A 110648-nucleotide genomic window follows, 5' to 3' on the forward strand; every position below is an offset into this window, starting at 1 on the left:
TAATATACAGAGTATACCCTAATATACAGAGTGTACCCTAATATACAGAATATAATATACAGAGTGTACCCTAATATAGAGTGTACCCTAATATACAGAATATAATATACAGAGTGTACCCTAATATACAGAGTGTACCCTAATATACAGAGTGTACCCCAATATACAGAGTGTACCCCAATATACAGAATATAATATACAGAGTGTACCCTAATATAGAGTGTACCCTAATATACAGAGTATGCCATAATATACAGAATATAATATACAGAGTGTACCCTAATATACGGAGTGTACCCCAATATACAGAATATAATATACAGAGTGTACCCTAATATACAGAATATAGTATACAGAGTGTACCCTAATATACAGAATATAATATACGGAGTGTACCCTAATATACGGAGTGTACCCTAATATACCGAGTGTACCCTAATATATACGGATTGTACCCTAATATACAGAGTGTAGCATGATATCGGCGGGGCGCGGGGTCTTCTCCCGGCTCGCTCTCATGGTCAGGACGGCTCTCCTCTCTCTCCATCTCACACTGTAAGGTCCTCATACACTTCAGGCTTTTGGTGGCTGCCGCTCTGGGAAGATTGGGCTGTCAGTATAGTATATAAGGAGGTCTCCAGCAAATGATGATGGAAAATCACAGAGGAGTCTGGAGGAGGTTAGAGGGGTCTGGAGGAGGACAGAGGAGTCTGAAGGAGGATAGAGGGGTCTGGAGGAGGACAGAGGAGTCTGGAGGAGGACAGAGGAGTCTGGAGGAGGATAGAGGGGTCTGGAGGAGGTTAGAGGGGTCTGGAGGAGGACAGAGGAGTCTGAAGGAGGATAGAGGGGTCTGGAGGAGGATAGAGGGGTCTGCAGGAGGAGGATAGAGGAGTCTGTGGAGGACAGAGGAGTCTTAAGGAGGACAGAGGGGTCTGGAGGAGGATAGAGGGGTCTGGAGGAGGATAGAGGGGTCTGGAGGAGGATAGAGGGGTCTGGAGGAGGATAGCGGGGTCTGGAGGAGGACGGAGGAGTCTGGAGAAGGATAGAGGGGTCTGGAGGAGGACGGAGGAGTCTGGAGAAGGATAGAGGGGTCTGCAGGAGGAGGATAGAGGAGTCTGTGGAGGACAGAGGAGTCTTGAGGAGGACAGAGGGGTCTGGAGGAGGATAGAGGGGTCTGGAGGAGGATAGAGGGGTCTGGAGGAGGATAGCGGGGTCTGGAGGAGGACGGAGGAGTCTGGAGAAGGATAGAGGGGTCTGAAAGAGGAGGATAGAAGGGTCTGGAGGAGGACAGAGGAGTCTGGAGGAGGATAGAGGAGTCTGAAGGAGGACAGAGGGCTCTGGAGGAGGTTAGAGGGGTCTGGAGAAGGATAGAGGAGTCTGGAGGAGAATAGAAGGGTCTGGAGGAGGATAGAGGAGTCTGGAGGAGATAGAAGGGTCTGGAGGTCTGGAGGAGGATAGAGGAGTCTGGAGGTCTGGAGGAGTCTGGAGGAGATAAAGGGGTCTGGAGGAGGATAGAGGGGTCTGGAGGAGGATAGAGGGGTCTGGAGGAGCATAGAGGGGTCTGGAGGAGGACAGAGGGGTCTGGAGAAGGATAGAGGGGTCTGGAGAAGGATAGAGGGGTCTGGAGGAGGAGGATAGAAGGGTCTGGAGGAGGACAGAGGAGTCTGGAGGAGGATAGAGGAGTCTGGAGAAGGATAGAGGGGTCTGGAGGAGGATAGAGGGGTCTGGAGGAGGACAGAGGGGTCTGGAGGAGGATAGAGGGGTCTGGAGGAGGACAGAGGGGTTTGGAGGAGGATAGAGGAGTCTCGAGGAGGATAGAGGGGTCTGGAGGAGGACAGAGGGGTTTGGAGGAAAATAGAGGAGTCTGGAGGAGGATAGAGGGGTCTGGAGGAGGACAGAGGAGTCTGCAGGAGGATAGAGGAGTCTGGAGAAGGATAGAGGGGTCTGGAGAAGGATAGAGGGGTCTGGAGGAGGATAGAGGGGTTTGGAGGAGGATAGAGGAGTCTGGAGGAAAATAGAGGAGTCTGGAGGAGGATAGAGGGGTCTGGAGGAGGATAGAGGGGTCTGGAGGAGGACAGAGGGGTTTGGAGGAGGATAGAGGAGTCTGGAGGAAAATAGAGGAGTCTGGAGGAGGATAGAGGGGTCTGGAGGAGGACAGAGGGGTTTGGAGGAGGATAGAGGAGTCTCAAGGAGGACAGAGGAGTTTAGAGGAGGATATAGGGTTTATATAACCCTCATCAACCCCCCCCCCCCCCCCCCCTTACAGTGAGATCAGGGCAGAGGATGGATGGAATATAAGAATATAACCCTCATCATCCCTCCAGGGTTTTGCAGACAAGGTATGAATTAAAAAAAATTGTAATTTGGTAAATGAGCAAGATGTCTTACTACCCAGCACCCTGTGCCCCCCTCCCCTGTGTCCCCCTGTGCCCCCCGCCCCTGTGTCCCCCTGTGCCCCCCGCCCCTGTGCCCCCCGCCCCTGTGTCCCCCTCCCATGTGTCACGTGTGCGGCGTCATGTAACGTGTGCAGCGGCCATTGTCACGTGTGCGGCGTCATGTAACGTGTGCGGCGGCCATTGTCACGTGTGCAGCGTCAGGTAACGTGTGCGGCGGCCATTGTCACGTGTGCGGCGTCATGTAACGTGTGCGGCGGCCATTGTCACGTGTGAGGCGTCATGTAACGTGTGCGGCGGCCATTGTCACGTGTGCAGCGTCATGTAACGTGTGCGGCGGCCATTGTCACGTGTGCGGCGTCATGTAACGTGTGCGGCGGCCATTGTCACGTGTGCAGCGTCATGTAACGTGTGCGGCGGCCATTGTCACGTGTCAAGCGTCATGTCACATGTGCAGCGGCCATTGTCACGTGTCAAGCGTCATGTCACATGTGCAGCAGCCATTGTTACGTGTGCGGCGTCATGTAACGTGCCACATCTGCTGAGATCTGGCACATGGACGATGATGATGAGGCAGCTCTATTGATCGGTGGCGGTCCAGGCGCGAGGGGCACAGCTGCCGTGTCCTAGTTGAGGAGCGTTACCACGGTAACTGGCCAGGAGGATTTGCTGCTGCCTCATTACTCCGGCCGCCCACCTGCTCTCCTGTTTGTAGATAATGAGAGTGTCAGGGCCGTGCGGGGCAGAGGTGTCGTCACAGTGTGTCACCAGCCTCATGTACACACACACACATATATATATATATATATATATATATATATATATATATATATATATATTACCTGCACTGATACATTGTTATTCTGGTCAGCGCATGCTGAGAACTAGAGAAGACTGCCCTCCGGCATGCTGGGAGTTGTAGTTGCCCCAGCACTGGCTTGGCATGTAACATTCTGAATGCACTGATACATTGTACCAAACCCTCAGCTGTGGGGCGGATTTGCCTCATGTGCGATACACCCCGATGTGGGTGTATCACGGTGTAGTCAGGGTCCCACAGAGTTCTGGACCCTCTCCTGTGCTGATGTCACCTGTGACCTGGGGGATGGGGTCGCTCTGTTTCTTCTTATAAAGGTCGCAGGTTCCGGGGGGGGGGGGGGGGGGGGTCTCACCTGGATAATTAGGCAGAGCTGTATAAGCGCAGCGTGCAGTGTAGTGCCGGCCATCAATCACATAACCCGCAGGGATCAGGACGACACAGCGTGACACCGGCACTACACCCTGCGCCTTCTGCTGAGGAGAGTCATTTAAAGGGGTTATCCAGGATGAGAAAAACATGGCTGCCTCCCACGCAGGACAGCGCCCCCCCTGTCCTCAGGTGATGGGAGAAGTATTAGGCCTGCAGGGCTGGAGTAATGTGCAGATGTGAGCCTGGTGTACAGGAGGCAGGACGCCGGAGACTTCTGGATAATTCTTCCCTTTATCCGTTTGCCTTGTTGTTTGGCTGCATGCTGAGATATTTTACCTATGTGTGAGATCGGCTTAAGCGATCGCACAACGAATTTTCTGTACGATATATCGTTCCGTCTAAACGCTAATCGTTATAAAAGAAAAACCGTTACTTCGAAGTCGTTAATCGTAAGATTGGGCGAATTATCGCTCCGTTTAAACCCAGCATAAGGGTCCATTTACACAGAAAGATTATCTGACAGATTATCTGCCAAAGATTTGAAGCCAAAGCCAGAAATAGACTATAAACAGGGAACAGGTCATAAAGTTAACCCTGGGATTCCTCCTCTTTTCAAATCCATTCCTGGCTTTGGCTTCAAATCTTTGGCAGATAATCTGTCAATTAATCTTTCTGTGTAAATGGGCCCTAACCCGGAGTATCACACCTCCGAGACAGGCAGTATCAAACATGATAGGATTGGATACAGCAGTTTAGCAGACAGTATCAAACATGATAGGATTGGATACAGCAGCTCAGCAGACAGTATCACAAACGGTAGTCTTAGGGTGCCTTTACACAGAGAGATTTATCTGACAGATTATTGAAGCCAAAGCCAGGAATGGATTTGAAAAGAGGAGAAATCTCAGTCTTTCCTTTATGACCTGTTCCCTGTTTATAGTCTGTTCCTGGCTTTGGCACCTTTAGATACAGCCACTCAGCAGACAGTATTACACATGATAGGATTGGATACATCAGCTCAGTAGACAGTATCACACATGACGGGCTTAGATACAGCGACTCAGCAGACAGTATCACATATAATAGGATTGGATACAGCAGCTCAACAGACAGTATCCCACATGATATGATTGGATACAGCAGCTCAGCAGACAGTATCACACCTGATGGACTTAGATACAGTAGCTCTGCAGGCAGTATTACATATGAGTGGCATAGAAACATAGGCTTAGCGGGCAGTATCACACATGCCAGGCTTCCATACAGCATCTCAGCAGGTAGTATCAAACACGTATGGATACAGAAGCTCAGCTGGCAGTGTACCACACAATAGGCTTAGATACAGTGGCTCAGAAGAGTCCTAGATTCAGCAGGCAGGATCACACATGCCAGGCCTCAGATACAGCATCTCGCAGGAAGTATCACACATGTTAGACGGGGATACAGTGGCTCAGCAGACGATATCACACATGATAAACTTAGATACAGCACCTCAGCAGGCAGCATCACACATGGCAGGCTTAGATACAGCATCTCGCAGGAAGTATCATACATGCTAGTCGGGGATACAGCACCTCAGCAGGCAGCATCACACATGGCAGGCTTAGATACAGCATCTCAGCAGGCAGTATCATATGTCCCAGGCTTAGATACAGCATCTCAGCAGGCAGTATCACACATCCCAGGCTTAGATACAGCATCTCAGCAGGCAGTATCACACATTCCAGGCTTAGATACAGCAGCTCAGCAGGCAGTATCACAGTTGCGAAGCTTAGATACAGCATCTCAGTAGGCAGTATCACACATTCGAGGCGTAGATACAGCATCTCAGCAGGCAGTATCACACATTCCAGGCTTAGATACAGCAGCTCAGCAGGCAGTATCACACATACCAGGCTTAGATACAGCAGCTCAGCAGGCAGTATCACAGTTGCGAAGCTTAGATACAGCATCTCAGTAGGCAGTATCACACATTCGAGGCGTAGATACAGCATCTCAGCAGGCAGTATCACACATTCCAGGCTTAGATACAGCAGCTCAGCAGGCAGTATCACACATTCCAGGCTTAGATACAGCAGCTCAGCAGGCAGTATCACACATACCAGGCTTAGATACAGCAGCTCAGCAGGCAGTATCACAGTTGCGAAGCTTAGATACAGCATCTCAGCAGGCAGTATCACACATAACAAGCTTAGATACAGCATCTCAGCAGGCAGTATCACACATTCCAGGCTTAGATACAGCATCTCAGCAGGCAGTATCACACATAACAGGCTTAGATACAGCATTTCAGCAGGCAGTATCACACATAACAAGCTTAGATACAGCATCTCAGCAGGCAGTATCACACATTCCAGGCTTAGATACAGCATCTCAGCAGGCAGTATCACACATAACAGGCTTAGATACAACATCTCAGCAGGCAGTATCACACATTCCAGGCTTAGATACAGCATCTCAGCAGGCAGTATCACAGTTGCGAAGCTTAGATACAGCATTTTAGCAGGCAGTATCACACATAACAGGCTTAGATACAGCATCTCAGCAGGCAGTATCACACATTCCAGGCTTAGATACAGCAGCTCAGCAGGCAGTATCACAGTTGCGAAGCTTAGATACAGCATCTCAGTAGGCAGTATCACACATTCGAGGCGTAGATACAGCATCTCAGCAGGCAGTATCACACATTCCAGGCTTAGATACAGCAGCTCAGCAGGCAGTATCACACATACCAGGCTTAGATACAGCAGCTCAGCAGGCAGTATCACAGTTGCGAAGCTTAGATACAGGATCTCAGCAGGCAGTATCACACATAACAGGCTTAGATACAGCATCTCAGCAGGCAGTATCACACATTCCAGGCTTAGATACAGCAGCTCAGCAGGCAGTATCACAGTTGCGAAGCTTAGATACAGGATCTCAGCAGGCAGTATCACACATAACAGGCTTAGATACAGCATCTCAGCAGGCAGTATCACACATTCCAGGCTTAGATACAGCAGCTCAGCAGGCAGTATTACAGTTGCGAAGCTTAGATACAGCATCTCAGCAGGCAGTATCACACATAACAGGCTTAGATACAGCATCTCAGCAGGCAGTATCACACATTCCAGGCTTAGATACAGCAGCTCAGCAGGCAGTATCACAGTTGCGAAGCTTAGATACAGCATCTCAGCAGGCAGTATCACACATAACAGGCTTAGATACAGCATCTCAGCAGGCAGTATCACACATAACAGGCTTAGATACAGCATCTCAGCAGGCAGTATCACACATGATTCGAGGCTTAGATAAAGCATCAGATGCGAAGGGATGGACATGCATTGTGTTTATTGTAATAAATATGGCGGTCAGTCAGGCTTGGCACGGTTCCTGGATTGTCGCAGCAGACATGGCTATTAGTAATACTTAGTGTTACGTGTCGCCCTCTAGTGGAGGAAGCCGCACATCCAGCACCTGACAGCATACACAAGATGGCGGCCTCCACCTGCAGGCGAGACGTCCAGTTTACAGGCTGTGATGTCACCTATAACAACCAATCAGAGCTCAGCTGGGATGTTCTCACTACATATTATTATTGGGTCTCTGTACCTTTAAGAAAAATCACCCTGCTTGCTCTGGAGTTACCATGGCAGCAGCAACAGGTGAGCTGATTAACCCAGGTGGGTAGGGACTTCCTGTCATGTGACCTCCAGGTATGTCAAGGTCACATGACAGGAAGTTCTTTGGTGGATGTTACCAGGACGACCCCAGAGCAAGCGCCGGTCCCATCACTAACACATGCCAAACGTCCTCTTAAAGGGGCAGGCACAGCTTTTGGCCTTTGCTGTAGTGTGGTCCTGTGATCAGTTGCTGTAGGTGGCACCCCGCACGCCGTGGCGTTGTACAGAAGCCGATAAACTGTTAACCCGTTCATTTCCAGAGTGTGGCTGATAAGTTATATATGGCACAGGATTATAATGGACCAGACCCATATAAACCGCATCCTTAAAGGGGTCCTCAACTCCCCAGATGATAAGTGCTCACTCTCCCTGCAGCGCCACCACAGGACGCATAAGGTATTACACCATGTCCAGGATGGCTCCTCCAGAGAGGGACTACCCCTTTAAGATGCAAATCCTCCAGAGAGAACAGAGAAGGTGGCAGAGGGCTGCAGAGACCACAGGCCTCTACAGGGGAAAGGAGGAAATACTGAGCCCTACAGACTGGATATATATATATATATATATGTATATGTACATATATATATATATATATGTACAGTGCAGTCACCACTCCGCTCTCTGTTGGGTTCAGGGGGGGACATGGAGGTTACATTGTCTGTACAGATCGCAGCATCTGGAGGGGAGTGATTCCCCAATGGCAGATACACGGAACGTTCCGGAGACAACATGAAGCTGCGATAATAACAGTCATATATATCAGCATAAATATATTCTCGCTGCATGAGAGGTGAGGAGCTGCCAGGTTATACTGTAATCTTATACATCCCAGCACTTCCTGCTCCGGCCATTGGTTGGCGCTGTGGAGCAGTGATCTGATACAGGTGAATATATCTCTATATCATACAGTTCTCTATAAATAGCAGAATAATAAAATACATCTAGTAAAAAATCTCCAGTTCTAGTGAAGTTATCAGGGAGGGGGAGGTATAAAAAGCACAAAGAGACCAGGGGGCCCCAGAGAGAGACCGGGGGCCCCAGAGAGACACCGCAGGGCCTCAGAGAAAGACTGGGGGCAGCAGAGAGACACCGCAGGGCCTCAGAGAGAGACCGCGGGGCTGCAGAGAGACTGGGGGCCGCAGAGAGACTGCGGGGCTGCAGAGAGACTGGGGGCCGCAGAGAGACTGGGGGCCACAGAGAGACTGAGGGCCATCGAGAGAGACCGCGGGGCCACAGAGAGACTGGGGGTCGCAGAGAGAGACCGCAGGGCCACAGAGAGACTGGGGGTCGCAGGGAGACACTGCAGGGCCTTAGAGAGAGACTGCGGGGCCGCAGAGAGAGACACTGCAGGGCCTTAGAGAGACACTGCAGGGCCTCAGAGAGAGACCAAGGGGCTGCAGAGAGACCGGGGGCCGCAGAGAGAGACACTGCAGGGCCTCAGAGAGAGACTGCGGGGCCGCAGAGAGAGACACTGCAGGGCCTTAGAGAGACACTGCAGGGCCTCAGAGAGAGACCGCAGGGATGCAGAGAGACTGGGGGCCGCAGAGAAACTGAGGGCCACCGAGAGAGACCGCGGGGCCACAGAGAGACTGGGGGTCGCAGAGAGATTGGGGGCCGCAGAGAGACACTGCAGGGCCTCAGAGAGAGAGACCACGGGGCTGCAGAGAGAGCGGGGGCCGCAGAGAGACACTGCAGGGCCTCAGAGAGAGACCGCGGGGCTGCAGAGAGACACTGCAGGGCCTCAGAGAGAGACCGCGGGGCTGCAGAGAGACACTGCAGGGCCTCAGAGAGAGACCGCGGGGCTGCAGAGAGACTGGGAAGCTTTAGACAGAGACAGAGGGGCCACAAAGAGACCAGGGGGCCGAAGAGAAACTGGTGGGGCCACAAAAAGAGACCGGGGGCCCCAGAGAGAGACTAGGCGCTTCAGGAGCTGCGACACATGACGACACAAGGAGAATTGCTCAGACGTGGCGATGATGGTGATTACACGGGTTTCCGGATCCGTCTTCTTATTGTGCATCTGATGATCTGATATAAAGAGAGGGAGGGGTTAATGTGACACCTGTACATTATACACATATAATCTATCACTGACCCCCGGGTGACATGGAGGAGAGGGAGGGGTTAATGTGACACCTGTACATTATACACATATAATCTATCACTGACCCCCGGGTGACATGGAGGAGAGGGAGGGGTTAATGTGACACCTGTACATTATACACATATAATCTATCACTGACCCCCGGGTGTCGCTGCACCCCCCTCCATCATACTTACCGCTCCTCTCGGGCTGCGCTGCGGGGCACCAGGAAGGGGACGACCTCTCTATCCGCCCGTCCCACCTCCAGATGATTCTTCTCCAGGTTTATTACACACTGAGGGGGAAACACTAGGGATTATGGGGGATGAGACTGTATCCAGTGCGATGACATCATCTATGCTATATCCTGTGTGATGACATCATCTACATTATATCCAGTGTGATGACATCATCTACATTATATCCAGTGCGATGACATCATCAGGCCTGGGTGATACATCATTGGCTCTGCCCATTGATAACCATTCATATGCAGGTGCTGGGGGTCTTACCTTCAGGGAGCGCAGAGTCTGGAGACCCAAAGAGAACAACCGCTCCTTGTCATCTGTAGGAGAGAGAGATGTGAGACCCCAGGATACAGGGAGGGTGGGGGTCTAGAGATGTGAGACCCCAGAATACAGGGAGGGTGGGGGTCTAGAGATGTGATGTGAGACCCCAGAATACAGGGAGGGTGGGGGTCTAGAGATGTGATGTGAGACCCCAGAATACAGGGAGGGTGGGGGGCTAGAGATGTGAGACCCCAGAATACAGGGAGGGTGGGGGTCTAGAGATGTGAGACCCCAGAATACAGGGAGGGTGGGGGTCTAGAGATGTGAGACCCCAGAATACAGGGAGGGTGGGGGTCTAGAGATGTGATGTAAGACCCCAGGATACAGGGAGGGTGGGGGTCTAGAGATGTGAGACCCCAGAATACAGGGAGGGTGGGGGTCTAGAGATGTGAGACCCCAGGATACAGGGAGGGTGGGGGTCTAGAGATGTGATGTGAGACCCCAGGATACAGGGAGGGTGGGGGTCTAGAGATGTAAGACCCCAGGATACAGGGAGGGTGGGGGTCTAGAGATGTGATGTGAGACCCCAGGATACAGGGAGGGTGGGGGTCTAGAGATGTGAGACCCCAGGATACAGGGAGGGTGGGGGTCTAGAGATGTGAGACCCCAGGATACAGGGAGGGTGGGGGTCTAGAGATGTGATGTGAGACCCCAGATATTATGATGGCAGTTTTAGGGCATGCTGGGAGTTGTAGTTCATAGTAGTAGGGTCAGGGCATATTGGGAGTTATAGTACATAGTAGTAGTGTCAGGGCATGCTGGGAGTTGTAGTACATAGTAGTAGTGTCAGGGCATGCTGGGAGTTGTAGTACATAGTAGTGTCAGGGCATACTGGGAGTTGTAGTACATAGTAGTAGTGTCAGGGCTTGCTGGGAGTTGTAGTACATAGTAGTAGTGTTAGGGCTTGCTGGGAGTTGTAGTACATAGTAGTGTCAGGGCATACTGGGAGTTGTAGTACATAGTAGTGTCAGGGCATACTGGGAGTTGTAGTACATAGTAGTAGTGTCAGGGTATACTGGGAGTCGTACATAGTAGTAGTATCAGGGCATGCTGGGAGTTGTAGTACATAGTAGTAGTGTCAGGGCTTGCTGGGAGTTGTAGTACATAGTAGTAGTGTCAGGGCTTGCTGGGAGTTGTAGTACATAGTAGTAGTATCAGGGCATGCTGGGAGTTGTAGTACATAGTAGTAGTGTCAGGGCATGCTGGGAGTTGTAGCACATAGTAGTGTCAGGGCATGCTGGGAGTTGTAGTACATAGTAGTATTGTCAGGGCATGCTGGGAGTTGTAGTACATGTAATCTGCAGCATAAGGTGATCTGTGTGTGAATGAGGGGTCGGAGCTCACCGATGACGACTGCGCTACAGTCTAGGGTGGTGCTGCCCAGAGTCACCGCCACGTGCTCCACCTGACCCAGGCTCCTCACACTGTACGGCAGAGACATCTTCTCCTCCTCACTCCGATAGGACCGGAAATGTTCCTTCAGCCTGAGAGAGAAGAGAGACGGCATGAGATCCACCAAGGTGTGTCCATTCACTGACAGCAAGCTGAGATACATGGCTGAGATACATGGCTGAGATACAGTGCAGAGACACATGGCTGAGATACAGTGCAGAGACACATGGCTGAGATACAGTGCAGAGACACATGGCTGAGATACAGTGCAGAGATACATGGCTGAGATACAGTGCAGAGATACATGGCTGAGATACAGTGCAGAGACACATGGCTGAGATACGGGGCAGAAATACATGTCTGAGATACATGGCTGAGATACGGGGCAGAAATACATGGCTGAGATACATTGCAGAGATACATGGCTGAGATACAGTGCAGAGACACATGGCTGAGATACGGGGCAGAAATACATGTCTGAGAAACATGGCTGAGATACGGGGCAGAAATACATGGCTGAGATACATTGCAGAGATACATGGCTGAGATACAGTGCAGAGATACATGGCTGAGATACAGTGCAGAGATACATGGCTGAGATACATTGCAGAGATATGGGGCAGAAATACATGTCTGAGATACAGTGCAGAGATACATGGCTGAGATACAGTGCAGAGATACATGGCTGAGATACAGTGCAGAGATACATGGCTGAGATACATTGCAGAGACACATGGCTGAGATACGAGGCAGAAATACATGTCTGAGATACATTGCAGAGACACATGGCTGAGATACATGGCTGAGATACATTGCAGAGACACATGGCTGAGATACGGGGCAGAAATACATGTCTGAGATACATTGCAGAGATACATGGCTGAGATACATGGCTGAGATACATTGTGCTGCAGCAGTGGAGTTCTATTAGCTGGGTGTTATTCACCAGGGAGATTACCGGGATCTGGCCGGCTCTCTCTGGATCCCTTTAATCCTGCATGGCTGAGTTTCTCTGTAATATTTCTGCTTTGTTATATTAATGAGCCGGAGGTAATGGCGGTGACCTGATTCTGCCAGAGGAGCGACAGCTCAGCATGAGAAGCAGAATTCAGCCCTGCACAGTGTACATGCGCGGTGACGGCAGTGTACAATCAGATTCTGATCCTTCCCTTTAAATTCTAATTGCTCTTAGAGGGGAGCTTCGCTCATGATCTATAGATGCTCAGTATATACAGGACAGTTCACTCTCTGCTCTATCATAGTTTATACACCAGTAACACCCAGAGCTGCATTAAACATTCTGCTGTCTCCTATTAGCTGGGAGATCGGGTGTGTGTGGGGGGGGGTCTTACCCGAGCCGGTCCAGACAGGCGGAGGAGATGATGTTGTGCTGACAGGACGTGTCAATCTTCACTTTTATCTCCTTCCCTGCACACTGCATGACAAGGGAAAGGGTATTACCTGAGGGCAGAAGACGGGGGGAAGGGGCATGAGAAGGGGCAGAGGATGGGGGGGACAAGGAGAGGGCACGAGGCGGGGCAGAGAACGGCGGGGCCATGAGAAGGGGCAGAGGATAGGGGGGGACAAGGAGAGGGCACGAGGCGGGGCAGAGAACGGGGGGGCATGAGAAGGGGCAGAGGATAGGGGGGGACAAGGAGAGGGCACGAGGCGGGGCAGAGAACGGGGTCATGAGAAGGGGTAGAGGATGGGGGGGGCAGGAAAGGGGCATGGGACGGGGCAGATGATGGGGGGGCAGGGAGGGGGCATGAGAAAGAGCAGAGGATGGGGGAACAGGGAGAGGGCATGAGATGGGGCAGAGAACGTGGGGCAGAGGAGGTGGCACATGACAGACCAGAGGCATGAGACAGGGCAGATGAGGACACAAAGAAGAGGAGATACAAGGTGGAGAAGAGGGCACAGGACAGGGTAGAGGAGGGGGCATAGGGCAGAGGAGGGGATGCAGGATAGAGCAGGGGTATGTGGTAGGCCAGAGAAGGACACAAAGGACAGAAGAGGAGATACAAGGTAGAAAAAGGGAACAGGGCAGAGAAGAAGGCATAGAGCAGAGAAGGGGGCATGGGGCAGGGTAGAGGAGGGGGGCAGGATAGGACAGGAAGAGGGTAAGTGACAGGACATCAGAGGGGTAATGTGACGGTGTAAGGGTCTCTATAAGATTATTACCTGACACCAGACCAGCACAGCGTCCTCTTCCTCGCTCTTTCTGGGGTTCTCTGCTTTTCCATGATGCAGTTTGTTGCTCTGCGCTTCACTCTTTGGCATCCATGTCGGCCGATTGTTCCTCAATTTTGATAAATTGGGGTCCAACAAACGTCGCTGCAGAATATTGTGCGGCTGCTGCGAAAAGAATCAATAACGGAAGTGTCAGAAACCCAAAGCATGAAAAACCCAAAGTGTGAAAAGCCCAAAGCGTGAGTAACCCAAAGAGTCAAAAACCCAAAGAGTCAATAACCCAAAGCATGAGGGACCCAAGGAGTCAAAAACCCAAAGAGTCAAAAACCCAAAGAGTCAGAAACTCAAAACTTGAAGAACCCAAAGAGCCAGAAACCCAAAGTGTGAAGAACCCAACGAGTCATAAAATCCAAAGCGTGAGAATACCCAAAAAACAGAAACACAAAGAACGAAGAACCCAAACAGACAGAAATTCAAAGAACGAAGAACCCAAACAGACAGAAATTCAAAGTGTGAAGAACCCAAAGAGCCCAACCCAAAGTGGGAAGAACCCAAAAAGCCAGAAACCCAAAGTATGAGGAACCCAAAGAGCCAAAAACCCAAAGCATGAAAAACACAAAGCGCCAAAAACTCAAAGCATGAAGAACCCAAACAGCCTGAAACCCAAAGCATGAAGAACCCAAAGAGACAGAAACAAAAGTGCGAAAAACCCATAGAGTGAGAAACCCACAGCATGAAGAACCCAAAGAGCCCCAAACCCACAGCGTAGAGAACCAAAAGGGCCAGAAAGTGTGAAGAACTAAAAGAACCAGAAACCCAAAGAGCCATAAATCCAAAGTGTGAAGAACCCAGAGAGCCAGAAACTCAGAGCACGAAGAACCCAGACCACAAATCCAGAGCATGAAGAACCTAAAGAGCCTGAAACCGAAAGCTTAAAGAGTCCAAAAAGAAACCAATAGCTTAAAGAACCCGAAGAGACATAATCTGAAAGCGTGAAGAACCCAAAGAGACAGAAACCCAAAGCATGAAGAACCCAAAGAGCCTGAAACCCAAAGCATGAAAAACCCAAAGAGCCAGAAACCCAGAACATCAAGAACCCAAAAAGCCAGAAACTCAAAGGATGAAGAATCCAAAGAGCCAGAAACACAAAAAGTCAGAAATCCAAAGCGTGAAGAACCCAAAGAGCCAGAAACCCAGAGCATAAAGAATCTAAAGAGCCAGAAATCCAGACCATGAAGAACCAAAAGAGCCAGAAACCGAAAGCTTGAAGAACGCAGAGACAAAAACACAAAGCTTGACAAACCCAAACAGGAAAAAACCTTAAATGTGAAGAACCCAAAAAGCCAGAAACCCAAAGCATGAAGAACCCAAAGAGACCGAAATCCAAAGTTTGAAGAACCCTAAGAGCCAAACAGGGCAGTGGAGTCGGAGTCGGAGCTAGTTTTGGCTGGAGTCGGAGTTGGAGTTGGAGTCGGAGCTAGCTTTGGCTGGAGTCGGAGTCGGAGTTGGAGTCGGAAAAAAATGTACCGACTACGACTCCAGCTTTAAAAAAAAACTTTAAAAAATGTAGAATTGAATTTTGATATGAATTTTACAAGTTTTGCTCTTGAATATGTATTATGAGCAACATTCTAATACGACACTGGCCCTATTAGATAAGGAAGGTCGGGGAGAGGTTGTCGGTCTCTATTTGGCAGTTTGTTTCTGAGCTGGAAGAGTCCATTGTGTGGGGGGAGATCTGTGCTGGTCTCTTCCTGGATGCTGGATGACTGTATATGAGCAGCAGTGTAATATGAAGATATCCTGTGTAATATAGCGGAGGAGGAGAAGACATAAGTAGTATAGCAGTTTTCTGTCCTCAGTGTTGTGTTTTCTCTCTGGGAGAAGATTGTGTGTTTTTCTTCAGTGTTCTATGGCTGCAGCTGTGTGTATGTGTGTGCGTGCTATGGCTGCAGCAGGCTGTGTGTGTGTGCTATGGCTGCAGCAGGCTGTGTGTGTGTATGCTATGGCTGCAGCAGGCTATGTGTGTGTGTGCTATGGCTGCAGCAGGCTATGTGTGTGTATGCTATGGCTGCAGCAGGCTGTGTGTGTGTGTGCTATGGCTGCAGCAGGCTGTGTGTGTGTGCGTGCTATGGCTGCAGCGGGCTGTGTGTGTGCTATGACTGCAGCAGGCTGTGTATGCTATGGCTGCAGCAGGCTATGTGTGTGTGCTATGGCTGCAGCAGGCTGTGTGTGTGCGTGCTATGGCTGCAGCAGGCTGTGTGTGTGTGCTATGACTGCAGCAGGCTGTGTATGTATGCTATAGCTCCAGCAGGCTATGTGTGTGTGTGCTATGGCTGCAGCAGGCTGTGTGTGTGCGTGCTATGGCTGCAGCAGGCTGTGTGTGTGTGCTATGACTGCAGCAGGCTGTGTATGTATGCTATAGCTCCAGCAGGCTATGTGTGTGTGTGCTATGGCTGCAGCAGGCTGTGTGTGTGCGTGCTATGGCTGCAGCAGGCTGTGTGTGTGTGTGTGTGTGTGTGTGCGCTATGGCTGCAGCAGGCTGTGTGTGTATGCTATGGCTGCAGCAGGCTGTGTGTGTGTATGCTATGGCTTTAGCAGGCTCTGTGTGTGTGTGCTATGGCTGCAGCAGGCTGTGTGTGTGCATGCTTTGGCTGCAGCAGGCTGTGTGCGTGCTATGGCTGCAGTAGGCTGTGTGTGTGTGCGTGCTATTGCGTGCCCCCACAGTGACCTTCTATATTACTGTGTAACCTCTATATCACTATGTGTGACCCCCTGTATATCACTATGGCTGACCTCTATATCACAGGTATCTGGCATTGTTAGCAGTGTTTCTTTTTGTATGGTGAATATTTAGTTAGAAACATAGAAGACTGTCAGCAGGAAAAGACCACCTGCTTCATCTAGTCCAGTTCTAAGTTGTTCAGGACATGGAGGCTGGAGACTGGCTGCATCCACTGCACACACAGGAGAAGCTGCTTTATATGTTTCCTTATTCCCTCAGAAATCATGTAGGACATTAGGGAGAAGCTGCTGAGCCAGTGTGATAAATAACTCCCCTGGTATATGGCCGGCCATTTATGAAGGAGCAGGAGTCGGAGTCGGGAGTCGGTCCTGATAAAATTCAGGATACAGAGTTGGAGTCGGTCTTGAGAAAATTCAGGAGTCAGAGTTGGAGTCGGAGCTGCGGCTTACCGACTCCACAGCCCTGGAGCCAAACCCAAAGCGGGAAGAACCCAAAAAAGTCAGAAACCCAAAGTGTGAGAAACCCAAAGAGCCAGAAACCCAAAGCATGAAGAACCCAAAGAGCCCAAAACCCAGAGCATGAAAAACCCAAACAGCCTGAAACCCAGAGGATGAAAAACCCAAAAGAGCCAGAAACGCAAAGCGTGAAGAACCCAAAGAGCCCGAAACTCAGAGCATTAAGAACCCAAAGAGCCAGAAACTCAAAACATAAAGAACCCAAAGAGCCAGAAACCCAAAGTATAAAGAACCCAAAGAGACAGAAACCCAAAGAGTCAGAAATCCAAAGCGTGAACAACCCAGAGAGCCAGAAACTCAGAGCATAAAGAATCTAAAGAGACAGAAATCCAGAGCATGAAGAACCAAAAGAGCCAGAAACCGAAAGCTTGAAGAACCCAAAGAGACAGAAACCCAAAGCTTGAACAACCCAACGATCTAAAAACCTTAAATGTGAAGAACCCAAAAAGCCAGAAAACCAAAGCATGAAGAACTCAAAGAGACGGAAACCCAAAGTTTGAAGAATCTTAAGAGCCCAAAGCGGGAAGAACCCAAAAAGTCAGAAACCCAAAGTGTGAGGAACACTAAGAGCCAGAAACCCAAAGCATGAAGAACCCAAAGCCCAAAGCATGAATAACCCAAAGCATGAAAAACCCAAAAGAGCCAGAAACGCAAAGAGTGAAGAACCCAAAGAGCCCGAAACTCAGAGCATTAAGAACCCAAAGAGCCAGAAACTCAGAGCATAAAGAACCCAAAGAGCCAGAAACCCAAAGTATAAAGAACCCAAAGAGTCAGAAATCCAAAGCGTGAACAACCCAGAGAGCCAGAAACTCAAAGCATAAAGAATCTAAAGAGACAGAAATCCAGAGCATGAAGAACCAAAAGAGCCAGAAACCGAAAGCTTGAAGAACCCAAAGAGACAGAAACCCAAAGCTTGAACAACCCAACGATCTAAAAACCTTAAATGTGAAGAACCCAAAAAGCCAGAAAACCAAAGCATGAAGAACTCAAAGAGACGGAAACCCAAAGTTTGAAGAATCTTAAGAGCCCAAAGCGGGAAGAACCCAAAAAGTCAGAAACCCAAAGTGTGAGGAAGACTAAGAGCCAGAAACCCAAAGCATGAAGAACCCAAAGCCCAGATCATGAAGAACCCAAAGCATGAAAAACCCAAAGAACCACAAACGCAAAGCGTGAAGGACCCAAAGAGCCAGAAACTCAGAGCATAAAGAACCCAAAAGAGCCAGAAACCCAAAAGCATGAAAAACCTAAAAGAGCAAGAAACTCAAAGCATGAAGAACCCAAAGAGCCAGAAACCCAAAGCATAAAAGGACCCAAAAAGCCCAAAACCCAGAGCATAAAGAACCAAAACAGCCTAAAATCCAAAGCATGAAAAACCCAAAGAGCCAGAAAACCAGAACATGAAGAACTTAAAGAGCAAGAGACCCAAAGCATGAAGAATCCAAAGAGGCAGAAACACAAAGAGTCAGAAATCCAAAGTGTGAAGAACCCAAAGAGCCAAAAACCCAGAGCATAAAGAATCTAAAGAGCCAGAAATCCAGAGCATGAAAAACCAAAAGAGCCAAAAACCAAAAGCTTGAAGAACCCAAAGAGACAGAACCCCAAAGCTTGAAGAACCCAAAGAGCCAAAAACCTTAAATGTGAAAAACCTAAAAAGCCAATAACCCGAAGCATGAAGAACCCAAAGAGGCGGAAATCCAAAGTGTGAAGAACCCTAAGAGCCAACACCTAAAGTGGGAAGAAATAAAAAAGTCAGAAACCCAAGGTTTGAGGAACCCAAAAAGCCAGAAACCCAGAGCATGAAGAACCCAAACAGCCTGAAACCCAAAGCATGAAAACCCCAAAGAGCCAGAAATGCAAAGTGTGTAGAACCCAAAGAGCCAGAAACTCAGAGCATAAAGAACCCAAAGAGACAGAAACCCAAAGCATGAAGGACCCAAAGAGCCCAAAACCCAGAGCATAAAGAACCCAAACAGCCTTAAACCCAAAGCATGAAAAACCCAAAGAGCCCAAAACCCAGAACATGAAGAACCCAAAGAGCCAGAAACCCAAAAAATCAGAAATCCAAAGCGTGAAGAACCCAAAGAGTCAGAAAGCCCGAGCATAAAGAATCTAAAGAGCCAAAAATCCAGAGCATGAAGAACCCAAACAGCCTGAAACCCAAAGCATGAAGAACCCAAAGAGTCAGAAATCCAGAACATAAAGAACCCAAAGAGCCAGAAACCCAAAGGACGAAGAACCCAAAGAGCCAGAAACCCAAAGCATGAAGAACCCAAAGAGTCAGAAATCCAAAGCTTGAAGAACCTAAAGAGCAAGAAACCCAGAGCATAAAGAATCTAAAGAGCAAGAAATCCAGAGCATGAAGAACCAAAAGAGCCAGAAACGAAAGCTTGAAGAACCCAAAGAGACAGAAACTCAAAGCATAAAAAACCCAAAGAGACAGAAACTCAGAGCATAAAGAACCCAAAGAGACAGAAACTCAAAGCATAAAGAATTCAAAGAGCTGAAAACCCCAAAAGTCACATTCTCAGACAGTCAGGAACCCAACAAGTCACAAACTAAAGGCCCTTTTACACAGACAGATTTATCTGACCGATTATTGAAGCCAAAGCTAGGAATGGATGTGAGAAGAGAAGAAATCTCAGTCTTTCCTTTATGCCCTGTTCCCTGTGTATAGTCTCCTCCTGGCTTTGGCTTCAATGATCTGTCAGATAATCTGTCTGTGTAATAGTGTCTTAGACTCATAAACCAAGATAGTCAGAAACCAAATCCCAAAGGGGGGACATTTATCAGGGATGCGGCCCTGGCATACGCCACAGGAAAGGTGCGGCTCCTTGCCTTCTCCGCGGTGTATGCCACCCATAATGGGGGGAGGGGCATATTGCCAGAGTTCCAGAGTTTGCTGCTGCTCAAATCCGAGTTTGACCCTAAAGTTCAGGCAGAACTCGGGTTTGGGCATCTCACTTCACTCATCTTTAGATATAGCAGCTCAGGAGAAAGTATCCGACATGATACTATTAGATACAGCAGGGCAGAAAATAGTATCACACATGCTAGGATTAGATACACTGCTCCTCAGCCTGTATCACACATGATAGGCTTGGATACGTTATAATTTTGTTGTATTTGGATTGTTAGGCATGACATATTGTGGCCGCTTCCTGCAGCTCGGATACATCTCGGATACATCTCAGATAATTGTTAAATTGCGGCCATAACCGGATTATAAACCTCCCTTCTGATTTATAATAATCACTACTGCTATAATGGACGGGAAGGAATGGGAGGATGTCAGCAGTGTAATGGGCACCCCGCCCCCTGTACCTCAGTGATGTCAGCAATGTAACGGGGCACCCCGCCCCCTGTACCTCGGTGATGTCAGCAATGTAATGGTGCACCCCGCCCCCTGTACCTCTGTGATGTCAGTCATGTGGGGGGTTTCCGCCCCCTGTACCTCAGTGATGTCAGCAATGTAATGGGGCACCCCACCCCCTGTACCTCAGTGATGCCAGTCATGTGGGGGGGTTCCGCCCCCTGTACCTCAGTGATGTCAGTCATGTGGGGGGTTTCCGCCCCCTGTACCTCAGTGATGTCAGTCATGTGGGGGGATTCCGCCCCCTGTACCTCAGTGATGTCAGTCATGTGGGGGGTTCCGCCCCCCTGTACCTCAGTGATGTCAGTCATGTGGGGGGTTTCCGCCCCCTGTACCTCAGTGATGTCAGTCATGTGGGGGGGTTCCGCCCCCTGTACCTCAGTGATGTCAGTCATGTGGGGGGTTCCGCCCCCTGTACCTCAGTGATGTCAGCAATGTAACGGGGCACTCCTCCCCCTGTACCTCAGTGATGTCAGTCATGTGGGGGGGTTCCGCCCCCTGTACCTCAGTGATGTCAGTCATGTGGGGGGGTTCCGCCCCCTGTACCTCAGTGATGTCAGTCATGTGGGGGGGTTCCTCCCCTCCTGTTTTGTGTGGCTGGATGTGAATTCCTTAGCATTACTTTCTTTATCCGGTTATTGCAGATTTAATCCGCGGATCTGGAGCCGTCGCTGTTGGTTTCCACATTCCGATGATTGTGACCTCGGACGTGTGCCGCAGAGCTTACAATCTAACCACTTCACAAGGTCTGACATACAATATGCGACACACCGAGAACCCCTTATAAGTATCCAATGTCCTGTGATAGAGAACCTGTCACCTAGAACCCTCTATAAATATACAGTGTCCTGTGATAGAGAACCTGTCACCTAGAACCCTCTATAAATATACAGTGTCCTGTGATAGAGAACCTGTCACCTAGAACCCCTTATAAATATACAGTGTCCTGTGATAGAGAATCTGTCACCTAGAACCCTTATAAGTATCCAATGTACTAAGATATAGAACCTGTCACCTAGAACCCCTTATAAATATACAGTGTCCTGTGATAGAGAACCTGTCACCTAGAACCCTCTATAAATATACAGTGTCCTGTGATAGAGAACCTGTCACCATCACCATTATCATCACCATCATCACCATTATGACTACCATCACCATCATCATCCCCATCACTACCATCATCATCACTACCATCATCCTCATCATCCCCATCACTACCATCATCCCCATCACTACCATCATCATCATCCCCATCACTACCATCATCATCACTACCATCATCATCCCCATCACTACCATCATCATCCCCATTACTACCATCATCCCCATCACTACCATCATCATCCCCATCACTACCATCATCATCATCCCCATCACCACCATCATCATCCCCATCACTACCACCATCATCCCCATCACTACCATCATCCCCATCACTACCACCATCCCCATCACTACCATCATCATCATCATCCCCATCACTACCATCATCATCCTAATCACTACCATCATCCCCATCACTACCATCATCATCCCCATCACTACCATCATCATCATCCCCATCACCACCATCATCATCCCCATCACTACCACCATCATCCCCATCACTACCACCATCCCCATCACTACCATCATCATCATCATCCCCATCACTACCATCATCCCCATCACTACCATCATCCCCATCACTACCACCATCCCCATGACTACCATCATCATCATCATCCCCATCACTACCATCATCATCCTAATCACTACCATCATCCCCATCACTACCATCATCATCCCCATCACTACCATCATCATCATCCCCATCACCACCATCATCATCCCCATCACTACCACCATCATCCCCATCACTACCACCATCCCCATCACTACCATCATCATCATCATCCCCATCACTACCATCATCCCCATCACTACCATCATCATCCCCATCACTACCATCATCATCCCCATCACTACCATCATCATCATCCCCATCACCACCATCATCATCCCCATCACTACCACCATCATCCCCATCACTACCATCATCCCCATCACTACCATCATCATCCCCATCACTACCATCATCATCATCATCATCCCCATCACTACCATCATCATCACTACCATCATCATCCCCATCACTACCATCATCCCCATCACTACCATCATCATCATCCCCATCACTACCATCATCATCCCCATCACTACCACCATCATCATTCCCATCACTACCATCATCCCCATCACTACCATCATCATTCCCATCACTACCATCATCCCCATCACTGCCATCATCCCCATCACTACCATCATCCCCATCACTACCATCATCATCATCACTACCATCATCATCATCACTACCATCATCATCACTACCATCATCCCCATCACTACCATCATCATCATCATCCCCATCACTACCATCATCACCAACCATCATCCCCATCATCACGGCCATCACTACCATCATCACCACCATCATCATCACGGCCATCACTACCATCATCCTCATCACGGCCATCACTACTACTCCCAGCATCCCTCCTATCCTCCTCGTGTAGTATTAGCAGGTTCGGGGCCGGTGATATTTGGGCTCCTCCCCCGGCGCTCACCGTGTCCTTGGAGGTCCCCAGCTTCTTGAGGCCGTCCAGGGGGAGGAGGTCGGCGGAATCCTTGTGGATGAACTGGACGGATTGCTTCATCCTCCTCTGCTGCCTGAGAGACGCAGCTTCCCGCAGATCCGCCTCCTTCCTGCCGCTGCCGCCATCGGTGAGGATCCCGGAATAGAACATGTCGTCTCCTCGGCTCCGGGAGAAGTGAGCGGCTCCCAGTGTGCGGCTGATAGAGGAGGCGGCGGCTGATAGAGGAGGCGGACTCTGAGCTCTCAGCGACTCCTCACACTGTATCCACAATACACTGCAGGCTGCAGCTTCTCATCATCATCATCATCACTATTATCATATCCTGCGTCACACAGCTGGAGGTTTGTTACAGTTACATCCCCACCTCTCCAGCCACCGGATCGTTACAATGTGTCGGTTCTTCCTTGTTACTATTGGGGGGGGGGGGGGGGCTGATTTTTCCTGCAGAAAAGTTGCTAATTTTTGTGGAAGTTTTTGGGTGGTATAAACCACGCTCACAACGTCTGCAAAAGTGGGCGGGGCATGGTGACCTCCGACCTGGTGTCAATCATAGAGTAATTACTGCAGAATGGCAAGTTAATTAAAGGGATTCTCCAGGATGTTTATGGTATTACAACTCACCTGAGCTGCAGTACCCCAAACAACCTGAAGGCAGGAGTGGAGCTGTTTCTGGAAGAAAACAACTGTGTGTTTCTAATCTTGGAGAACCCCTTTAAGGGGTCGGTGCTCCTCATAAAGCTGCTGAATGATTGAGGGGAATTCATAGGTTTGTTGAAGTGTATAGGAACATGGCAGCAGTCCCTATATATCCTGCTTGTTCAGTGCAAAGACCAAGAACTGCGTATTATATATATACCATAATGGTGATCTAGTGGTATATACAGTACCCGGCTCTTGGTGATCTAGTGGTATATACAGCACCCGGCCCCTGGTGATCTAGTGGTATATACAGCACCCGGCCCCTGGTGATCTAGTGGTATATACAGCACCCGGCCCCTGGTGATCTAGTGGTATATACAGTACCCAGCCCCAGGTGATCTAGTGGTATATACAGCACCCGGCCCCTAGTGATCTAGTGGTGTATACAGCACCCGGCCCCTGGTGATCTAGTGGTATATACAGTACCCGGCCCCTGGTGATCTAGTGGTGTATACAGTACCCGGCCCCTGGTGATCTAGTGGTGTATACAGTACCCGGCCCCTGGTGATCTAGTGGTATATACAGCACCCGGCCTCAGGTGATCTAGTGGTATATACAGTACCCAGCCCCAGGTGATCTAGTGGTATATACAGCACCCGGCCCCTAGTGATCTAGTGGTGTATACAGCACCCGGCCCCTGGTGATCTAGTGGTATATACAGTACCCGGCCCCTGGTGATCTAGTGGTGTATACAGTACCCGGCCCCTGGTGATCTAGTGGTGTATACAGTACCCGGCCCCTGGTGATCTAGTGGTATATACAGCACCCGGCCTCAGGTGATCTAGTGGTATATACAGCACCCGGCCCCTAGTGATCTAGTGGTGTATACAGTACCCGACCCCTGGTGATCTAGTGGTATATACAGTACCCGGCCCTTGGTGATTTAGTGGTATATACAGTACCTGGCCCCTGGTGATCTAGTGATATATACAGTACCTGGCCCCTGGTGATCTAGTGGTATATACAGTACCTGGCCCCTGGTGATCTAGTGGTATATACAGTACCCACCCCTTTGTGATCTAGTGGTATATACAGTACCCGGCCCCTGGTGATCTAGTGATATATACAGTACCCGGCCCCTGGTGATCTAGTGATATATACAGTACCCGGCCCCTGGTGATCTAGTGGTATATACAGTACCCGGCCCCTGGTGATCTAGTGATATATACAGTACCCGGCCCCTGGTGATCTAGTGGTATATACAGTACCCGGCCCCTGGTGATCTAGTGATATATACAGTACCCGGCCCCTTGTGATCTAGTGGTATATACAGTACCCGGCCCCTGGTGATCTAGTGGTATGAGATCACCAACAGATGCGTACTGTATACATGGCTGTATTCTGTATATACCATTAGATCACCAGGGGCTGTATACTGTATATACCACTAGATCACCAGGGGCTGTATACTGTATATACCACCCAGCAGGACACAGTGATCTTTGGACACCTTAAGGCCCTATTCCACGGGCCGACTGTGATGAGCAAACGAGCAATGTCAGCGCTCGTCTGCTCCTCGTTCCCCGCTCGATGCCGCCGCTAATGAACGCAGCAGCAGCCAGCGGGTGATTGCGGGAGGGGCCGCGGGGAACTACTGGGGGGGGCTGCTCGGGTGATCGCTAGATCGTCCGGGCAGCCCATAGCATATAACAATGGTCTGCTGCTCCTATTCCACGGACCCACCGCAGCAGATCGTTGCTGTATGAGTCCTTTGTTTTTAAACATGTTGAAAAACAAACGACTGCAATGACGTCGGCTGATCGTTGCCTTCTATTCCATGGGACGATAACGGCCGTAAAGGCCGATATTGGCCGAATACGATAATCGTTCCGTGGAATAGGGCCTTAAGTCCCTGACACCAACGCCCCAACCCCCCCAGCACAAATACGAGTCCAGCAGGACGGGGAATAAGCGCTTTTATTAATCCACAAAGCTAAAAACATATTCTCTCCATACCCCAGCAGCCTGCGACACCAGGGCAGCCGGACTCTTGTAGAGTAGACGCTGTATAATTATAGTGCGGAGAAAGTCTGTACAACGTTTACAGCCAAATCCAGGAAAAGGCGCAACCTCTGCAGAACCCGCGAGGCTCTGCAGAACCAGTGTGATCAACCCCAGTCCACCCCCCACCGGCAGTCTATCTCAGCGTCCAGCACTGTACGTCCTCAGATACACGCTCGCTCACCCTCCTCGGATACAAAAAGTTCTCCAATATTTAGGGATTTCAAAAAAAATTTGTGTCCAAAGAAAAGGAAAAAAAAGAAAAATCCAAAACGCGAAACGAAACGTTCAGCTCAGTGTACCACATGGTACAGTCCACAGAACCAGGTGGTACAGTCCGCAAGACCTGGGTGGTACAGTCCACAGAACCCAGGTGGTACAGTCCGCAGGGCCCGGGTGGTACAGTCCACAGAACCCAGGTGGTACAGTCCGCAAGACCTGGGTGGTACAGTCCACAGAACCCAGGTGGTACAGTCCACAGAGCCCAGGTGGTACAGTCCACAGAGCCCAGGTGGTACAGTCCGCAGGGCCCGGGTGGTACAGTCCGCAGGGCCCGGGTGGTACAGTCCACAGAACCCAGGTGGTACAGTCCGCAGGGCCCGGGTGGTACAGTCCATTGCCCCATAATAACATACGTGATCCCTCTGGTCGTTACAGTTCAGCCGCCTCAGATCCATCGGGACGTTGTCCTGGTTTAAGTTAAGTTTCGCCCTAAAATCTCCAGTTCAAGGGTCGTCGGTGTGAGTGGTGAAGCAATCCCAGTACTGCCCCCTGGGGGACGCCATTGCACCCATGAGATCCAGCCTCTGGCAGAAGGGACGGGTAGCTGCGGCGGGAAATCCGGGTCTCTTCTCATTTATACGGTCGCAGGAATCTGGAGACTTTGGCGCGCAGGAGTCTGATGAAGGATTTGGGGAACATCTCCCTGGATTCTTGAGCCGTGTACTTGAAATAGTTCTGTGGGTGCGCGAGGACGTCAAACAGCGCCTTGATCAGCTTCTTATCCTGCAGAAGACAGAAGAGTCAGAGCTGTGGCCAAGCAGGACGCCAGCAGAGCAGGGGCTGTAAATGAGAGATGTGGCCACCAGGGGGCGGTATGACACAGCACACAGCCACACGTCACTGAGCTGAGTGTATCTAGCAGACGTCTATGTGCTCGCCGTCATAACAGCCTCACCAAGGTATGTCTGCACTACTCCCATCATCCCTGGACAGCCAAAGCTTTAGCTCTGATGGGGGTTGTAGTTTAGCAGTAAATGGAGCGCTGTAATGTATGAAGGTGGTGGGTCCTTGTAACTGCTCTGAGCACGTGAGATAGGGATGGGGAGGGATGACAGCAGCTGCCCTAGTCTGACATAGATGATACCAGGGAGCAGTAGCTGCAATCAATATGGCTGATACCAGGGAGCAGTGGCTGATACCAGGGAGCAGTAGCTGCAATCACTATGGCTGATAACAGGGAGCAGTAGCTGCAATCACTATGGCTGATAACAGGGAGCAGTAGCTGCAATCACTATGGCTGATACCAGGAAGCAGTAACTGCATCACTATGGCTGATACCAGGGAGAAACAGCTGCATTCACTATGGCTGATAACACGGAGCAGTAGCTGCATCACTATGGCTGATACCAGGGAGCAGTAGCTGCATCACTATGGCTGATACCAGGGAGCAGTAGCTGCAATCACTATGGCTGATACCAGGGAGCAGTAGCTGCATCACTATGGCTGATACCAGGGAGCAGTATCTGCATCACTATGGCTGATACTAGGGAGCAGTAGCTGCAATCACTATGGCTGATACCAGGGAGCAGTAACTGCATCACCATGGCTGATACCAGGGAGCAGTAGCTGCATCACTATGGCTGATACCAGGGAGCAGTAGCTGCATCACTATGGCTGATACCAGAGAGCAGTAGCTGCATCACTATGGCTGATACCAGGGAGAAGTAGCTGCATCACTATGGCTGATACCAGGGAGCAGTAGCTGCATCACTATGGCTGATACCAGGGAGCAGTAGCTGCATCACTACGGCTGATACCAGGGAGAAGTAGCTGCATCACTACGGCTGATACCAGAGAGCAGTAGCTGCATCACTATGGCTGATACCAGGGAGCAGTAGCTGCAATCACTATAGATGATACCAGGGAGCAGTAGCTGCATCACTATGGCTGATACTAGGGAGCAGTAGCTGCATCACTATAACTGATACCAGGGAGCAGTAGCTGCATCACTATGGCTGATACCAGGGAGCAGTAGCTGCAATCACTATAGATGATACCAGGGAGCAGTAGCTGCAATCACTATGGCTGATACCAGGGAGCAGTAGCTGCATCACTATGGCTGATACCAGGGAGCAGTAGCTGCATCACTATGGCTGATACCAGAGAGCAGTAGCTGCAATCACTATGGCTGATACCAGGGAGAAGTAGCTGCATCACTATGGCTGATACCAGGGAGCAGTAGCTGCATCACTATGGCTGATACCAGGGAGCAGTAGCTGCAATCACTATAGATGATACCAGGGAGCAGTAGCTGCAATCACTATGGCTGATACCAGGGAGCAGTAGCTGCATCACTATGGCTAATACCAGAGAGCAGTAGCTGCAATCACTATGGCTGATACCAGGGAGCAGTAGCTGCATCACTATAGATGATACCAGGGAGCAGTAGCTGCATCACTATGGCTGATACCAGGGAGCAGTAGCTGCATCACTATAGATGATACCAGGGAGCAGTAGCTGCAATCACTATGGCTGATACCAGGGAGCAGTAGCTGCAATCACTATAGATGATACCAGGGAGCAGTAGCTGCAATCACTATAGATGATACCAGGGAGCAGTAGCTGCAATCACTATGGCTGATACCAGGGAGCAGTAGCTGCAATCACTATAGATGATACCAGGGAGCAGTAGCTGCAATCACTATGGCTGATACCAGGAAGCAGTAGCTGCAATCACTATGGCTGATACCAGGGAGCAGTAACTGCATCACTATGGCTGATACCAGAGAGCAGTAGATATGTGGCTCACCTTTAATATCTCCTGGTGATTTTCGGACGCGTATAATCTCCCGTCGCGGACAATATCCTCGATCAGCTCCTGATAATCCTCTATAATGAACAAGAATAGATGAAAGGATAGAGGAGCAGGGACCAGAAGAGCTTACAATCTACAGGGGAGTTCGGCCGTACACCGGGGGGGCAATTATTGGTTCTTACCATCATACGTGACATACGGGACCTGGAAGCCTTTGGCGCTGTTGCCCTCATTAGACCTGAACTGTATCCAGAGCTTCTTGGACCGCGAGGTGAAGGCGATCGGACGCTCGTAGGTCTGACAAGTCTCGTATGTCGTCACTGAATTGGAGGAAGCTTCACGAGAAAGAAAGAATTTCCATCAGTAACTGATAGAGGGCGCTGTAACCCCATCACAAGATAGAGGGCGCTGTAACCCCATCACCAGATAGAGGGCGCTGTAACCCCATCACCACATAGAGGGCGCTGTAACCCCATCACCAGATAGAGGGCGCTGTAACCCGACCACCACATAGAGGGCGCTGTAACCTGATCACCAGATAGAGGGCGCTGTAACCCCATCACCAGATAGAGGGCGCTGTAACCCCATCACCAGATAGAGGGCGCTGTAACCCCATCACCAGATAGAGGGCGCTGTAACCCCATCACCAGATAGAGGGTGCTGTAACCCCATCACCAGATAGAGGGTGCTGTAACCCGACCACCAGATAGAGGGTGCTGTAACCCGACCACCAGATAGAGGGCGCTGTAACCCCATCACAAGATAGAGGGCGCTGTAACCCGACCACCAGATAGAGGGCGCTGTAACCCGACCACCACATAGAGGGCGCTGTAACCCCATCACAAGATAGAGGGCGCTGTAACCCGACCACCAGATAGAGGGCGCTGTAACCCGACCACCAGATAGAGGGCGCTGTAACCCCATCACCAGATAGAGGGCGCTGTAACCCGACCACCAGATAGAGGGCGCTGTAACCCCATCACCAGATAGAGGGTGCTGTAACCCGACCACCAGATAGAGGGCGCTGTAACCCGACCACCAGATAGAGGGCGCTGTAACCCAACCACCAGATAGAGGGCGCTGTAACCCGACCATGAGATAGAGGGCGCTGTAACCCGATCACCACATAGAGGGCGCTGTAACCCGACCACCACATAGAGGGCGCTGTAACCCAACCACCAGATAGAGGGCGCTGTAACCTGACCACCAGATAGAGGGCGCTGTAACCCGACCACCAGATAGAGGGCGCTGTAACCCGACCACCACATAGAGGGCGCTGTAACCCGACCATGAGATAGAGGGCGCTGTAACCCGACCACCAGATAGAGGGCGCTGTAACCCGACCACCACATAGAGGGCGCTGTAACCCGACCACCACATAGAGGGCGCTGTAACCCGACCACCAGATAGAGGGCGCTGTAACCCGATCACCACAGAGGGCGCTGTAACCCGACCACCACATAGAGGGCGCTGTAACCCGACCACCAGATAGAGGGCGCTGTAACCCGACCACCACATAGAGGGCGCTGTAACCCGACCACCACATAGAGGGCGCTGTAACCCGACCACCAGATAGAGGGCGCTGTAACCCGATCACCACAGAGGGCGCTGTAACCCGACCACCACATAGAGGGCACTGTAACCCCATCACCACATAGAGGGCGCTGTAACCTGATCATCAGATAGAGGGCGCTGTAAGCAGATCACCAGATAGAGGGCGCTGTAACCCGATCACCACATAGAGGGCGCTGTAACCCGACCACCAGATAGAGGGCGCTGTAACCCAACCACCAGATAGAGGGCGCTGTAACCTGACCACCAGATAGAGGGCGCTGTAACCCGACCACCACATAGAGGGCGCTGTAACCCGACCACCACATAGAGGGCGCTGTAACCCGACCACCAGATAGAGGGCGCTGTAACCCGATCACCAGATAGAGGGCGCTGTAACCCGACCACCAGATAGAGGGCGCTGTAACCCGACCACCAGATAGAGGGCGCTGTAACCCGACCACCAGATAGAGGGCGCTGTAACCCGATCACCACATAGAGGGCGCTGTAACCCGACCACCAGATAGAGGGCGCTGTAACCCGACCACCAGATAGAGGGCGCTGTAACCTGGTGCAGATACTCACGGCTCTTCCTCATCACCAGGTAATCTCCACATTCATCTTCTATTGGCAGGAAGATTTCTGGCACCACGATGAGGATCCGCCTCTTGGGGGGCGGGCTGATGTTCCATGTGCACTCCGTGTTTGCGGGGTAATTCCCGGGGTAATTGGGAGACTCGATGTAACCGGAGTAATCCCCCAGCTCCCCCCCGCACTGGCGGTCTGAGGAGAAGAGACAACACCTTACACCAGGGACAATATGGTTACCATGGTGATTATGTATTATCCGGCAGCACGTTTCTACACCGACACCAAACATTCCTCATGCTCCTCCCACCTGACCACTGCCCTCTGATCCTGAGTACTGAGTGGGAGGACACTGGGGGGGCACAGTACTGAGTGGGAGGACACTGGGGGGGCACAGTACTGAGTGGGAGGACACTGAGGGGCACAGTACTGAGTGGGAGGACACTGGGGGGGCACAGTACTGAGTGGGAGGACACTGGGGGGGCACAGTACTGAGTGGGAGGACACTGGGGGGGCACAGTACTGAGTGGGAGGACACTGAGGGGCACAGTACTGAGTGGGAGGACACTGGGGGGGCACAGTGCTGAGTGGGAGGACACTAGGGGGCACAGTACTGAGTGGGAGGACACTGAGGGGCACAGTACTGAGTGGGAGGACACTGGGGGGGCACAGTACTGAGTGGGAGGACACTGGGGGGGCACAGTACTGAGTGGGAGGACACTGGGGGGGCACAGTACTGAGTGGGAGGACACTAGGGGGCACAGTACTGAGTGGGAGGACACTGAGGGGCACAGTACTGAGTGGGAGGACACTGAGGGGCACAGTACTGAGTGGGAGGACACTGAGGGGCACAGTACTGAGTGGGAGGACACTGGGGGGGCACAGTACTGAGTGGGAGGACACTGGGGGGGCACAGTACTGAGTGGGAGGACACTGAGGGGCACAGTACTGAGTGGGAGGACACTGAGGGGCACAGTACTGAGTGGGAGGACACTGAGGGGCACAGTACTGAGTGGGAGGACACTGAGGGGCACAGTACTGAGTGGGAGGACACTGAGGGGCACAGTGCTGAGTGGGAGGACACTGGGGGGCACAGTGCTGAGTGGGAGAACACTGGGGGGCACAGTGCTGAGTGGAAGGGACACTAGGGGGCACAGTGCTGAGTGGGAGGACACTGAGGGGCACAGTGCTGAGTGGGAGGACACTGAGGGGCACAGTACTGAGTGGGAGGACACTGAGGGGCACAGTACTGAGTGGGAGGACACTGGGGGGGGCACAGTACTGAGTGGGAGGACACTGGGGAGGCACAGTACTGAGTGGGAGGACACTGGGGGGGCACAGTACTGAGTGGGAGGACACTGAGGGGCACAGTACTGAGTGGGAGGACACTGAGGGGCACAGTACTGAGTGGGAGGACACTGAGGGGCACAGTACTGAGTGGGAGGACACTGAGGGGCACAGTACTGAGTGGGAGGACACTGATGGGCACAGTGCTGAGTGGGAGGACACTGGGGGGCACAGTGCTGAGTGGGAGAACACTGGGGGGCACAGTGCTGAGTGGAAGGGACACTAGGGGGCACAGTACTGAGTGGGAGGACACTGAGGGGCACAGTGCTGAGTGGGAGGACACTGAGGGGCACAGTACTGAGTGGGAGGACACTGAGGGGCACAGTACTGAGTGGGAGGACACTGAGGGGCACAGTACTGAGTGGGAGGACACTGAGGGGCACAGTACTGAGTGGGAGGACACTGGGGGGCACAGTGCTGAGTGGGAGGGACACTAGGGGGCACAGTACTGAGTGGGAGGACACTGAGGGGCACAGTACTGAGTGGGAGGACACTGAGGGGCACAGTGCTGAGTGGAAGGGACACTAGGGGGCACAGTGCTGAGTGGGAGGACACTGGGGGGCACAGTACTGAGTGGGAGGACACTGGGGGGCACAGTGCTGAGTGGGAGGACACTGAGGGGCACAGTACTGAGTGGGAGGACACTGAGGGGCACAGTGCTGAGTGGAAGGGACACTAGGGGGCACAGTACTGAGTGGGAGGACACTGAGGGGCACAGTACTGAGTGGGAGGACACTGAGGGGCACAGTACTGAGTGGGAGGACACTGAGGGGCACAGTGCTGAGTGGGAGGACACTGATGGGCACAGTGCTGAGTGGGAGGACACTGATGGGCACAGTGCTGAGTGGGAGGACACTGGGGGGCACAGTACTGAGTGGGAGGACACTGAGGGGTACAGTGCTGAGTGGAAGGGACACTAGGGGGCACAGTACTGAGTGGGAGAACACTGAGGGGCACAGTACTGAGTGGGAGGACACTGAGGGGCACAGTGCTGAGTGGAAGGGACACTAGGGGGCACAGTACTGAGTGGGAGGGCACTGAGGGGCACAGTGCTGAGTGGGAGGACACTGAGGGGCACAGTGCTGAGTGGGAGGACACTGAGGGGCACAGTGCTGAGTGGGAGGACACTGATGGGCACAGTGCTGAGTGGGAGGACACTGGGGGGCACAGTACTGAGTGGGAGGACACTGAGGGGCACAGTACTGAGTGGGAGGACACTGAGGGGCACAGTACTGAGTGGGAGGACACTGAGGGGCACAGTACTGAGTGGGAGGACACTGAGGGGCACAGTACTGAGTGGGAGGACACTGAGGGGCACAGTGCTGAGTGGGAGGACACTGAGGGGCACAGTACTGAGTGGGAGGACACTGAGGGGCACAGTACTGAGTGGGAGGGACACTAGGGGGCACAGTACTGAGTGGGAGGGACACTAGGGGGCACAGTACTGAGTGGGAGGGACACTAGGGGGCACAGTACTGAGTGGAGGGGCACAGATGATAAGGGGGATGCAGTCTGGGTTCTGTGTCCCTGATCTCTTGGATCCTGGCAGTGCCCGGGCATATCCTGGTGTCTTACCCCCCTGGTCCCCCCTCTCTGGCGGGGCCTGTATACCAGCCCTGTACTTTTCCCCTACATCTCCCACCAGTCTCTGGTGAGATCTGTAGTCAGCGCCCGGTGGTCTCAGTGCCCCCCCTACAGACCCACATCTATTATTCCTGTCACTTTAAGCACATTAGCCCCCGTATTTATCCCCCCCGCTCCCCCCATGTATCCCCCACACTCCCCCCATGTATCCCCCCTCCTGTATCCCCCAAACTCCCCCCATGTATCACATTCGCTCCCCCTCATGGATCCCCCCCGCTCCCCCCCATGTATCCCCCCTTCTCCCCCCCCCCCCCCCCCCCCCTCCGCTCCCTGGCGCTCTTACATGGGACTGACACTTCATACATTGTATCAGTAACAATTCCCTCCAAGTCTTATGAGTCTATTGTATAAACCTTCCAGCTGGAGCGGGGAGGGGGACGGGCGCCAAACCCTCCACAATCATCAACCTCTATGGTTTCTGGAAGGTGATGGAAGCCAGTGACCGCCCAGTGCCAAATATCACAGCTGCCTGCCATCGAGGTGCTTAACCCCGTCACATACAGAGTGCAGATATATAACACCACAGCCACTGACTAATCCCCCTCTGCTGCTTCCAGTAAGGAGCACCCCCCTCCCCCGCCCTCTATAGTGTAATAACCCTATAATACCAGTATCTGTATTACAGCTCCAGACAGTCGGCTCTCCCCAGCTCTCCCGATCTATACCGGAGCCGACTCTGTACTGGTCACTCACTTTTACACTGGGTAATGTTAGTGGATCCGTCAAAGTCGGTGCTGGTGTTCCCCGGGCAGGAAATACAATAACTCTGCCCGAACTCCGGCTGATACGTCCCCACCGGGCACCGGATGCATCTGTGTGTCGTTGTGTTATACGAATGTCCTGGAGAGCACTGAACTGTGAGAACAGAGAGACAAGGGTTAATGATATCAATGTCTGTCACCATAGACACCCATTACTCCAGAGCTGCACTCACTATTCTGCTGGTGGGGTCACTGTGTACATACATTACATTACTGATCCTGTAATTCTTTTTATTAGAAAAATATAAAACATAACAAGTATAACTACATAAACATAAACGCGGCTCCATCAGCCAGAACAAAAACAAATACAAAGCTTTTCTGCTTATAACAAAAACAACAAATTAATAAATTCTTAAACAATGTCTTTACGGAAAGGAAATCATCCCTCACACCTGCCTCACTGGCCAGTCCAGCTTCATTATAAGATACTACCAAAATCCCCCAAACTTACAACTATTACTACCCCCACCACCGCTACTACCTACCCCACACTCACACCTCACAGCACACAGAAATAATATAGTAAAGCCACTTTAGACCAAGGGCCAAAAAGCTATAACAAGGTTTGAGCCATTCTTGTCTCCAACTTAATACAGTCCCTGCTTGGACATAACTGAACAAAATAAGAGACCAAAACTACACAAAGCTTTTTTTTTTTTCTTTTTTTTTTTTTTTCCTTCAACACACACACAGCACCCCCCACTCACACACACCCCAGCACAATTCACCAACCAAACCTCCCATCCCCATATACATAACTCCCACCTAACCCCCCCCACACACACACACACACACACACACACACACACACAATACACAACTTTAACAGTTAAGAAACTATCCTCAACTAAAACTAACCTAACAAAACAAAGTTAGTACAAATGGAAACATCAAATACTAACTTGAGAATACCAGGTCCGGCTGCCTTATATACTTAAAGATAAAATATGATAATAATAATAATAATAATAATAATAATAATAATAATAATAATAATAATAATAATAATAATGTATACTAATAAACAATAATGCAAATAATAATAAAATTATAGCAATCAAATTACATAAACCTATCTAATATTCTAACTACAAACCCCATCACCCACACCCCAAATCTGGACATGAGTCTGGGTCCATAAGTTCAGTTCTTGTCCCTCAGTGACCCATGCCAGAACCCCAAGTACTCATCCAGGAAAAAGCATGCGATGTAAACCCCCCATCACCCCTCCCAACCTATCCTATACCAATACCATATACAATAACTATAACCGTCCATAGGGCTTATCCAGCCCTCAACTTACCAAACTACCTAAAACACCAACACCACAACACATAACAACAAGGCTCAAGTTCGGTAGCCTGTAAGCCCTTTACTGTTTATAACTGAATAGAAAGTTAAAACAAAAAGCTAAAGTGTCATGCACAGCCCCCCACCGGGATCGGAGGATGGCAGACCGGGTACCATAATAATTTATAACCTATCCCTGACTATTCACCCTACCCTCTCCCTACTACTATCCCTAAATATTAATCTAACCCTCACACTCTCCCTACCTCTGTCCCTATCTACTCTGTCCCTAACCAGAATTATGGTCCCTCACCCAGTGGGCTCAGTACCTAGGGCACAGCAAAGGAAAACCCTCTCCACAGGAGAGAAGCCCTACTGGTACCCAGCCTGCCATACTCCAAAGACCTGATCTTCCCGAGGTCACCAGTGATGTTCCTACAGACCTCCACCTCGGAGAGGACTCTACGCTGTGTAGATACTAGACACCGTGCGTTCCACGTGTGGTACCTAACTACTAAGCTGACTAGAAATAACGTGCAGCGATCTCGGCCACCCAGGTTCCTGAATGCCCCATAAGCCCACTCCGGATAGGTGAGGCTGGCTAACTGACTCCAACCTATGGAGGCGCCCACCCTGGTGTAAACCCCTATATTGAAGGGACAATGAAGCAGGAAATGATCCATGCTCTCCAGCGTATTTCCACACTCCTCTCGGGGACACCCCCGATCATCGGAGCTCCTGCACTTCAAATTGTCCCTCACATATAGCTTCCCCTGGAAGCAGCGCCAGGCCAAGTCCCAAAACTTCTGGGGGATCCTCTTTGAGTTCAATAGACTTAACCCAACCCTCAGATCCTGACCTGGGCAATCCCTGAGCGCCAGGGGCTTCTGGAAATGGGTCAACAGAACCCTTTGGTCAAGGAATTTCCTTGACTGAGTCCTGATCTCCCACATTCCCAGACCCCACCGACGTATCATCTTCAGAGTCAGGGTAGCGTAAGCCGGAAGATATCCATGGGGTGTACGAAGGTCCTTCACTCGCCCTCCTGTCTCCCATTCCTGGAAGAAAGGCCGAAACCATTCCCTGCAGGAGAGTACCCACGGAGGAGCCCTCTCCTTCCAGAGGTTTGCGATGTTAGCTTTCAAGAAGGTGTTCACTAAGAACACCACAGGGTTCACCATAGACAAACCCCCTAGTCTCCTCGTGCGGTACGTAACCTCTCTCTTGACCAGGTTCAGCCTATTCCCCCATAACAGCTGGAAGAACAGGCTGTAGATCCTAGTATAGGAAGCCTCTGGCAAGATACATACACTGCCCAGGTAGATAAACAAAGGGAGCAGGTATGATTTGATCAGGTGCACCCTTTCCCTTAAGGTTAAAGACCAACCTTTCCACTGATCCACCTTCCGAGTGGCATCCAGGAGCCTACCATCCCAGTTTTTAGTGGGGTAATCACCCTGGCCAAATGTGATGCCCAATACTTTTGCTGACTCTTGGGGCTCTGGAAGGGTGCCCGGGAGATCAAACCTGGGATCCCCCCCTCCCAGCCAGAGACTCTCACACTTGTCCCGGTTGATCTTGGACCCGGATGCCTCCGAGTAGCGCTCCACTTCAGACATCACCATAACTGCCTCCCCTCTCGAGGATACAAAAACAGTGACATCATCAGCGTACGCTACCACTCTCAGGGTGGCTTCTGGCTCCTCCAGGCTCATCCCGACCCCTGCCAACGGTCCACAACCAACCCTCCTAAGGAAAGGGTCGATCGCGAACACATACAACAGTGGGCTCAAAGGACAGCCCTGGCGAACACCAGACCCAACCTCAAAAGAGCGGCCAGACCAACCGTTCACCAGCGGGAAACTCTCTGCCCCTGCATACAAGATCTTAAGCCAATTGACAAAAGTATCTGGTAGGCCATATCTCAGAAGGACGGACCAGAGGTACTCATGGTTCACCCGATCAAATGCTTTGGCCTGATCCAAGGACAGCAAGTACCCCTTCCAAAGACCCGCACTACTCCGCTCCACTGCCTCCCTGACACTAAGGACAGCACTTAAGGTGCTTCGGCCTGGAACAGAGCAGTGCTGAGCCCCCGAAAGGAGCCGGGGTGCAAACTTCACCAGCCGATTAAACAGTATCTTGGCCAGAATCTTCCTGTCCGCATTGAGAAGAGCTATGGGCCTCCAATTCTCAATACGGCTCGAATCTTTACCCTTTGACAGAAGAATCAGGGCTGACCTCCTCATTGACCTCGGCAGAGTGCCCGAGGAGAGACACTCATTGAAGACCTCGGTCAAGAGGGGAACCAAGAGGTCCCTGAAGGTCTTATACCACTCAGATGTTAAGCCATCTGGACCTGGCGACTTCTTCAGGGCAAGCCCTTCAATCGCCAGTCTAACTTCCTCTTCCCTGATCTCTTCTGCCAAAACATCAAGAGAGGGGTCTACCCCTGGCTCAGGAATGGTTTCAGCCAGGAAACCCGACATCACATCTCGATCTAGATCCTTCCTCCCCAAGAGGTGTGAGTAAAAGGATCTGATGACCTCCAGGATCCCTGATCTGGACCGGTTCAGAGATCCCGTACTATCAACCAGTCCAGTCACGATCTTACTATTCACTGACATCTTGCAGTTTCTGTAGGGGTCGGGCGAGCGGTACCTCCCGAAATCCCTCTCAAAAACTAAAGATGTGTGCCTATCATACTGACACCTCATGAGCAAGGCTTTCACTCTGGAGATCTCCTCTCTACTACCTCCAGTCGAGACGAGATGCTCGAGTTTCCTCCTCAGGCCCTGATACACACGATACCTATTCAGGGATCTGAGGCTCGAGAGCTGGCGGAAGAACCTCGCAACCCGCTTCTTGAATATCTCCCACCACTCTGACTTACTACTACATAGGCCCAGTAGAGGTACCTGACTCTGAAGAAAATCCTCAAAGGATTGTCTTACCTCTGCTTCTTCCAGGAGGGACGAATTCAGCCTCCAGTAGCCTCTACCCATCCGGGGGGTCTCTGAAACATTCAGGGAAAACAAAATTAGACAGTGGTCGGAGAACTCCACCTCAACCACGGACACTGCGGAAGAGACGGCTTCCTCCTTTAAATAAAACCTGTCTAATCTAGACCTGCAGCTACCTCGATGATAGGTGAAACCCGCGTGGCCCGAGGGTGTCCGGATGTGGGCATCCTCTAGGCGAGCTTCCCTAACTATGCTAATCAGGGCCATGCTATCATAAGCCAGCTTGTCTTTGGCGCCCCTCCTGTCCTGAGACCTCGTGATAGTGTTGAAGTCTCCACCAAAGACCACCTGCCGACTCGTAAAAAGAAAGGGCTTAATCCTCATGAAAAGGCTTTTACGGTCCCACTTAGTCTGTGGGGCATAGATGTTAATGAGCCTGAGCTCTTGCCCCCTCATGAGGACATCCAAGATCAGGCACCTCCCCATTTCCAACTCAATAACCCGTCTGCATTCTACAGGAGCGGTAAAAAGGACCGCCACCCCACTATACGGCTCAGCCGCAAGAGACCAGTGTGAAGGTCCATGCCTCCACTCTCGCTTGGCTTTTACTAGCAAGGCTTGATCTGTCAACCTGGTCTCCTGCAAAAACAAAATGTCGGCGTTAATACGACCGAGAAAATCAAAGGCTGCGAATCTAGCCGTATCCGACTTAATGCTGGCACAGTTAATGGATGCCAGCGTCAATGGGGTGAGTGCCGCCATCATGGGTGATTGAGTTGGACAGCCTTGTCTCTTTATTTCCTACCCTTCTTTTTACCACCTTCCCCATCAGAAGAAGATCCTTTTGCCTTTTCTTTAACCCGCTTTAAAGATGCAGACATATCCATACCCAGATCCTCATCTCCTGACCCAGGAGCCACCTGACCTCCCGAGGAAACAGCCTCAGAAGGAACAGGCTCGGCACCTCCTGGAGACCTCACCGTCTCCAAAATCAGTCCCTCAACCTCGGATTTGCCGAGGGCCTGGTACCTATTGGACAGAACGATCAGAGGGGGGTCAGTCAGGCTTTCCTTTGGCACTTGGCCCGCAACACCGGAGGACAAAGAAGAAGATGCCCTAGGTCCCTTCTGGCCTTGCCTCCTACTGTCGCACTTACGTTTTTCATTTTGCCCTTTCCCACCATCCTCATCCAAACTTTCATATTGGGAGGAACTGGAGGAAATGGCTCTCTTTGCCTCCTCTTTACGAAGTCTCCTTATCTCTTCATCTAACTCGATATCCTCTAGAGCCTCAGCTGTTCCCTCTAAGCCGGCATCTGGAGCAGGACCACTGACTACTCCTGCCACCAGGGAACTTCCCAGGTCCCTGCTCCTTCTGCGCTTCTCCTCTCGCCTGAGCTTAGAGGGGGTCTTGTTTTTCACCTTCTTCACTGGCACTAGTGCCCTTTCTCCTCTGCTGGTCCCCTCCCCAGGTGAGGCAACAACAAGGCTCTCCCCATCTTGGGCGGCCGCAGCATTGGAGAATGAGCGTGGACACCTGCTAAATGGGTGACCAAGGTCACCACACAGGTGACAGCGAATCCGGCCACAGGCGGCAGCCAGATGACCCTCCGCACCGCACAATGCACAAATCAGCTTAGTGCAGTTTGCACTAAAGTGGGTGGGATCCCCACACCTGTGACACAGCTTCGGCTGTCCCTGGTAAAAGACTTGGATCCTATCGCGTCCGAGGAAGGCAGCAGATGGAATGTGTGCGACAGTGTTGCCTGAACGACGGAGGCGAACGGAAAACGTCCAGGCTCCGGACCAAATACCATGCTCATCCAGATTTTTCTTGGGGATGTCCGTCACCTCCCCATACCTGCCTAGCCAGGTCATGATGTCATAGCAAGAAAGCGACTCGTTGCGCGTCAAAACGGTCACTTTCTTGACAGAACTCTGACGGGATACCGCCTTTACAGCGAAATCCCGCCACACAGGCTCATCCTTCACCAACTCGTGATTGGACCAGAAGAGCTCAAGTCCCTCTGGCTTCACAAAGCTGATGTCGAATTCAGAGGTACCGTAGGGGTGGATCAGGGCAAAGATGTCATTCGCCCTGAATCTCATCTGGAAGAGAAGCTCCACCACCTTTGCCCTGGATGGGCACGCATCACTGCCTCTCCATACCAGACGGGCCACGTTCCTACGGCCAACCTCCTGCCCGGGTGTCGGAAGGGACCAGACCACTTCCCCATTATGCTCTCGGAATGCCCCAAGCCCATGTCTTTCTACGTAGAAGGACAGGTCGACCTCCCGGCCCTCTACTTGGAGCGTTCTGTCTCCTCTCCTCAACGCCTCCAGGAGGCGTCGTTGCAAGTTACCTTCTCCTGGATTAAGAGATGAGGATCCCCTAGTTCCCCCAGCAGTGACGTTGGCATAGCTCCTTACTGGAGCGGCCACCACTGGGGGGGCAGCCGGACCATCCCCACTACCCCCAGCAACCACAGAAGAAACATTAACACCAGGATTAATCATTTCCTGCCTAGCTGGGCTGGACTGGCCTACCTGTAGTCTGGCTGGCTTTATTACATTACTACAGGATATATTAGTAGTAGCTCTGGCATTAGCAGTGGCATCCTTGGCATCCCCGGGCACATTTGACTGGGCAACCGTCTTCCCCTTAACATGGGGAGATGCAGCATTGCCACCTGTCCGGCCCTCAGCCTCAGCCAGCACCTCTGCCTCAATCTCCTGCACCGCCTGAAGCATGGCTTCATTAATGTTATGGCTGTCAGAAATCTGTCCATGTCCATTGGTGTGTACCTGCGGCACCAGACAGGCACCTGACATTACAGTCTCTTTACTGCTTGCTCTGTCCCCGGCAGTACGATTATCGCTGGCGCTTGTGGCTTCTCCTGAGGCCTGCACACTCCTCCCTTTGCCTGCAGAGGAGCATCCTGCAGCTCCAGGTCCACTCAAAGGATCGCCCACAAGCTTGGTTTTGATGCCCGACCGCCCGGGCAATGTGCCAGCCGCTGGCACTGGGACACTCCTCCCTTTACCTGCAGAAGAGCGCCCTGCACACGTCACCTCAGCCACCAAACTGTCCGGCCCCCCGGCCGCTCCTACACCGTTACCGACCTCACTACCCTGACCAGCGAGGCCGGCGCTCTCCGCCATCTTGGTTGTACTCTTACTGGCTTTCTGGCCCCGCTCCACAGTAGCAGAAGCGGGGACAGTCAGATTACCAGTATCTGCACCCTGAGACGACTTTCCAGCCGCCCCAGACTGCACAAAGGGAACATACACCAGGTTCACCTGCTCTGCTGGCTTCTTCCTCTTTTTTCTGCCTTTCCTCTTCTTTTTAATTAAACTCTCCATCCCCAGGTCATCTCCAAAGCTGAAGTTCTCCATGTGCACTGGGGATTCAATTTGTTTTATCTGTGCAAGCAGAGCTCCTCCAGAGTCGTTGTCGTCATCATCATCATCATCATCACCACCATCATCATCCTCTGTAGAGCCTTCTCCTGAAGATGTTGGTAAGGCCACTTGTCCTGCAGGTAGACTCAGCTGGGACTCATCCACCACTTGTGCACTGGGGGATTTTGTAGCCAAGTCCTCCAGACTCGCTGTCACAGTGGTCTCTCCAGCTTCTATGTCTTCTCCTTCCTCTTCCTCACTACTGCTCTCACCATCTGCGGAACAATCACCCCCATCATCCTCCTCCTCCTCCTTCTTTGGGGATTTCATACTCGCAAATCTGTCCGCATTGAGGAGCTTCTCTCTGAAAATATCGCTGCCCTCCAGGATAACCATCCTCTGCAGCTCCAGCTCTCTCACCTCCTGCTGCAGAGACTTCACCTTGGCTGTAAACCCAGGCTTCTGCTTCTTTGGGGCTGAGCTGGCTCTGTGCTTAGCAAAGCTCAGGTCTTCTCTTAACCCCTTCAGTATCTTTCCCAGCTGCTCATACTCAGTAAGCTTTGCAGCTATCCTGGTGCCATAGGTGGCTGCAGACTCCCTGGGCCCCCTGAGACCCCACTGCTCCACCACCTGACTCTCCTGGGAGCCCCTCCGTGCAGCTGCACCTGCACCCCGTCTTCCGCTCACCTTACTTGCAGGCTTTGTATCAACATCAGAAACCTTGCGGCTTCCATCCGTCGCTGGAAGGGCTGGGTCCACATTGCTGCGAACCCTACTCGATCTTCTTACCCCTCCAGCCGGAGCGCTGGCCGGTAGCTTACTCTCTACACCCCCCGCCGGCCTTGACCGGGAGGTGGAGGTCAGGGGATCCATGCTGAAAACTCTCCCAGGAAGCTGCCACCTTCCTGGGGAAGCAGGTGGTAAATCAGCCTCTCTCCTCCTGGAAGTCTGGATGTGTGGAACTCAGCAGCAAACACAGACACACCCAGTAACCACACCCTCCAGAGCTGCACTCAGTATTCTGCTGGTGCGGTCACTGTGTACATACATTACATTACTGATCCTGTATTATACTCCAGAGCTGCACTCACCATTCTGCTAGTGGGATCTATGTGTACTTACATTACATTACTAATCTTGTACTGATCCTGAGTTACATCCTGTATTATACTCCAGAGCTGCACTCACTATTCTGCTGGTGGGGTCACTGTGTACATACATTACATTACTGATCCTGTATTATACTCCAGAGCCGCACTCACTATTCTGCTGGTGGGGTCACTGTGTACATACATTACATTACTGATCCTATATTATACTCCAGAGCTGCACTCCCTATTCTGCTGGTGGGGTCAGTGTGTACATACATTACTGATCCTGAGTTACATCCTGTATTATACCCCAGAGCTGCACTCACTATTCTGCTGGTGGGGTCACTGTGTACATACATTACATTACTGATCCTGTATTATACTCCAGAGCCGCACTCACTATTCTGCTGGTGGGGTCACTGTGTACATACATTACATTACTGATCCTATATTATACTCCAGAGCTGCACTCCCTATTCTGCTGGTGGGGTCAGTGTGTACATACATTACTGATCCTGAGTTACATCCTGTATTATACCCCAGAGCTGCACTCACTATTCTGCTGGTGGGGTCACTGTGTACATACATTACATTACTGATCCTGTATTATACTCCAGAGCCGCACTCACTATTCTGCTGGTGGGGTCACTGTGTACATATATTACATTACTGATCCTATATTATACTCCAGAGCTGCGCTCACCTCTAGTTTCGCAGTGGTGGAATGAGGAGGCTCCGCTGTGTTTGGTTGTTAATCCTCCACCGCAGAAGAGACAAGATGTTCGTCCTGATTCCGGCTGATACGTCCCCAGAGGACATGGAGCGCAGGGCCGGAAGCCATCGGAGGAGAATTCACCCGGAGAACACAAACCTGAAAGACAGAAAAAGAGAACATTGACCACGGATGGAGAGGACTGTACTGCCGGCTGTCCCACATATAGAGGGAACTGTACTGCCGACTGTCACACAGATAGAGGGAACTGTACTGCCGGCTGTCACACAGATAGAGGGAACTGTACTGCCGGCTGTCACACAGATAGAGGGAACTGTACTGCCGGCTGTCACACACATGGAGGGGACTGTACTGCCGGCTGTCACACAGATAGAGGGAACTGTACTCCCGGCTGTCACACAGATAGAGGGAACTGTACTGCCGGCTGTCCCACATATAGAGGGAACTGTACTGCCGGCTGTCCCACATATAGAGGGAACTGTACTGCCGGCTGTCACACAGATAGAGGGAACTGTACTGCCGGCTGTCACACAGATGGAGAGGACTGTACTGCCGGCTGTCCCACATATAGAGGGAACTGTACTGCCGGCTGTCCCACATATAGAGGGAACTGTACTGCCGGCTGTCACACAGATAGAGGGAACTGTACTGCCGGCTGTCACACAGATGGAGAGGACTGTACTGCCGGCTGTCCCACATATAGAGGGAACTGTACTGCCGGCTGTCACACAGCTAGAGGGAACTGTACTGCCGGCTGTCCCACATATAGAGGGAACTGTACTGCCGGCTGTCACACACATGGAGGGGACTGTACCGCCGGCTGTCACACAGATAGAGGGAACTGTACTGCCAGCTGTCACACAGATAGAGGGAACTGTACTCCCGGCTGTCCCACATATAGAGGGAACTGTACTGCCGGCTGTCACACAGATAGAGGGAACTGTACTGCCAGCTGTCCCACATATAGAGGGAACTGTACTGCCGGCTGTCACACAGATAGAGGGAACTGTACTGCCGGCTGTCACACAGATGGAAAGGACTGTACTGCTGGATGTCACAAAGATGGAAAGGACTGTACTACTGGCTGTCACACAGATGGAGAGGACTGTACTTCCGGCTGTCACTCAGATGGTAAGGACTGTACTACTGGCTGTCACACAGATGGAGAGGACTGTACTGCCGGCTGTCACACAGATAGAAATGACTGTACTGCCGGCTGTCACACAGATGGAGGGGACAGTACTGCCGGCTGTCACACAGATAGAGGGAACTGTACTGCCGGCTGTCCCACATATAGAGGGAACTGTACTGCCGGCTGTCACACAGATAGAGGGAACTGTACTGCCGGCTGTCACACAGATGGAAAGGACTGTACTGCTGGATGTCACAAAGATGGAAAGGACTGTACTACTGGCTGTCACACAGATGGAGAGGACTGTACTTCCGGCTGTCACTCAGATGGTAAGGACTGTACTACTGGCTGTCACTCAGATGGAGAGGACTGTACTGCCGGCTGTCACACAGATAGAAATGACTGTACTGCCAACTGTCACAAGATGGAGGGGGACTGTACTGCCGGCTGTCACACAGATGGAGGGAACTGTACCGCCGGCTGTCACACAGATGGAGGGAACTGTACCGCCAGCTGTCACAAGATGGAGGGGGACTGTACTGCCGGCTGTCACACAGATGGAGGGAACAGTACGGCCGGCTGTCACACAGATGGAGGGGACTGTACCGCCGGCTGTCACACAGATGGAGGGAACTGTACTGCCGGCTGTCACACAGATGGAGGGAACTGTACCGCCGGCTGTCACACAGATGGAGGGAACTGTACCGCCGGCTGTCACACAGATGGAGGGGACAGTACTGCCGGCTGTCACACAGATGGAGGGGACTGTACTGCCCAGGGGCGGATAAACTTCACCATAGGCCCCGGGCTGTTCACCAAGCCTGGGCCCCCCCACCCCACTGTAACTATGGCAGCACTAGCCTGGGCCCCCCCACCCCACTGTAACTATGGCGGCACTAGCCTGGCGTTCATAGTACAGTATAGATAATGTCATGATGTCCTGATTTGTGCAAAATTGCCATAAAAAACTGTGATTTTTTGCAAATCATGGCGGAAGTGTAGTCAGGAGACAGTACACCACTGACAGTATAAGTCTTTGTGGGTGGTCATGGGCCCCCCAGGAACTCAGGGCTCCGGGCTGCCGCCCAAAACGCCCCTATTATAATCCACTACTGGTACTGCCGGCTGTCACACAGTTGGAGGGGACTGTACTGCCGGCTGTCACACACATGGAGGGAACTGTACTGTCGGCTGTCACACAGATGGAGGGAACTGTACCGCCGGCTGTCACAAGATGGAGGGGGACTGTACTGCCGGCTGTCACACAGATGGAAATGACTGTACTCCTTCCTGTCACACAGATGGAGGGGACAGTACTGCCAGCTGTCAAACAGATGGAAAGGACTGTACTACCGGCTGTCACACAGATGGAGTGGACTGTACTGCCGACTACCACACAGATGGAGTGGACTGTACTGCCGGCTACCACACAGATGGAGAGGACTGTACTGCCGGCTGTCACACAGATGGAGGGGACTGTACTGCCGGCTGTCACACAAATGGAGGGGACTGTACTGCCGGCTGTCACACAGATCGAGGGGACAGTACTGCCGGCTGTCACACACATGGAGGGGACTGTACTGCCGGCTGTCACACAGATGGAGGGGACTGTACTGCCGGCTGTCACACAGATGGAGAGGACTGTACTGCCAACTGTCACACAGATGGAGAGGACTGTACTGCCGGCTGTCACACAGATGGAGAGGACTGTACTGCCGGCTGTCACACAGATAGAAAGGACTGTACTGCCAACTGTCACACAGATGGAGAGGACTGTACTGCCAACTGTCACACAGATGGAGAGGACTGTACTGCCGGCTGTCACACAGATGGAGAGGACTGTACTGCCGGCTGTCACGCAGATGGAAAGGACTGTACTACCGGCTGTCACACAGATGGAGAGGACTGTACTGCCGGCTGTCACAAGATGGAGGGGGACTGTACTGCCGGCTGTCACACAGATGGAGGGAACTGTACCGCCGGCTGTCACACAGATGGAGGGAACTGTACCGCCAGCTGTCACAAGATGGAGGGGACTGTATTGCCGGCTGTCACACAGATGGAGGGGACTATATTGCTGCACAGTCTCTATAACGCTTGGTATAAACAGTCGGCTCCAGCAGTGATCAGTTATAATATGCAGCAGATTACAGTACATGTACTGCCGCAGTTCGTCTGCTGACCACTAGATGTTGCTCCAGCCTTCTCTCCATTCTTTCAGATCACTGATCGGCGCAGAGGGCGATTATTTTCTCACAGATTGACAGTGTATGATATCAGATTACTTCCCGGACATTATAGCCTTGGTAGGTGGAGCTACAGCCACATTTTGGGGGGAAACTATTCCCCGTCGTCCTCCATATTCCATATTTTCTACACATTCAGTGTTTGTACTGTAGCCACCTCCAGAGCTGTCAGCTAGTTGGAGGTGACCGGGGGATAAGACATGATGTAACAGCAAAATAATGAGTGCAGCTCTGGAGGATGAGACAGGATGTAACAGCAAAATAATGAGTGCAGCTCTGGAGGATGAGACATGGTGTAACAGCAGAATAGTGAGTGCAGCTCTGGGGGATGAGACATGATGTAACAGCAGAATAATGAGTGCAGCTCTGGAGGATGAGACATGATGTAACAGCAAAATAATGAGTGCAGCTCTGGAGGATGAGACATGGTGTAACAGCAGAATAGTGAGTGCAGCTCTGGGGGATGAGACATGATGTAACAGCAAAATAATGAGTGCAGCTCTGGAGGATGAGAAATGATGTAACAGCAGAATAGTGAGTGCAGCTCTGGGGGATGAGACATGATGTAACAGCAGAATAGTGAGTGCAGCTCTGGAGGATGAAACATGATGTAACAGCAGAATAGTGAGTGCAGCTCTGGAGGATGAGAAATGATGTAACAGCAGAATAGTGAGTGTAGCTCTAGGGGATGAAACATGATGTAACAGCAGAATAGTGAGTGCAGCTCTGGAGGATGAGAAATGATGTAACAGCAGAATAGTGTGTGCAGCTCTGGAGGATGAGGCATGATGTAACAGTAGAATAGTGAGTGCAGCTCTGGAGGATGAGAAATGATGTAACAGCAGAATAGTGAGTGTAGCTCTAGGGGATGAAACATGATGTAACAGCAGAATAGTGAGTGCAGCTCTGGAGGATGAGAGATGATGTAACAGCAGAATAGTGTGTGCAGCTCTGGAGGATGAGGCATGATGTAACAGTAGAATAGTGAGTGCAGCTCTGGAGGATGAGACATGATGTAACAGCAGAATAGTGAGTGCAGCTCTGGAGGATGAGAAATGATGTAACAGCAGAATAGTGAGTGTAGCTCTAGGGGATGAAACATGATGTAACAGCAGAATAGTGAGTGCAGCTCTGGAGGATGAGAAATGATGTAACAGCAGAATAGTGAGTGTAGCTCTAGGGGATGAAACATGATGTAACAGCAGAATAGTGAGTGCAGCTCTGGAGGATGAGAAATGATGTAACAGCAGAATAGTGAGTGCAGCTCTGGAGTATGAGAGATGATGTAACAGCAGAATAGTGAGTGTAGCTCTAGGGGATGAAACATGATGTAACAGCAGAATAGTGAGTGCAGCTCTGGAGGATGAGAGATGATGTAACAGCAGAATAGTGTGTGCAGCTCTGGAGGATGAGGCATGATGTAACAGTAGAATAGTGAGTGCAGCTCTGGAGGATGAGACATGATGTAACAGCAGAATAGTGAGTGCAGCTCTGGAGGATGAGACATGATGTAACAGCAGAATATTGAGTGCAGCTCTGGAGGATGAGATGATGTAACAGCAGAATAGTGAGTGCAGCTCTGGAGGATGAGACATGATGTAACAGCAGAACAGTGAGTGCAGCTCTGGAGGATGAGACATGATGTAACAGCAGAATAGTGAGTGCAGCTCTGGAGGATGAGATGATGTAACAGCAGAATAGTGAGTGCAGCTCTGGAGGGGAGTACAAGACTTCTGCCCCAGTGGTGAGCCCTGCCTCTATTACCTCCGCACTCTGATACGTCTCGAGCTCCGCTGAGCTTTTGGTGGTCTCGTTGGTCGGGGCAGATGTCACACGTTATCTGCCCGTCCTCGCTCTGATACGTTCCGTGTGGACATAAGACGCACTGCTCCTTGTCCTCGTCGTAGTACGTTCCGGCACGGCAGCTAGCTGATAGAAAGAGGAGAAAACCGCGCTGATTAGTGGGCGGAGCCGGGTGAGCGCTGATCGGGCGTCATTAAAACAAGTAACGCAACGTGTAGTAAAGTGAGATCCAGGTCGTAATGAGAGAGAGAGAGATGTCATTAAAGGGTAACTCCACACAATGTAACTCAGTACTTCTAGAGATCCCTGTATATAGCAGCTCAAGTAAACTACTAGAGGTAGGGGGGAGGGGGTGACAGATTCCAGCAGAACCATGAGTGCAGCTCTGGAGTCTGGTAGAGATGGGCAGTTCTGCTCATCCTAATGTATGAATGTAATGAGAGAACAGCAGTGAAGACTGACACAGGTAGAGAGATGTATCACCGTGTTACATAGGACTGCAGGTGACTACTACATTATCTGTACTCAGAGATATCACTGTGTTATCTGTGCTGTTACATAGGACTGCAGGTGACTACTACATTATCTGTACTCAGAGATATCACTGTGTTATCTGTGCTGTTACATAGGACTGCAGGTGACACCTACTACATTATCTGTACTCAGAGATATCACTGTGTTATCTGTGCTGTTACATAGGACTGCAGGTGACTACTACATTATCTGTACTCAGAGATATCACTGTGTTATCTGTGCTGTTACATAGGACTGCAGGTGACACCTACTACATTATCTGTACTCAGAGATATCACTGTGTTATCTGTGCTGTTACATAGGACTTCAGGTGACTACTACATTATCTGTACTCAGAGATATCACTGTTATCTGTGCTGTTACATAGGACTGCAGGTCACATCTACATTATCTGTACTCAGAGAGATATCACTGTGTTATCTGTGGTGTTACATAGGACTGCAGGTCAGATCTGCTGCATTATCTGTACTCAGAGATATCACTGTGTTATCTGTGGTGTTACATAGGACTGCAGGTCACATCTACTACATTATCTGTACTCAGAGATATCACTGTGTTATCTGTGGTGTTACATAGGACTGCAGGTCACATCTACTACATTATCTGTACTCAGAGATATCACTGTGTTATCTGTGGTGTTACATAGGACTGCAGGTGACATCTACTACATTATCTGTACTCAGAGATATCACTGTGTTATCTGTGGTGTTACATAGGACTGCAGGGGACATCTACTACATTATCTGTACTCAGAGATATTACTGTTATCTGTGCTGTTACATAGGACTGCAGGTGGCTATTACATTATCTGTGGTGTTACATAGGACTGCAGGTGACTACTACATTATCTGTACTCAGAGATATCACTGTGTTATATGTGCTGTTACATAGGACTGCAGGGGACATCTACTACATTATCTGTACTCATAGATATCACTGTTATCTGTGCTGTTACATAGGACTGCAGGGGACATCTACTACATTATCTGTACTCAGAGATATCACTGTGTTATCTGTGGTGTTACATAGGACTGCAGGTCACATGTCTGGATGTAGCTGTCCCTCCTGTGACCCCCAGATCTGGGTTCTGTATAAATGTGAGGGCTGGACGCGGCTCCCTGACCCCGTGGTGCGGCGGTGCACATGGGGGGGGGGGGGATATTCATCAGGGGTCCCGATGCCGCGGCGGCCGCCTCCACCCCGGGACCCTATTGACTCGGGGGATTAAAGAATGAGGATTTGTGCTGGTTTGGTCGGGGACAATGGCTGCCCTCTGTAGCGGGGGCTTTTGTCACTCTCCCTGTTCGGGGGTCTCCACACAACTGGGGCTTTAATCCTCTGGAACTTTTGTGATGTAAAGTGGGGCCCCGCAGGGGGCGCTCCGGATTAGTGGCCACAAAGGCCCCCGCCTCCATTCACACTCCGTCCCCCGCACTCGCAGCTCTCACACTGCTGGATGTGAACTCAGTGGTGAGGTCACGGCGGACGTTCCCTGCCCCAAAGTGTCGCCGCAAATCTCCCATCACTGCCGCAATCTACTGGATCTGCTGGAGAGGGAAGGGTTAATCCTCCAATCCTGCTGCAAGAATGATAAGTTATACAAATATTGGGGGGTGGGGCGAAACATACAGGCGAAACATGGCGGGAGAGATGGAATATTATGGAAGAGTAAAAACATACAGGCGAAACATGGCGGGAGAGATGGAACATGACGGGAGAGGCAAAACATACAGGCAAACATGGCGAGAGAGATAGAATATTATGGAAGAGTAAAAACATATAGGCGAAACATGGCGGGGGAGGCAAAACATACAGGCGAAACATGGCGGGAGAGATGGAACATGGCAGGAGAGTAAAAACATAGGCAAAACATGACGGGAGAGGCGAAATATACAGGCGAAACATGGCGGGAGAGATGGAACATGGCGGGAGAGGAGAAACATACAGGTCAAACATGGCAGGAGAGGCGAAACATGGTGGGAGAGATAAAATATGGCGGGAGAGGCAAAACTGAGGCAATATGGCAGGAGAGGCGAAACATGACGGTGGAGGGGCAACTTGATGGGGGAGGCGCAACATGGCAGGACAGATTCAACATGGCAGGACAGATGGTGGGCAAAAATGGCAGGAGAAGCGTAACCTGACGGGGGAGGGGCAACATGGTCAGTGGGCGGAGGGATCAATGATATTTAAATAAGAAGAAATATATGTATTACAGGGTGTCACATTGAGGCAGTGTGTATCTCACCTACAGGATTTATGTGCACAGTGCAGTATATGGCGGTTGTATATCACAGCTGCTAGATATATGAGCAAAATGCAGTACATGGCGGTGGTATATCTGAATATATACGCAGAGTACATAATGGCTGTATATTACAGTTTTAGGCCGGGTTCACACGCTGTAAGAAACCGGCCGTGTCGCAGAACACAGTCAGTACTGCAGTACCAGCAGAATGATCTTCACTTCTGTTGAATTGGGATGCGGGCGTATCCGTGTGTATATATATATATATTACATCCGTGCGTATATATATTACATCCGTGTGTATATATATATTACATCCGTGTGTATATATATTACATCCGTGTGTATATATATATTACATCCGTGCGTATATATGTAACGTGTGTCCATTATGTGAACTGACATGTCTGTGTGGCTGCTGTGTGCTGTGTATATATATATATATACACTCCGGCCAGGATTCCATCGACTGCAGTGCAACATTAATTTTCTATTAATCACAGCTGTTGTTGCAAATCAGCAACAACGTCCGTGATTAATAAAAAAAATTACGTTGTGTGAACATAGCCTTAGGATATATGTGCAGAGCACAGTATATGGTGGTTGTACATCACAGCTCCAGAACGAGCACAGTATATGGCAGCTGTATACCACAGCTCCAGCATATATGTGCACTGTGCGGTATATGGTGGTTGTATACCACAGCTGCAGGATATATGTGCAGAGTGCAGTATATGGTGGTTGTATATCACAGCTGCGGGATATATGTGCAGAGTGCAATATATGGTGGTTGTATATCACAGCTGCAGGATATATGTGCAGAGTGCAGTATTTGGTGGTTGTATATCACAGCTGCAGGATATATGTGCAGAGTGTAGTATATGGTGGTTGTATATCACAGCTGCAGGATATATGTGCAGAGTGCAATATATGGTGGTTGTATATCACAGCTGCGGTATATATGTGCAGAGTGCAGTATATGGTGGTTGTATATCACAGCTGCAGGATATATGTGCAGAGTGCAATATATGGTGGTTGTATATCACAGCTGCAGGATATATGTGCAGACTGTAGTATATGGTGGTTGTATATCACAGCTGCAGGATATATGTGCAGAGTGCAATATATGGTGGTTGTATATCACAGCTGCAGGATATATGTGCAGAGTGCAGTATATGGTGGTTGTGTATCACAGCTGCAGGATATATGTGCAGAGTGCAGTATGTGGTGGTTGTATATCACAGCTGTGGTATATATGTGCAGAGTGCAGTATGTGGTGGTTGTATATCACAGCTGTGGTATATATGTGCAGACTGTAGCATGTGGTGGTTGTAGATCACAGCTGCAGGATATATGTGCAGAGTGCAGTATGTGGTGGTTGTATATAACAGCTGCGGGACATATGTGCAGACTGTAGTATATGGTGGTTGTATACCACAGCTGCAGGTTATATGTGAAGACTATAGTATATGTTGGTTGTATATCACAGCTGCAGGATATATGTGCAGAGTGCAATATATGGTGGTTGTATATCACAGCTGCAGGATATATGTGCAGACTGTAGTATGTGGTGGTTGTATATGACAGCTGCAGGATATATGTGCAGACTGTAGTATATGGTGGCTGTATACCACAGCTGCAGGATATATGTGCAGAGTGCAGTATGTGGTGGTTGTATATCACAGCTGCAGGATATATGTGCACTGTGCGGTATATGGTGGCTGTATACCACAGCTGCAGGATATATGTGCAGAGTGCAGTATGTGGTGGTTGTATATAACAGCTGTGGGACATATGTGCAGACTGTAGTATATGGTGGTTGTATACCACAGCTGCAGGATATATGTGCAGACTGTAGTATGTGGTGGTTGTATATTACAGCTGCAGGATATATGTGCAGACTGTAGTATATGGTGACTGTATATCACAGCTGCAGGATATATGTGCAGAGTGCAGTATGTGGTGGCTGTATATCACAGCTGCGGTATATATGTGCAGAGTGCAGTATGTGGTGGTTGTATATCACAGCTGCAGGATATATGTGCAGACTGTAGTATATGGTGGCTGTATATCACAGCTGCAGGATATATGTGCAGACTGTAGTATATGGTGGCTGTATATCACAGCTGCAGGATATATGTGCAGAGTGCAGTATGTGGTGGCTGTATATCACAGCTGCGGTATATATGTGCAGACTGTAGTATGTGGTGGTTGTATACCACAGCTGCAGGATATATGTGCAGAGTGCAGTATGTGGTGGCTGTATACCACAGCTGCAGGATATATGTGCAGACTGTAGTATATGGTGGTTGTATATCACAGCTGCAGGACATATGTGCAGAGTGAAGTATGTGGTGGTTGTATATCACAGCTGCAGGATATATGTGCAGAGTGAAGTATGTGGTGGTTGTATATCACAGCTGCGGTATATATGTGCAGAGTGCAATATATAGCGGCTGAATACGACAGCTGCAGGATATATCCACAGAGTGCAGTATATAGTGGTTTGAATGGAGCGGGACGCAGACTATGGGTGTGTTCTGGTACTGCACACGGACTGTGTTACAGAATGAAGCCGCTTACCGCATCTGTTGTCCACGCGGATCTGCCCGCTCCCGCACGTCTCCTGGTTCTCCGATGACCGGGGCGTCTTCCTAGACACCTCAAAGTCCCTCCCGGACAGCCGGACATGGAAGTGGTCCTTACTCATGGCCTTTCGCAGGGTCCGGATAGTCTTGCGCAGCCTTTTTTCGGCTTTCCCCCGTACACAGCTGAGGCTGCAGGTCTCTGGGATAGAGGGAGGAAGAACAGCAGAGCGTTGCATAAGTATTGGCGCCTGCAGAGTTCACCAGTGCTACGGCGCCGACAACCATCACCCATCGTGTTTCCGGAATACAAAAACAGGAGATACTTGTGATCAGGACAGAGAAGCGGGCGGTAAGTGTTAGGCAGCGGCAGCGTGTTAGTGAACCAACCTGTCACCTCCTTGTGGTTTACGTCCAGCTCTAAGTGAGCGCTGAGCAGCGTCTCCTTGGCGGGGCTCTTACGTCCGCTGGGCCGTCTCCGGCATGTTATGTTTACGTAGCTCAGGCTCTCGTAGACGTGCGACTGTCTCTCTACGCAGAGATGAAAGAGAAGCGGCAGAGGCGGTGATCACATGGTAAGGGTATAATAACCCGCAGCCCAGACGCTCTGATCCGCACATAATACTTGTTTACCTTCTCAGACTCCACTTATTGCCGCCTCCGTGTCTGATCTGCGCGGCATAATGATCACTACCGTAAGACCGTGTTATTACAGTGGTATCCTGTGTTATTACCTACAGCACCGCCATATACCTCCCAGGGTGTCTAACAGGCCCAGGAACATGATACTCTTATATCACTGCAGGAGCGTTATATCAGTCACATCTTATTACAGTACAGCAGTGATATAAGAGGAGAGGCTGATATCTTATTACAGTACAGCAGTGATATAAGAGGAGAGGCTGATATCTTATTACAGTACAGCAGTGATATAAGAGGAGAGGCTGATATCTTATTACAGTACAGCAGTGATATAAGAGGAGAGGCTGATATCTTATTACAGTACAGCAGTGATATAAGAGGAGAGGCTGATATCTTATTACAGTACAGCAGTGATATAAGAGGAGAGGCTGATATCATCTTATTACAGTACAGCAGTGATATAGGAGGAGAGGCTGATATCTTATTACAGTACAGCAGTGATATAAGAGGAGAGGCTGATATCTTATTACAGTACAGCAGTGATATAAGAGGAGAGTCTGATATCTTATTACAGTACAGCAGTGATATAAGAGGAGGGGCTTATATCTTATTACAGTACAGCAGTGATATAAGAGGAGAGGCTGATATCATCTTATTACAGTACAGCAGTGATATAAGAGGAGAGGCTGATATCTTATTACAGTACAGCAGTGATATAAGAGGAGAGGCTGATATCTTATTACAGTACAGCAGTGATATAAGAGGAGAGGCTGATATCTTATTACAGTACAGCAGTGATATAATAGGAGAGGCTGATATCTTATTACAGTACAGCAATGATAAAAGAGGAGAGGCTGATATCATCTTATTACAGTACAGCAGTGATATAAGAAGAGAGGCTGATATCACCTTATTACAGTACAGCAGTGATATAAGAGGAGAGGCTGATATCTTATTACAGTACAGCAGTGATATAAGAGGAGAGTCTGATATCTTATTACAGTACAGCAGTGATATAAGAGGAGGGGCTTATATCTTATTACAGTACAGCAGTGATATAAGAGGAGAGGCTGATATCATCTTATTACAGTACAGCAGTGATATAAGAGGAGAGGCTGATATCTTATTACAGTACAGCAGTGATATAAGAGGAGAGGCTGATATCTTATTACAGTACAGCAGTGATATAAGAGGAGAGGCTGATATCTTATTACAGTACAGCAGTGATATAATAGGAGAGGCTGATATCTTATTACAGTACAGCAGTGATATAAGAGGAGAGTCTGATATCTTATTACAGTACAGCAGTGATATAAGAGGAGAGGCTGATATCATCTTATTACAGTACAGCAGTGATATAAGAGGAGAGGCTGATATCTTATTACAGTACAGCAGTGATATAAGAGGAGAGGCTGATATCATCTTATTACAGTACAGCAGTGATATAAGAGGAGAGGCTGATATCTTATTACAGTACAGCAGTGATATAAGAGGAGAGGCTGATATCTTATTACAGTACAGCAGTGATATAATAGGAGAGGCTGATATCTTATTACAGTACAGCAGTGATATAAGGGGAGAGGCTGATATCTTATTACAGTACAGCAGTGATATAAGAGGAGAGGCTGATATCTTATTACAGTACAGCAGTGATATAAGAGGAGAGGCTGATATCATATTACAGTACAGCAGTGATATAAGAGGAGAGGCTGATATCATATTACAGTACAGCAGTGATATAAGAGGAGAGGCTTATATCTTATTACAGTACAGCAGTGATATAAGAGGAGAGGCTGATATCTTATTACAGTACAGCAGTGATATAAGAGGAGAGGCTGATATCTTATTACAGTACAGCAGTGATATAAGAGGAGAGGCTGATATCTTATTACAGTACAGCAGTGATATAAGAGGGGAGGCTGATATCTTATTACAGTACAGCAGTGATATAAGAGGAGAGGCTGATATCATCTTATTACAGTACAGCAGTGATATAAGAGGAGAGGCTGATATCTTATTACAGTACAGCAGTGATATAAGAGGAGAGGCTGATATCTTATTACAGTACAGCAGTGATATAAGAGGAGAGGCTGATATCATATTACAGTACAGCAGTGATATAAGAGGAGAGGCTGATATCTTATTACAGTACGGCTGTGATATAAGAGGAGAAGCTTATATCTTATTACAGTACAGCAGTGATATAAGAGGAGAGGCTTATATTCCCTTATTACAGTACAGCAGTGATATTAGAGGAGAGGCTGATATCTTATTACAGTACAGCAGTGATATAAGAGGAGAGGCTGATACCTTATTACAGTACAGCAGTGATATAAGAGGAGAGGCTGATATCTTATTACAGTACAGCAGTGATATAAGAGGAAAGGCTGATATCTTATTACAGTACAGCAATGATAAAAGAGGAGAGGCTGATATCATCTTATTACAGTACAGCAGTGATATAAGAAGAGAGGCTGATATCACCTTATTACAGTACAGCAGTGATATAAGAGGAGAGGCTGATATCTTATTACAGTACAGCAGTGATATAAGAGGAGAGGCTGATATCATATTACAGTACAGCAGTGATATAAGAGGAGAGGCTGATACCTTATTACAGTACAGCAGTGATATAAGAGGAGAGGCTGATATCATCTTATTACAGTACAGCAGTGATATAAGAGGAGAGGCTGATATCTTATTACAGTACAGCAGTGATATAAGAGGAGAGGCTGATATCTTATTACAGTACAGCAGTGATATAAGAGGAGAGGCTGATATCACCTTATTACAGTACAGCAGTGATATAAGAGGAGAGGCTGATATCGTATTACAGTACAGCAGTGATATAAGAGGAGAGGCTGATATCACCTAATTTTGTACAGCAGTGATATAAGAGGAGAGGCTGATATCTTATTACAGTACAGCAGTGATATAAGAGGAGAGGCTGATATCTTATTACAGTACAGCAGTGATATAAGAGGAGAGGCTGATATCTTATTACAGTACAGCAGTGATATAAGAGGAGAGGCTGATATCTTATTACAGTACAGCAGTGATATAAGAGGAGAGGCTGATATCTTATTACAGTACAGCAGTGATATAAGAGGAGAGGCTGATTATTACAGTACAGCAGTGATATAAGAGGAGAGGCTGATTATTACAGTACAGCAGTGATATAAGAGGAGAGGCTGATATCTTATTACAGTACAGCAGTGATATAAGAGGAGAGGCTGATATCACCTTATTAAAGTACAGCAGTGATATAAGAGGAGAGGCTGATATCACCTTATTACAGTACAGCAGTGATATAAGAGGAGAGGCTGATATCATCTTATTACAGTGCAGCAGTGATATAAGAGGAGAGGCTGATATCTTATTACAGTACAGCAGTGATATAAGAGGAGAGGCTGATATCATCTTATTACAGTACAGCAGTGATATAAGAGGAGAGGCTGATATCTTATTACAGTACAGCAGTGATATAAGAGGAGAGGCTGATATCTTATTACAGTACAGCAGTGATATAAGAGGAGAGGCTGATATCTTATTACAGTACAGCAGTGATATAAGAGGGGAGGCTGATATCTTATTACAGTACAGCAGTGATATAAGAGGAGAGGCTGATATCATCTTATTACAGTACAGCAGTGATATAAGAGGAGAGGCTGATATCTTATTACAGTACAGCAGTGATATAAGAGGAGAGGCTGATATCTTATTACAGTACAGCAGTGATATAAGAGGAGAGGCTGATATCTTATTACAGTACAGCAGTGATATAAGAGGAGAGGCTGATATCTTATTACAGTACAGCAGTGATATAAGAGGAAAGGCTGATATCTTATTACAGTACAGCAGTGATATAAGAGGAGAGGCTGATATCTTATTACAGTACAGCAGTGATATAAGAGGAAAGGCTGATATCTTATTACAGTACAGCAGTGATATAAGAGGAGAAGCTGATATCGTCACATCATCTACCTGACAGCCTGTGGGGTATGAGGCTCTGGTAGAGCTCCGTCCTCTTCACCCTGCACACCCCGTCACCGAGCCGGAAGGAGACGCTCGCCCTCACCGTGTCTGCAGGGACAGAGATGCAGTCATGTATGATTCCCATTACTCACAGCATCTCTAATAATCATTGTGATAACGGTTCAGGGGGGAAGGGATTATAATAAGAAACAAGGACAAGATGTGGTGAAAAATCTACAGAAATGTAACCTGCCGGGTATATATCTGTCTATCCTAAGAATATAATGGACCAGGTCCTAAGCCTCTATATATATATATATCCTAAGATTATTGGGATATAATAGGGGACTACATGGACCAGCTCCTCCTCCTCTCCTGCCTGATATATATATCTATATTATCCTAAGATTATCATCGTAATATAACATTTTTGTGAGGCAATGAGAGATTAAGACAACAACCAGAGGCCTACAGCAGCCATATTGGATTTTCCTGTACTCCAGGCTGATAGGTAGCAACACACTGCAACATAGAGACGTCTCCTGCTGCAGTGATTTTCAACCAGTGTGCCGCTGCTCAAAAAAGGTTGAAAATCACTGTCCTACTGTAACCTCCAGGACATGGAGATGTCTCCTACTGTAACCTCCAGGACATGGAGACATCTCTACTGTAACCTCCAGGACATGGAGACATCTCTACTGTAACCTCCAGGACATGGAAACATCTCTACTGTAACCTCCAGGACATGGAGATGTCTCCTACTGTAACCTCCAGGACATGGAGACATCTCTACTGTAACCTCCAGGACATGGAGACATCTCTACTGTAACCTCCAGGACATGGAAACATCTCTACTGTAACCTCCAGGACATGGAGATGTCTCCTACTGTAACCTCCAGGACATGGAGACATCTCTACTGTAACCTCCAGGACATGGAGACATCTCTACTGTAACCTCCAGGACATGGAGACATCTCTACTGTAACCTCCAGGACATGGAAACATCTCTACTGTAACCTCCAGGACATGGAGACATCTCTACTGTAACCTCCAGGACATGGAGACATCTCTACTGTAACCTCCAGGACATGGAAACATCTCTACTGTAACCTCCAGGACATGGAAACATCTCTACTGTAACCTCCAGGACATGGAGACATATCCTACTGTAACCTCCAGGACATGTAGAAATCTCCTTCTGCAGAGCTGAGGAGGGCGGTGCTAGCGTGATGACGTAGCACGTGATCACGCCGGTGGTGTGCGGTGCCTGGCCATGCTGTGCGAGCGGGGAATGAGGCTGTGACAGAGAAGATTGCCGGGAATAAGCGCAGAGTTATTGAGGAGACAGTGCGGACTGCCAGAGGTGTTCCCGTCCTTACTTGCTGGCCAGCGAGTGTCTGCGAGGCGAGGAGGTCGTAGAGGTGGATGTCGGAGGACGCGGCTGGGTACCGGGAGAGGTGGTGTCCACGAGGAGGAAGCGGAGCTGTGTAATGTGGCGAGGAGCTCTCGGAGCTCTGAAGAGGTAGCTTGGATCAGTCGGAGCCGGAGTGGCGTGCCGAAGACGCATGCGAGGGGGGCTTGGTGACGTAGAGGACCTTCAGCGGCGTGTGCATTCTGGGACTTCCAGGACTCTACAAATTGGAGAACTTGCACAGCATCAGACGGGTGAGATTGTTCTGAGGTGGAGGCTATTGTACTCCCGATACCTGAAAGTAGTATTGGTGACATTTCTCGGCCAGTGGTAGGGAATAGAGCTCTGAGGCTGTAAAAGACATAAACCGGGACTGAGTGGATTACCAGCTTGTATGACATTTGGATAATTTATGTCTTTGCTTATTCTGTGCTGGTGGTATTCCTGAGTAGAGAGGACTGTTTTCTTTTGAAGACACGATATGAGAACCAAAAGTAATAACAGTACAAGCCAAACAAAGGTGGTAACCCCTCCTCCAGCAGTGAAAAAAAAATCTGATAAAACTGAAAGAATGGACAAATTTCTGAGTCCTTCACTGCAGGGGAAGGGTGCAGCTGTAAGGCTAAGTACGGGGAATTCATCTAGAAGCAGTGCTGAGCAATCTATCTTAGATGTATCTGTTAATCAGGAAACCCAAGCAGCAAAGGGTGTGGAACCTACACTAACAGACATACTACAAGCCATTAATAAATCAAATGACACATTGTTTGGGCTAACAGGGCAAGTAGGAGAAATCAAGCTCGAAATTTCAATTATTCGTAGTGATTTAAATACCATGAGAGATAGAGTAACTGAGGTAGAGCAAAGGATTGAATCCTTGGAAAATAAAGTGTCACAGTTGATAAATGAGTCTACGGAAATGAAGAAAATAAATACAGATTTGGTCACAAAAATGACAGAGTTAGAGGATAGAAATAGACGCGCCAATGTGAGAATTGTGGGTATTCCCGAGGGAATAGAGGGCTCAGATTGCACCAGATATATACAGGAATGGCTCCTTGCAGGCATGCAGGAGGATGATATACCAAAGCATTTTTGTGTTGAGAGGGCGCATAGAATTACCTTTAAACGTAAAGTTCCTGGAGATAGCCCAAGACCAATAATTGCTAAAATTCATTGTGCAAAAGACAAAGATTTAATTCTACGTAAGATGAGGGAAAATCCCCCAAGAGAAATAAACTGATCAAAAATTTTCTTGTACTCAGACTACTCAAACGTTACTCAGAAAAAAAGAGAGAAATTTGTAGATGTAAAAAGAAGACTTAGACAGCACAATCTTAAGTTCGCAGTGTTGTTCCCGGCAAAACTTAAGGTGATACATCAGCAAAAAACATTCTTCTTTGAGAGTCCTGAAGAGGTGGTGTCCTGGCTTGAAACAAATGGTCTATAAGTATTTTGTTTATATTTATTTTCCCTGTCTCAACAGTAGTTGGTTGGGTGCCGCATGCCGTAAGCACATAGTTTAGTGATATTCAAAGATGTTTTGGATATCAGGTGGGGTAGGGGTGGGTGGGCTCAGCAGGCCGGGGTATTTTTTTTTTTTTTTTTTTTTTTTTTTTTTCCTTTCTTTTTCTCTGTGAATGGTGAAACTGGTATTTTGGAATGCTAGGGGGATTAACGATAGACTGAAAAGATACGCTGTGTTAAGGGAGCTGCTGAGACACCTTCCGGCAATAATATGTATTACAGAGACACACTTGGTCCAAGAGAAGATCTGTGTATTGGAACGTCGCTGGGTGTCTCACCAGTACCACGCAGTATATTCGGCCTATGCAAGAGGGGTGAGTGTGTTGATCCATCACTTAGTTAACTTTAAACCTATACAGTCAGAGGTGGACCCGGAGGGTAGATATGTCTTCCTGGCTTGTAGCATAGACTGTGTCCCTATGGTACTGGCATTCGTATATATTCCTCCACCGTTTTCAATGAATGTGTGTCTTAAGTTTTACAATTTTTCGTTGAAATATGATGGATGGCCGGTATATATGATGGGGGACTTTAACTCAGTCCCGGATGAAGAGAGGGACCGCATGAGGGTTGATGGGAGAGTAATAGCACGGATACGGGGTTCGCCCTTGCAAAAAATAATGGATGAATTTAGTTGGATTGATGCTTGGCGACACTTGCACCCAGAGGATAGGGGGTATACCTGTTATAATGCGTCACATGGGGTGTTTTCTAGATTGGATTTGATTCTGGTAAATGATAGAGCTCTGAGGTTGGTTAAAAATATTAAGTATGAACCCCGAAGTCTATCAGATCATGTTCCTGTGAAGGTAGAGATTAATACGAGTGAAGAGAGGGGTGGGCGTGTCCAATCATTCAGATGTAACCCTCATTGGTTAAACTTGATTGATACTAACAGGGTTGTAGAAGATATGGACAAATTTTTTGAGGTTAATAAGGGTTCGGCAGACCCGCAAGTCGTTTGGGATACCTCTAAAGCTTATCTAAGGGGACTTTTGATAGGGCAAGTTTGTGGTGCTAGGAAGAAGCTTAGAGAAAGGGAAGAGTCCCTTAGGCGTGAGGCACTAATAGCTGAAAAACTATATATAGAATCAGAGACGACAGTAGCTAAAGCCAGATGGTTGGGTGCCACGCAAGATCTTAGTCAGTTTATGAGGGAGAAAGTCCTGAACCAGCTTAGATTTAAGGGTGCATATCACTACTCGCAAGGAGGGAAACCGGGGAAACTATTGGCCTCCCTGGTAAAAGGGAGAGATTCTAAGAAGATGGTAGTAGAAATTAAAAACCAAGAGGGGTCAATGGTGAGAGATCTCGAAGGAATAACAGAGGTGTTTGAGGGATTTTACAAGGAGCTTTACAGATCTAGGTGGCAAGAAGGCTTGGATTTAGATGATTACTTTTCTATTTTAGAAATGCCCAAATTACTGGAAGAGCAGAAACAATGGTTAGATCGACCCATTGAAATAGAGGAACTGCAAGAAACACTTAGAGGTATGCCATTAGGGAAAACTCCAGGACCAGATGGTCTCCCGTCTGAAGTTCTAAAGGCAACAGATAGGGCTGTGCTGTCCCAATTCCAAGAGATGTTATGTAATGCATATGTTAGAGGGTACCTTCCTGAGTCCATGTATGATGCAGACATAGTTTTAATCCCTAAGCCTGATAAAGACTTAGTTGAGCCAGAATCGTACAGACCCATAGCGTTGATAAATACAGATATGAAGTTATTGTCAAAACTTCTGGCTAATAGGCTGATGAGGGTTATTACTTCTCTTGTTGGGAGGGATCAATCGGGTTTTGTCCCAGGGAGGTCCACTCACGATAATATCAGGAGAACATTTGTGAACATACAGGTGGGGCGAATGGGAGGGGGCCACTCCATACTCTCTTTGGACGCCGCAAAAGCGTTTGATAGTGTGGAGTGGCCCTTCCTATGGAGGACACTAAAAGAATTTGGGGTTGGGGAGGTATTTCTTAGATGGATGCAAATAATATACTGTAGGCCGAGGGCTAGGGTTACAGTAAATGGATGCTCGTCAGAGAGTTTTTGTTTGGCCAGGGGGACTAGGCAGGGTTGTCCCCTTTCCCCCCTGCTCTTCGCCCTGGTAATGGAGCCATTTGCTAGAAGTATAAATATAAATGGAAGGATAGAGGGCTTTGGGGCCGGGGGGAAGGGGGACAAAATAGCCCTATTCGCTGATGATATTTTGTTGTTTTTGGGGAACACCGAAATAGGCTTGGAGGAGGTGATGGGTGAGTTGTGTAGATTCGGCCAATTATCCGGTTTAATTATTAACTGGGGGAAATCAGTTTTGCTGCCTTTGGATGCTAAAGTTAGGGTGAAGTCCCACACTGCTCTTAAAATATTGAATCCAGATGGTGTATTCAAATATCTTGGAGTATGGATAGCGGCAGATCCAAGTAGATTTAAACATCTAAACGTACAACCGAGACTAAAAAAGATGAAGCAACAGATGGATATATGGAGTAAGTTACCCTTGTCCAGGGCAGACAAAGTGGGTTTAATAAAGATGATTTGGCTCCCGCAGTTGAACTATATTTTAGGGGGGTCTCCCGTCTGGATAGACAGAAGAACTTTTAAGAAAATAGATGGGCTGTTAAACGAGCTTATATGGAACAGGAAAAGGGTGCGACTAAAATTGGAGACTCTTGAGCTGTCAGAGGAGAAGGGGGGGTTGGCAGTACCGGATTTTTTTGGTTATTTTATTGCCTCTAATTTAGCCTGGTTGGTAAACTGGAGGGGGGTAGAATTTCTGGAAAGGTGGGTAGTTGATCAAAAAGGCTGCGCAGACGATATCTTTGAAGTTCTAGAGATGAAATTGAAAGAAAGATACCCGAGGTACTCGACGTATAAACTGGCTGTTAAAGTGTGGGAAGTAGTGAAAAAAGGTGATAGAAAGGAAGGGATGTATTCATTTACCCCGATGTGGTGTAATAGTCAGTTTCCAGAAATTGTAAAAATACCTGATCCGGGATACTGGATCAAGAGAGGGTTAAAATATGCTTACCAGTTTTTCACAAATGGAAGTTTTAAGTCATATGATGAGTTAACTGTAAGTTTTTCGACACCACTATGTTGCTTAAGGTTTTTGCAGGTGAAGGATGCAGTTAGAAATATGGATTTAAGTGTGTGCTGGAATGTGATAATTTCAGAAGGTTTAGCACAAATATTGGAAACAGGTAGTAGAGTTAAGGGTAAGATCACCAAATTGTATAAGGTTTATGAGAATTTTATCAAGAAGAATGGTGATATAGTTTCACAAAAGAAATGGGCAAAGGTGATTGGTGATAGAGACCAGGCCTTCTGGTCAAGGGTATATGGTAATGCGCGAAATTATATCACTGATAAGAAAAATATGGTGTTGCAATTTTTTTGTATTCATAGATTATATTATTCACCAAAGGATATTAATAAATGGAAAAGAGGAAATTTGGTCAGCTGTTGTAAGTGTGGAGCTGAAAATGTATCACTAGAACACTGTTGGTGGGAATGCGAAGTTGTAAATAAATTTTGGATAGAGGTTTTTTTAATTTTATCACGTTTATTTGACCTGGTAATTAGTGATGAGTATATTTGTGCAATCCTCGGAGTATTTGAAGATCAGCATATGTCTAAATGTACCAAAATGATAATCTATAATCTCATTTTAGCAGCCCGAGTAATTATCCTTCGGAACTGGATATCTCCTAAGCCCTTAATAATTGCAGAATGGCAAGAACTAAGTAATACAATCTTAAAAAATGAGTTATGGCACAATATCTATATAAAGAAAAAAAGAGATGGGAAATTAAGGGAAATTGTGGAGCACTGGGAGAAATTCTGGAGTGGGAGAAATATTTAGTTAATTAAATGTTGGGGTCTTTTTTTTTTTTTTTTTTTTGGAGTCGGCCTGCTGAGGGGGGGTGGGGAGGGTATAGGGAGGGAAGGGTATTGAGTTATGGTAAAAATAATTATTTTTCGTTTTATCTTTTGGAGGCCCAAATTAAGAAGGGGCGAATTTAGGGATTTAAGGATTAAGAAGTGTAACCTGTGAGGTACTCTTAGGACGCCCATGTGACTGATATAATTAAGTTGGGATGAATGGAGAGTGGGTGAATGGGGCGGCAGAGTGGCTATGTTTGCGCTTGTCCTCGGGGCGGGGCGGGGAGGGGGGGACGGATAGATCCTTCATATGGTTATGTATATAAAAGTAGGCGGGAAGTCAACGGTAGTTGGGCGGTAAGAAGTTGATCTAGTAGCCGTCTGATGTTCTAAGGGTATAAACAGGAATAAGCCTCATGTGTGGTTGTTTGTATGGTAAAATCCGTTTGCTTGGAGGCGCCTGGCTGTCCATGATATATGGGCAGTTGGGAGGCTTCTCGGATAGAGAGAGGGTTGGGACCGGAGGCTCAGGTAATGCTGGGTCTTGGTCTCTAATGTGTAGGTGGATTAGCTCGCCAGGGGCCTGGGGTGCCCGGTACGGGTATTTCCGGTCTAATGATGAGCAAGGGTAAATGTGAAAAGAGGCTGGTTAGTATTGGAAGATGGAGTTAGTAGATAATAGAGTGGGGTCTGGTTTGTCCCCCGTTGCCCCGCCCGGGTCCTGGGGGCGGTGCGGGCGGCGCCCCGAGCTTGCCCAAGGTATGATTGGATAGTTAAATAAATAATGATAGGAGGGGTGGGGGGGGTAGATATTAAGAAATAGATCATAAAGTAAATTTTGGCTGGGCGTCCATCGGGTTTAACCACACAGGATAGTAATCTTATTGTATGTATTTATATTCAAGGGGAATTTATAAAGTTGGAACAAGAGGATTTAGGGGGGGAAAGGGTCTTCCCTTTTCTTTCGCTTCCTTTTTTCTTTGTATGTTTTAGGGAGGTTTTTTTTGTAATGGATGTAAAGATTTATGGTGTGAATTATTTAAGGAAAAATAAAAATCTTTAAAATTAAAAAAAAAAAAAAGAAATCTCCTTCTGTAACCTCCAGGACATGGAGACATCTCTACTGTAACCTCCAGGACATGGAAACATCTCTACTGTAACCTCCAGGACATGGAAACATCTCTACTGTAACCTCCAGGACATGGAGACATCTCTACTGTAACCTCCAGGACATGGAGACATCTCTACTGTAACCTCCAGGACATGGAGACATCTCCTACTGTAACCTCCAGGACATGGAAACATCTCTACTGTAACCTCCAGGACATGGAAACATCTCTACTGTAACCTCCAGGACATGGAAACATCTCTACTGTAACCTCCAGGACATGGAGACATCTCTACTGTAACCTCCAGGACATGGAGACATCTCTACTGTAACCTCCAGGACATGGAGACATCTCTACTGTAACCTCCAGGACATGGAGACATCTCCTACTGTAACCTCCAGGACATGGAAACATCTCTACTGTAACCTCCAGGACATGGAGACATCTCCTACTGTAACCTCCAGGACATGTAGAAATCTCCTTCTGTAACCTCCAGGACATGGAGACATCTCTACTGTAACCTCCAGGACATGGAAACATCTCTACTGTAACCTCCAGGACATGGAGACATCTCTACTGTAACCTCCAGGACATGGAGACATCTCTACTGTAACCTCCAGGACATGGAAACATCTCCGGCTGTAACCGCCAGGACACGGAGACATCTTTTGCTGTAACCTCCAGGACATGGAGACGTCTCCTACTGTAACCTCCAGGCCATGTAGAAATCTCCTTCTGTAAACTCCAGGACATGGAGACATCTCCTGCTGTAACCTCCAGGATATGGAAACATCTCCGGCTGTAACCGCCAGGACATGGAGACGTCTCCTGCTGTAACCTCAAGGACATAGAGATGTCTCCTGCTGTAACCTCCAGGACATGGAGACATCTCCTACTGTAACCTCCAGGACATGGAGACATCTCCTGCTGTAACCTCCAGGATTTAGAGGCGTCTCCTACTGTAACCTCCAGGACATGGAGATGTCTCCTGCTGTAACCTCCAGGACATGAAGACGTCTCCTGCTGTAACCTCCAGGACATGGAGACATCTCCTGCTGTAACCTCCAGGACATGGAGAAATCTCCTGCTGTAACCTCCAGGACATGGAGACATCTCCTGCTGTAACCTCCACAACATGGAGACATCTCCTGCTGTAACCTCCAGGACATGGAGACATCTCCTGCTGTAACCTCCAGGACATGGAGACATCTCCTGCTGTAACCTCCAGGACATGGAGACATCTCCTGCTGTAACCTCCACAACATGGAGACATCTCCTGCTGTAACCTCCACAATATGGAGACATCTCCTGCTGTAACCTCCAGGATTTAGAGACATCTCCTGCTGTAACCTCCAGGACATGGAGACATCTCCAGCTGTAACCTCCAGGACATGGAGACATCTCCTACTGTAACCTCCACAACATGGAGACATCTCCTGCTGTCAGATCTGAGCCCTGTGCCTCCGGTCTCCCATGTTATGGAGGCTCTGGGACTCTGCTGGGAACCTCTCATTTGCAGCCGCAGACTGTCTGATCTGTATCCTGCGGCAGCAGCGGTGGGGCGGCGGGGGAGGCTGCACATGACTGCTCGTCTGTGTCCTCGGGGGATTACATATAATATGGTGCACATCTGAAGGAAGGGGCTACGAACCAGGAGACGGAGGGCTCATGACCTGCACCACAACCACCATAATAACAGGGGGCGCAGTCATCTTTACAGGTGTCATATACAGGTGTGACCCCAGCACACAGGATAACATCATACACATACCTGCCGCCAGAGACTCATTCACCCGCAGCTGCTTCACCTTACCACAGGTGACTGTATACGCATCCTGCAGACCTAAGGGAGAGAGACACAACCGATGTACACAGTGACCTCACCAGCAGAATAGTGAGTGCAGCTCTGGAGTATTATACAGGATGTAACTCAGGAGCAGTAATGTATGTACACAGTGACCCCACCAGCAGAATAGTGAGTGCAGCTCTGGAGTATAATAAAGAATGTAACTCAGGAGCAGTAATGTATGTACACAGTGACCCCACCAGCAGAATAGTGAGTGCAGCTCGGGGTATAATACAGGATGTAACTGAGGATCAGTAATGTAATGTATGTACACAGTGACCCCACCAGCAGAATAGTGAGCACAGCTCTGGGGTATAATACAGGACATAACCTCTAGTATCTCCTATATTATTGGTCTGCAGGCAGCTTGCGGTTCAGCTGTCTCTCCTAGGACATGTGACACTTACCAGGGACGTTGTAGACGTGGGTCTGGCAGTTTATCAGGCAGCGCTCGCTTCCACCATTCTTTATACACTGCAGAACGGCCTTATGGGGCACAGAATCCAACATGAGGTTCTCCACCTCTGAGCAAGATAAAAGCACAAATCCAAATAGAGAAGGTACAATATACCGGGGGGCATCGACCACGAAAACTAAAGCCACGAGAGACAATGTTCTAGCCAGTAATCAGCGGTGAGGTCACATGACGGCAAACACTATGGAGCGGATACACACCATACAGAACAATGAACACATAGCTGACCATTGCACCCCATGGTCGGGGGACTTACCTCCCGGGATCGGCTGTGGGAGACATTAATACACAGTTCAGTATATACAATGTGTGTCAGTAATGGCGTACGCGCGGTTAGTATCGCCTGCAGAGGCCGGGGGTCACATAATACAGTCAGGCTGCAAATTCCAGGCTCATATTTGATCCTGGGCCATAAAGGCAGAACAATGGTGAGAAGTGAAGCGACACCAGGACGGCACACTGGCGGATTGTATGACATCTGGGGATGGAGGCGCCCATAGACGTCTACTGTGCGGTGACCTCATGTCATTGTGTCAGCGCAGGAATTCATCCACTTGTCCTGAGCTGACACCATGTCCTGTAGCCGCTGTAGACATGACTCCCAGCATGCACTGCACGCGTATAGCGCAGAGTGAGTACAGCACACAAGACAGCATTAGTGAAGAGCGGCAAAGACATGTATGAGACACACGGGAGAGGAGGGGGAGTGACACACGGGGGGGGGGGGGGGAGGGGGAGCGACACACGGGAGGGGGGGAGGGGGAGCGACACACGGGAGGGGGAAGGGGGAGCGACACACGGGAGGGGGGGAGGGGGAGCGACACACGGGAGGGGGGGAGGGGGAGCGACACACGGGAGGGGGGGAGGGGGAGCGACACACGGGAGGGGGGGAGGGGGAGCGACACACGGGAGGGGGAGGGGGAGCAACACACGGGAGGGGGAAGGGGGAGTGACACACAGGAAGGAAGGAGGAGCGGCACACGGGAGGGGAGGGGGAGCGACACACGGGAGGGGGAAGGGGGAGCGACACACAGGAGGGGGAAGGGGGAGCGACACATGGGAGGGGGAAGGGGGAGCGACACATGGGAGGGGGAAGGGGGAGCGACACATGAGAGGGGAGGGGGAGCGACACATGGGAGGTGGAGCGACACATGGGAGGGGAGGGGGAGCGACACACGGGAGAAGAGGGGGAGCGACACATGGGAGGGGGAGCGACACATGGGAGGGGAGGGGGAGCGACACATGGGAGAGGGAGCGACACATGGGAGGGGAGGGGGAGCGACAAGGAAGGGGGAGTGACACACGGGAGGGGTAAGGGGGAGCGACACACGGGAGGGGTAAGGGGGAGCGACACACGGGAGGGATAAGGGGGAGCGACACACGGGAGGGGTAAGGGGGAGCGACACACAAGAGGGGTAAGGGGGAGCGACACACGGGAGGGATAAGGGGGAGCGACACACGGGAGGGGTAAGGGGGAGCGACACACAAGAGGGGTAAGGGGGAGCGACACACGGGAGGGGAGGGGGTGCAACACACAGGAGGGGGAGCGACACATGGGAGGGGAGGGGGAGCGACACACGGGAGGGGAGGGGGAGCGACACACGGGAGGGGAGGGGGAGCGACACACGGGAGGGGAGGGGGAGCGACACACGGGAGGGGAGGGGGAGCGACACATGGGAGGGGGAGTGACACATGGGGAGTATCTCCTGTTTTATGATTCTTTGTGGAAACCCATAAGAGATGATATAAGAGACGGGAGGGGATGGACCAAGATGAGCGGCTATGGATGACCGGGCAGCTTACCCACACAGTCCTTGCGGTTCCAGTGTAACTTAAGGCGGGGGGGACACTGGCAGTAGAATTCCCCCGCTGTATTCACACACGTATATTCACAGCCACCATTGTTCATGCTGCATTCATTCACATCTAGAAAAGAGGGATGAAAACATTAGGACGGCACCTTCCTCTCCTGACATCCTCTGTACTGCTGGGACCTCTCCTATAAGATCAGCCCCCTCCTCTCCTGACATCCTCTGTGCTGCTGTGTGACCTCTCCTATATGATCAGCCCCCTCCTCTCCTGACATGCTCTGTGCTGCTGTGACCTCTCCTATATGATCAGCACCCTCCTCTCCTGACATCCTCTGTGCTGCTGTGACCTCTCCTATAAGATCAGCACCCTCCTCTCCTGACATCCTCTGTACTGCTGGGACCTCTCCTATAAGATCAGCCCCCTCCTCTCCTGACATCCTCTGTGCTGCTGTGTCCTCTCCTATAAGATCAGCCCCCTCCTCTGCTGACATCCTCTGTGCTGCTGTGTGACCTCTCCTATAAGATCAGCCCCCTCCTCTCCTGACATCCTCTGTGCTGCTGTGTCCTCTCCTATAAGATCAGCCCCCTCCTCTGCTGACATCCTCTGTGCTGCTGTGTGACCTCTCCTATAAGATCAGCCCCCTCCTCTGCTGACATCCTCTGTGCTGCTGTGTGACATCTCCTATAAGATCAGCCCCCTCCTCTCCTGACATCCTCTGTGCTGCTGTGTCCTCCCCTATAAGATCAGCCCCCTCCTTTCCTGACATCATCTGTGCTGCTGTGTCCTCCCCTATAAGATCAGCCCCCTCCTTTCCTGACATCCTCTGTGCTGCTGTGTCCTCCCCTATAAGATCAGCCCCCTCCTTTCCTGACATCCTCTGTGCTGCTGTGTCCTCCCCTATAAGATCAGCCCCTCCTCTCCTGACATCCTCTGTGCTGCTATGTTCTCTCCTATAAGATCAGCCCCCTCCTCTCCTGACACCCTCTTTGCTGCTGGGACCCTGCTCCTCTCCTGACATCCTCTGTGCTGCTGGGACCCTGCTCCTCTCCTGACATCCTCTGTGCTGCTGGGACCCTGCTCCTTTTGTGACATCCTCTGTGCTGCTGGGACCCAGCTCCTCTCCTGACATCCTCTGTGCTGCTGGGACCCTGCTCCTCTCCTGACATCCTCTGTCCTGCTGGGACCCTGCTCCTCTCCTGACATCCTCTGTCCTGCTGGGACCCTGCTCCTCTCCTGACATTCTCCGTGCTGCTGGGACCCTGCTCCCCTCCTGACATCCTCTGTGCTGCTGGGACTTTGCTCCTCTCCTGACATGCTCTGTGCTGATGGTGCCCTCCTTTGGGGTGGCCTTCCCCTTTAAGTGGGGGCTCTGCTCCCCCATGTGAGGTGCCAGCGCTGCACACAGTCTGGGGCGCTCTGCAGAGGACACATTGCTCCGTCAACAAGGAATATTTTCACGTCTCCTAGAAGTTTCCGGCTGCGCAGACCTGGCTGAGTAAACAGCTGGGAGGCTTCTCGCCCGCCGCACCGATCCACTTGGCATCGGGGAGACGGAGTTTTGGCGTTTTATGATTTCATGGCGGTTCTGACGCGGCACCACAAGTGTCTACAGTGCGGTCACAGCGATCCTTCACTCCTGAGAGGGTGCGAGAGCAGGGATTAACCCCGTCATGGAAGGGGAGACAGACTGTTACACCCCTACAGAACATCGCTCTGACCTCTCTACAGATCTGCAGAACATCACTCTGTCCTCTCTACCTCCTGATACATAGTGATATATCCTGCAGATCATTACACCCCCTGACCTCTCTACAGATCTGCAGAACATCGCTCTTTTCTCTCTACCTCCTGACAGATACATAGTGATATATCCTGCAGACTATTACACCCCTGACCTCTCTACAGATTTTCAGAACATTGCTGTCCTCTCTACCTCCTGATACATAGTGATATATCCTGCAGATCTTTACACCTGAACTCTTTACTCATCTGCAGAACATCGCTATGTCCTCTCTACCTTCTGACAGATTTATAGTGATATATTCTGCAGACTATTGCACCCCCTGCAGAACATCACTCTGCCCCGTCTAATTCATGATACATTGTGATATATCCTTCAGACTATTACACCCCCTGCAGAACATCGCTCTCTCCTCTCTACCTTCTGACAGATACATAGTGATATATCCTGCAGACTATTACACCCCAGACCTCTCTACAGATCTGCAGAACATCGCTCTTTCCTCTCTACCTCCTGACAGATACATAGTGATATATCCTGCAGACTATTACACCCCCTGTAGAACATCACTCTCTCCTCTCTACCTTCTGACAGATACATAGTGATATATCCTGCAGACTATTGGACCCCTGACCTCTCTACAGATCTGCAGGATTTGGGGAGATCCCAGCGCTGTTTGTCTGGATGGCGGCTGTGAGGAAAGATAATGTGTCTCCCGGCCGCCCCAGTATAATACCCCCAGTGTACAGACAGCCGCCCGGAGTCAGGTATAAATAGCAGACGTTTACCCAGAGACGCCGCCGCCGCTCATCACACTGCGAATAGGAAACTATCCGGGCAGGACGGGATCAGACCTCAGCCTTCAAGGTGCAAGGACTAACTGGTGACTCCATCACGGGGCCCATCAGAGGAACTACATGTCCCAGCATGCACTGACTCCTCACTGCTCTCAGGCTGCTGTATAACTACATGTACCAGCATGCACTGACTCTTCACTGCTCTCAGGCTGCTGTATAACTACATGTACCAGCATGCACTGACTCCTCACTGCTCTCAGGCTGCTGTATAACTACATGTACCAGCATGCACTGACTCCTCACTGCTCTCAGGCTGCTGTATAACTACATGTACCAGCATGCACTGACTCCTTACTGCTCTCCAGCTGCTGTATAACTACATGTCCCAGCATGCACTGACTCCTTACCCCTCTCAGGCTGCTGTATAACTACATGTCCCAGCATGCACTGACTCCATATCCCTTTAAGGCTGCTGTATAACTACATATCCCAGCATGCACTGACTCCTCACTGCTCTCCAGCTGCTGTTTAACTACATGTCCCAGCATGCACTGACTCCTTACCCCTCTAAGGCTGCTTTATAACTACATGTACCAGCATGCACTGACTCCTTACCCCTCTAAGGCTGCTGTATAACTACATGTCCCAGCATGCACTGACTCCTTACCCATCTCAGGCTGCTGTATAACTACATGTCCCAGCATGCACTGACTCCTTATCCCTTTAAGGCTGCTGTATAACTACATATCCCAGCATGCACTGACTCCTTACCCCTCTCCAGCTGCTCTATAACTACATGTCCCAGCATGCACTGACTCCTTACCCCTCTCCAGCTGCTCTAGAACTACATGTCCCAGCATGCACTGACTCCTCACTGCTCTCAGGCTGCTGTATAACTACATGTCCCAGCATGCACTGACTCCTTACCCCTCTCAGGCTGCTGTATAACTAGATGTACCAGCATACACTGACTCCTTACCCCTCTCAGGCTGCTGTATAACTACATATCCCAGCATGCACTGACTCCTCATCGCTCTCCAGCTGCTGTATAAATATATGTCCCAGCATGCAACAACTCCTCACCGCTCTCAGGGTGCTGTAAAACTACTTGTTCCAGCATGCACTGAGGCTTAGGTAGTAGATAATAAGGATATTTTCCCTATAGGAAAGTAGCTGACTTTGAGGAGAATCTTGGCATCTGCCCCCACTTACCTCCACAGTGCGTCAGTCCGTACAGCGTATAGCCCCGGTCACATGTGCAGGTGAAGGATCCTGGGTAGTTGATGCAGGTGTGGTCACACGTCCGCTCGAAGGAGCATTCATCCACATCTGCAAGAGGAGAGTAAGGACTTATAACGTCATCCTTGGGCAGTGATCTATCTGTGGCAGCATGCTGGGATTTGTAGTTTTAAAACCACTGGAGAGATATGGGCTGGAGACCACTGGAGAGCTATGGGCTGAAGACCACTGGACAGGTATGGGCTGGAGAGCTATGGGCTGAAGACCACTGGACAGCTATGGGCTGGGACCACTGGAAAGCTATGGGCTGGATACCACTGGAGAGCTATGGGCTGGAGACCACTGGAGAGCTATGGGCTGAAGACCACTGGACAGGTATGGGCTGGAGAGCTATGGGCTGAAGACCACTGGACAGCTATGGGCTGGGACCACTGGAAAGCTATGGGCTGGATACCACTGGACAGCTATGGGCTAGAGACCACTGGGGAACTATGGGTGGGAGACCACTGGACAGCTATGGGCAGGAGACCACTGGACAGCTAAGGGCTGGAGACCACTGGACAGGTATGGGCTGGAGAGCTATGGGCTGAAGACCACTGGACAGCTATGGGCTGGGACCACTGGAGAGCTATGGGCTGGATACCACTGGAGAGCTATGGGCTGGAGACCACTGGAGAGCTATGGGCTGGAGACCACTGGAGAGCTATGGGCTGGAGAGCACTGGAGAACTATGGGCGGGAGACCACTGGACAGCTATGGGCGGGAGATCACTGGAGAACTATGGGCGGGAGACCACTGGACAGCTATGGACAGGAGACCACTGGGCAGCTATGGGCTGGAGACCACTGGAGAGCTATGGGCTAGAGACCACTGGAGAGCTATGGGCTGGAGACCACTGGGCAGCTATGGACTGGAGATCACTGGAGAACTATGGGCTGGAGACCACTGGACAGCTATGGGCTGGGACCACTGGAGAGCTATGGGCTGGATACCACTGGAGAGCTATGGGCTGGAGACCACTGGAGAGCTATGGACTGGGACCAATGGAGAGCTATGGACTGGGACCCCTGTAGAGCTATGGGCTGGAGACAACTGGAGAGCTATAGGCTGGGACCATTGGGGAGCTATGGGCTGGAGACCACTGGAAAGCAATGGGCTGGAGACCACTGGATAGCTATGGACTGGGACCCCTGGAGAGCTATGGGCTGGAACCACTGGACAGCTATGGGCTGGAGACCACTGGACAGCTATGGGTGGGAGATCACTGGAGAGCTATGGGCGGGAGATCACTGGAGAGCTATGGGCGGGAGATCACTGGAGAGCTATGTGCGGGAAATCACTGGAGAGCTATGGGCTGGAGACCACTGGAGAGCTATGGGCTGGAGACCACTGGAGAGCTATGGACTGGGACCACTGGACAGCTATGGGCTGGGACCCCTGGACAGCTATGGGCTGGAGACCACTGGACAGCTATGGGCTGGAGACCACTAGAGAGCTATGGGCTGGGACCCCTGGGGAGCTATGGGCTGGAGACCACTGGAGAGCTATGGGCTGGAGACCACTGGAGAGCTATGGACTGGGACCCCTGGAGAGCTATGGGCTGGAGACAACTGGAGAGCTATAGGCTGGGACCATTGGGGAGCTATGGGCTGGAGACCAGTGGAGAGCTATGGCCTGGAGACCACTGGAAAGCAATGGGCTGGAGACCACTGGACAGCTATGGGCTGGGACCCCTGGAGAGCTATGGGCTAGGACCACTGGCCTAGCACAGGACCGCAGCCCCGGTTATGTGACATGGCAGCCATTGGCCGTACCTACCTTGGCAAGACCTCTCGTCGGTCAGCAGCTTATACCCGGTTTTGCAGCTGCAGTCGAAGCTGCCCACGGTGTTCTTACAGAAGTGATCGCACCCTCCATTGTTGTTCTGACATTCATCGATATCTGAAACAAGGACAAGGCCAACGATTACACTGCGGTATTATATCCCCGGGAGTCCAGGATGGTGGTGGCACGCGGCATCACCTATAGTATGGCTGCACATGGAGCATTATATAAAGGGAACCCTGCCATCCACGTATCCAGAACATTCAGGAAAGCCTGGGAGGAGGTCAGAGGCCTGAGGGCCATGATCTACAATCTGGACCTCCATCACCCACAGGATATAACGGCCTCTGTCACTGACATGATATAATGGCCTCCGTCACCCACAGGATATAACGGCCTCCGTCACCCACAGGATATGACGGCCTCCGTCACCCACAGGATATAACGGCCTCCGTCACCCACAGGATATAAAGGCCTCCGTCACCCACAGGATATAAAGGCCTCCGTCACCCACAGGATATAACGGCCTCTGTCACCCACAGGATATAACGGCCTCCGTCACCCACAGGATATAACGGCCTCCGTCACCCACGGGATATAACAGCCTCCGTCACCCACGGGATATAACGGCCTCCGTCACCCACAGGATATAACAGCCTCCGTCACCCACAGGATATAACGGCCTCCATCACCCACAGGATATAACGGCCTCCTTCACCCACGGGATATAACAGCCTTTGTCACTCACAGGATATAACGGCCTCCGTCACCCACAGGATATAACGGCCTTTGTCACCCACAGGATATAACGGCCTCCGTCACCCACAGGATATAACGGCCTCCGTCACCCGCAGGATATAACGGCCTCCGTCACCCACAGGATATAACGGCCTCCTTCACCCACAGGATATAACGGCCTCCGTCACCCACAGGATATGACGGCCTCCGTCACCCACAGGATATGACGGCCTCCATCATACATGGGCAGCTGATGAGGTGTTAGCTGGATGTCCCTGCAGCCTATAGGTGGCGCTGTCTTGCCCTCTATATAGCATAACCGCACAATGTCAGGTTTACAGGCGATGTCAGAGACGCAGTAAATCTTGTACAGAACGGGAATCACCGCCAAGTGGCACTCCATAACTCATCCGCCATCTGGATAAAGCGGCCTCCCCTTGGCCCAGGAGGTAAGGCTGGCCTCGCTCCTCTGCCGCTCACCTTTACACGTCTTGCCATCGAACTGCAAGGTAAATCCCACAGGACAGCTGCAGCGTACACCGGTGGATGTGTCCCGGCACGTGCGGTCACACCCGCCGTTATTGACAGCGCACGTCTCTGAGGAGGAAGGAGAGACAAGATCAGGACAGGTCACATACGGAGGAGCTCACATCTCCTGGAATGTCGGCTTAAAGGGACAGCGACACCATTACTCAGGCCGGGCAATCCCAGTATCATCCCAGTACAGCGGTAATGTGACATCACTGCAGCCGACATGACATCATCCCGAGTTATATAAGGGCAGAAGTCAGGAGCCGAGCAGAACCGGAGCAGGCACAGGGAGTTAAAGGGGCACTTCAAAGGAAAAAATGGTTATACAGATCTGTAATTTACTTCTATTTATAAAGCTCCAGTCTTCCAGGACTTATCAGCTGCTGTATGTCCTGCACAGAGAGCACTGTGTCAGACTGGAGAGAATATACCACTTCCTGTAGGACATACAGCAGCTGATAAGTACTGGAAGACTGGAGAGAATACATTACGTCCTGCAGGACACACAGCAGCTGATAAGTACTAGAAGTAAAAGTAGTAATTTAGAAATCTGTATAACTTTCTGGTACCATTTGATTAGAAAAAAAATACATTTCTCCAAAGTGCCCCTTTAAGAATCTGGTAGAGAGAAGCCCCCGGAAAGAGGTACGCCATCTTACCCATGACCAGCCTGCGCTTCACCCTCTTATCCATCTCCGCCATAGATGTAGAATTGCTGTCAGTTTCCTCTTTCTCTGGTGAAGAAAAGAAACTAATGGTTGGATCAATCTAGAAAGAACTAGAAAGTTCCTGCATCAAACAACAACCATCAGAACTATGAGCGCAGCTCTGGAGTATAATACAGGATGTAACTCAGGATCAGTAATATATGTACACAGTGACCTCACCAGCAGAACAGTGAGCGCAGCTCTGGAGTATAATACAGGATGTAAAGCAGGATTAGTACAGAGTACATTAGAGATGAAACTCCTCAGAGCCCGATGTGATGGGGAAGTGAGTATGGACCGGTCAGCTCAGGGCTCACTTCCCCCTTGTTCCCTGCACAGCTGGAGCCCCCCCTCCCCCGATCTATCCTGAAATTGTTTCGTCAGCCCACTGACGTCACCCACGATCTGCTGCCGCTGCTCCTGCATTGTTGGGCGACGCGGTGCAGACTGTCAGTCAGGTTCCACACATTGAGCAGAAGATCAGTGGACACCAGCGGCATCCTCAGCTGATCGCTGCCTTTCATCGTGTGCTATTACACGTGACCGCTCTGTAACTGGCCGTGTGAGGCCGATCATGGCTCCGTGTAACGCGGTCCTTAGTAGTACTTACCAGTGCAGGTCTTGCCGTCAGTCTGCAGTGAGTACTTGGGGTGGCAGGCGCACACCGGCCCGCTGTCCGTATCATTACATGTATGCTGACATCCCCCATTGCCGTGATGACAGGTCACTGCGGGGACAAGACAGACAGGAATCACAATCAGATACGGCATCTACCTCACCCTCCCCCATTACCAGGACGATCACCAGACTGCAGGACGTTTATTGGGGGGGGGCATTTAAAGGGATTCTCTAGTGTAATATAAATACAGAGCCTATCCATCCAGATTGTGGATACAGTGGTATCTGGTGAGCCCCCTCCCTGTGCCCCTCACCCACCCTCTCCGTCTCACATACTGGGCTGGGGGACGGCGGCAGCAGCAGACGTGTATGTGATGGAGCGAAGCTGCCGGCGACAGGCGCGCCGCCTCACACTTTACTGTTGTTTTGATCTTTTCTTGGAGCAGAAATTCCCTTCTGTTTATTGGAATAGAAATGTATGAGGCGGAATCCAGAGACAGAGAGACAGGAGTCTTATACAGGGGCCGCTCCCTAATCTGGAATCTGATAATCCAGAAGGTAGGATCATCTATGAGACCAGAAGCCAGAATCAGGTCAGATAGGATCAGGGAGGGATTAGATCTGCCACAGCTGTCCTATGGGATCAGATCAGATCTGCCACAGCTGTCCTATGGGATCAGATCAGATCCCCCACAGCTGTCCTATGGGATCAGATCAGATCCCCCACAGCTGTCCTATGGGATCAGATCAGATCCCCCACAGCTGTCCTATGGGATCAGATCAGATCCCCCACAGCTGTCCTATGGGATCAGATCAGATCCCCCACAGCTGTCCTATGGGATCAGATCCCCCACAGCTGTCCTATGGGATCAGATCAGATCCTCCACAGCTGTCCTATGGGATCAGATCAAATCTGCCACAGCTGTCCTATGGGATCAGATCAGATCTGCCACAGCTGTCCTATGGGATCAGATCTGCCATAGCTGTCCTATGGGATCAGATCAGATCCTCCACAGCTGTCCTATGGGATCAGATCCTCCACAGCTGTCCTATGGGATCAGATCCTCCACAGCTGTCCTATGGGATCAGATCAGATCTGCCACAGCTGTCCTATGGGATCAGATCAGATCCCCCACAGCTGTCCTATGGGATCAGATCAGATCCCCCACAGCTGTCCTATGGGATCAGATCAGATCCCCCACAGCTGTCCTATGGGATCAGATCAGATCCCCCACAGCTGTCCTATGGGATCAGATCCTCCACAGCTGTCCTATGGGATCAGATCCTCCACAGCTGTCCTATGGGATCAGATCCTTTACAGCTGTCCTATAAGATTAGATCAGATCCTCCACAGCTGTCCTATGGGATCAGATCCTCCAAAGCTGTTCTATAGGATCAGATCTTTATAGCCTATGTCCTATGGGATCAGATCTGCCATAGCTGTCTTATGGGATCAGATCCTCCACAGCTGTCCTATAGGATCAGATCTTTTACAGCCTATGTCCTATGGGATCAGATCAGATCTTCCACAGCTGTCCTATTGGATCAGATCCCCACAGCTGTCCTATGAGATTAGATCAGATCCTCCACAGCTGTCCTATGAGATTAGATCAGATCCTTTACAGCTGTCCTATATGATCAAATCAGATTCTCCACAGCCATCCTATGGGATCAGATCAGATCCTCCACAGCTGTCCTATGGTATCAGATCCCCCACAGCTTTTCTATGAGATCAGATCCCCCACAGCTGTCCTATTGGATCAGATCAGATCCTTTACAGCTGTCCTATGAGATTAGATCAGATCCCCCCACAGCTGTCCTATGAGATCAGATCACATCCCCCACAGCTGTCTTATGGGATCAGATTAGATCCTTTACAGCTGTCCTATTGGATCAGATCCCCACAGCTGTTCTATGATATCAGATCAGATCCCCCACAGCTGTCCTATGAGATCAGATCAGATCCTCCACAGCTGTCCTATGGGATCAGATCTTTTACAGCCTATGTCCTATGGGATCAGAACAGATCTTCCACAGCTGTCCTATTGGATCAGATCCCCACAGCTGTCCTATGAGATTAGATCAGATCCTTTACAGCTGTCCTATATGATCAGATCAGATTCTCCACAGCCATCCTATGGGATCAGATCCCCCACAGCTGTCCTATTAGATAAGATCAGATCCTCCACAGCTGTCCTATGGGATCAGATTAGATCCTTTACAGCTGTCCTATGAGATTAGATCAGATCCCCCACAGCTGTCCTAAGATCAGATCAGATCCTCCACAGCTGTCCTATGGGATCAGATCCCCCACAGCTGTCCTATGGGATCAGATCAGATCCCCCACAGCTGTCCTATGAGATCAGATCCCCCACAGCTGTCCTATGGGATCAGATCAGATCCTTTACAGCTGTCCTATGCGATTAGATCAAATCCCCCCACAGCTGTCCTATGAGATCAGATCCTCCACAGCTGTCCTATGAGATTAGATCAAATCCCCCACAGCTGTCCTATGGGATCAGATTAGATCCTTTACAGCTGTCCTATGAGATTAGATCAGATCCCCCACAGCTGTCCTATGAGATCAGATCAGATCCTCCACAGCTGTCCTATGAGATCAGATCCTTCACAGCTGTTCTATTGGATCAGATCCTCCACAGCCATCCTATGGGAACAGATCCTCCACAGCTGTTTTTCGTGATGAGATAAGCCGCTGCCAGAGGGGCCTGGCATAAACTTACCCCTCTTCTATCTATTCAGAACATTTACGTGTATGGAGGGATCAGGAAGGATCAGCTGTCAGCAGGTTGTGTCTGGTATTACAGCTCAGCTTTACTTACTGTAATACTAGACACAACCAGTGGACAGGGGTGGCGCTGTTATTGGACCCCATTAAACCTTATAAAATACCCCTATAAATAGGCCCTGGCTCCCCCTATTGTCATATGGTAAAACTCACAGGTACAATCTCGTTGGTTCTTCGCCAGCTCAAATCCGGGTCTGCAGTCACACGCCACGCCGCCTCTCGGGGTCTCCCGGCAGATGTGGCCGCAGCCGTGGTCCTTGTTCATGCAGCTCAGGCCTTCTGAAAGACACAAGCGAGGATGAGAGGTCGCCGCGGGAAACGCCGAACCATGGGGGCGGAGCTTAATGTAGACTATTACCATGTGTGCTGGACACCCTACCAGGGGCGGAGCTTAATGTGGACTATTACCATGTGTGCTGGACACCCTACCAGGGGCGGAGCTTAATGTGGACTATTACCATGTGTGCTGGACACCCTACCAGGGGCGGAGCTTAATGTGGATTATTACCATGTGTGCTGGACACCCTACCAGGGGCGGAGCTTAATGTGGACTATTACCATGTGTGCTGGACACCCTACAGGGGGCAGAGCTTAATGTGGACTATTACCATGTGTGCTGGACACCCTACCAGGGGCGGAGCTTAATGTGAATCATTACCATGTGTGCTGGACACCCTACCAGGGGCGGAGCTTAATGTGGACTATTACCATGTGTGCTGGACACCCTACCAGGGGCGGAGCTTAATGTGGACTATTACCATGTGTGCTGGACACCCTACCAGGGGCGGAGCTTAATGTGGATTATTACAATGTGTGCTGGACACCCTACAGGGGGCAGAGCTTAATGTGGACTATTACCGTGTGTGCTTGATACCCTACAGGGGGCAGAGCTTAATGTGGACTATTACCATGTGTGCTGGACACCCTACCAGGGGCGGAGCTTAATGTGGACTATTATTATGTGTGCTGAAAGACAGAAGGGAGGGTGATGTAGATTTCAGTGAGCAGCGCCCCCTATAGCCGGGGGTTATTATGTCTTCTATCACTTGTATCATTATATATGAGAACAGATGGCTGCACAGAGGTAGTCCGCACGTTATCCGCTGACACAATGGCCGCCTGCCGCTTCCATCTACACCTCACAAACAGATGTTTTCTAAATTTTTCTGAAATTGTAGACAAATCTGAAATCTTCGCTCCAATTTATCTGCCAGGATAAACGTAACCGGATCAGCGGCGAGATCAGCGTCAGAGGCGGATCTGTCATCGTGGTGGACGTCTGATGCAAGGTGAAAGGCAATCCCTGAGCAGCATAATCTCTGGCCTATAAATCCTGAGGAGCGGGGCTGGATACAATATGGCCGCCCTCCTGATGTGACCCCCGCCCGTATTACCAGGAGGACCGCAGAGTAAGATCCTGGAAACGCCAGACGTTTATATTGGCCTGGGAAAGCTGGGAAGGAATCCATGGGAAAACGGCGGGAAGTCGTATGAGGAGAATTCAGGTGTCTGTAGAATAGTCAGCGCCGGCTAAAGAAAACAACCAGCCGCCCATGAAACCGAAGCCGGCACGGTAACAGCCTATAAAGCACAGGCGCTGCTGGAATACGCCACCACCACTGCTGCCGTCAGGATCTGGGTCTCCTTAGAGGGATTGTTCTGCTTTATAATCACAGGGTCAAAAGTTGAGTCATTCCAGGTCGGGGTCTCTGGCAGTGGCTGTGGCTACGGATCACTACGGATAAGGGGACACCAGACCATTATATCACATAGGACAGAGGAGGCCACCCCAGTACACTGCACCGGCCCCAGTGCACTGCTCTAACCTCAGCTCCGGTCCCCGTACACTGCCCTGACCTCAGCACCGGCCCCCGAACACTGCCCTGACCTCAGCACCGGCCCCTGTACACTGCCCTGACCTCAGCACCGGCCCCCGTACACTGCCCTGACCTCAGCACCGGCCCCCGAACACTGCTCTAACCTCAGCTCCGGTCCCCGTACACTGCCCTGACCTCAGCACCGGCCCCTGTACACTGCCCTGACCTCAGCACCGGCCCCTGTACACTGCCCTGACCTCAGCACCGGCCCCTGTACACTGCCCTGACCTCAGCACCGACCCCGTACACTGCCCTGACCTCAGCACCGGCCCAGTACACTGCCCTGACCTCAGCACCGGCCCCTGTACACTGCCCTGACCTCAGCACCGGCCCCTGTACACTGCCCTGACCTCAGCACCGACCCCGTACACTGCCCTGACCTCAGCACCGGCCCAGTACACTGCCCTGACCTCAGCACCGGCCCCTGTACACTGCCCTGACCTCAGCACCGGCCCCTGTACACTGCCCTGACCTCAGCACCGACCTCTGTACACTGCCCTGACCTCAGCACCGGCCCCTGTACACTGCCCTGACCTCAGCACCGGCCCAGTACACTGCCCTGACCTCAGCACCGGCCCCTGTACACTGCCCTGACCTCAGCACCGGCCCAGTACACTGCCCTGACCTCAGCACCGGCCCCGTAAACTGCCCTGACCTCAGCACCGGCCCAGTGCACTACTCTAACCTCAGCTCTGGCCCCCGTCCACTTCCCTGACCTCAGCACCGGCCCAGTACACTGCCCTGACCTCAGCACCGGCCCCAGTACACTGCCCTGACCTCAGCACCGGCCCAGTACACTGCCCTGACCTCAGCACCGGCCCAGTACACTGCCCTGACCTCAGCACCGGCCCAGTACACTGCCCTGACCTCAGCACCGGCCCCAGTACACTGCCCTGACCTCAGCACCGGCCCAGTACACTGCCCTGACCTCAGCACCGGCCCAGTACACTGCCCTGACCTCAGCACCGGCCCCAGTACACTGCCCTGACCTCAGCACCGGCCCAGTACACTGCCCTGACCTCAGCACCGGCCCCAGTGCACTACTCTAACCTCAGCTCCGGCCCCCGTACACTGCCCTGACCTCAGCACCGGCCCTGTACATTGCCCTAACCTCAGCACCGGCCCCTGTACACTGCCCTGACCTCAGCACCGGCCCCTGTACACTGCCCTGACCTCAGCACCGGCCCAGTACACTGCCCTGACCTCAGCACCGACCCAGTACACTGCCCTGACCTCAGCACCGGCCCCTGTACACTGCCCTGACCTCAGCACCGGCCCCCGTACACTGCCCTGACCTCAGCACTGGCCCTGTACATTGCCCTAACCTCAGCACCGGCCCCTGTACACTGCCCTGACCTCAGCACCGGCCCCAGTACACTGCCCTGACCCGTACACTGCCCTGACCTCAGCACCGGCCCCTGTACACTGCCCTGACCTCAGCACCGGCCCCAGATCAATGCCCTGAGGGATAGTTATACAGTAGAAATGGCCCCGGCACCTGCTCTCTGGGGCCCCATCCCCTCCACTCATCCAGCACAGGCCATTTGTCTCAGTCTCAGCTTCTAAATTACACTTAATGTGTCCCTGTAATCATCCAGCGGACGACCTCTGACCCCTGAGGGCTCTGGAACTAATTGCCCCCAGTTCCTGTCGATTTCCTCCCTGTGCCGCCCTCTAGTCTGAGGCTGTAACAGTTTTCGAGCCGAGGCACCTGGGTAATAGAGCTCAATGATGCCACGATGCTTGCCACTGCCCCCCCCCCTGCTCTAAACCACATCTTACCCCTTGACACACCTACTGCCCCCCACTACAACCCCATCTTACCCCCCGACACAACTACTGCCCCCCACTACAACCACATCTTACTCCCCAACACCTACTGCCCCCACTACAACCACATCTTACCCCCGCAACACCTACTGCCCCCACCCACTACAACCACATCTTACCCCCCCGACACAACTACTGCCCCCACTACAGCCACATCTTACCCCCCCCCGACACAACTACTGCCCCCCCACTACAACCACATCTTACCCCCCGACACAACTACTGCCCCCACTACAGCCACATCTTACCCCCCGACACAACTACTGCCCCCACTACAACCACATCTTACTCCCCGACACAACTACTGCCCCCCCACTACAACCACATCTTACCCCCCGACACAACTACTGCCCCCACTACAACCACATCTTACCCCCCAACACCTACTGCCCCCCACTACAACCACATGATCTTACCCCCCAACACCTACTGCCCCCGACTACAACCACATCTTACCCCCCAACACCTACTGCCCCCCACTGCAACCACATCTTACCCCCGAAACAACTACTGCCCCCACTACAGCCACATCTTACCCCCCAACACCTACTGCCCCCACTACAACCACATCATCTTACCCCCAACACCTACTGCCCCCCACTCCAACCACATCTTACCCCCCAAAACCTACTGCCCCCCACTACAACCACATCATCTTACCCCCCAACACCTACGGCCCCCACTACAACCACATCTTAACCCCCGACACAACTACTGCCCCCCCACTACAACCACATCTTACCCCCCAACACCTACTGCCCCCCACTACAACCACCTCTTACCCCCCTACTCCTACTTCCTCCCACTACAACCACATCTTACCCCCCAACACCTACTGCCCCCACTACAACCACATCTTACCACCCAACACCTACTGCCTCCACTACAACCACATCTTACCCCCCAACACCTACTGCCCTCCACTACAACCACATCTTACCCCCAACACCTACTGCCCCCACTACAACCACATCTTACCCCCAACACCTACTGCCCCCCACTACAACCACATCATCTTACCCCCCAACACCTACTGCCCCCACTACAACCACATCTTACTCCCCAACACCTACTGCCCCCACTACAACCACATCTTACCCCCCATCACCTACTGCCCCCACTACAACCACATCTTACCCCTCGACACAACTACTGCCCCCCACTACAACCACATCTTACCCCCCCCAACACATACTGCCCCCACTACAACCACATCTTACCCCCCGACACAACTACTGCCCCCCACTACAACCACATCTTACCCCCCAACATCTACTGCCCCCACTACAACCACATCTTACCCCCCCAACACCTACTGCCCCCATTACAACCACATCTTACCCCCCACACAACTACTGCCCCCACTACAACCACATCTTACCCCCCAACACCTACTGCCCCCACTACAACCACATCTTACCCCCCCAACACCTACTGCCCCCCACTACAACCACATCTTACCCCCAACACCTACTGCCCCCACTACAACCACAACTTACCCCCCAACACCTACTGCCCCCACTACAACCACATCTTACCCCCCAACACCTACTGCCCCCACTACAACCACATCTTACCCCCCAACACCTACTGCCCCCCACTACAAACCACATCTTACCCCCAACACCTACTGCCCCCACTACAACCACATCTTACCCCCCCAACACCTACTGCCCCCACTACAACCACATCTTACCCCCCAACACCTACTGCCCCCCCACTACAACCACATCTTACCCCCCAACACCTACTGCCCCCCACTACAACCACATCTTACCCCCCGACCCAACTACTGCCCCCCCACTACAACCACATGTTACCCCCCCAACACCTACTGCCCCCACTACAACCACATCTTACCCCCTGACACAACTACTGCCCCCCCCACTACAACCACATCTTACCCCCCCAACACCTACTGCCCCCACTACAACCACATCTTATCCCCCAACACCTACTGCCCCCACTACAACCCCATCTTACCCCCAACACCTACTGCCCCCACTAAAACCACATCTTACCCCCCGACACAACTACTGCCCCCCCCCACTACAAGCACAACTTACCCCCAACACCTACTGCCCCCCACTACAACCACCTCTTACCCCCCTACACCTACTGCCCCCCACTACAACCACATCTTACCCCCCCAACACCTACTGCCCCCACTACAACCACATCTTACCCCCCAACACCTACTGCCCCCACTACAACCACATCTTACCACCCATCACCTACTGCCCCCACTACAACCACATCTTACCCCCCGACACAACTACTGCCCCCACTACAACCACATCTTACCCCCAACACCTACTGCCCCCACTACAACCACATCTTACCCCCCAACACCTACTGCCCCCACTACAACCACATCATCTTACCCCCAACACCTACTGCCCCCCACTACAACCACATCTTACCCCCCGACACAACTACTGCTCCCCCACTACAACCACATGTTACCCCCCAACACCTACTGCCCCCACTACAACCACATCTTACCCCCTGACACAACTACTGCCCCCCCACTAAAACCACATCTTATCCCCCCAACACCTACTGCTCCCACTACAACCACATCTTACCCCCCAACACAACTACTGCCCCCACTACAACCACCTCTTACCCCCCTACACCTACTGCCCCCCACTACAACCACATCTTACCCCCAACACCTACTGCCCCCACTACAACCACCTCTTACCCCCCTACACCTACTGCCCCCCACTACAACCACATCTTACCCCCCAACACCTACTGCCCCCACTACAACCACATCGTACCCCCCAAAACCTACTGCCCCCACTGCAACCACATCTTACCCCCCCAACACCTACTGCCCCCCACTACAACCACATCTTACCCCCCAACACCTACTGCCCCCACTACAACCACATCTTACCCCCAACACCTACTGCCCCCACTACAACCACATCTTACCCCCCAACACAACTACTGCTCCCCCACTACAACCACATGTTACCCCCCAACACCTACTGCCCCCACTACAACCACATCTTACCCCCTGACACAACTACTGCCCCCCCACTACAACCACATCTTATCCCCCCAACACCTACTGCTCCCACTACAACCACATCTTACCCCCAACACCTACTGCCCCCACTACAACCACATCTTATCCCCCCAACACCTACTGCTCCCACTACAACCACATCTTACCCCCCAACACCTACTGCCCCCACTACAACCACATCTTACCCCCAACACCTACTGCCCCCACTACAACCACATCTTACCCCCCAACACCTACTGCCCCCACTACAACCACATCATCTTAACCCCAACACCTACTGCCCCCCACTACAACCACATCTTACCCCCCAACACCTACTGCCCCCATTACAACCACATCTTACCCCCCACACAACTACTGCCCCCACTACAACCACATCTTACCCCCCAACACCTACTGCCCCCACTACAACCACATCTTACCCCCCCAACACCTACTGCCCCCACTACAACCACATCTTACCCCCAACACCTACTGCCCCCACTACAACCACAACTTACCCCCCAACACCTACTGCCCCCACTACAACCACATCTTACCCCCCAACACCTACTGCCCCCACTACAACCACATCTTACCCCCCAACACCTACTGCCCCCCACTACAAACCACATCTTACCCCCAACACCTACTGCCCCCACTACAACCACATCTTACCCCCCCAACACCTACTGCCCCCACTACAACCACATCTTACCCCCCAACACCTACTGCCCCCCCACTACAACCACATCTTACCCCCCAAACACCTACTGCCCCCCACTACAACCACATCTTACCCCCCGACCCAACTACTGCCCCCCCACTACAACCACATGTTACCCCCCCAACACCTACTGCCCCCACTACAACCACATCTTACCCCCTGACACAACTACTGCCCCCCCCACTACAACCACATCTTACCCCCCCCAACACCTACTGCCCCCACTACAACCACATCTTATCCCCCAACACCTACTGCCCCCACTACAACCCCATCTTACCCCCAACACCTACTGCCCCCACTAAAACCACATCTTACCCCCCGACACAACTACTCCCCCCCCCCACTACAAGCACAACTTACCCCCAACACCTACTGCCCCCCACTACAACCACCTCTTACCCCCAACACCTACTGCCCCCCACTACAACCACATCTTACCCCCCCAACACCTACTGCCCCCACTACAACCACATCTTACCCCCCAACACCTACTGCCCCCACTACAACCACATCTTACCCCCCATCACCTACTGCCCCCACTACAACCACATCTTACCCCCCGACACAACTACTGCCCCCACTACAACCACATCTTACCCCCAACACCTACTGCCCCCACTACAACCACATCTTACCCCCCAACACCTACTGCCCCCACTACAACCACATCATCTTACCCCCAACACCTACTGCCCCCCACTACAACCACATCTTACCCCCCGACACAACTACTGCTCCCCCACTACAACCACATCTTACCCCCAACACCTACTGCCCCCACTACAACCACATCTTACCCCCTGACACAACTACTGCCCCCCACTACAACCACATCTTATCCCCCCAACACCTACTGCTCCCACTACAACCACATCTTACCCCCCAACACCTACTGCCCCCACTACAACCACATCTTACCCCCCAACACCTACTGCCCCCCACTACAACCACATCTTACCCCCCCCAACACAACTACTGCCCCCTACTACAACCACATCTTACCCCCCAACACAACTACTGCCCCCACTACAACCACATCTTACCTCCCAACACCTACTGCCCCCACTACAACCACATCTTACCCCCCAACACCTACTGCCCCCACTACAACCACATCTTACCCCCCAACACCTACTGCCCCCACTACAACCACATCTTACCCCCCAACACCTATTGCCCTCCACTACAACCACATCTTACCCCCCCAACACAACTACTGCCCCCCACTACAACCACATCTTACCCCCCAACACAACTACTGCCCCCACTACAACCACATCTTACCCCCCGACACAACTACTGCCCCTACTAAAACCACATCTTACCCCCCAACACAACTACTGCCCCCACTACAACCACATCTTACCCCCCAACACCTACTGCCCCCACTACAACCACATCTTACCCCCCAACACCTACTGCCCTCCACTACAACCACATCATCTTACCCCCCAACACCTACTGCCCCCCCACTACAACCACATCTTACCCCCAACACCTACTGCCCCCACTACAACCACATCTTACCCCCCAACACCTACTGCCCTCCACTACAACCACATCTTAACCCCCCAACACAACTATTGCCCCCCACTACAACCACATCTTACCCCCCAACACCTACTGCCCCCCACTACAACCACATCTTACCCCCCGACACAGCTACTGCCCCCCACAACAACCACATCTTACCCCCCAACACAACTACTGCCCCCACTACAACCACATCTTACCCCCCAACACCTACTGCCCCCACTACAACCACATCTTACCCCCAACACCTACTGCCCCCACTACAACCCCATCTTACCCCCAACACCTACTGCCCCCACTACAACCACATCTTACCCCCAACACCTACTGCCCCCACTACAACCACATCTTACCCCCCGACACAACTACTGCCCCCACTACAACCACATCTTACCCCCCAACACCTACTGCCCCCACTACAACCACATCTTACCCCCCCAACACCTACTGCCCCCCACTACAACCACATCTTACCCCCCCAACACAACTACTGCCCCCTACTACAACCACATCTTACCCCCCAACACAACTACTGCCCCCACTACAACCACATCTTACCCCCCAACACCTACTGCCCCCACTACAACCACATCTTACCCCCCAACACCTACTGCCCTCCACTACAACCACATCATCTTACCCTCCAACACCTACTGCCCCCCACTACAACCACATCTTACCCCCCAACACCTACTGCCCCCCCCACTACAACCACATCTTACCCCCAACACCTACTGCCCCCACTACAACCACATCTTACCCCCCAACACCTACTGCCCTCCACTACAACCACATCTTACCCCCCCAACACCTACTGCCCCCACTACAACCACATCTTACCCCCCAACACCTACTGCCCCCACTACAACCACATCTTACCCCCCAACACCTACTGCCCTCCACTACAACCACATCTTACCCCCCCAACACAACTACTGCCCCCCACTACAACCACATCTTACCCCCCAACACAACTACTGCCCCCACTACAACCACATCTTACCCCCCGACACAACTACTGCCCCCCACTACAACCACATCTTACCCCCCCAACACAACTACTGCCCCCACTACAACCACATCTTACCCCCAACACAACTACTGCCCCCACTACAACCACATCTTACCCCCCAACACCTACTGCCCCCACTACAACCACATCTTAACCCCCAACACCTACTGCCCCCACTACAACCACATCTTACCCCCCAACACCTACTGCCCCCCACTACAACCACATCTTACCCCCCAACACCTACTGCCCCCCCCCACTACAACCACATCTTACCCCCCAACACAACTACTGCCCCCACTACAACCACATCTTACCCCCCCAACACAACTACTGCCCCCACTACAACCACATCTTACCCCCCGACACAACTACTGCCCCCACTACAACCACATCTTACCCCCCAACACAACTACTGCCCCCACTACAGCCACATCTTACCCCCCGACACAACTACTGCCCCCACTACAACCACATCTTACCCCCCAACACAACTACTGCCCCCCCTACAACCACATCTTACCCCCCAACACAACTACTCTTTCTACTGCATCGTGTTCTTTTTGTAGACAGTATCACACAGGGTAGGATTAGATACACCTGTGGTACTTGGAGGGTATGTTACTCTTTCTGTGACATTGTGTTCTCTTTGTCGATGGTATCAAACAGGGTAGGATTAGATACACCTGTGGTACACCAGGTTCTCTTTGTAGATGGTGATTGGAATGAGAACAGAGGAAACCCCGGAAGCTGCAGAGATCAGGAGATAGAGAAGAGACTAAACATCTCTGCTGACGTCCGCAACTCTGAACCTGACAGTGAGCGGGAGTCAGAAGGTTATTAGGGTGCCGGCTCTTGGGGGTCCCGGTGACCGCACAAATCACAGGGCAATGGGGTCCGGGGGGAGGGGGATAGGCGTGGTGGGAAAGACACATCACATGGCTATGGGGTCCGGGGGGACACATCACATGGCTATGGGGTCTGGGGGGACACATCACATGGCTATGGGGTCTGGGGGGACACATCACATGGCTATGGGGTCCAGGGGGACACATCACATGGCTATGGGGTCCGGGAGACACATCACAGGGCTATGGGGTCCGGGGGGACACATCACATGGCTATAGGGTCCGGGAGACACATCACATGGCTATGGGGTCCGGGGGGACACATCACATGGCTATGGGGTCCGGGGGGACACATCACATGGCTATGGGGTCCGGGGGGACACATCACATGGCTATGGGGTCTGGGGGGACACATCACATGGCTATGGGGTCCGGGGGGACACATCACATGGCTATGGGGTCCGGGGGGACACATCACATGACTATGGGGTCCGGGAGACACATCACAGGGCTATGGGGTCCGGGGGGACACATCACATGGCTATGGGGTCCGGGGGGACACATCACAGGGCTATGGGGTCCTGATCACAGGGCTATGGGGTCCTGGGGGACACATCACAGGGCTATGGGGTCCGGGGGGACACATCACATGGCTATGGGGTCCGGGGGGACACATCACATGGCTATGGGGTCCGGGAGACACATCACAGGGCTATGGGGTCCGCGGGGACACATCACATGGCTATGGGGTCCGGGAGACACATCACATGGCTATGGGGTCCGGGGGGACACATCACATGGCTATAGGGTCCAGGAGACACATCACATGGCTATGGGGTCCGGGAGACACATCACATGGCTATGGGGTCCGGGGGGACACATCACAGGGCTATGGGGTCCGGGCGGATACATCACAGGGCTATGGGGTCCGGGGGGACACATCACATGGCTATGGGGTCCGGGGGGACACATCACATGGCTATGGGGTCCGGGGGGACACATCACATGACTATGGGGTCCGGGAGACACATCACAGGGCTATGGGGTCCGGGGGGACACATCACATGGCTATGGGGTCCGGGGGGACACATCACAGGGCTATGGGGTCCTGATCACAGGGCTATGGGGTCCTGGGGGACACATCACAGGGCTATGGGGTCCGGGGGGACACATCACATGGCTATGGGGTCTGGGGGGACACATCACATGGCTATGGGGTCCGGGAGACACATCACAGGGCTATGGGGTCCGGGGGGACACATCACATGGCTATGGGGTCCGGGAGACACATCACATGGCTATAGGGTCCAGGAGACACATCACATGGCTATGGGGTCCGGGAGACACATCACATGGCTATGGGGTCCGGGGGGACACATCACAGGGCTATGGGGTCCGGGCGGATACATCACAGGGCTATGGGGTCCGGGGGGACACATCACATGGCTATGGGGTCCGGGGGGATACATCACATGGCTATGGGGTCCGGGGGGACACATCACATGGCTATGGGGTCCGGGGGGACACATCACAGGGCTATGGGGTCCGGGGGGATACATCACATGGCTATGGGGTCCGGGGGGACACATCACATGGCTATGGGGTCCGGGGGGACACATCACAGGGCTATGGGGTCCGGGGGGACACATCACATGGCTATGGGGTCCGGGAGACACATCACAGGGCTATGGGGTCCTGGGGGACATATCACATGGCTTTGGGGTCCGGGGGCCATGAGGGATGGTACAATCAGGTGGGGTTGTATAGCTGCCCCATTCCTTCCCTTTATGGGGGGGCACTGTGTATATATGTATACAGCCTGTAGCATATGGGGGAGCACCGCTCATTGGACAGCCCCTGTTGTGTGCAGGGGAAGAGCCACACAATCACTTGAGGTCCTTAGAGAAAGGTGGCAGAAGGGGGCGGAGACTCTCAGTTAGTCCCTTATTGTGAATGTGCTGCCGGTGACAGCCCAGTGACCGCCCGGCTCCCCCATTACGGCCACATCTCCCTCATTAGGCCCAGCTGGCTTTTTGATCCTTTTTTTCCCACAGTAAGAACAAAACAATGATCCCTCCATCCGAGCAACTGTGCAGGAGATGAAAGAGCCGCCCGGCCGCTGTCACTCCCCCATTACTGTCGCCCCCCTGTGAAATCTCCGCACTCACAGGCCCAATGCGCCCCACCACCCACCCACCCCCGTCACCCGACTCCCTGCCCGAACCCACTGACTTCTCTCTGTGTCATGGAAGCCCCCCTATATCAGGTAACAGGCATAACACCGCTCATAGAGAACACAGCAGCATCGGGGTGCCCCCCAATACTGTATATACACACACAGGACCCCATATATTATACTTCACAAAGGGAGGCTCATATATGTGTATTATAGCAAGTATATTCCTGTATATAGGGGCAGTATTATAGTAGTATATTCCTGTATATAGGGGGCAGTATTATAGTAGTTATATTCCTGTATATAGGAGGCAGTATTATAGTAGTTATATTCCTCTATATAGGGGCAGTATTATAGTAGTTATATCCCTGTATATAGGAGCAGTATTATAGTAGTATATTCCTGTATATAGGGGGCAGTATTATAGTAGTTATATTCCTGTATATAGGAGGCAGTATTATAGTAGTTATATCCCTGTATATAGGGAGCAGTATTATAGTAGTATATTCCTGTATATAGGGAGCAGTATTATAGTAGTATATTCCTGTATATAGGAGCAGTATTATAGTAGTTATATTCCTGTATATAGGGGCAGTATTATAGTAGTTATATCCTTGTATATAGGAGCAGTATTATAGTAGTTATATTCCTGTATATAGGAGGCAGTATTATAGTAGTTATATTCCTGTATATAGGAGAAGTATTATAGTAGTTATATTCCTGTATATAGGAGCAATATTATAGTAGTATATCCCTGTATATAGGAGCAGTATTATAGTAGTTATATTCCTGTATATAGGGGCAGTATTATAGTAGTTATATTCCTGTATATAGGGGCAGTATTATAGTAGTATATTCCTGTATATAGGAGCAGTATTATAGTAGTTATATTCCTGTATATAGGAGTAGTATTATAGTAGTTATATCCCTGTATATAGGAGCAGTATTATAGTAGTATATTCCTGTATATAGGAGTAGTATTATAGTAGTTATATCCCTGTATATAGGAGTAGTATTATAGTAGTTATATTCCTGTATATAGGAGTAGTATTATAGTAGTTATATCCCTGTATATAGGAGCAGTATTATAGTAGTATATTCCTGTATATAGGAGCAGTATTATAGTAGTTATATTCCTGTATATAGGAGCAGTATTATAGTAGTATATTCCTGTATATAGGAGTAGTATTATAGTAGTTATATTCCTGTATATTGGAGCAGTATTATAGTAGTTATATCCCTGTATATAGGAGCAGTATTATAGTAGTTATATCCCTGTATATAGGAGCAGTATTATAGTAGTTATATCCCTGTATATAGGAGCAGTATTATAGTAGTTATATTCCTGTATATAGGAGCAGTATTATAGTAGTTATATTCCTGTATATAGGAGCAGTATTATAGTAGTTATATTCCTGTATATAGGGGCAGTATTATAGTAGTTATATTCCTGTATATAGGAGCATTATTATAGTAGTTATATTCCTGTATATAGGAGCAGTATTATAGTAGTTATATTCCTGTATATAGGGGCAGTATTATAGTAGTTATATTCCTGTATATAGGAGCAGTATTATAGTATTAAATAAACACACATACAGGTTCACTCACCTTCAGAGCGATGTATACATGTGTGCTGGTTGTCACTCAGAAAGAAGCCATCTTTACAGCGACACTCATAGCTTCCCATGGTGTTGATGCACGTCTGCTGACAGCCCCCGTTGTTTGTCCGACACTCATCCACATCTAGGAGAGGACAGAGAAATGCGTCACTGTGTATAAGCGCTGGTTTAAAGTGGGACACAGAACTACGTTAGAACCTCAATCACACCAACTTCAGATGCTGTAAAACTATTGCTATACTGCGTTGCTAGGACTTTGTACTTCTATAGAACATAAGGACTATAAGGCAGCAGTGAAGAGGTTAATAGCTGCTCACACCGTTATGTAGCCGCCATTCGTCATGACCTCATCACACCTCATCCTTCCTCCAATCACATGGAAAGCAATTGACTCCCGGCTGCCCTCCATTCACCCGGTGCTCCCCTCACAATAAGCAGGATGGTCCTGGGCTATGGCAAAATCCATGCTCAACCCAAACTGAATAAAGTTCATTCACTGTATAAATAAAGGTAAAATATATACACACTATATATATATATATATATATATATATAGTTGAAGTGTATAGATGTAAATGTATAGTCCTTACCCAAGCAGTTGTGCCCATCATGCGCCAACTCAAAGCCGTCGTAACAAGTGCAGCGATAGTTCCCTGGGATGTTTGTACACTCGTGGACGCAGTCTCCATTGTACTCATTATCACATTCGTCAATGTCTGCAGGATAAAGACACAAGTGATTATGATGGATGCTCGGCTCTCTAGAAAAGCCCTTCACAGCTCACTGACATAAGTGAAAACACTCGCCGGCCCTTTAAGAGCCAGATTGTCTTGCAAATCAAGTGTTTTTGTTGCACTTCTCTCCCATTTGAAGTGGCTGCCGAGTGAGCGAGCCTCGGGATCGGGTGACAGTGCGGCTGATTGATGAGCGGCCCTGCCTGGCGAGGGTTAAACCCACAAGTCTCTTACATGACCTGCTACAAGTTATTGTGTGCGCCATGGACGTGATTAATGGAGGGTGACACAAATAAATAAAATAAATACACAAAACAGAGAAAAAACCCTAAAAAAAATCTGAAGAAAAATTAAAAATGTGAAATTTGTAAATTTTGTTGTAGCGTGTATGAGACTCGTACAATGTCGTCCCCTTCTGTAGGACGGCCAGCATTATCAGCCGTGGGAGGTTACCCTAATGTGGGCACAAGTAACAGATAAAGTGTATATACAAGGGCATCTCAATAAATTAGAATATCATCATAATTCAATTCCAAATAATAGAGAGTCATCACACACACACACACACATATATATATATATATATATATATATTATACAGAGTCATTACACACAGTATATATTATATTGAGTCATTACACACAGTATATATATATATATATATATACATATATATATATATATAGTATACAGAGTCATTGCACACAGTATATATTATAATACAGAGTCATTACGCTATATATATATATATATTTTATGTTTATGTTTTAAGGGGGTACTCCGGCAGGGGGGCTTTTTTTTCGATCTGGCCGGGGAGTAGGTGGCTGAGGGCGACGACGTCCACTCAGCCAGTCAGTGACGAAGGTGGGATCCCGCCTCCGTCACTGACTGGCTGAGCAGACTTGAAACGTCACGTCTTAAGCCCGCATCAGAGACCAGGAAGCGGCCAGGCAGCGGGGATCGGAGCGCCGTGATACGGGACCCGCCGCTGGAACCGGGGAGGTGAGTGGACATCGTTGCCCTCAGCCACCTCCTCCCTGGCCAGATCGGAAAAAAAAAGCCCCCCCGTCGGAGTACCCCTTTTATGTGGATGATTATGGTTACAGCCAAGAAAAACTCATCAATTCATTATTTCAGAAAATTAGAATATTATATAAGATCAGATGTAACACAGGAATGTCGGCCAAGTGAAAAGTCTGTACAGTAAAAGCAGTGAATACTATGTGGGGGCTCCTTCTGCATCAATGCGGCATGGAGGCGACCAGCCGGTGGCACTGCAGAGGGGTTATGGAGGGCCAGCTTGCTGTGATAGCCGCCTTCAGCTGGTCTGTATTGTTGGCTGTGGTGTCCCTTATCTTCCTCTATAGATTCTCTATTAGGTTAAGGTCAGGCGAGTTTGCTGGTCAAGCCCAATGATACAGTGAACCAGGTGTTGGTACTTTTGGCCGTGTGGACAGGGGCCAAGTCCTGCTGGAAAATGACAATTCCATCTCTATAAATCTTGTGGGCTGAGAGAAGCATAAAGAGCTCTAATATCTTCTGGTAGATGGCTGTGCTGATAGAACCCAGTGGACCTACTCCAGCAGGTGACAAGGCTCCCCGAACCATTACTGGTTGTAGAAACTTCACACTAGACCTAAAGCAGCTTGGATTGGGCCTCTCTGCTCTTCCTCCGGCAGCTTGGATAGGACCTCTCCACTATTCCTCTGACAGCTTGGAGTGTGTCCGCTCTTCCTCCAGACTCTGGGATCATGATTTCCAAATGAAATGGAAAATTTACCCCGACAATGATAGTGACTGTATGCTGGACATCGCTCCGTATAATAGGAGTGGTATGAGCAGACTACCACCATCTTATATGGGCCACCCAGACAATCTAAGGATCATCCAAACAACGAGCCTAAAGGCCCTATTCCACTGAAGGATAATCGTCCGCATTCCTCCCGTGGAATAGAAAGCAACGATTAGCTGACATTGTTCATGTCGGCTGACTGTTGCATCGCTTGATTTTCAAGCAAGTTGAAAAACAAGCGACTTATATAGCAGCGATCTGCTGCCGTTGCTCTGTGGAATAGGATCGGTGGCTGCAGACCACCGCTATCCTCTCTGGGCTGCCCGGACGATCTAGCGATCACCTGGGCAGCCCCGCGCAGCTCCCTGCGGCCCCCCTGGACTCACCCGCTCGCTGCTGCCGCGTGGAATAGTGGCCTTAACAGCGGCCTCATCCTCTTTGTCGGCCCGTGGAATAGGGCCTTAAGTCCACCCCTCCCCCCTTAAGCTCCCTGCGGTCCACCAGCTTTATGTCGGTGTGTGTAATAGCACAAGCAGGGAACGAGTAGCAAGCGAGGGCTGGCCTCACTGGTCAGCGCTCACTTGCTCCTTAAAGGGAACCTGTCACCTGGGACGCGGGCGCAGAGCCCGCCCAACCCCCCTGGCAGCCCCGGATACTTACTTACCCTTTCCTGCAAGTCCCACTCCTGGAGCCGGTCCCGGGACGGAGATATCGGCGCCCGTAACTGAGCGTGCCCTGTATGCTTTCAAGCAGAGATGAGTCCGATGCCCATAGAGAATGAATAGAGCCGTCATTCTCTATGGCCATCGGACCCATTCCTGCAGCGTGTTCGCACGGCTTCCGATGGGAATATCTCCTTCCCGGAACCGGTTCCAGGAGCGAGACTTGCAGGAAAGGGTAAGTATACGGGGGGTCGGCCGGGCTCTACGCCCGCATCCCGGGTGACAGGTTCGCTTTAATATTGGGCTGTGTAATAGGGCCCTAAGGAACCTTTTAGACGAAGCAATTTTTAACGATTAACGACAAATGAGAGCTACCAAAAATCATTCACCATATTACACAGAAGGATAGTCGTTAGTTATAATCGTGTTAGCTACGATCGTTTACTCCATCTGATCTGATGATTAGTGAACGAATGTGGAATTACAGTGAACGATCAACAATGATTTTAGGTTCAGCTCAAAAGATGCGGTCAACGACCCACGAGCGTACGGTCCCGTGTACTTAGGCCCTAACGGACCTTTTAAAACACTTCGGAAGCTTTTGCAGGGTTTTTGATGATATCCTAATTTATTGAGATGCATGGTCCTTCTCTTCCAGAAACAGCACCGCTCTTGTCTCCAGGTTGTGGAGACGGGAGTGGTGCTACTCTTGGATGGAAGCAGCCATGTTTTTGTATTTGTGGGTAACCCCAGCTGTAGCCTCTCATTGCTAGGCTTTATGGTATATAATGGCGCCCTTACCTTCACACGCTGTGCCTTCCCCTTTATATCCCGCTTTACACACACACTTGTATGCTGTCGGGGTGTCCTGGCATATGGCGTCGATGTGGCAGTCGTCAGTCCCTATGGCACACTCATCAACACCTGAAGAGAGAGAGGAAGGACGGGGTTAATAGCAGTTGTAGTATCTCCTCCATATTATAAAATGGCGCCAAAGTGACTGTAGAAGAAAATCCCTTCAGACATACGAGAAACGTACGAGCAGTGGGGGTCCCATTCACTCCTGTGTATAAAGGCGTTGTGTATTCCAACATAGACCGTGGCACACCCACAGCACGCCTACTGATTAGTGATGCACGATGCACCGAAATATCGATACTACTATCGATATTTCGGGCAGAAAAACCGTTTGGTACCAGGATTTTCTGGTATCGATACTTTATGTTAAACTGCCTAATAACGCAGCTTAACATAAGGTATAGCGCAGAGAACACTGCCGGCGGCTATCTGAGCGCCGGCCATGTTCTCTGTGTGCCGCCCCCTGCCCCCACCTGTCACTTCCTCGGCCCGCTCGTACTCCGCTCCCGGCGGCGCCAAATTTAAATAGCCGGCACATAGCGATCCATGTGTCGGCTATTTTACAGGGTCGATGCTGCTGTCACACCTGACGGCGGCATTTATCCCCTCCTGAGGAGTCTTCTGCATATGGAGCGGCCCCCACCGCTAATGACTGCTGGCCGCGACCTCACGGGCGGCAGTCATTTAACTATTCCCCCCCCCCTACACACTCAGGACCCGCTGCTGCAGCCGGGTCCCCCGTACACGCCAGTTCCCGCTGTTGCAGCCGGGTCCCCCGCGCCGCACCACCACCAGGACCTGCCGGTGCAATGCGGTCCCTCGCAGTGTCACACCCTCCAGTGTCCACAATACTGCGCCACCCCCCCCTTTCCTTTGGGCCGTCCGGTACAGTGGCACAGCAACTCCCAGCATACCTTCTTGTGGGGAGTTGTTTAACACAAGGAGGTATGCTCGGAGTTGTTGCGTCAGGAGGCTGCTAATGCACTACAACTTCCAGAAACACACCTTCTTGTGCACTACAACTCCCAGCATACCTCCTTGGGTACAAAGAGGTATGCTGGGGGTTGTAGTGCACAAGGAGGTATGCTGCTGGGAGTTGTAGTGCATTAGCAGCCTCCTGACACAACAACTCCCAGCATACCTCTGTGTCCACTACAACTCCCAGCATACCTTCTTGTGGGGAGTTGCAGTGCACAAGCAGGTATGCTGGGAGTTGTTGTGCACAAGGAGGTATGCTGCTGGGAGTTGTTGTGTCAGGAGGCTGCTAATGCACTACAACTCCCAGAAGCATACCTCCTTGTGCACTACAACCCCCAGCATACCTCTTTGTGCACAATGAGGTATGCTTGGGGTTGTAGTGCACAAGAAGTTGTGCTGCTGGAAGTTGTGTCAGGAGGTTGTTGCTGTACAACTGCCACTCCCAGCATACCTCCTTGTGCACTACAACCCTCAATATACCTCCTTATGCACTACAACTCCCAGCATACCTTCTTGTGCACTACAACTCCCAGCACACCTTCTTGTGGGGAGTTGTACACAAGGAGGTATGCTGGTGATTTGTAGTGCACAAGGAGGTATGCTGAGGGTTGTAGTGCACAAGGAGGTATGCTGAGGGTTGTAGTGCACAAGGAGGTATGCTGAAAGTTGCAGTTGTGCAGCAGCAGCCTCCCAACACAACATCCGAGCATACCTCTTTGTGTACTACAACTCCCAGCATACCTCCTTGTGTACTACAACTCCCAGCATACCTTCTTATGCACCACAACTCCCAGCATACCCAGTTGTGCACTACAAATGGCCACAAGAAGGTATGCTGGGAGTTGTAGTGCATAAGAAGGTATACTGGGAGTTGTTGTGCACAGGGAGGTATGCTGCGGGGTAGAGGGGAATTAAAAAGTGTTAAAAAAAAGTTTAAATTAAAAAAATCATTATAAAGGTTCTAATAATCCCTGTTCCCTTTTTTCAAAAAAAATATTATATTTGTATTTTTACATATTTTTTTCAAACTTTATTTAGTATCGAATTAGTATCGAGTATCGAAATAAGAAAGCTGGTATTGGTATTGAACTCAAAATTCTGGTATGGTGACATCACTACTACTGATATATACTGTCTGTATATTATACTACATTCCGTTTCAGTCAATTGGAGCACTGTGGGTACACCACAGTATATGGTGGTATCACAGTGTATGAGTAAAGCCAGAAAAGAACGGTTAGTATGTCTCTAACCAAACCACATAAAATGGCGCCACTAGTCTCTGTGAGGAGAAGAGTCATCCATAGAGACAAGGAAATGGAGCCGTTGCCCACAGCAACCAGTCATGGTTAGAAAGTGAAAGGAGAGATAAGATTCAATGTCAGGGTCTATGGGAATTATAGGAGGAGAATTATAAAACAAGGTCTCAGTGCTCATAGCAACCAATCAAATCCCAGCGTTCATTGCAGCCCTGCCTCTAAAAGCAGCCATGTGATTGGTCACTATGGACAGAGCTTAGCATAAGTGATGTGATTGGTCGCTATGGACAGAGCCTAGCCCTATAAAAGGAGCAATGTGATTGGTTGCTATGGACAAAGCTTAGCACTTTAAAAGGAGCAATGTGATTGGTTGCTATGGACAAAGCTTAGCACTTTAAAAGGAGTGATGTGATTGGTCGCTATGGACAGCCTAGAAATATAAAAGGAGCAATGTGATTGGTCGCTATTCACACAGCCTAGAACTATAAAAGGAGCAATGTGATTGGTTATTAGGGGTAAGAACCAAGAATATAAGAGCAACAATGTGATTGGTCAGTGTGGTCCCTGCTGTCCTCTTCATCCCAGAGACTCCTCTCATCATCCAATCACATCACTTGTTACATTTTCTCCTATTTCACAAAGAATGAGAGCTGACATCTGATTGGCTGCCCCCACAGAACGCACCTCCATATTTTTGGCTCCTTTCCATACACTGACAGACGGTAAACATGTCGGTGAAGGTGAGTGGAAACTGGTTTGTTATTAATATCTTTAAATACCTATGGTTTCCGGCTGCCTGTAACTAGAGATTAATGACGGCCAGGTTGGACGTTGGGGTACGTCACGTGGGTAACAGGATGCAGCGTAGGCTAAATAGTCATGTGACACTAAAGAGCAGAGAAGTCGCACCTATTCAGTGATTTGCGATGTCATGTGACCAGTATGGCGGCGTGCCCCAGCCTCCAGCTGTACAGTGGTGTCGGCTCCCGTCATGGCCGCATTCCTCCGCTCGGCCTCTGCTTTCTCTCAATCTTTGGCTCTCTTCCTCCATGACGGATCATCTTCCCACGTTTCTTTTTTTATTTGGAGATGGGAAAAATTCTACCGAGGTGGCGAAATTCTTCATCATCTACAAATCCAAGATGGCCTCAACAACGCAGAGTTATAGCGACAGTGGATTTGTCGCTAGGAGAGCCGGATGACCAAACCGGTGGGACCCTTCATGACCTTTAAGCTGGCTGTCCCCCAAAGTCCCCCCATCTTACAACACGACCTAGGGGATTTGTCCATAAGAAATGGGGTGATAAGCAGTTTGGCGGCCATGAGCGATTGTACCAGCGTCCTGTCACCCCAAACCCATCCCCCCCACTCCTGAATGAGAAAATTCTGATATATATATATATATATATATATATATATGCACCGAGATTTGGGGTCACATATAACCAGGATTGCTCTGTGTGCAGCTACACAGGACCAGCCTGCTGGGACATGTAGTTCTACAGCACATGATGACGGCCTTATAAAAATGGCCGCCTGTGTTGTGTCGAAGCTCCCAGTCCGACCCCATCAACGATGCCGCTGCCGCCCGGGACCTGGACTGGAGAGTGGAACTTGGCATAAACCTTTTCCAGTTAGATGTACTTGTTGTGTGGACGTCGCATATCAGGTGGCAGCGAGAGGGAAGACTGGGCGCATTGTGAGCGCAACGGGGAAAAGCTGCGAGAGGACACGTGGTGATGGGAAAGAGACGTCAGGGGGTATTACAGCCACCCCGAGACCCCCACAACAGCAAAGGCTGGGACCCCCTAAGTTACCAGTCACCTCCAGAGCTGCACTCACTATTATACTCGAGTTACCTCCGGAGCTGCACTCACTATTATACTCCAGTCACCTCCAGAGCTGCACTCACTATTATACTCCAGTCACCTCCAGAGCTGCACTCACTATTATACTCCAGTCACCTCCAGAGCTGCACTCACTATTATACTCCAGTCACCTCCAGAGCTGCACTCACTATTATACTCCAGTCACCTCCACAGCTGCACTCACTATTATACTCCAGTTACCTCCAGAGCTGCACTCACTATTATACTCCAGTCAACTCCAGAGCTGCACTCACTATTATACTCCAGTCAACTCCAGAGCTGCACTCACTATTATACTCTAGTTACCTCCAGAGCTGCACTCACTATTATACTCCAGTTACCTCCAGAGCTGCACTCACTATTATACTTCTGTCACCTCCAGAGCTGCACTCACTATTATACTCCAGTCACCTCCAGAGCTGCACTAACTATTATACTCCAGTTACCTCCAGAGCTGCACTCACTATTATACTTGTTACCTCCAGAGCTGCACTCACTATTATACTCCAGTCACCTCCACAGTTGCACTCACTATTATACTCCAGTTACCTCCAGAGCTGCACTCACTATTATACTCCAGTTACCTCCAGAGCTGCACTCACTATTATACTCCAGTTACCTCCAGAGCTGCACTTACTATTATACTTCAGTCAACTCCACAGCTGCACTCACTATTATACTCCAGTTACCTCCAGAGCTGCACTCACTATTATACTCCAGTCACCTCCAGAGCTGCACTAACTATTATACTCCAGTTACCTCCAGAGCTGCACTCACTATTATACTCCAGTCATCTCCAGAGCTGCACTCACTATTATACTCCAGTCACCTCCAGAGCTGCACTAACTATTATACTCCAGTTACCTCCAGAGCTGCACTCACTATTATACTCGTTACCTCCAGAGCTGCACTCACTATTATACTCCAGTCACCTCCACAGTTGCACTCACTATTATACTCCAGTTACCTCCAGAGCTGCACTCACTATTATACTCCAGTTACCTCCAGAGCTGCACTCACTATTATACTCCAGTTACCTCCAGAGCTGCACTTACTATTATACTTCAGTCAACTCCACAGCTGCACTCACTATTATACTCCAGTTACCTCCAGAGCTGCACTCACTATTATACTCCAGTCACCTCCAGAGCTGCACTAACTATTATACTCCAGTTACCTCCAGAGCTGCACTCACTATTATACTCCAGTCATCTCCAGAGCTGCACTCACTATTATACTGCAGTCACCTCCACAGCTGCACTCACTATTATACTCCAGTCACCTCCAGAGCTGCACTCACTATTCTGCTGTTACATCATGTCTTGCCCTCCAGTTACCTCCAAAGCTGCACTTACTATTCTGCTGTTACATCTGTCTGTTACCACGTATCTCCGTCTGTTACCATGTATCTCCGTCTGCTACCACGTATCTCCGTCTGTTACCACGTATCACCGTCTGTTACCACGTATCGTATCGCCGTCTGTTACCACGTATCACCGTCTGTTACCACGTATCACCGTCTGTTACCACGTATCACCGTCTGTTACCACGTATCTCCGTATGTTACCACGTATCACCGTCTGTTACCACGTATCGTATCGCCGTCTGTTACCACGTATCACCGTCTGTTACCACGTATTGCCGTATGTTACCACGTATCGCCGTCTGTTACCACGGATCGCCGTCTGTTACCACGTATCTCCGTCTGTTACCACGTATCACCGTCTGTTACCACGTATCGCCGTCTGTTACCACGTATCACCGTCTGTTACCACGTATTGCCGTATGTTACCACGTATCGCCGTCTGTTACCACGGATCACCGTCTGTTACCACGTATCTCCGTCTGTTACCACGTATTACCGTCTGTTACCACGTATCGCCGTCTGTTACCACGGATCACGGACATGTTACATCATGTCTTGCCCTCCAGTTACCTCCAAAGCTGCACTTACTATTCTGCTGTTACATCTGTCTGTTACCACGTATCTCCGTCTGATACCACGTATCACCGCCTGTTACCACGTATCACCGTCTATTACCACGTATCACCGTCTGTTACCACGTATCTCCGTCTGCTACCACGTATCGTATCGCCGTCTGTTACCACGTATCACCGTCTGTTACCACGTATCACCGCCTGTTACCACGTATCTCCGTCTGTTACCACGTATCTCCGTCTGTTACCACGTATCTCCGTCTGTTAACACGTATCACCGTCTGTTACCACGTATCGTATCGCCGTCTGTTACCACGTATCACAGTCTGTTACTCCGTATCGCCGTCTGTTACCACGTATCGCCGTCTGTTACCACGTATCACCGCCTGTTACATCATGTCTTGCCCTCCAGTTACCTCCAAAGCTGCACTTACTATTCTGCTGTTACATCTGTCTGTTACCACGTATCTCCGTCTGTTACCACGTATCGCTGTCTGTTACCACGTATCGCCGTCTGTTACCACGTATCACCGCCTGTTACCACGGATCGCCGTCTGTTACCACGTATCTCCGTCTGTTACCACGTATCACCGCCTGTTACCACGTATCTCCGTCTTTTACCACGTATCACCGTCTGTTACCACGTATCTCCGTCTGTTACCACGTATCTCCGTCTGTTAACACGTATCACCGTCTGTTACCACGTATCGTATCGCCGTCTGTTACCACGTATCACAGTCTGTTACTCCGTATCGCCGTCTGTTACCACGTATCGCCGTCTGTTACCACGTATCACCGCCTGTTACATCATGTCTTGCCCTCCAGTTACCTCCAAAGCTGCACTTACTATTCTGCTGTTACATCTGTCTGTTACCACGTATCTCCGTCTGTTACCACGTATCGCTGTCTGTTACCACGTATCGCCGTCTGTTACCACGTATCACCGCCTGTTACCACGGATCGCCGTCTGTTACCACGTATCTCCGTCTGTTACCACGTATCACCGCCTGTTACCACGTATCTCCGTCTTTTACCACGTATCACCGCCTGTTACCACGTATCACCGCCTGTTACCACGTATCGCCGTCTGTTACCATGTATCGTATCGCCGTCTGTTACCACGGATCACGGACATGTTACATCATGTCTTGCTTTCCAGTTACCTCCAAAGCTGCACTTACTATTCTGCTGTTACATCTGTCTGTTACCACGTATCTCCGTCTGTTACCACGTATCGCCGTCTGTTACCACGTATCTCCGTCTGTTACCACGTATCGCCGTCTGTTACCACGTATCTCCGTCTGTTACCACGTATCTCCGTCTGTTAGCACGTATCACCGTCTGTTACCACGTATCGTATCGCCGTCTGTTACCACGTATCACCGTCTGTTACCACGTATCGCCGTCTGTTACCACGTATCTCCGTCTGTTACCACTTATCTCCGTCTGTTACCACGTATCACCGTCTGTTACCACGTATCACCGTCTGTTACCACGTATCGTATCGCCGTCTGTTACCACGTATCACCGTCTGTTACCACGTATCTCCGTCTGTTACCACGTATCACCGTCTGTTACCACGTATCGTATCGCCGTCTGTTACCACGTATCACCGTCTGTTACCACGTATCGTATCGCCGTCTGTTACCACGTATCTCCGTCTGTTACCACGTATCGCCGTCTGTTACCACGTATCGCCGTCTGTTACCACGTATCTCCGTCTGTTACCACGTATCACCGTCTGTTACCACGTATCACCGTCTGTTACCACGTATCGTATCGCCGTCTGTTACCACGTATCACCGTCTGTTACCACGTATCACCGTCTGTTACCATGTATCTTGGCTTCATATAATGTATCGCCCTGTGTTACCATGTATCGCAGTTTGTTACATTGTATCACAGTTTGATACACTACATTGCCGTTTGTTGCCACATATCGCGGCTTGTTACATTGTATCAGTTTGATACAATACATTACGGTTTATTATAATGTATTGCGGCTTGTTACGTCTCGCGGTTCGTTACCATGTATCATTCTGGAGTCCCAGAGTCCAGACACTGCCGAAGTTTGTTCCCATTCACTGACAATAGACTTCCCCCCCAGGTCTATTATAACCGGCAGAAGTCATTATAATAGTGTCAGGACAATGGGGGGCGCCCTATAACCTGCCGCCCACGTCACCGGGTCACTGTCACCGCGTAAGGTGACGTCAGTGAAGACATTCCCCACATTCCTGGGACTGATACCACGGACCTGGACAGCTGCTTAGATACAGGTATCACACGCCGCGCTTCACTACGTCCGCTCCGCATTTACCGCTCTGCCTCATTAACCCTCTGGTGCCCAAAACACATGGTCAGCTTTATATACAAATCACACATCATAAAGATGGGGTGAGTACTCACCGGTGTGTGTCCGGCCCCCGGGGGCTTGAGAAGTGCAGAGGGGGAGCAGCAGCAACAAGACCTGGAGGGACCTCATAGTGACAGACAGGGGGCGCCCCTCCAGCCTCCTCTCCTGCCTGACCCTCCCCTGAGGAACCCTCCCCTGTCCTGCAGCTTCTATATATACCCCCTCCCCCTGTACAGACCCCTCCTCCTGACCCTCCACCCCCAGACACTCCTGTCCCCCGTATAGACTCCTCCTCTGCACCTGTCCCCCCGTATAGGCCCCTGCTCCCCCACAGACACTCCTGTCCCCCCTGTATAGGCCCCTTCCCCCCCACAGACTCTCCTGTCCAGCCCCCCTGTATAGGCTCCTCCTCTGCACCTGTCCCCCTGTACAGACCCCTCCTCCCCTGCTGTCCCTCTCTTTTCTTGTCCCCCCTTATAGACCCATAATAGATTGTTACCGTCCCCCCTTATAGCCCCCTTCTCCCTCTGTCCCCCCTTATAGCCCCTCTTCTCCCCCTTATAGCCCCCCTTCTCCCTCTGTCCCCCCTTATAGCCCCCTCTTCTCTCTCTGTCCCCCCCTTATAGCCCCTCTTCTCCCTCTGTACCCCCTTATAGCCCCTCTTCTCCCTCTGCCCCTCCTTATAGCCCCTCTTCTCCCTCTGTCCCCCCCTTATAGCCCCCTCCTCTCCTCCTGCCCCCCCTTATAGCCCCCTCCTCTCCTCCTGTCCCCCCCCCCCTTATAGCCCCCTCTTCTCCCTCTGCCCCCCCTTATAGCCCCTCTTCTCCCTCTGTCCCCCCCTTATAGCCCCCTCCTCTCCTCCTGCCCCCCCTTATAGCCCCCTCCTCTCCTCCTGTCCCCCCTTATAGCCCCCTCCTCTCCTCCTGCCCCCCCTTATAGCCCCCTCCTCTCCTCCTGCCCCCCCCTTATAGCCCCCTCCTCTCCTCCTGCCCCCCCTTATAGCCCCCTCCTCTCCTCCTGTCCCCCCTTATAGCCCCCTCTTCCCCCCTTATAGCCCCTCCTCTCCTCCTGATGTGACTCCTCCCCCTCTCTGTGCTCCCCGGTCCCCGGTGCTCTCCGCTCTCTCCCCGGTCTCCTCTCCGGTCTGGCGCTCGGTCGCTGTGAGCTCCGGAGTCTCCGCAGATGATCGGGCGCCCCTCCTCCTCTCCTCCCCCCGGGCTGTGCCGCCCCTCCTCCCCGCCCCCCGTCCCGCTCACTGCACGGGGGGACCACGGGTCCGAGCAACTCCGGGAGGGGACGGGGGGCGGCACGCTGGGACTTGTGGTCCCCTCCAGGACTGCTCACCGGGCAGGAAGGGGTTAGGTGTGAGACCCCCCCCCCCACCTCTGCCCACCTCACACCTTCCTGTGCCCACCTTACCTCTATCCTAACACCCCACACACCCTCCTGTGCCCACCTCCCCCTCTAGTA

The 110648-nt window shown here is 50.5% G+C and overlaps 2 protein-coding genes across 7 annotated transcripts; both read right to left on the bottom strand.

Annotated features, from left to right (window-relative positions):
* Positions 1-8760: 8760 nt before the first annotated feature.
* On the bottom strand, positions 8761-22906 carry NRIP3 (nuclear receptor interacting protein 3). The gene is made up of 7 exons (XM_069968032.1): positions 22719-22906; positions 13470-13643; positions 12641-12723; positions 11241-11380; positions 9840-9892; positions 9525-9622; positions 8761-9272 (listed from the first exon to the last, which is right to left on the bottom strand). The coding sequence occupies exons 1-7, from the start codon at positions 22896-22898 to the stop codon at positions 9254-9256; spliced, it is 747 nt and encodes a 248-aa protein (XP_069824133.1). The 5' UTR covers positions 22899-22906; the 3' UTR covers positions 8761-9253.
* A 3069-nt stretch (positions 22907-25975) lies between these two features.
* On the bottom strand, positions 25976-109373 carry SCUBE2 (signal peptide, CUB domain and EGF like domain containing 2). Of its 6 annotated transcripts, none has more exons than XM_069965020.1 (23): positions 109232-109373; positions 100723-100845; positions 97324-97449; positions 96723-96857; positions 82240-82365; positions 79273-79389; positions 78615-78689; positions 77905-78021; positions 76681-76803; positions 74836-74952; positions 71077-71199; positions 69206-69322; positions 68724-68795; positions 59032-59130; positions 54796-54936; positions 54404-54607; positions 49000-49164; positions 43828-43995; positions 34309-34470; positions 30622-30819; positions 28668-28820; positions 28480-28559; positions 25976-26453 (listed from the first exon to the last, which is right to left on the bottom strand). In XM_069965020.1, the coding sequence occupies exons 1-23, from the start codon at positions 109305-109307 to the stop codon at positions 26301-26303; spliced, it is 2970 nt and encodes a 989-aa protein (XP_069821121.1). In that variant the 5' UTR covers positions 109308-109373; the 3' UTR covers positions 25976-26300. The 6 variants fall into 6 exon arrangements, with proteins under 6 accessions (XP_069821121.1, XP_069821123.1, XP_069821120.1 ...); XM_069965022.1 differs by lacking the exon at positions 109232-109373 and adding an exon at positions 103011-103187; XM_069965019.1 differs by lacking the exon at positions 109232-109373 and adding an exon at positions 100961-101399 and having other exon boundaries at positions 82240-82362.
* Between the last annotated feature and the right edge of the window lie 1275 nt (positions 109374-110648).

Source organism: Dendropsophus ebraccatus, chromosome 4 (genome assembly GCF_027789765.1).
Source record: "Dendropsophus ebraccatus isolate aDenEbr1 chromosome 4, aDenEbr1.pat, whole genome shotgun sequence".
Classification (NCBI taxonomy): Eukaryota; Metazoa; Chordata; class Amphibia; order Anura; family Hylidae; genus Dendropsophus; species Dendropsophus ebraccatus.

Excerpts from the sequence above, each read along its gene's own strand:
- NRIP3 (XM_069968032.1), bottom strand. The coding sequence starts at position 22,898 with ATGTTCTATTCCGGGATCCTCACCGATGGCGGCAGCGGCAGGAAGGAG. Across the intron at positions 13,644-22,718 it reads TGGGGACCTCCAAGGACACG|CAGCCGCACAATATTCTGCA; the intron begins GTGAGCGCCGGG and ends TTCTTTTCGCAG. Across the intron at positions 9,893-11,240 it reads CTGTAGCGCAGTCGTCATCG|ATGACAAGGAGCGGTTGTTC; the intron begins GTGAGCTCCGAC and ends TCTCTCCTACAG.
- SCUBE2 (XM_069965018.1), bottom strand. The coding sequence starts at position 101,174 with ATGTTAAGCTGCGTTATTAGGCAGTTTAACATAAAGTATCGATACCAG. Across the intron at positions 43,996-48,999 it reads AGACGTATCAGAGTGCGGAG|GTTTGTGTTCTCCGGGTGAA; the intron begins GTAATAGAGGCA and ends TCTGTCTTTCAG. Across the intron at positions 34,471-43,827 it reads CCACCACTGCGAAACTAGAG|TTCAGTGCTCTCCAGGACAT; the intron begins GTGAGCGCAGCT and ends CTGTTCTCACAG.